Below are 144,179 nucleotides of genomic sequence, written 5' to 3'. Positions count from 1 at the left end.
CTTGAATAAAGTTTATTTTGATTTTTTGAATTTTGATTTTGATGATGACGATTATGTCCTACTAAATGTGTCTGACACTGACATATCATAGTGCACAAATCAATGCAAAAACAATTCACATAATTCGCTTTTGCGGAAAATCTAACGCGGTCGGAAACAGTTCAGGCGTTGAAACAAGGGCATCACATGCTTTCCGAGCTATGGGAGATTTAAATCCACCTATTACAGACTCCGGCTGCTAATGAGAATCTCTTGATATAAAAACCCAATATAGGCGTTTGAATCAGCGTAACTGTGGTCCTGCAGCGAATTTACGACAGAGTATTTACGGTTATAATACAGGCAAATAAAAACATAAGTTAGGAAAGAATTCGTTTAAATTAGCTTAAAATAAATTTATACTAATATTATAAATATTAAAGTAACTCTCTCTGTCTGTTCCTCTGTCTCGTCCTTTCACTATCAAACCGCTGAACCGAATTTGATGAAAATTGGTATGAAGCAAATTCCAACTCCAAGGAAGAACATAGGCTTTTTTGCCTAACACTTGACGACGAAGGCGAGTGAAGCCGCGGGCGACAACAAGTAGAAAATAATTATTTAAAGCAATTGATATTTAGTTTAAAGACCATTAACCCAAGTAATGATCTATCTTCGCATCAGGCGTAAAACTTTATTCTCATTATTTCGAAGTATACTAAAGAGACCTCCTAATTGCAATCGATTTATACGAAACCGTGAGCTCTCCAAAATTTTATTGAAATAATTTAAGTGTTAAATCACGTTTAGATTTATCGTAAGAAATCTTATTGTTTATTTTTTAAGTGTTACCGATTGGAGAAGTATTTTTGATTTTACATCGCTTTTCTTGAGTATTATTAATTATTAAATTGTATGATATTTCTCTTGAAGGTTACGCTCAGACGGATAATTATAATATTGAAATTTTTTTTGACGACAATTGTAATTTAAGTTTCAAAAGTCTCCTAAGTAACCATATTGACGACCTCGATGGTCGAGTGGTGTGTACACCGGTTTTCATGGGTACGCTACTCTGAGGTCCCGGGTTCGATTCCCGGCCGAGTCAATGTATATTACCATTAGTTTTCTATGTTGTCTTGGGTCTGGGTGTATGTGGTACCGTCGTTACTTCTGATTTTCCATAACACAAGTGCTTCAGCTACTTACATTGGGATCAGAGTAATGTATGTGATGTTGTCTCATATTTATATTTATTTATATTATTTATTTATATTATATAAATTATATCTAGCAACCTTATCGGTTCACATTTATTCTCATAATGACCTCTAAAACACATATAAAAAATATCACGCCAAAGTTAATATTCAGATTTAATTCAAAACTATACGTTCGATATTTAAATTTCAACTCCTTCCAATAAAACATAGTTATATCCGTTGATATATTTAATAATACGATTATAAAGCCTTAAGAACGGTCTAAGCTCTTAAGAGAGTAGTTAGAATTTCCACTAGCTTACGTACTAGTACCAAAATATAAATTGTATTACATCGTTATAGAACCTTTGGTAGAATTTGAAACTAACTTTATATATTTAATTAATATTCTAGCTCCTAATCGCCTATTAAGCCAATCGAACCCCCACAAAAGCAACTTACATCATCCTAAAACTTATTCGCGTATATTAACAACACAAGGCGTGTTCCTAACACGGAAGTTTTGGGATTAACTGAACACGTAATGAAGACAACATATGCTTTTATTCACTTAAGCCTATGTTTTCTATTTTAGGTTTTTTTTTTCTTAATTAACATTCATAACGTATTTTTTTTAATGTGTTTATATTTACACACACAAACACAGATAGATTTAATTATTTAAAATTCTTTTAGGACATTAGGTATTATGAATCTGGTTGTAAAATTTAATTATTAAAATCATTTTTAATGAACTCCAATTGTTATAAGAGTATTATTTTGCAATTAACGATATAATTGTTGTACAAAGTTTGGTAAAAATGCATCAGCGATAAACACCGTTAGTCACTGATATTGTAATGCGATTTTTTTTATGGAATAGCTTGGCGGACGAGCATATGGGCCACCTGATGGTAAGTGGTCACCACCACTCATAGACAATGACGCTGTAAGAAATATTAACTATTCCTTACATCGTCAATGCGTCACCAACCTTGGAAACTAAGACGCTATGTCCCTTGTGCCTGTAGTTACACTGGCTCACTCACCCTTCAAACCGGAACACAACAATACTGTACTGTTGATTAGTAGTAGAATATCTGATGAGTGGGTGGTACCTACCCAGGCGGGCTTGCACAAAGCCCTACAACCAAGTATAGTAACACTGTCTAACTTTTAATCTGTCTGCCTGTTATTCGTTCATGACCCAACTACTGATTCGAGCTCAATAAAATTGGGTATGAAATAAACTTGAAGAAAGGGAAAAGGGTAAAAGCTAAAACGCGAGTGTAGCTACGGGCGATAGCTTTATATTTACGCTATATGTCACAGTCAAGTAGATTAATTAGCCATTCTAACAGCTTAGTCATTTTTCGCCTGAAACGTGCCGGAAGTTTTTAAAATTGTATTTTGTTTTCAAGCGAGTCAATTATTTGGTAAATTAACCTATTCCATTATGGGAAGATATATTGGCTTAAGCTCCACGCTGGTTGAAAGCACCATTTAGTTAAATTACTAGGCTCTTAATTAAAACGTCAATTTAACTAGTTGCAGTATATAAAAGGAATAAAAGTTGGAATATTATTACTTTACTAGCTGTGCCCGCGACTTTATACGCATTTGAGTTTAAAAAAAGTGATTGTTGTAGCCTAAGTAACTTCTTGTTATATTAACTATCTGCCCGTGAGAGTCCCTTCAAAATCAGTTTAGCCATTCCAGAGAGTAGCTGGAACAAACAGACAGATAGACAAAAATTGAATTTCTGGGTATGGGTGTTTCTGGTACCGTCGTTACTTCTGATTTTCCATAACACAAGTGCTTTAGCTTACATTGGGATCAGAGTAACGTATGTGATGTGGTCTCATATATATTTATTATTATTTTAATATTGCAAACAGAAACTGCAATTTTATTATATGAATATACATATAAGATATGATGATATGAGACGGTATATCTATAATAATAATTTTGTGCAGGTCTACGATAGACTCGATCGAAACCTATCCCATAATAATTAAAGATCGTTAAAAATAATGATTTTCGGTCGCAAACTTGTATCCACAAAATTCGTATACTCGAGATATTTCGATATTAAATCTATGAAATTCAATAAAATGATAGTTCAACGGGCGGCCAGGTTTGACATAAACGGGCGCGTTCAGAAAACTGTGTAAAAATGATTAAATTATTGTTAGATTTGTCTTAGTTAGATTATACCGAGTTTTGACAATCATAGAGTTCTTAAAAAGTAAATGTTAAAGAGTATTAGGTTTAGTTTTATTTATTTCACCAAATCCGGACTTACGTGTAGTGATTATATACACTGAGATATTTTAATGAGATCTAATTTTCAACTATATTGTGGTTCTTGTTGTGATGACTTTAAAATTGCCACAACATCATATTGATACCATTGAAACAAAGTCGTTTTTTGAGTGTGTATGTATATGCGCGAATGGATAGAGTAAGGAATGAGTACATAAGAGGAAGTTCAAAAGTGTCACCGATACCCGAGAAGTTATGTGGTATGGAAGGAGAAGACATGCTGCGCCGACCCCAATTCAAATTGCGATAAGAACAGGAGGATAAAGGATGATATTACTTCTATGCACGATACATTCGAAATTTTAGTCCGGTTAACATAATTGTTAATTTAATTTACCTAAAAAAAATATCGATATTTACTTAGGATACTTTTCATTACTAGCATTAACATTTTATTTGATAACAGTAAAGAAATTCGATTATTTCTACCGTTGGCTTATTATACCTAAAATGCGAAACGATAACTCTACCTTTTTATAGTCCCTCTTTTAAATATATTATATACATATAAAATTCACTTTTATGTTTTGCTATTCAGACTAGAGCTTTGAATGTTCCTCCACGATCTATTTATATAACAGCGAAGTATCACTTACTAAATAATCACTAAATCTCAGATACTACCTGACAAATTTCAAGTTTGTAGGATAAAACCTAAAAATTTTACATTTGGCGGGTGCAGTTCTTCTAGGGTGTAGACATCCGCTAAGAACGGATTTTACGAAACTCTATCCCTAAGGGAGGATGGAAGTTTGTGTTTTACGATTATCGCGTACAATTTTATAAAATGATAAAGGTTATGGGGTACAAATATCGTTTATAGGCTGCGTACTATATATATTATTTTCTGCTTCATTATCAAAAAACGAATATAAAAACAACAATACAAAACTTTTAATTTCTAATCCAGTCATAGAGGTCGCTACGTCGCTACTATCGTCTCTACTAACTCTTCCTCATAGTGCTGATACACCAGTATCATCGATCGTTAAATGCACCATCGCTTATACTCGACAGGGACGAAACAATTGTGTGTCATAACCAGTAACAGTTTGAGTGAGAAATGTCAAGCGTGGCTTCACCCTTACCACAAGTTATTACATACAAACAAAGTTTTGATACAATGCGGGTAATCCGCATAGCGTTTTGGTATTTGGGTCATAAAATCATCGTACGTGTTGTTATTAATTGACATGAGATTCAGTATATAGTCATTATATACTACATAAGATATATATACACTTAATGGCTATTCGGGAATAATTGAAGTCCTGTTATTTTTATTAATAAATAAATATTGGACAACATCACATACATCTGATCCCAATGTAAGTAGCTAAAGCACATGTGTTATGGAAGATCAGAAGTAACGAAGGTAAAACAAACACCCAGACTCAAGCCAACATAGAAAACTAATGAACTTTTTTTACATCGACTCGACTCGACCACGGAGGTCGTCAATGTCGCGTCACGTTATTTGACAAAAGCATATTTCATTGAAACAATATTGCCCATTCATTGAAGCCACCGGTGCAACTACAGGCGCAACAGACGTTGTAAGGAAAGAATAAGGAAAGAAGTTTTCAAAGTAAATTTTCTTACATAGTTGGTGGTTTTGTTTAGCCTGAGTTGATGATGAACTTTCTCTCTCTCTCTCGATAAGAGATCAACTTCCTAATTAGTATTGAAAAATAAATGTAATTTATTCGAATAAAATACGTCACAAATATGGCTGTTACTTTGTTTCGAAGTTTGAAACATCGTAATTTATTTAGACAATGTGTCGTTCCAAAAGTTGTATAAAACATAATGTAATTCAATTAATCCAAGGTTTTAATAGTAATAAATTAACATTTGAAGGGAATTATTGAAGCGTGTAATTGAACGGACGGATTACGTCCGTCACGATGGACCCTGATTAAATCTTTAATTCGAAATAGTGATGTTACCGGGAACGAATATAGATGTTTTATAAATAGCTCTTTGGAAATGTTAATCGATTTGGTTGAAGGTGATTTTATCATTTGTGCAATTTATTAATAAAGAAAATTTTTATATAATACAATACAAAGTAACGAAGATTTTCACCCAAAAAACAAACAAACAAACTTACATCTTCATAATATCAGTGTAGATTTTAAACTTGACAAAATGAATTGTCATATAGACAGACAAGAAGGCATGAACAGGAACGGTATGCAAATGGCGTTGGAGCGCTAGGCGGCTGCTTTTCACGCTAGGATGAATCTATTTTTCAATGTAGCAGCATTTTAGTTCTATCGTCGGACTCAGTTTCATCTAAAGCAGACGTCTAAACGTCTCTTCCATGTGCATGAATGTGAGACGTGAATTTTCACTAGATATTTTTGATATGTACGAATATCTATGCAACGTATACTTACGATCTGATCCGTCAAGCTTATTATACAAACATACCATCTTTTGTTAATAAACAAAGATTATATAGCACAGTGAGTAATTGACCTATGGCCTCCGGTGAGGAGGCTTCGTCTATTAATGAGAAGGTCTGTAGCTAATTCTATTACGCTGCTCTAGTGCCAGCGACAGTTGGGTACATTCGTACATGTGTCAAAATTAATGCTTTAAGTCAACAAATATAATATGAATCCATAAGCAATGTAAATTGCCTGTGACAAAAAAACAAAAAAATATTCATTTAAATTTAAAAATAGAATAGAATAAATGTGGAAAGTATCATATCTACATTTCTGGTAGCTTTGCGCTGTCAAAGGAAAGCGCTACGAACGTGATCAAAATGACTGTTTTTTTAAGTTAGTCATAATGACTCAAACAAATGCAACTACGTGTCCTACTAACCAAAGTTTTATTAGTTATAAAATAATAGAGTTACATTCTTTTGTTTTTGACTACACGAAGCAGTGAGAAACGATTGGAGGTATTTTATTCAACATATTTCCACCACGGCTCCTGTGGGATCCATTAGATCATTAGATAGAAAGATCAGCCCTAGAGGCGAACAAGGGTAAATTATTCGACGCGTGAGATTTTTTTCGAAATTTGAAGTAGCTACATGGTACAAAAACAAGTAACTTTTATCGATCGGATTGATTCGAACTTTAAATATTGCTATAATGTATGTGGTTGTTAGGACTTTGCGCAAACCCACCTAGGTATTTTTTACTCATCAAATATTTTAATAAAAATTGGTAATGTTGAGAATTGAGATTCAGCTTAAAAACCGTCTCAATTGAAGTAGCTAAGGTTGGTAGCGTCTTCAAATGAGGATTATTTGATGTTCCCTATAATACCGACATATATGGATAGTGTTGACCATTTACCAACAGGTATCCTATTTGCCTATTTGCAAGTGCACCTGCTTATATGACATAAAAAGACAACAAATCATATACCTAAATATTCACTAGATCATTAACTAAAAGATCAATGTTTTTTTTTAATATAAAGGAAGTCTGATCAATCACGATATATTAAATCATAATGTATAAGTATGTGTGCCATTAATGTAAGTGCAATTTCTGCTATTATTAAGATAGGGAAGACTTCGGGTACTAATGAATTTTCCGAAGAATAGAACTGAAAAGTTCTGTAAAAATGTCCACCTTCCCCAATTCGGACACCTAGATAGATTTAAAAAAAAATCTCCGTAATATTACATTTCATGGGAAACTTACTTTCGACATAAATAATAACTGCGGTATCTTCAATTTATATTACAAAAAATATCATGACGCTGTCTCACGCAGCTCTTGGAAATATGTAATAATGCATGTAATAGAATACATTAAAGTGAATTATTACGACTCTCCCAGAGCGTTATCTCACGTAATGTTATGATATTACTATAATATAAAAGCTTGCGAATACTAATCTTAGAAGGAAGGTAATTTCTATTTCCTTACATTTTTATTTTATATTATAACATTTGACCCCTTAGAAATATACTAGTAATATACAAAAATATATAATTATGATGTCTTTGTAAAATTTCAAGAATAGGTGTTTCGATATTTGGAGTCATAAAAAATTGTAATGGCAGGAGGAATGACCTTCATCTTGAAATGACAGTATATTATTGGAAAATACTCTCTGGTAAATAAATATTAAACGATAACTATTTATAGTGCGTAGTATAGCATAGTATTAGCGTTGTATAGCAAATCGCTTTCCAATGTAAATTTATGATTTATTTATGGTTCCGTGTTGCCAACTAAAAATATAAAATAGCTATGCTAAAAGAGATGATTCAATTTTAAATCAATAACAAAGTTTACTCTGTTGATTATTTATCCGATTCCTATATACCTATTTGTGTTGTTAAAGTGTAAGAGATCAAGACACCAAAGCCATTAATACGCATTGAGTGGATCGAATATCGAGGCAAATTACGCTCAGATACATGAGATTTAATTATATTTTTAATGTCTAGGCTAGGTCAGGTCACGGTTTAGCTGTGTAAGGAGGTTAGTCCATATTCTGTAACAGACAAGTGAGTCACAAGTGTGTGATAGGTCAAGAAATAGTGGTTACACATATTTTCGTCTACTTTATTAAGAGTTTCTAATGCGGTAAACTGGCCATTTCCTCTCCATAGAGGCAGATCAATGCTCTCTGGTGAAGATACTATCTCAGTAATAACCGGTAAATTTTGTAAGATCGAACAAGTGCTCTTTATAAAATGATCGAACTTCCGGCTCTCAAGCAAAAAGTGCTTCCACTTTTAACGTTAAAAATGAAAAATCCCCGAAGAATATTGTAGTCGCTTTAAATAATGTATACTCTTTTTTTTTAAATAAGGTTGTTTTAATGAAATACCATTTCAGATATTAAGTACTTATTATTATTATATTGTCGTATTTCTTTCGCCTACTTTTCAATTGATTTATTAATTTTAACATTAACCCTTTTTATAATTGAGTTTTATTATATAAAGATAAATGTCATAAAACTGTCGAACGTATCCTAGAGACTTTTATATTATTATTTCACATGTATAGCAAGGTAAACCCAAAACGAAATAGGAAAAAAAATGAATGAAACATCGATATGTTTTTTATAAAATTATCCATTTTTCATAACAATAATCAAATTATGCTTATCACATATAAATATCCTATTTAATGAAACTATTTGGTAATGATAGTCAGAGCTGGAAGTGCTTATATTTTCTAAGAATATTTTTCCCTTGAATAAGATTATCTTTTCTAAAAATATGTTTACGGAAATAAATATTCACAAGCATATATACGTGGAAGTCTTCTAAGATACGCCAAAGCTCCTATTCCTCTTCATTTTACGTACATTCGGATTGTGATACCACGTTCTAGTTATCAGTTCCATATTTAAAAAAAATACCTACGAATTAACTAAACTATATTACAAAACAATTTTCCATTTAAAACGAGTAACACTGTAACAATAATAATAAATAGTGTCAGAGTGTATTCTAAATTAAATTAAATTAGACTGAATGTCGGTACGAATTATCTCCAACGCTCACGGCGAGTTCATTACTGACAATGCTTGTGTACCATTCCGCTGTTATCTTTGCAACACGCGTTAGAATCAGAAAATCGTTTCAAATGTAGTTTATTTCGTTAATGAAAAGAGAACCTTTTATAGTTGATCTTAAGGTTCGTTATTAATAATGCTTATCAAAATACACAGAAAGAGATAAAAGTCTACCTGTTGCGGAACCATGAAATTCATGAACAGTCACAAATGGTAATGTTTGCACTGGAGGTAAAATATTTGCAACAAAAACTGCATGCATATTGTGACCGCCGCGGGTTATTCTTAGGCAAGGCTTCGTCTATTTATTACAAAAATAAGTCTGTATTCTAGCTAGTTGCTACGGCTTTCATACATACAATAGAGAGTAGTGGAAACATTTTTAAAAACATCTTGAGACCCTTGTCATATTGTTATCGGGTAACATTGTTCGTCATAGTGCAAAATTACAAAGGCCGTACTCATGCATAATAAAATTAAAATATCGAAAGGGAACAGATGTACATATACATTTAGAATAATTAATAAATAAATTATTAGCTAATAAATTAATTATTATTAGTTAGTAAATGTTCGAGAAAAAATGGTAATAATTATTTTTCGTATTTAGTATTTAATAAAAAAGGAAGGAGAGGTATTTTTCCCGTCGCGTGGGAATGTTTTCTTATCCTAGTTACCAAAATGCCACCAAATAGCTTTGCTAAAGATTACATTAACTAACTTAGGGGCATAGATGATTGTTATAATTATCGCTCAGCCTAGATTAACGTCTGCTATTAGTAGATAAGTAGAATTGCAGACTGGACGCAACTAGACAATGAAATCTGATTATGCTTGCGTTCAGCTGTGTAATTAATATAATACGATGTAAAGGTAAGTAATTAATACAAATCGATAAGATCTTTCGATGCAAGAATTAATTGGTTCATATAATTACAAATTAGTGATATGTACACGATGATTAATGTTTAAAATATTACTTGTCAAGGCAGCCAATTGAATAGTTTTATGATGGATATGGTACTGTAAAAAAAGGTTTTTTTGACTATCTTTTGTTTATTTAGGCTATTTAAAAAAAATACCAATATATACAAAACAATTGGAAAAAAATGTCGATTAAAATTGATCGCGCCCTGCTGCCGACGAACTAATCAAAAATGTTGCCTTGTGAATAGTAAATCCTCAACCAATACATAGATTGAAATTCTAATAAACTCATGCCCGAGATTTCAATGTTTTGTCCAGATTTATAATTTTGAAATATAATTTTCTGGTTCTTTATATAAAATTAACTGGATGATTTCAACATTGTGATAACGTGGCCTTTACGCATAACTAATTATATATGTTTGACGTTTGATTTGTTTGTTTGATCTTTGTAGGATCAGACGACAATGGATGATGATGTTTCAGACCTATGCAGTTGATCAGAATTACCCAAAATACGCGTAAGGTTTGCCTTGCATGGGACAAGGAAAGATAGATCTTGGTTGGAAAAAGTTTGACAAGACATTTATTTATGGGCAATCAAGTCGATGATACTAGTTTAAGACGGCCTCTCTGCTCACCAAGCACGACAGTGTATGGGCATGTTATAATGATCGTGTAGCTCTCTTGGTATTGTAGGGATGATCATCGCAGGGATGTAAATATATATTTTTAAAAAGCAACGCACACATTTTTACTCATCACTTATCGAACTTACAAATAACATTGTATGATTGGGCTGAAATTGTATAAATTAACTTTGTATCACTGTGTCACAGTTTGTATTCCCACTGAGACATAACATTGTTGGCACCATGGTATTGGCAAACAGGCCGTGTAATTAATGGCCTATACTTGTATTTGTTACAGTGACAATACCTATTGATTTCAGTGACCACTAAGTTTACGATGTTTATTTGTTGTCTATACATAAATAAATTAAAAAAAAACACATGTTATGATTCCCTTTTATTTCTTTTCTTTTATTGTCCTGTACGAAAATAATACGATTTTTGGAGAGAAATAAAACGAAAAAATGAAATATAAATCATAAAAAAATATGGCTATAAAATATTTGAGTTGACATTTCTTTTAGTTTTTCTTGTATCGTAGGTGGCATAAATAATAGGTTCATCTGATGTAAGGTGACTGCCAACGTAACACTATGTATATCATTGGATGAGTTTCGATTAAATTGTATTTTTTATAAATAAAAATTTTAACAAAAAGAAAAACCGACTTCAAACAAAACACTATTTTAAAACAAATGAATATGCACTAAAAAGTAATAAAAATAATTGCGTATTCAACATATTTTTTAGAGTCCTCCTAGGTAAAATGAAATGAAAAATATTAGACTACTTAAAGTCGATTTACGATTATATAACGTAGTTATAGTTATTGTTATATTTGGAGCCGGTGTCAGCCAAGAAAGCCGGTGCCAGCCAAAAAGAAAAAAATACAGACGAATTGATAACCTCCTCCTTTTATTCATATATAAATGAATACATTCAATCAAAACAATTATAATAGCGTTTTATATTACCATCGATCAAAACTTAGTAAAACATTTGGTACAAGTTGCTGAACAACGATTTGCTGTCTATTGAAGAAGTCGTTGACATATGTATATTTGAACAAGTCAATGATTGAGTATTCTCATAATAGACGAGTTGAACTGCATGTGAGAGATCGATCCGATTAAGCTCCGTCATTTAATTGAAACATTCCAATTACTGATGTTTCTGGTTTTCATTTTCATGTTTAAATTACAGTAATATCGTGTTATTTGTTAAATAAATTGGCATTTTTTTTTATCTTTCTTTATTAAAATCTTTACTTTAATTACGATTATAAAGCGAGGTGAGTATTTGGTATAAATGCATTTTGACACTGTAAAGCTAGAAATACCTTTACACTGCTTGTACATTTCTGTTATACATAAATAAATACATATTAATAAAGTATTCACATTTGATTAGATATATAAAATGCTTTTCATATCCATTTCAACCATTATGTCTACAACAGCCATTTTTCACTGATATCATTACATTTTTATGAAGAAATACAAGTATATATAGGTATGTACTCTACTCTAACTGTATCCGGCCATCGTTAGGGACTATCCCTTACAGTTTACTCGTAGAAACAACGAAACGAAATGTTGTTCGAGGCACGGGAGTTTACACACTCAATAATTACAAACTCTGGATTAAATTTAATGATAGAATCTCATTCTTAATAGCCGAACTCGGAGGTAGAAACTTTTAAACATGGAACTATAACCTCAAAAGTGAGCGACGACATCAACGAATCCATAAACAACATAATGAAAATAATTATATGATATTGATATTCGTATCTTCTATGAAACGTATTGTCAGTACATAATCTGTTCAATAGGGATATAGACTGGAATGCTGCTGAATTATATTAAGACGATTGTTTCACGTACAATAATGTGGATACCGTGTATAGAGGTTTCATGAATTATTTGGACATATTGATTTTAGATCAGAATGAATGTTCCCTAAGTATTGAACAATATCATTGGCTAGTTGTCATCAATGTGAGACTCACAGGCAAGTGGACTATATAACCATAAATACATACATTATTTTAGCAATACGATGTTTTTTTTATAAAATATTTATTTATTTATATACTTTATTGTACGATGATATTTAAAATGTATTTATTTGTTAAATACTTTATTGCACAACACATGAGTTGATGCATATAAACTCAGAATGAAAAGAAGTAAGTGCAGATGTAGAAAGAGAGAGGAAATAATAACGATAATACTAAAATATTTATACAAAAGTATTGTAATATACTACACATAACTACATCCCACAAACAAAATAATTATTATGTGTGTATTACACACATAATAATTATTTTGTTAAAATTTAATAATTGATCACGTGTCCTTAGGATTGATAACATGAGAGATTGTTAAATTGTAGGTTTACCTTCTTTATCTGTTTAATGAATTCTTATATGACTGTACTTTGTGATTATGATATATGACTGTTAAGTTAGAGGATACTTTAAGTGCTGTCTTAGTATTGTTGTGATACGGTTTCAAAAATGAGTAGGCCTGTGTAACTATATGGACTTGGGATATAACATTTTAGCTCCCAAGGTTGGTGAGGCATTGGTGATGTGAGACAGACGGACGGACCTACGGACAGTGGGTATCACTTTCCATCGGGTTACTCATTTGCCCATCCAAGTATATGACGTAATTTTTTACATCAATTGCACTTTAACAACGAAGAATAAATTAATAGCTTTATTTTAAGTATGTGTTAAAAATATTTAAAATGATGAATGACCTTGATAAATTTTAGGCCGGCAACGCACCTGCAAGCCTCTCGGTGTTGCAGATTTCCATGAGCGATGGTAATTACTTTCCGTTAGGTAAGCCTACTGCCCGTTTGACCCTTACAGTATAAAAAACCGTTTTATTTTAATATGTAAGTAACACAATTCATCGTAATTTTGATTGAAATAAAAACGCGACAATTTTTTTTCAATTATTATTATTTATTAGCAACAGCGCATGGTTTTTATAAAAGGAATCCGACGTTAATTCGCAAAGGTTCCATTTCCGACGTACCCTCGGAATTCATGAAACAATTTACTATTAAATGCATAATAGGGTTAGTCTCGGAGACTCGAGCAGTTGAACGTCGCTGAGTTGCGGGGCGTTAATAATTACTCGTGTAACTTTGGTTTCATGTCACCATTGTTGTATACGCTTGACACAGTTTTATTTTTATATTCTCTAACAAAGACTTCGCTTCGTCCAAGAAAATATAATTCATAGAATAGCACTCCAATTAATAACGGATATATTTTTTTAACTAAAAACAAACGACTAATTTGAAGATTAAGATGCAATTGAACAATGCAATAAATTATTGATAATTTTAATAACAAACGCAAAACATATGAAATATGCTTTATAAAATAGACAATTGTCAGAAAAACAACAAGCAATAAAATTGACTGCATTTAAAAAGCTAAAACTTCCATACAAATTGTAATCATTTGAAATAAAAAAAGTAAAATGTAAAAGTAACAGCCTGTAAATTTCTCATTGCTGGGATAAGGCCTCCTCTTCCATTAAGGAGAGGGATTGGAACATATTCCACCACGCTCTTCCAATGCGGGTTGGTGGAATACACACGTGGCAGAATTTCTATGAAATTTGTCACATGCAGGTTTCCTCACGATGTTTTCCTTCACCGCTAAGCACGAGATGAATTATAAAGACAAATTAAGCACATGAATCAGCGGTGCTTGCCTGGGTTTGAACCCGCAATCATCGGTTAAGATGAACGCGTTCTTACCACTGGGCCATCTCGACTCTTTCATTTGAAATATGAAATCTCTCATCTAAATTTTATTATCATTTGAAATAAGTTTCCAAATATTTTTTATTCTAAAAAGAAATATTTCAATCAATGAAGGTCACTGCTATAAATGTTTTGGAATTGTCCAAAGCTTAGATCGCAAACGTTGAATATCTGGAAAGACGTTTGACATATATCCGGTTACTCTCTTTGGTTCGTTTGCGTTGATTAAAGAGCAGAGAGATTTCAGCACAATCAATATTGGAAAATACCAGAATCTCTCAAAAGTAATTTCATAGACGTATCGTTATGAATGTTTATTATTTTAAAATTACATAGTCAAACAAAGTTGCTTACCGCAGTCTGCTTACATATGCTTAGATCTTTAAAAAGACTTAACAAATTCTGATGCGGTTTTTTTTAAATAGATATAGTGATTCAAGAGGAAGGTTCCATGTTGTTTACACCTACATATATATATATGTTACCTTGAATGTTACTTATAATAAATATAAATTTTAAGTGTTTATAATAAACCAATGGTGTAACTTTTAATAAATTAATAAGAGTTTTTGTGTATAGTAGGTGGACAATATAGTAAATAAACACACATAATTTAGACAATCTCTACTAAATTTAGTATCAGCATTGCGACCGTGCAAAGCTGGGTCGGATCGCTAATTGTAAAATAATTATAGACGATAATGTTTGAATTAGTAATCATTTATACATTAATTATTACTGCAAATGTTGTACAACTAATAATATTATTAACATCAAATTGACTGTCAATGAAACTGCGGTCTCGAGAGAGACTTGGTAATTACGCAGAACACAGTTTATTACACGAATGCGAATATGTGTAAAATCAAATGTACTCGCTATATTTTTACTTCAGGTAATACTGGAATGACTTCCTAAACTATAAAGGATGTGATACGTTCCCGATTGTATTGCGATCATCGATTATTATTCGACACAAAAATAAAACTCAATTTTAAATATTTATATCATCTGTGATACGATTCTTTGACCGAACTGCAACTTGTATTAGTAGAATTCGAAAACGGCTATACTGAACGTTTAGAATCATTTGCGATGAAGTGATAATTTGTATGTAGAATTGACGCCCAAGATGTCTGTTTTCGTCTCGAGATATGTGTAAACGCTTTAAATTTATTTAACGATTTATATTAAAACCAAGATATCATGATTTGTCTACTAGTCTTTTCATACAATGACAGAACCGCGAATCGAAGTATATTTTTGCAATGTGACTTTTTAATGTGTCAGAGAGTGCCATGATCGAATTGAATATTTTTTACGTAGTTCAAATTTGAAAGCGATAAAATAGCAATCGTTTTCCAACGTAGAAACATAACAAACCACGAATCCATCATTGCGATAAAATGTTTCAATCGAGATACTCAACACAACTTATATCGACGCTTTTAAAAGAGCGTTAAGTGCGCTCTCTGAGAATAGCTGTAAGTTATTTTTTCATTCCGTCAGCAACAGGTCCAGAAACATCTTATAAAATATCCTCCGTTCTAGATTTCAATTTAACTTCAATGGGACAGTTTCGTTGTGTCTCGAGAACTGCAGATTGGATAATCGGAAAAAAATGTGTATAAATAATAAAAATTCTATTGTGAAACTTTTGAAATGGACTCTATTGTATTGTTTGGACTGAAACTGTAGGCTAGAGTTAAATGGAATGTTTAAATAGGACATTTTTACTTCCCGAAACTTTACCTGATAAATTTCTAAATAAATATATGGTTATACCATTTGTGGCCCGCGGTTTCGCTTGCGTTTTAAGTCGTTGCTTGTCATTTGTTAGGTAAAAAATGTCATTTTTCTTCTTTGGAATTAAAATTTGCTTCATACCAAAATTCATCAAATTCTGTTCATTGTTTTAGTAGTGAAAGAGCGACAGACAAACAGAGTTAGTCTTACATTTATTATAGAAGTATAGATTATTGACTAATTATCGTTATGGAATATACAAGTATAAAGCACCTGTATCTGATCGCTATATGTTCTTGTACAATATACAGTCCAGCTGGCGAATTACTATTGGGAATTGACGCTACGATCCAGGTCAGTCAGTACGATATCGTTATGTTTAAATGTTTATAATTGTTGGAAGAAAATTTCAAATTATTAACAGTTCTTTTGTTATCGGTTGGACTGTAATCAATTTATATTAGAACTAAGTTATGTTGTCTTAAATTTTCGCGATTACACATGGAAATAAAACTAGCTATAACGGATTTGTCAACAGTCTACCCGTGACCACGAACGCTGTAAAGTGCTCGAAACGTCGGGATGTTAAAAATAATTAATATACGCGATTCAAATCCGTTATAGCTAGTTTTAGAACTAAGTTGTTTGAAAATACGTAGTGACATCTTTATTGAAGTCAAATGTGAATCATTTTCGAGTTTCGGTTTTCAGTATCGAATTGCTTTTATATATATCAACGCTGAAAGTATTTTGGTTAGTTTCCAATCTAAGAGAATCTAGTTAACACACGTTTCATATTAGTAAAACGTGCTTAAAATTGTTTTAATATAATCTATATACTAGAAAAACATGTTTTTGTATAACAATTTGTTTCTATAAAGCTGAACTATCAAATAGTAATAATTTGTTTCTGAAAGTCATCGTATACAAACGAATTGTCTATTTTCTTAGATCGGATCTATAGCTGTCATGTAGGGGAAGTATAGATTTATATGAGTAGAAATACTAGCTCAGTCATAATTTTCTAAAAAACATATTATGTAATGGTCACATGATATAAATAACAGGAAAAATTATAAAAATCGTATGGTTTCGATTAATGTAGCACAAGGAAATGTTGATGTGCTTTATAAGTAACGTAGTAAGTAACTACTCTGGCTAAAATGTGAAGCAAAGCCTACGAGAAACCTTTTTATTTCAGATAAAAAAATCGAACATTTTTTTTATATTATCCGGTTAGGCTCATGACTCCACTCCACCTGATGATAAGTGTACGGACAGCAAGAATGAAAGTAAGCTGTACTAGTCACCCTCGCCATGCCGGCATGATGTCTCTTCACGCCTTCTTTGGAGGCACCCAGGTTATAAGAGGAGGGTATATATTTTATTTAACGCGTATTGGAGCAAAGCAGCAGCAGGAACTAAAAGGAATGAACGGGCTTTAATTTTACTGCTCTCAAGTCGACATTTCTTAGTTGCTAATCTATCAACAGTGTATTAACATAGACATGTACACAATTTGTGTTCTTTATTCAAAGAATCCGTTATTTTCTTTTCAGGGCGTCAATGATCTTTGTTAAGGTTATATTCATTAAAACTCTAATAAATAGTTACTTAACATTCATAATGCTTGTAACAACTACATAATTCGATGTGTGTGTGCATACAAGCAAGTAAGTGGTATGTCATCTAAATAAGTCATTACAAATTTATCTCATTTATATGTATGCACAAGTTTATACAAATGAGTTTCTCCATCTCTCACACGATGGACGCGGCTCTCTCACGGTATGCCTTGGGAGTTGAATTAATTTTATGAAGAGTAATACATGTTTATTATTATTACTTTTTTAATTCTTCATTATTATTTCATTTAACTAACAATAATCAATAGTTCTGATATTATACATTTAGCGGGTGTACCATTACGACGATATTTCTTTATTTGTATGTATTTTGATTGTGAGTTTTATTTTCAGTGTCTAATTTCGCTTAATTAAAACTTAAACAGTAAACATCAAAACATAAGTACTAATTCATTATTATTAAAATAAACTTAAGTACAATTTTTTATGTACTTATAAAGATATATAAGTACTCAAGTTACAAGAATAATAAATAAAAGAATGCAGAATAAAAAAAATGTTGTATTGGTATAATTTTATGCTTCATTGAATATATTATAAAATATTTGAAATTCCTATTATGTTTTCATGTAATTATAGGCCAGGAGGTAACGTGAGTTTCATGAAACTATTTTATATCGACTGAAATTTATAACAATAATTTTACATCCACATAGCGTCAGACACTCCTGTAGCGTTGGAAAAAAAAATACGCTTATAAATCGGTGTCGTCATTAGGACATTTCGTCATTCATCTCTCAGTTTGCATATTTTACTTTAAAAGTAAAGTAAAATAAAATTAATAGCTTGTATATTTCCCACTGCTGAGATAAGGCCTCCTCTTCCATTAAGGAGAGGGTTTGGAACATATTCCAGCACGCTGATCCAATGCGGTATGGTGGAATGCACATGTGGCAGAATTTCAATGAAATTAGACACATGCAGGTTTCCTCACGATGTTTTCCTTCACCGCCGAGTACGAGATGAATTATAAACAAAAATTAAGCATATATATATGCTTGTTGTGTTTTGTTATTCCCGACGTTTCGACTTACGGTCACTGGTAATTGGACATTGCCCAACTATTCAAAATCAACGTGCTATCCGTGGGGTTAATACAACAATTTTTTTTCAATAATTGTGTTGATAGAATTTTATCAACTGGTAGTAAAATAAAGAATAATTCCAATCCACCTTGATTGGAATTATTCTTTATTTATATTATATTATATTTTGTATGTATGTACCTACATAGACATATATTATGTGTGATTTATAATAATTTTCAAGGAAATATTCGGGTTTCTTAATTCGATATTTCGAATACTTTTTAATATATGTATATAATATGAATCCTTTGTTTGTCACTGAACTTTAAAACGGTTTCATTTTAATAATCTTAAATGGATCCTTGAATGATTTTGTTTGAATCTGGTAGGTGTTGATGTGGTTCAAGAATTTTTAAATATAGCAATATATTATCTTACGACATCGCGATGAACAGTTAGTCCGTAAAACATACAAACACCAAAAATACGTAGATGTATTTATAGAAAAAAGTTGTCTCTTTATTTTCTAGAGTTAGTACGACGAAGTAACGTAATACAAGTCTGGTTTCGTTACTTTTAATTATCAATGTGTTGTATAAAAAACATTTGTCTAAAGACTTGAGCGTGACCTAAAAAATCGTTCCTCCAGCAAAGTGACAAGTAGGTCACTTCTTTTGTTATCGTGATGCAAATGTAAAAGACGTTCACATTTAAAGCGATAAACATATTTTAAAACTATTTTCGTATCAAAAAATTTTTACACTCGCGTCTTGTTTGTTATCATTATTTTTTTATGGTATAAGTTGGCGGACGAATATATGGGTTACCTGATGGTATGTGGTCACCAACACCCATAGACAATGACGCTGTAAGAAATATTAACTAATCCTTACATCGTCAATGCGCCATCACCCTTGTGTCAATACTGAGCACTGTTATAAAAATGCTGAAAATGATTTACTGAGTTTCTTACCGGCTTTTCTCGTATAATTTACTCTCTGATTCGGCGGTGGCATGATGATAAAAAAGTTCTTTTGAGCCGACTTGAACAAATACTATTTTTGTTTTTTTTTTTTATTACACACATCGAATCACAATCAATGGCTTATGATCCGTCTAATATAGTCGTAGATTTGGCCCTAACTAATGTTTCTACTTCTAACAAGTAGTTCGACGAAAAAATGGCATACCCTTTTTAAACCGGACATTGATCATTTAAAGGAATAATCGTTTATAGACAAACCTAGTAAAGTGAAAGTAGTACGATAAATCTTTTGCTCGTAGACTATAGTTACACCCACTCCTGGCATAAAATAACCATTTAGCTGGAAGACAAGAGAAAAAAAGGAAATCGGTATAAAAATAAAACGTTTCTAGAATTATTTATATTATATGAATAGTATTTGAACTTCCCAAATAATTACTCGTTCTTGTTTTAATAAGAACATATATTTATTTACATATTTTTCCTATTAATAAATTGAAAGAATTTTTCATTTTTCAATCTTTTGCTGAACGTGTTTGCATTTAATTTCTGAACGTTGATTTAAAGTGAGTGAAAGTTTAAATTATATTCACGTGAGTCTAAAAGAGATATTTAATTGGAAAAAATGTTATATTTTGTTCTGCCAAATCTTTGTTATTTGTATTTTTTTAGAAATAGACGTTATTTATTTCTAGTAAGGCTTCGTGCAAGACCTTTGTCTAAGATATGGTTAAAATTTCATACGGTGTCAATGCCAATGGATAATGGTGGCACTACCAATAAGATGGCTCAATTGCCCTATCAACTACCAATGCTAAAAATATATTTAGTATATTAAATATACTAACAAAATAGTTTTAATTTAACGTTGTAATAAGTCTGTGAAGTTCGAGACTTCTTAGTAAAGGTAATTTTACATCTTACCTAGATGATAGACATTTATTTTTTCAATTTTATTTTATGAGACCAATAACTAATATTATAAAACAAAACAATGATAAAATCTATTTTGAATATACATCTTTTCTGTTTACATCTCTGAATTTATATTTCTAATGAGTAGCTCATTACAGCTCCAGACTGCCTTTGACCTATAGTAATTTGTCTTGGAAATTGAAAGTGTAATGTCAGGCGCAGACTTTCATCTACACCAATCAAATAAAATATAATTTTTTCCTATTTTCATATGAAACTAACAGTTTTAAACTAAAATATCAGTTATAGTTTTTGAAAGATATTTAATTTATATTCATTAGCAGCAATTTTGCTTATAATTTTATGAAATTTTTAGCATAACAAACACTTTAAAATAGTGGTAAATATTTTAATACTAAAATAATATTAATTTTGCCGAAGAAAGAAAATACCAAAATACAACAATTAAACGAGCTATTTTAGGAGATTCTTAGGCGGCTCTTCGTACATTTTCGATTTCATGGCTTTTGAAAAGGTGAACTATTAAACGTTGAAGTGAAGTAATGCGCCTTAAATATCCTGTACACTCTATCTATAGAACGAGCCATGTACTATTCTCTTATGAATATTGTAATGTTTATTTTTAGAAGACACCCACGTCACAGAAAACACTATTTGTCATCCTGTAATTTTCATGTCTGTTCGCATTCTAGAAAAACTCTCGTCATTTTCTTTGTCATAAGAAAAATTAAAATAGGCTGCTATAAAACTGGCCTGGATGTCGACCTTTTCGGTTTTTGTCGTTTTCAGAATGGTCCCGAGTCTCAGCGTCGTATATGATAGTGGTTAACTTTACCATTTTTATCGTGGAAATACCTATATTCAAAATTCTCAAGAACAATTTTCATATCTACGCAGCTACCAGGAAATCATTTCGGACTATTCAACATTCGTTTCATTTCTATAGGCAATTCCAATCGAAGAATGAATAAATATAAACAAACCATAGTTTTACGTATTCCATGACATTTGTTTATAGATCATCTATACGTTCGCTAGTTCGAAGTGTTACTTTTTGAACAAAATAGCTTTACTTACAATAATGCAAAACTCATCCTTAATTTAAATTGCAAAATTCCGATACCAGCTTTCCAACGTTCGAATCGCCATTTTTTCACAAATCCACAATTAATATTATAGATAACGATAATATCAAGCCCTCTAATTTTATCTCGTTAATTCGATGTTAATTATTTGGTTTTTGAATTTTTGTGATTGGAGAAGAGTACACACAATATTTTCGTATTCATAATAGGTCCTAAATTATGTAAATGATACGCTTTCTTTTGTATTATCGTAATCGTTTTCTCATATAACATATCTTCTTATTTTAATCACAGTGGGGCAGATTGCAACACAATACTATACCCGGTAGGACAATAAATACATTGATCTTTTGTTATTACCTCGTGAATATGTCCGGGCAACCGTAAATTTCCACTGTGATACACAATTTATATGTAAAGACGAAAACAATATTATATTCATTCATAAAACATATCTGTTGATACACCGAAATTCTATAATTTTTAAAATATATCTAGAAAATATAGTCCGAAAATATATTTTTGACAGCAAAAGGTTCAATACTTATAATACTTTTAAATTTAATTTTTTTTTTTAATTAATCTTTTAAGAAACGTTTTAATTACATTAATATATGTAAATAAAATGTTACTAAAGATTTTGATATTTTTTGCATAGTTGTCTCAAGTGTTACGTGTAATAACTTATTTTGAAACTTAATTGATGATTAGTATTAACAAGATTTACATCAACAGTTCAAAAGTCACTAAATTTTTACTTTCAATATTTACAAAAAATAAAGTAGAGTTTATTTCATTGCGAGGAAGTGACATCAAACTAAATGTGCCTCTGTCAGAAAATATTCGAATCTAGGAACTGTGTGTTGTTAATTTACTTGTTTGTGTCAGGTTAGATGGTGTCTACGTAAAATAAGAAGTGAGTTGAGATGTCAATCCTTTGTTATCGGAATTTCCTAGTCATAATTTACCAGAAGTAGATGTTATTTTTGCCTAAAATAACACTTTTTTTTTCAGGATCATTGATTTACAACTATGAACCTAATATTTTTACTAACAGTCTAGATATAGAAATTAGAGTAAAAAATAACAAAAAACATCCGAAGTTTGTCAATGTATTGAACTTATTACTTTATTACTTATATTTACACTACACTGCCAAACTTGCACACTGTCACCATGTTTTTTATTTCCATTCTCCACTAGTATTCGTCTGATCGTTTATTTATAGTTTATTTTATTTAACATGTAATTAAAAAAATATGAGATACGAAGAATGTTTTATTATTTTTTGTATAAATTGTGTGTTTAATTATAAACAAATACAATATATTATTTTATTTTTAAAATAACCTATGTTTTCGTACAAATATTATTCGGAATATTTAATAACTCACTCACTCACCTACCTATGTTATTTATCAGGAGTTATTTGGAATGTTCCGGGAAATGGATCGAACGCGACGAGATCGTCGACTGTCTGGAATACAGAACGTATATAATAACATTAAACGCTAACGCAATAATAATACGTATTATTAACTCAATATGGACATTTTTTATTTAACTGTTAATGTACCTATTATGAAATAAAATAGATAATTACTAAATGTTTTTCTGTTACAACATTTCAACACAAAAACAAACATCGTATCCCTTTACAAGAGACATTGATCTGATTATCCTACAGGGTAATGTATAATCATATGTTATTTCATACAATAGTTTTTAAAAGTACAATATGAATGACTGTGAATGTTATCAATCCTGACATGAATGCACAGCCCGCTAACACGTTAGTAAATAAAAAAAACCGGTTTAATACCATAAAAGCTAAACTTTTATCGTACCAGTACAGCTATACAGGTTTATCGGGGATCGGATGAAACTGAAACTTTGTCGTCCAGGCTATAGAGACAAAATAAGTTGTAGATTAATGAATATCTATAAATTATCAATAAAATATACATTTACTTTATTGATAATGCTTGCTTTTTTGCTACATAATTGAAACTTGAAGTAGCTACTTATTTTAATTTTCTTAGAACGTTGTCTGGAATCTATAAAAATAGTAGTTATAAAATTCGGTACTGACCACTGAACACGTTCGTGAAATTTCGGGTTTCATAGGATACACATATCAATATTACGTACCACTTATAATATAGTCGATAAATATAGTATAAGTATGGCATAAGTCGATAAGTATCCTACTTGAAACAGAGTGAATGCTTACAGAATGATAACACTAGACAACAAAAAAAAAAAAAATCCCCAGAGATCTGATTGGGTGATTCTGAACTACCATGTTATAGAAACGTTAGAACCGGAAATAAAAGATCTCAGTCACGTATAGTTTTAGAGAAATTGATTATTAATTTCAACAATTTTTTGTAGTTCTTTTAAAGTAAATGTGTTAATAAGACTTTAATAAAAAAAAACTTTTTTCGTCCTTTTGGCTTGTCTGTCGTAAGAAGAGGTCGGTGTCTCTCTAAACAAGAATCAAACAGTAGTCTGCAAGCATTGCAGTGGTCCATTTTCCCTGGTAACGCTTTTCTATTGATGCAATATCTTGGTGGAAGCGCTCATCGCGCTCATCCCTCAATGCATCTAGATTTTCTTCAAAGGAAAGTCTAGATATGAGTGCAAAAAGTGCATCTTTAATGACACATTGCAACCCAATTTTTTATAAGCATCTAACATTTGATTTATAAGGCTTTTTTGCAGAGGCGATCGTTTATTTTCAGTACAGTATTTCGTGTACTTGGCTTGCAATCCTAAAAGTAACGCAACCACTTTCAAGTCAGGACATATTGCCCATGTATGTTCACTATATTCTATCTATTTTATTTAATAACTGCTTTAAGACGTAAGTTTCTTTAAGATTTACACCACATGCAAAAGCAATAGGTGGAAATAGGTTTCCATTGTGCAGAAACACGGCTTTTAAGCGGTTTTAGATGAATCCATAAAAAACTTCTATTCATCTGCTGCATGCTGGTGAAAATTCCTGCTGCATGCTGGCCAAATTAAGCTAATTAACCAACGACATCATTGCAATAAATTAAATCTCCATCTTTGGAATAGAAATCCGCGTACGAATTATGTTACGGTATGCAGTAATGCAGACGTTGGGTTGCAGAAGATTCCTTTGCTTTAATCTTAGACCTATTACTTCAGATTTTTCCTTAGGCAAATCTAAGTTTCTAACAAAGTTGTCAAGCTCAGATTGGCTTATCAAATATGGTGATTTAGATGTACTTACCTCTTGGAAGTCGTCACCTTCATATAATACGCTATGAATTTTTCCCGGGAAATTTTGAGTGGTGCCTAGTGAAATTAATCTGTTCCGTAATTTACCTTAATTTTTGTTGTTTGTTTTAATTGTTACACCTGTAAACGCTACAATTATGCGATATTAGATACATCATTTAATTCCATTGCTTCAGTTTGATAAAGAAATTAACAAGTTTTAAACAATGTAATACAATTTTGAGTCCTTATTTTATGGCATTGCTCTTATTGCTGATAATATTTGTTCATCAACTTTTAACATCATTTAGGCATTACCTTAAATTGAAGATATCATATCTGATTGAATATTTCAATCCCGGCAGTGCCGTAAATGGCCTTTTCTCGCCATGTGCGAGCTTCTATAACCGCGCCCTATTTAAGCAGATCCTTTGCCTATTTTACTTTCGCACTCACTAAAACTTAAACGCAGTTTCACTATTGCAAATGCGTTGTCAATTAATACTATATAATAATATAGTGTTAATAGATAAACACTAAACACAAATACGCTCGTGCGCTGCCAAAAAAATGAGCGCGATATATGCTTTTAATGATACTAGCATGTAAGTACGTTTGTTTTGGAATCGAGTACCTACTAGGGGCTCAGCGGAATCTTAACAAAAGCAAAACGGCAAAATAATATTCCTGCCCAGTCTGTCTATTCTTACGCCCCCGAGAGTCTACGCCCTGTGCCTGGGCACCGGTGGCACCGCCCTATTTACTCCACTGAATCCCGGTCATTCTCTGTGTAGACTCTTAATCTGCATATTATATTATGTTTAAGTGCAAGATTGTAAGACCAAATACAAGTTAACTTCATACTCCTTCAATATCTTAAGGCTAATCCGATATGATAGTAAAAGCTTAAGTCCAGGATCACTGACTTAAATATTTTCAACTTCAAGCGGCCGTTAAAAATATATATATCTTTTTATATAAACGCGATCAGGCTGTGATTTCATGACTTAGGATTTGTGGTTATATAATTTAGTCTCTAGGCTAAGAAAGTAGTTTAATTTTTATGTTAAGGTAATGAGAAAAGTAGGAGAGCTGAGATGGCCCAGTGAACGCGTGCATCTTAAGCGATGGTTGCGGGTTCAAACCCAGGTAAGCACCTCTACATACATGTGCTTAATTTGTGTTTATAATTCATCTCGTTCTCGGCGGTGAAGGAAATCATGGAGAGGAAGCATGTGTCTAATTCCATCAAAATTTAGCCACATGTGCATTACACTAACCCGCATTGGAACACCGTGGTGGAATATGTTCCAAACCTTCTTCTTAATGGAAGAGGAGGCCTAATCCCAGCAGCGGTAATTTACCGGCTTACTTTACTTTTACTTTTAAGGTAATAATAAAAATTCAATGATAATGAATAATGTCAAATTTTCGGTCATCACAAAAGAGAGATTTGTTAAATATTTTATAGAATCATATGATATATTACACAAGCTATGTGGTTTGTGTTTATTGGCGCTATAATAAATATTCTTTTTTACTTTAACTAGTGTCGAGTATGAACGATATTATATTATTAAATACTCGGGATAAATAAAGCTATTTAATGAAAGTATTTTAATTTGTTTTGATTGAAATAAAATTATTATAATATTAAGATTAACATGGTAAAAATCTGAAAGGTATGCAGATTCAAAGTAAAAGTAGACTTCAACAGGAGTTTTGAAATAAATTGATTGTGTTTTGTTAGTTTATTAAAAGAAGGAAATGAAACTGCACTGACATAAGGTTTACGTAGAGGCAGTTCCCGGTATTAAAAACCCTGTTTTAAAGAAAGTAAAATTAATGAATCTATATTATTACTGAGAGCATTATTACTATTATTAATACGGTATAAATTATATGTATATCATATAATTTTCTATGTTTAATAATGATATCGTGTAAACCCCGGCAAGGTTGCTAGTACTATATAATCCTAGGGAAATATTATGCGCTAAGAATATTAATGTCACTTATATTTTATGATTCATATCAAGTTTATTATTATTATTTAATACATTGAAAATACGTTAAAATTATACGTTCATTGTGTGACACTAAATAACAACGATGTGTATGTTAATATGACACCGCTTTATATCGTCTCGGGAATTATAATATGCCGAGAAGTGTTAAGAGCCATCATGATCCAGTGGTTAGAACGCGTGCGTCTGATCCGATGATTGCGGGTTCAGACCCAGACAAGCACCCGTGGTGCTTGTCTGGGTCTGAATGTTAATGGTCTGAATGTCTAATATTCATGCTTAATTTGTGTTTATAATTCATCTCGTGCTCGGCGGTGAAGGAAATCATCGTGAGGAAACCTGCATGTGACTATTTTCATAGAAATTTTGCCACGTGTGTATCCCATCCAACAGCATTGGAACAGCGGGGTGGAATATGTTCCAATCTTCTCCTCAAAGGGAGAAGAGGCCTTAGGCCAGAAGTTTGAAATTTACCATTGATTTATAAAACTAATTACAGGCGATTTTTATGAGTAGCAGTAATAAATTTTATATTAAATTTAACATAGCTAGACATAGGCAATAGGTTAACTCAAAAAATCGAAGCAAGTATTTAATCTGCGATTATTAACTGGTAATTTTTATTGGGGAGTAAGATCTCCTCTCACATTTTAGATGAAGGTTTAATTAATAAAAGTAGAAGTAAAAATATGAATAAACGTTAAAATGGATGCACTTGTGCAAGTTAATTTTTATTTTTAATACAACTCGAATAATAATTATGCTTCATGAGGTCGTTATAAATGATAAAATGTCTTTTATTTAATAAAACCACTCTCCCTGTGTAAGCTACTTTAGTATTACACTTCTGGTCAGAAAGTATTAATTTAAAAGTTTTGTTTACGAACTATACGGTGCGCAAAAAGTTGAATGTCAAAAGCAGAACCAACTTCCATTCTAAGCTAGATTGTATGTCCCTTAGATTATAATATGATTTATTTTATATTTATATTTTCATTTATTTAAAATAGTTCTAACAATGCATTATTTACTTTATATAAAATGAATTTAATAAAAAAACTCCAACTATTACAATTAAGAAACTAAAATATCATGAAATCCTTGTTTAGGTACACATCTTACATATACCTGTTATAAAGTTTAGAAAACGATCTTATTTATAAAATTTGAAGAGTGTTGTAGTGTATGGTATGACTTATATTACAAACGAGTTATGTTTCTTCTAAAAACGAGCTAAAACAAATTAATGAAAAAGGAGAAATTAGTTATTAATATTATTAGGAAAACAAAAAAATGTATTCATTAAAAGGCAATAAATATTATTTTGTCAAGTATCCAACGTAGTCGTCGCTTGTTCTACGGCGTAGAGCTCGTAACGTTAGTTGATAACTGAGCGCTACGCTGTGCACACGTCATCAGTTACACTACGAAAGTGGCTGCGGAACTGCCTTCGAACTTTACGTATTTCAAATTTACGTTCTGTGTTTGATATTATAGAACAATAAAATATTAAATGTTAGATTTTATCTATTTAAAATAACTTAAAAAAATATATATAAAAAAAGGTGGCAACGGAACTAAAAATTATTTGGATTTTAATAGAGTGTCATTGAAAATGATTACTTTATTTATCGAACTTTTACTAAAAAGAAGATTAAAGTGAATGAGGTAAGTTTTAAATAAATAAAAAAAAAAAAACTTTTAACGTATTATTTTTATTAGAAAAATGATTATAGATGGAAAAATAAAATACATAGTAAAGACGAACTTTATCATTTATTAATGTATTAATACTTTTTCCATTATAACAGAATAATAGTTTCTAATAAAAATGATTATAGACGGAAAAATAAAATACATAGTAAAGACGAACTCACTCATTTACTAATGTATTAATACTTTTCCATTATAACAGAATAATCGTTTCTAATAAAAATGATTATACATGGAAAAATAAAATACATAGTAAAGACGAACTTTATCATTTATTAATATATTATACTTTTTCCATTATGACAGTATAATCGTTTTCATAACCAATTTTATAGAATAATTGAAATACTGACAAAATCTTGACTCTATTGTCGAGCCGAGATTGAATAGTGAAAATAGGTCAAGTCGATGCCAGATCAAGAAACGAAAAATTGCATCCGATTTCTTTTGAAAGGTTTTATCTCGTCAACATCATGGGATATTAAGATCAATTACGAATATTGTAGTCGATAATAGGCTAGATATTTTGTATTGCAACTTGGATTATTAAGCTTTAAGTTTAATTGGTAAAAATAATTGATAATACGACACAGTATTAGTCTTTCTCGACAATTCATGCAAGCCATATTATAATTATAATAGCTAGTAAATATTTAAGAAACGATAAAAGTAAACTTAGTAATAACTGAGTTTCTTACTAGTTCTTCCCTCAAAAATTTTTATCCATAACCGGTAGTATACGTAGCTACGTACGTAGCATTCGTAGCTTCTAAACATTAATCTTATTTTTGAATTTTACAGAATATGTAAGTAGAATGTGTAGGCTTATATCCATCCTGTTATTTATGTAAAAATATCTTATTTTTAATAAATTTCATATTTAATTTAAGATTTTGCTTTGAATTTGATATAACGCAATAAACATATATTTTATTATTATTTTTTACAAAAAAAAATACTTTCATTCCTAGTGCTTGGCATTTATTTTAGGATAGATGATATTTAAAAAACAATTGAATTCTTGTCTCATTGCACATTAAGTACCTCAATACGATGTTATTCATTCATTGTGTCATACTTGGATAAAACTACAAGGTATTATTTATTCATTCAAACCACATGCTCTGTTCCCATTCAATATGATTGATTGAATTTTAATCGATTCACAATATCCGTAAGCATTCGAGTATTATTTGCATATGAAATAAATGTTTTTCAACAAGTTCTGTCAATAGTGTGAAAAGCGAGTCTTTTTTTTTATGGAAAAAGATACAATGTTTGACAGCTTGTTAAATAACGTGCTTCTCGGGTTCTACGCATAAAAATACTTATTATGTTCCTACGTTCCAAATGTTTTTATTATATTGTATGTAAATATTCTCCAATTATTATTATATTTTGCTAGAAAAATCTTGTGAGAAATTAATTCTTTTGTACCTTTTATTAATAATAACTTCTTTGTCTATATTTCTTTAATGTGAAAACTAATGAACAAATACATTACGGACAGCTTACTTTCGAAGCATTTCTTTTTGATGTTAAATGTTTTATAAATATGCCATTATATAATTGTAGGCGCAGAAGAAAATATCAAATGAAGTCTTACGATAATAGTTATTAAATATCGTACTTTTACGGCACAGTAATACTTGAGTAAGGTCAAGAATAATTAAGTAAGTTTATTATTAACGACTCAAGGTATTGTCGTCAAATGTTATTGTGAATCGCGAACTTGAAGGTAGAGATACCGTTTTGTATTCTTATCGATAGTTAGAGTATTCTTTCTATTCCTGATAAACAAAATCACTTTCTCAGTTTTAAAATTTATGACATTTTCGCGACCGAAAATATGTCAAAAGATTTTTCGATCTGATTTTATTTAACTTACGTTCAAGATTTACACTTGTCTGTTTGTGAAATTTTGAGATACATTTTTAGTAAAATAAATCCTTTTGTGAAATATTTGACGAATAGAATTTCGGAGTTACGTAACATTTTACAATTTATCGTAGAAGAGTCTACGAAAAAATGCCTATGGTAGAAAGAAATAAGAACGAATTAAGAACGTGAACAATTAATAAATGTTACGTTATATTTTAAGCTTTGTATATCAAGTCGAATGTTCTTTATTAATAAATGAATACTTTATTTTGATAAAGATTTTTAAGATATTTTATCAATCTGTAAGGTTATATCAATATGTAAATAGTTTACTTAATATTATAATAATATGTTGACAGTATTATGTGCATAAATTGTCAAAGATCGACAGAGACAGATGGCACAAATAAAGGGGACCTTAATGGCCTAAATAATATGAAAGATGGATGGTTTGACCGTCAGCCATGTCCACTTAATGAAATTTATAATTGATGTTTTAATTAATAGTAATTGAATATAAATTTCCGTCCTCTCAATTTATTAATTCCCGTTATTAATATTAGAAATGCTGTAGTCGAATAAAAATATTATCACATATTAAGCATATCTTTCTGCTCAATAACGTTTTTCGTATTTAAACACCAATTGTGGTGATATTACTTGAAGTACATATAAGACGAGATGAACAGTGGTGATGTGTATCCATCAACCCGCATTAAAGTAGAGTTTCGGAATAAGCTTCAACTTCTGACTTCAAGGCTGAGCAGTCCTTAGCCCAGTAGTAAATTTGAAGGATATTTTTTTAACTTTGCTTTTATTTTATTTTAAGCATCAAGGTCAAATCTACGAAAATCATTTAGCTAAATGATCCTTAATCATTAAATACTGATATTGGTATAATCGGTAAAACGATTCTTTAAAAACGGAACTGTATTTTTGTTCATAAATTGATTTTAAAATAATAATGCAAAATAAATTATATCAGATATACTGTTGGTATGACTTTTATTCTGTGGCATTTTCCTATCTTCATTTCCATGATTAAGATTTAAAAAATTAATTGAAAAAAATTCAACTTAGAATTTAACATCATAGGATCGTTCTAACTTATTATGTAAGTAATTCTGTATATATCTTCAATACAAAGCTTAGAATTTGCCTTTGTAGAACTGACACCAGTAATTCTATAGAGAAACAGATTACTAGTTCTAATTGGGAAAGGGTGTTTATTCAAAATCTTATTCAAGTAGGATTTCAGGCTAACAAACATAATTTAGACTCGAGTCTATGCTCAACGCGAGTCTACCATCGATATGCATAGTGAATTGTACCCAGAGTCGGCTTAATAGGTAGGTAGGTAGCTATTTTAGTCAGAATTAGTGGTTATTGTTGATGTGTTATGTAAATTTATATAATAACTCTTTTATTGTTTTCATACTCATCGATCACTAATAATATAGAAGCGTAAGTTTCAGTAAATAGATGTCATTTTGTTACTCTTTCACATAAAAATCATTGAACGGGTTTGCATGAATTTTCGATCAAAGATATCAAGAACGGATGTAAGGAATGAGTTACACTACTTACAGTAGAAATATAACTGAATATTTATTACATTCACGTTAGCCAGTTACTTATTTCCGAAATAATGTGAAGAAAAAGAAGCCACATATAAAAAAAATGTTGCATCGATAGGTGGACTCTCAGATGGTAATGGTCACAACTGATCTCTATGTGTAGAGATTTGCACCGTGTGACAATAGATTTATATTTTACTGCTTGCCGGCCGCAGCTTCGCTTTGTCCGTTCACTCCAAGGTTTGCTTCATACCATATTTGGTCGTGAAAGAGCGACAGACAGACAGACAGCATTACTTTCACGTTTATAATATTAATATAGATTACATAATAATAATAATCAAAGCGCTAACATTATTTGAAACTGTTACGTCCCTGTAGTTAAAATATCTTTCTCATGCATCTATCAAGAACACAACTATACCAAGTACCGTTGCTTATGGGTACCATATGTGATGATGGAATCCTACCTAATGCACACACTTGCACAAAGTCCTACCACCTACAACTTGCAATATTGAATTTAAAAATAACTATTGAATTATATAACATACAACTCGTCTTGTTAAAGCAATTTGTAGTTGAATCTGTTCAATATTGTGATGAACAGTAGAATGAATCTCATTAAAAAATTCAGATGAAGCATACATTTTATATTTCTGTGAAAATATTTTATTGAGTCGATTCTGAAGTTTTAATGGAACATAAAATACGTGAATCTAAATTATAATGTGACGACACTATTGTATTTCGTAGACCAGTTTTATTGCTATAGCAGTATTCAAATTGATGCCTAAATCACCTAAAAGTCTGCGTTGTAGAAAAAAACATGCTAATGTAAAAAAAGGTTTCTCAAATATTCGTTTTCAAAAATGGAATAATTTTTAACAGATTGATATTTTAGGACATTACTTTTAGACATACCTTGTATGATAACAGCACCAGAAGCAACACTGTGCTGCTGCAATCAAACAGATTTATTTTCGATAATAATAAGAATAATATAATAAATAAATAAATAAATTAATTAAGAGGAATATCAAAATTTAAAAAAAACCATGTTAAATATACAGTAGGGTTTATGTTTAACAAGTGCAATCTTTTCAATAATTATTGCCAACGTATACTTTATATCGTATTATATACGATATAAAGTATACGTTATCGTAATCTTTATATTCATGAGTTTGTACTACGGATTTCTAGTACTACATAGTATGTATAAAATGTTAAATTCCACTATAATGTAAATATTTATTTATTTTATCTTTATGTTTATTGACTATGAATCCATTTATGTGATAATTATAAATTATATTATTAATTATAAACGTAAAATTCGCACGACGACATACTTTGATGTAGTTCGTCACAAGCTGAATGCTACGCTAGCGACTTAGATAGTTATCTAAAATTAGATATACAGTATAAATCATTGATGTTTGGAAGTAGAATAACTCATTAGGTGCTATCTACTAAACTTACAAAGTCTATTCGTGTGTAACCAATATTAGTCGTGCGTAGCTGTTCGTAGGCATGCGTAGCTGTGGATTAAGAAGTTCTAAGCTTAGGATTCAATTGTAAACTATCTAGCATTAATAATATAGATAAAACAAAATAACGCAATTTCATTAGACTAAACCTGTTAATAACATCTGATTGTTTTTTTTTGTTCTGGTTGTACGGTTAGATTTAAATCTATAAGCCAGACTTCTACCGTCTGAACCACACAATAGATCCGTCTTTACAGACTAGATTGCTAGATTGCTAGATTGCTTTTATTGACTATCTAAGGTTTAAATCCCACAAAATTGTATTAAGTAAAAATATCAGAAGATTTAAAATAATTGAAACGTAAGGCAAATAATAATAAATCTGTTTTGTTTTCAATGGGATTTATTTCGAAGTTTGTATTTACTTTTAACTTTATTCAAAGTGAGTTTATATGCTAATATTTTATATATAAATATGTATCGATACGAATCGACTGTTGTTGGATTTGCACGTATTTTCTTTATAACTTTTTATTTATTCTCTATTGCACATACAAAAATAAAAAATATGATACGTGTCCATGAAAAGATTTTTAAAAATTTTAACATTAAACAAAAATAATTTTTTTGAACATAGTAAACCAATACTTGTAACTATTTGAGTTTTAGTTTTTGCCCACGGCTTCGCTAGCGTTTTAAGGGTTGTCTAAATATCTCCTAAAATTATAGCCTATGTGTTATTCTGATGCATAAACAATATTATTGTAAAGTTTCATTAAAATCCATTCAGTATTTTCTTTGGAAGAGTAACACAAGTCACCGTAATTGATGATAATATAAAAATATCAGTACGGCGAAAGATCATTGAGAAGCTATTTCGAAAATTGATCGTTTGAGGAAGAATGTCGATATTGCTATCAATGTAAAGTTGCAAGTCATCAAATCACAGAAGGAATTGCGAAAATATGTGAGAATAATAATGGACTTAGAATTCTGACTTGACAGTCTCATCACATCTAACGGATTGAAGGGATTTTTCTGAAATGTGTAAATGAAGGCTGTACCAGAATCACATATACCATATTTATTGAAATCAGTAGATAGGCATCATGCCTAACATGATTGTATTCGAAATGGATTAGTTTGTATTAGAATTGGGATTAGACGTAAATTCACTACTAAGTATAAAACATAGTCGCTTTCTCTGCCCGTTGCTTAAATCTTTAAAACTACGCAACGGATTTTGATGCGGTTTATTAACAGATACTGATTAAAGAGGAAGGTTTCAATGCGTATGACATGCACAACATACTAAAAAACAATGATAATTTTAGAAGTTTAAAGTGACGTCATAAATTTTTTTTCGCTTAACTTGCAAATTTTATCCGTGTGAAGCCGGGATGGGTTACTAGTTAAATATGTCATGTCCAAGCCGGTCGTTCGAACAGGCAAAACTACTGGATGAAAATGTTATCTGCGCGTATTCTATGAATGTAAACTTTACGTAAACAAAAAGAACCGGAATAACATTGTCCGAGTAGACACAACAACGGTTTTCGGATTTCGGAACTCGAAAACAGAATTCATTCGTATTCTTTTCTAATAAACTGTGATTTTCATAAAATAGATTAATATCTTTCTGTAGTAATACACTTTTTCTTTTTCGTGCCTTAAATCATCATAGACGGAGATTATGTACATTATTGCGACATTCCTTATATACCCTTACGACGGCTTACTATATTAAATTTTAATATCATCGGCATATTTCGCTGAGTTTACGCCTGTTGGCACTTTCTACTGAAGGGGATATTTGCAGCTTCCTTCGATTTAAGATCTACTTAAGTTATATGATGTGTAAAGGCTGTACGTAATTTCGTACGTGAGTTATATTGTGCCAAAAATAGGCTTATGTAATTATGTAAGTCATGTCTTATCTACTATCTTTGTCTTATATATGTAAATAATCGTCTTACGAATAATCTCGGATTATAAATGAATAAATTAAAACGTTTTCCTCTAGTACAAAACTATTATCTCATAGTGAGATGAATTAACAAAAATCTTGTAAATATTTCGCATGAATAAACCAACGCATTAATTAAACAATTAGCTGGATAATATTTTAGTATTTAAATAACATGTTGTTGTAGGTCATACTGACTTATTATAAATCTGTTTTTTTTTTTTTTTCTAAATGACAGCAATTATTTAAATGAAATAGCGAGTGTTTTGTGTCGTACCGCTCTGTGTGACTGATTACATCATATGTCTGAAGGCTTGTTAATATTTAAGTAATTAGTTAAAAAACGGTCACACGGTACATAGGTGCGTCAATTTAAATCCGTGTTATTTCGGCAGAAGTTACAACCAATTTTATAATTGACAATTCATTGATTCAATTTATTGATAGAACATTTTTTGCTGTATCTTATCTATATTTTAAGATTCCTATAATATGGTGTCTCTAATTAAACTAAGCCAATAATTCTGCGTCATGCGTAGTTTGCTGATCTCTCTTGAGATTGCCTGCCGTCGTCGAATTGGTTTCATAACCGATGTCATCATCATAAAAGAAAAATAGAAAATGTCAATCAGAATATTATTTTATATGAAATTGAGTTATAAGAGAGCAGCATTCCACGGATACACAGTTATTTAATATGTATTTTCTTTAAAATATGTATGCGAGTCGATTCGATATAACGGTTGGGTTGTGTTAGTTTAAGTAGAACTTTTAAATTGAAAAATTTCCCACTGTCTTCTATCTTCTTCGACGTTTCTTATCGAATACTTTTCTGACGACTTTGGAACTTGTTAAGAAACGTCGTTCGGGAAGCGTATCGTTGTTAAAGTTGGATTATACATTAGCGCAATACAATTTCTTGACTCACGTGAAGTTTTAGATTGGAATTGAGATACTTAATCCTGACGAACGAGCCAATTGTCAGAATGAGCTCCCATACACAAGTTAGAGACAATCCTATTTGTTCAATATACGAACATGACAGAAGTAATGCCTACAAAACGAAATTATAAAACATCGACTTTTTTTTCTTTAACGTTGTTTATGGTAAGCTTTGTTTTTATCTGCTGTTTACATGGTTACACTCTTATTTAAAAAGCTAATGAGTGCTGGTTGGTTTTGAAATAAAATAATAGTAATGTCTGTGTTATATAATTATGTATGTGATAAAATCCTACACTTTATTTGTATGTATTCCACTTAATCAGCTTTGTATAATTTATATGTAATATATTTACATTACGTATTATTTCTTTAAAATTTTAGTAATTTAACGTATATCACTAAAAAGAAACATATATATCCTAGCAAGAGAAATCGAAGTTTTTCACAACTCACAAAATTTCGATAATTATTTTATTGTAATAATAATGATTGAAAAATGCGCAATTTAAAATAAAAACCACAAAAATATATACCTATTTGTATTACAAGTATACTCAATTATCGTAACAATAATGAACAATATGCAATATTATTAAATATTTATGTTTAGTATTGTGGTTTGTGATTAATATTTAAATTTCGGTGCTTAATTTGGTTTAAAATGTATGTCCTCGAAAATTAAATAAATACATATTAAACTTGTAATATTTGTTTTAATATGTTTCCGTTCGGTAAATATGTAAAGGCTTATGAGTGTTTGCTCCCCAGTCCCTTACTCATTGCGCAAATGTGATCGGACAAGAACGGTACGAGATTAGGCTATGGTCTAATTGTTTGTTGGGGTGGGAGGTTGTGTTACTTGTTTACGAACTCTTGACTCCAGTCTGTTAATAATAATTTTCTTAACGAGGAAATACGTTAACGTTTATTGGACTGTAGCCTCTTTATCTTTCCCCGAAAAAATCAATTATAAAATGCATTTTTAAATCAATGGATGATGCATTTTATTAAAATATAGGTACATATTTTTAAAATTAAAAATATTCATAGTATTTCAATAGTATGTTTGTAATATTTAGTATGTTTTTTCATCATATATATTTTAAACTTAAAATACTTAATAATATATACAAACAAAAAGAACAAGCAGACTAAAATTCCAGTTCAAAATGAACTAGCGCGCACTGGTGATTTTTGTCACGGTGACACGGCTGTTTCGTCACTCTTGTCGAGTCCATGAATATGTATGGAGTTGCGCACACGTTACGACGTGACAATTGGGTGACATTTGTGTCCGCTGACCGGTGAACAAGTCCGTGACGAAACTGTCAGCGTCTTTACGTTCTTTCATAGCAATGCGCGCACTAGTGACAAATTTGTCACTCTCGTCGTCAGTCTTTTGCTATCTGCACTTTGACTGCCGACTTTGGCGCGCGAAATGGCGTCACCGTCTATTCAAAACGTAAACATTCGTGAAGACAATACCGATAATGATGTTCTAATAGAAGAAGTGGAAAAGAGACCAGCTCTTTATGATAAAAAATTGAAAGTATTCAGATATACACGTGAAAATTAAAGCGTGGGAAGCGTGGGTTTTGTCACTGTATCTATTAATGAGCGCACTCCACTTTGGAAACGTGACGTGACAATGACAAACACTTTAAAGTCACCGTGACAAAAATCACCAGTGCGCGCAAGTTCTTAGTGTCAAAAGGTATTAAAGATGTTATGTCTCATGAAATTAATATCACTGTCCCTTTCACTCATCAAACGGGAAGGAATTTGGGTGGTAAAATAATTGACGAGACGATAGTTTCCCCCCTAAAGCTGATTCGTATAAAATTTTACCACAAGTTACGAAACTGCAGCTCGTTAGATCTTCATTAAACGAAAGCTAATCCGTCTTCCTTAGCGTAAGCATTGTTGAAGCAATTCGCCGCTGTATTTAATCAAATATGTATTAATTATTTAGACAATTATTAAATAACATTGCATCATGTAATTATATATAATATTATTAATTGAGTTATTCATGACAGTATAACGAACGCTTAACGGGTTATATATAAAACATGAATTGAAGTATAACATGGTATAGTTGATGAAGGAACTAGCAGATTTTTAAAATAGGACTGTTCTAATTTAAATACATCATGGGAATCAGTTGAGCTGAGTTGTACGAGTAGTTACTACACTTGTACGCATTTAGAATTCATTCCTTACTATGTCTATGGTGGAAAATATCGTTAGGAAACACGGATATGACTAACTTTAATGTAATTCTGTCATAGGTGTATCCACTAACCTGCATGCAGTATGGTTGAATTAGCTTCAAATCTTCTCATAAAAGAGAGTGAAAACCTTAGCCCAACAGTGGGACCAATAAATTATAAATGTTCAATATAATTATATCCTAATATATTTCCATATTATTATGAAGGAAAGCTATGTATATATCCGCTTTGTTCATTGTGATACACCATACTTTTGAGTCATCAATTATTTTACTGTCAAATATAATAACGCTGATTTCCCGCTCGGTGGGTGGATGATCCAGCGTTATTACGTGCATGAGACCGAGCATATTTAATCCCATGGTTGAAGGCACAATGATGGTGTTATGAGTAATTTATGCTTCTTGTATAAATCAAACTTGACATCATCCGTGAAGTGACTTGTCGAAATCTGTCAACGCCAAAAGCCAAAGGTGCCTAACATTTTATTTAGATATACATTCCATAGCGTAGACCTATCAAGTCGATTGTAAGCCGTTTAGTTCTTGGATACGTGAGACTGGGTTACTGGGCCATCTCAGGCAGCTGAGAAACCTGCATGTGTCTAATTTCATCGAAATTCTGCCACAAGTGCATGACACCAACCCGCATTGGAACAGCGTGTTATACAGGAATATGTTCCAAACTCTCTCCTAAATGAAAGAGGAGGCCTTATCCCAGCAGTGGGAAATTAAAAGGCTGTTACTTTACTACTTTATACATGAAATTAAAAACCATACAATGGGTACAAAATTGTGGCCTCGTACAGTGTGTTAGTCGCTTTATATTTCTTGCATCACTTTCTCTCTCTTACTATTTCATAGGTCCTAATTTAAATGTATGCCTGTCATATCAAAATAAATTCGTTTAATAATTGATAAATGTAAACTAACTTATAATTGATAGCAATAATAATTACTATGTTTTCTAAATACATTTATTTATATAAAGCGTTGGTCGCCGGTAGCTGTAATAAAACATATTTACGTAGTATATTTCCAAATATATTAATTAACAATGATGCTTCAACATTTATTAATTAACTATCAATTGTTATTAATAACCGATTAATGTTCAATGTTCAATAAGTCCACTACATATTTATAAGTCATATAATTTATTATGTATTAAAAGTAGTAAAACTATTAATAAGCTTCTACTACCGCTACAAACCGCGTTGGCATATGACTCTACCCCACCCGATTGAGTTGACGTCACATTTCGGCAGAGATAGCCAGTACGCATAGACTTATAAAGAACCGTTCCTAGTTTTGGAAGCTGGTTTTCCTCAAAAGAGGAAGAGCTCAGTTCAACTACTTATATAAAACTAGCTGTTACCCGCGGCTTTGCTAGCGTAGAAAATATGAATATACGTACAAATATTTACAATTAAACGTAAAATATTACATTGTTATACAACCTCTTTGATTATAACACTTCTTTCCAATTAAAAAGTAGCCTATGTCCTTCTCAGGCTCTAAACTATTTGTGTACCAAATTTCATTTAAATCAGTCAAGTAGTTTTGGTGTGAAAGCGAGACAGACAGACAGACAGACAGAATTACTTTCGCATTTATAATTTTAGTATGGATTTAAAATATCAAACTATTAATAAAATTTAACACATAAAATGTACGTGATATATGATACTCTTTCCATTAAAGTATTATGATTTATCTTACATAAGTAGAGTAAATTTGTAACATCAAATCGATACGTTATTTTTAGCTAAACTTAAAAAAACTTCAGGGTATAACCTTTTTAGATGGTCCATGTGTATCGTATAAATGTTTTTTTTTTTTGTATCTCAGTTTGTTTTCAACGCCCGCAGGGACCGACGATTACACAAGAATGGTTTTAAAAAGCATATTTGTATGTTTATGTCGTCTTTTACAACGTGCAGACATGGGAAACCATTTTGGTTTTTGTTCCATTAAATACAGAGATCAAAATACACTGTTTTATCTTTTTTTGAAATCTCATTCATAACCAAATATGTGGGGTTGCGTAATAGGGTATAATGTGCTGTTAAAATATAGTCCCTTAAATGTTTTTGCTCGTAAACAAATATTCTTGTACTCAACAGTACATTATATTTTTAATGGAGTTTATTTTGGGAAGACTTTTCCTCAACAGGTTCACGTGTTGATCTTAATGTGATACAATTACATTTAAAAAGATTACAATCATACATTCTATTATCATATCACGAGCTCTATAACACAATAAATGGGCTGTAATCTCTATAAAAATATAAATAAAAAGATTGGTTCGGTGTCTCTTTATGATGAAAAAGGATCATGAACTTAATGAGATATGGATTCAAGGTAAACTACCTTTTATTAATTAAAATAGAGACGGCGTTACAAGTAGAAGCCAGTCTATATCAATTGTGATATTCATAAAAGTACGATATAGATCACAGACAAATAATGATGATAGATTAATTGCTTTGCTTCAAATACGTGTCTTATATAATATTTTTTGAGTAAGTTATACTTTATCTCTGGAATAAATCTTCCTCACGTTTTATCGCTTACTTTCTTTATTTATGTTGAATAAATTTTGTAAACCGGCTGTAGTTTTAAATTACAATGTATTTTTACTGAAAGTAATTCTAAAAATGAACTCATCACTGTAAAATAGTTAACTTAATGTTCTTTGCAAAACATACTAAGCGTTTTAGAACATTTTAGTTTAAGCGAGTCTAACAATTTCACACTAAGTGTTTTTATATTCTCGTTTTCTTGAAGGATTTAAGCTAACAAATGTATCTGAAAGACCTTCGAGAGTTTTGCTTTCGTGCTAAGATTGTACAAGCTGAAAAAACTTTTTATTGTATTTATCTAAAGCTAAAGTAAAAGGTAAATTCTTATCTACAAAGAAGACTTGAATAAAATTCATTTGGGAGATGATCTCGACATATTTATAATTTTCTTTGTGTTGTTTTTTGAATAGGTTTTGTTACGATATTTGATGATATTTTTCATGTTCATATGACTTCGAAACAATCAACAAGATTTTATTTCAGAAATACTTTTGAACTGTACCAGTAAGTGGTTTCTTTAAAAGTGTAACAAAATGTTAATAAATAAAAGATTTTGATGTTTTTTTAATAATTTTCACATCTTTATTATGTTATTTAACTCGATGTCACATTTATAAAATGATAGGAATTTGTTATGTTTGATTGCAAGCCTGTTTTAGAAGGCATTGCAAATTCACCAGTAGTTCGACGTAAGTTATCAATATTTTCTATTACTGAATTCCGGTTTGAAGTATAACACCCGTTCCCTATATTTGACGAATCGTTATTGTATTTGAGTAACTGATCGTTTTTGAGTTATGATTAATGAGGCGCTAAAGTTGTTCCCATTTGTCATAGTCATGGGACTTCTAAACTAACCAAATGCGTTTTATGGGATCACTTGTCGAATACTTCACGAAATCAGTTTCATTTTTGATTTTTGAAAAATTGACAGTTACATTACAGACTCATACATTTCACTTATGTCATTGACCGTTTACCTGTAGTTTGTAAGCCTATGGTCAAAATGATGTGAAGTGAAAAACATTTAAACATAAAATCTTATTTTTTTATGTTTATATTTATGATAAATTTATTCGTATTTTGATGACACTTATGTTTTCCTTATTTATTTTAAAGCATAAAAGAATCCAATTAGAACGGAACACAAAAATAATCACATGAAAAAATAGCATTTATGAATATTCTCACGTTTTGGCAATTTATTTGCTTATTTAAACAAAAAGGGCGTTGAATAACTTGTCCAATTAAGGCCGTCAGTCCAGTTATAAGAAAGGGACCATTATTGTACTTTGTATAGCAAAAAAAACATTCACTTGAACGGAATTGAATGAACGGGGCTTATGGAAGCGACGCTAAATGTTGCCTTATTGCTTCGTCAATGTGATGAGTTTAAATGGTACTACGGGATGTAAACATTGTTGAGAAGCGTAAATATAAAGGTCCATAATGACTCAGTAAGTAGAATAACCAAAGGTAGCGGAATGAATTTCGACAAACATATATTTTTGTTATGACATGTGTAATTTGTTCACTTTTCACGCTATTTCAGTATGGTGATATAAACTCACAACTTTATACTTAAAAGAAGATAAGATCGCTTACCATTAGTATGACATTAACGCGCTGTCATTAAATAAAACTGTCTCCTTTTGAGTTTGTCAAACAACATAAGTATGATTTATAAAGTTCATATAACGCTTTACTTCAGTATTAAGTGAAACCATAGAAGTGACTTTTTTATGGTGTAGGTTGGCGGACGAGCATATGGGCCACCTGATGGTAAGTGGACACCATCACCCATAGACAATGAAGCTAAGAAATATTAACTATTCCTTACATCGTCAATGTGCCACCAACCTTGGGAACTAAGATGTTATGTCACTTGTGCCTGTAGTTCCACTGTCTCACTCACCCTTCAAACCGGAACACAACAATAATGAGTACTGTTATTTGGCGGTAGAATAACTGATGAGTGGGTGGTACCTACCCAGATGAGCTTGCATAAAGCTCTATCACCAAGTACTACATCGAATGTTTACAGTTTTATTTATTTTACTCAAATTCATAGTTGAAATTCTCGAAAATTCTACTGAATGAAACCATTTTTCAAAACATGCTTCTACTTAAATAATCCATAAAAGAGAAATTCAGCTTTGAACCTATAATATTTACATTAAACAATTTTGTATTGTATAAAGCTTGTCGCGAGAGTATATCTTCAAAAGGAGTCTAAACATTGAATAACTATACATTAAAATCTTTCTTAGAAATCTTTAAGGGTACTCTTCAGTAACATTACCTTAAATAATTTCACTCTAGTTATATAAGCATTTTTTTAAAGCTTCAAAAGGGTTGGTCTAAAAGTTTTAGTGCCTCATACTTCACGAAAGTGTTAAATGAAGTCTAGTTAGGCTTTCAAAGAGGTATTTTATGTTTAAATTAATAATCTTCAACGTCGCGGCTTTCAATTTTAAATTAATGGGCACTATACGACTTGGTATTAAATTAAAAATATGAGTGTGTATTTATTCAGGGCGACGTGTTCATCTAATAAACTCCTACAGTATTCGCCTAGTGATCAAATTTTATAAGTCTAAAGGAAATTATGTCTGCATGCTTTTAATATATTTTTTCATCTCAAAAGTAGTGAAAGAGAAGATTGTGGTGTCCTTGCAATCAAAATTTGGTAAAATTATTTTTATAAAACAGAGGTGACTATTCTAATTCACTTTCAAGTGTTTAAAATATTTTATCATTATTATATCTAATATAATAAATAAGAAAAATCTAAACTATAAAAGAAGGAGAAATTTTATATGTCGTCCTGATAAATTTCTGTCTCAGTTCAGTTACTTTATTATAGTGCAACAAATGTGTCATTGTCTCACTCCCATAACCCGATGGGAGGGCACATCCAACACCACCGAAAGGAATTCAAGCGCAGAACCAACGACTTTACATACTTTTACTGGCACTGTAGTGGAGAAACCCGATAAACTTGTATCAGACCGACCCTTTGGACGTAGGACACCGAATTTGCAACCATATAGCCAATAGGCAAACGAGGTATTCAAGTGCAACCATATTAAAACTAAAAGAGGAAAGTACGGCTACTTGATACAGTATTTTAATTAAATGTATTGATTAATTTTTCTAAGGAAAAGCTTAATGAAAAACATAAAAGATCGGGGTGTTTAGAAGTCTTAAGGAAAATACTCTTAGTATATATAGTTTGCAAATTAGAATAATTATATATTTTTATTTAGCAATTAATTAAAATATTGTCGCTTATTTCTTAATTGTTATAAAACGTAAGCAACTTACTTTTAGACATATTTATAACTTAAGTCTAGGGACTTAATACTAAAATTGAACGTTCATTAATTCACGAGCTTTTCGTCTTACAAACGAAGAGCTCGTTAAACTTACTCGCGTAACGAATGGGATGGGTTTGTCAGGCTCCGATAATTTCTCATTATGAGAAAACTATTTCGAGTATGGCATGTTTCAAATAAATAGTATCTACTTTTAAACGTCTTTTCAAATCATGTGAACTAATTTACAGAACTCATCATTGAGAGAGAACGAGATATTTTATTTTAAGCTAGTAGTCCCCCGCAGCATCGCTTACGTTCAGGGTCTTATTTGTCATGTGTTAGACAAAAAAAATAGCCTATGTCCATTCTTGGAGATCAAGTTTGCTTCATATCAAATTTCATCAAATTCGGTTAAGCTGTTTGGTCGTTAGAGCGACAGATAGCCAGGCAGAGTTATTTCCACATGACTTAAAAATCGTCATAAGTAAGTAAACACGTAATTGAAAGTAATAGCAAACATTTACTTATGTTAATGCTACATTCACACGCTTCCATTCAAGTTTATATTTTAGGGACACGATCATGAGCACGAGCGTGTTAATGAGTGCTTGGTCGTTTGTCCACGCGCTCGCTTCTAGACAGGGGATTGTCGGTATTGACAATGTTCAAATAAATGATATCCTTGCGTTCGTTTGCCTTTCAGACTCAATCAAATTTTATAGTTCTCGAGTTTGGAATTATCTGGAGACCAAATTCTAAATTTCCGCTCAAGATTGATGTTCGTATTATCCTCCATGTCTGCATTGACTGGCGTGTCACTTGGTGGTAGAATTTTATACAAGCCCTTCTGGGAAGTAGCACCAATTCCTGATATACTCTACCGGCTAGTTGTAATATTCAGTATTGGCGCATTCGTGATGTAAAGAATGGTAAATATTTGTTACAGCGCTAATGTCTATTGGCAGCGGGTAGTACCAAAAAATGTGAATAGTTTGATGTGCCAGACGCAAGAATGTCTTAACTTACTATTTTCGGGCTGGTTCCTCGGTTGCGGAGCGCGCGTCTCAATACACTACAAACATACTTTTGATTAAAAATTATGAATACTAATAAACATATTATAAACAAATAAAGTATTTTATTAGTTGAATAACTAAAAACATTATAATTATTCTCTTAATCAGGAGTATAATAAGAAGAATAAGAGTAGTCATTCTAGAATAGCCAATATCACAGCTCAGTAATAAGACGGGAACATGTTTAAAGATATTAATTAATATTACTACGTCCTACGATGGTTAGTACAATAAAATTTTATTGCATTATTATCGTACGTAATAATATATCATACAAGGATAAGGACCCTTGGTGGTAGGATTTTTTACAAACCTGCTCACGTACCACCCGCACACCATTTATTCTACTACTTACTACCATTAACTCTATTAATTATTTGGTTTGTTATTTGTTTATTGTTATTGATTGTATTTTTTATTTGGTTTGTTTAAATTTGCGTCGATTAAGCTATCACGGCTTCTTAGTTCTGAAGATTAGTGGTTAGATGTAAGAAAATGTCTATAGATGATTGTGACAACTTACCATGAGGCTCATTTACCACTCGACTTACCTTTTATAACAAACCAGGTAACTTGATGCTAGGACTACGCAGTGAATCACGCCTGTAATTATTTATATCGTTGAGAGATTAAGGCTTAAATATTCGTAGCTCTTTAGTACGATTAGTCACGCTTTCATAGTCTCTCATTACACGCTCCTGATTATAATACCACGCAGCGTAAAGACAATTACAACGCAGTCATTAAAACCGAAAATGAGTCTGTTATCGTTACAGATGAGTTTTAGGGAAGTTTGTTATTTTAATGGCCTAAAATGATAAACACAGGGAGTACTGTTTAGGACTTAATTAAGAAATAATAAGATATAAAGTTTTTTTGTCTTATATTATTTGCATAGTCTGCATACCGTTGTAAATATAATTTAATGAGGATCTGGTCTGAAAAAAATATAATTTAATATGATAGAAACTTAAAGACGTCAAAATAGTGCAAAAAATCCATTCGTAAACCAAACGTGAAACCTGAAAAAATTGAAAAATATATAAAAAAAGATATTTTTAATGTCAACAACAACAGCCTGTAAATTTCCCACTGCAGGGTTAAGGGATCCTCCTCTTTGAAGACAAGGTTCGACCACAGTGTTCCAATGCGGGTTGGTTGAATTCACATGTAGGCAGCATTTCTAAGAAATGAAAAGACACATGCAGGTTTCCCCACGAAGTTTTCCTTCACCGCCGAGCTCGAGATGAACTAGAAACACATATTAAGAACATGAATATTCAGCGGTGTTTGCCTGGGTTTGAACCTACAATCATCGGTTAAGATGCAAGCGTTCTAACTACTGGGCCATCTCGGCTCTTTTTTAATAGTAGCAGGCAGGTATTGCGAATAATTTATCTATCTGTCTAATGTTATTTCATAACAAGTCTCGTTCAATTATAATTACTAAACAATAAAATGATTTACATACATACGTACGTATATGTACATATATAGTCAAGGACTTCGCTACAAATAGTATTGAAATTTTTTTAGTATTGAAAAAAAATCGTCGTGTATTGAAATCTTCATTTTTTAAAATACAGCTTAAAAATGTTAGATTTTTAATTATGTGCATACGAGATTTGTATTATGGGCTACGTTGTCGAGTGCCCCTTCCGCCTTGTTTGAGAAAGTCTGTTAGCAGACAAAAGCGCTGGAGCGAGGTCATTAAAACGGTAGTTCACACAAATCTAAGCTCTGCGTCTACTAATCCTTATATTACAAAAGTTGAAGGAAGACTTTACAGACATACTTTAGACAGGCTTTGTTTTAGCATGTCGGTATCGTATTATGATATGATTATAATGAAATATCAGTTTGATACTATATTAACTGATGATAACAGATTTAATTTCATCAGTTACATTAATGTTTCTAATTTATCTAGCACTCGTTTGTGAAAGCAAAATTCTTGAAAACCTTTGACATTAACAATCAATATTAATGATGTCAAAATATATATTTAATATCAATATAAGATATCAATGTAAGTCGTGCAAAGAAATTTTGATTTTGCAGTTATTTAATTTATTAAATTGATTTTAATACAAAGATTCGGGATGTGATTCATCGAATATTTAATCTTAAATGGAAAATCGCTGTTTATATATGAGTAGTTCACGTGTTCAATATCTGTTTATAATTAATTCATGTGGAGCGATAAAGGAACTCGAAAGGAAATATGTATGTGCCAGATCAAAATCTGATTGGTTCACACGCGTTTTAAGCCGAAATACAGGTTTAATGCTTATTTAATTAACAAATACTATTATTGTTGTTTGCTATAGAATAATTGATAAATATGTAATTAGAGCTTGGCCGGTATTGAACAAGAATATATAATTGGGTACTATGCCTCTTGTAATAATAAATTATAATAATATAAGATATATATAAGATCAAAATATCAATCATCAAATAACTGTCTTAAGAAATTTTTATTATTATAAAATACATTACATACATTACATTACATACATACACATTTTTACATAAGAACTTTTTGTTTTATGGCCGTAAGTATTATGTTTGTGTTTGTGGCATGAACACTTATAGTATGTTTAATCTGTATAACATGCTGTTACGTTGGCTTAATAAGCATCGGAATCAACAGAACTTTGCAGTGAATCTTATATACAATTGACACAAAACTTGACCTATAAGAAATACTTTCCAATCGACTCTAAAGTAAATAAACTGCACTAGACACCCAAGATTCCATCATACGGCTCTCGAGGAGGCCGCGGGCTAAATTCAATTATATTTTGATTGTTTGTTTGGTTATTGGACGAAGCAGCAATTATTTCGATACGACTCCGGAGAGCTGTGAAATGGTACGGAATATTTCTTTGCTAACTTGTCGTTTATTATTTGGTTTTCATCGCGAAGAATAGTTCAGTTTTTGCTATCAACTCAATTTCGTATCAATCCCAAATGTTAAAAGGATCACGATAAATTGATATTACATTTCTAGAAACGTTTTCCAATCTTGTTTACTATATCTGAAGTAAATAAAACGGTATTTGTAAATCAAATTACATTTCTGTTACTGTTTCAATTATTTACAACACTGTAAAAGTTATTGTATCGAGGAATTTTAGAATCGAGCACAAGTTATTATTTCTTTTTATTTTGTTCATCTATCGTACTTTTAATTTATATTTGTTATGAAGTTGATGTTTTTTAAAATATGTTCTTGTATAAATTTATTCGGAATATATGAAGTAATTTATCTTTACAAAATATAGTGTTAAATGAGCGGTTAAGAGTGACATGTTGCAAATACCCTTGCTATTATAATTTTATATACCCGGCGTTAATTCTCACGCCGAAACAAGATTCATTATATCTTCAACTTTACCGCATATTATCGTATATTATATATAACTCTCATTCAATAGTCCGTCATATGTTGTATTACATAAAGTTGAATATCGTTCACGCGTGGTATCAATTAAGGATGCTCGAAAAGAAAATTAGGATGTTAGCAAAATACCATTCATTTTGCAATCTGCGAAATAATTAAGCTTGAAATATGTTAATTATAAATCCCTTTCAGAATTTAGATGATGCTAACGACGTTTACGGAAAAAAGTTCCTGTTTTACATTTTTTGTTGTCTTTTATGACGTTTTCATTTGTTCGAAATTATTAATATCCCGATGTCTGACTACTTAAAGTCTTCCTTTAGCTTATTGTTTTACTTTAATATAAATATTCTGATGCAATATTTATTACTTCCTCTCTCATGATCTTACCTGTGAGCGATAAGACCGCCTTTGCGCATTATGTCTTATTATTACAAAGCATTTAAATCAGTCATCATTTTTTATTTGACAGTCTTACTATATGGAAGAAGTCTTCCTTTAATCACTTTATGAATAGGATCTTCTTATTTCCATCTAGTATGTTGTGACCACAATGTAAAGGTTGGGTGACCACACTTAGTGGATCCAACTTCTAAACATTCCAAATTGAATATGACCAGCAACGCTTAACGCAAAGTTGATATCTAACGAGAATAACGAATCTCATGGCAAACTCTTTTGCCCACTTCATAAGTAATTAAGATAGTTTGCGTGTAATATAACTTCAACGACCAGATTGTGCTTTTAGAGCATTTCAGTTGTAAAGTTAGCGTCCTTAAGGATTTAAAAGTTTCTGCGGACATCATACGTTAGTTAGGCTTTTAATTGCAGGAAAATTTTGTGGTAACTTTTGAATTATCTATTAAATTTATTTGGAAAATATATTGCATATGCAATCAACAGTTATTTACAAATAAAAATGAAAAGTGAATAAAAAAGAAAAACTACTTTAATATAACAAAAAGCAAAGACGTATTTACTTATATACTTTTAATGATTATTTTATGTAAATATTGAAATATAATACGTTATTATATGTTTAACAGATTCCTGTTTTACCTCGAATTTGTCTTTGTGCAAGCTAGCTGTGGATGAATTCTCAAATGATCACAAATAATACGCTACAACAGTATCAAATGTACTGTAGTCTGATTCCTTTCAAAATTGTCAGAATATAGAAGCTGCAGAATAATAGAAAAAAAAGAAAAATTAAGAATATCTAGTATTAAGATAAACATTAAATATTTGTAATTTTAAGTACTTTTAATTATTACCAAAATTTACTAATGTTTAGCTAACTAAATCCAGAAACGACCAGAAACTTTATTAATATTTTTTATTGAAGATTTCATATTATTTATTGTGCCACAAATGGGAATGTTTGGCTAGTTTTTCTTTTTGTTTTTTTTTTAAACGCTTACTTAATAATTAATGCAAATAAACCATGTGTTCCCATTTCCACACCTTTTGAGCAAAACAAAACACTACGCTGTGCTATTAAAATGATACCTCATTATGAATTTCACCGGTAAATATAATAATTAAGGATGTCGTGACGCAGACGCCTCAAATTGACTCATCCTCCTTTTACCGGGTTAAACATATAACGTTTGACAAAAACATTATAATTCGAAATACGGACTCGAATTTTATTAGAGCAGTGAATTGGGGTAAAACACCCTGTATGCCGTGTTAAGGGTACATTCGTTTATTAGGGGTGATCACAAAATTCACATGTTGTTTTAAATTAAGCCTTAATGTAGAACGAGGCTTCACTTCAATAAATGTTCTATTTAACTAATTACGTGATAATAAAATGTTTAAAGGACTTCTTAATTTTATGTTTTATCATAATTTTGCCAGGGTTAAATACGTTCTAAGTTAAATGTTTAAATTCTTATTATATAGAAAAAACATACTGAATTGTTTATAAGTTAGATTTAATTTGATAAATTAGCGACTCACTCCGCGCTTATATGGGATATGTTTTTATACATATATTAGTATATTATTAAGAGGTAGTGCTGTGCTGATGAATTTTTTTACAAAAAGACATCTTAAATAAATACAATTTTGCAGCATGTCATATCACAAGATCAGTATAGTTTATACTTAAATCGCAACTATACTTAGATACTTTAATTACTCAACATATCTTAATATACGCTTATATGTAGATCTATAGATATATGTAAATATTAGGTAAAAGGAAGTTCGAAAACAAAGGGTCTGTTTGAAATGTTGTATGTGCAGGAAGCAATTAGTAACACAAGAAATAATTGGAAAAGTAGAACGTACTGCACTACTTCACGGTGCGAGCGAGTGATGGATTAGTTTTCCAGGTACCTGTGACGTCATAACATTGTTTTATAGATAGCTGGGAATGGTCAAAGTTAAATACGACATATTATCTAATGTTATAAATGCTAAAATACATCTGTCTGTTACAATTTCACGGATAAAACGCTGAACTGAATTTGATGGAATTTACTATGAAGCATACTTGTATATAAAATAGCATGCTCTGAATGGCTGATTCATCATCCCCGAGCACAAACTAAAGAAGGAATTTTGAAAATCCTACCCCCAAGAGGCTGAAATATGTCATTTTAAGTAAAAAAAAAAACATAAAATGAAATTCACCCCAATGTGGTCTACATTAGGGTGAGGTAACGTAATAACCACGTGAGCAAAACCTCGGGTAACTAACTAATAGTACTACATAAAATCAATCACTGCCCCTAATACGCGAACGAACTGTATGAGAAGGTTAGTAATATTATAAAGCAATACTGACACTTTTTTTATGAAACTTATTTAAATTGTGATCGAAAGAAATGATTATTTCTTAAGGCGAGTAAACAAAGAAAATAAATAAATCTTCTTAAGAATTTAATAATTATAATGGAGGTGAATGTGCTCATTATTTTTCCTCCACTAAGAGGTTAGTACAACAACAATGTGGATCCATAATAGAGCCAGCTCGTTCACGTCGTATAATGAATGCGAGTGACATTTGATTTCCGAGCGAATTCGTTCCAGCCGACAGCTATGGAGCTGAGTTAACCAATCATTTTCAAAGTGTAGTTAAGAACTAGCGCGCACTGGTAACTTTTGTCACGGTGACTGTTTCGTCACTCTTGTCGAGTCCATGAATATGTATGGAGGTCCGCGCACGTTACGACGTGACAATTGGGTGACATTTGTGTCCGCTAGCGACAAATTTGTCACTCTCGTCGTCAGTCTTGCGCTATCTGCACTTTGACTGCCGACTTTGGCGCGCGCAAATGGCGTCACCATTTATTCAAAACGTAAACATTCGTGAAGACGATACTGATAATGATGTTCTAATAGAAGAAGCGGAAAAGAGACCAGCTCTTTATGATAAAAAATTGAAAGAGTATTCAGATATTCACGTGAAAATTAAAGTCTTTCTCCGCCGCGTCTCACGAGTTCACAGAGAACCACCATCTCTTCGAAATCCATAGTGGCAAATGACACTTCCATTTCGAAAATGTTGTCACTGTCTCTATTAATGAGCGCACTCCGCTTTGGAAATGTGACGTGACAGTGACAAACACTTTAAAGTCACCGTGACAAAAGTTACCAGTGCGCGCTAGTTCTTACTTTTATATTACTATAAATTGATCGTATCTTTGTAATTCAAGGTTAGAAGTAAGTTATATAGAACAATATTAAAATGTCAAGAAGATCACAATAAACGCTTTGATCTTTAATATTACATTTGTGTTTCTACATGTGACATGTTTTCCGTGCCCTTGGTGGTAATTTATCTTTGTTATTTTAGCATGCATATGCATATTTTTCATCTCTCCGATTCTAAAAGACTGTAAGCGTTTTTAGGACTTTAATTCAAGTGTATATATCAGTTTTGTGAGTATTTAAATAAATGACATTAAACATTACAATAATATCAAATTACAATATTTACATAAGTAATATTGACCGTACCTATATTTTTATATACACATACTTATAAACTCTTGCTCTCACACACCAATGTAATGGAAATCGTTTCTTTTCAACCGACTTCAAAAAGGAGGAGGTTATCAATTCGTCTGTATTTTTTTCAACCGACTTCCAAAAGGAGGAGTCATAACTTTTCACTGGGTGGACCGATTTTGATAATTTTTTTTTGTTTGAAAGGTAGTGCTTCCCATGGGGTCCCATTTTTTTAATTTTTTTTTCCGACGATGGTATCCATGTGAAAACGACATAAGTCTTAAATTTGCATTATGTATATGCGCGACAAATAGGTGAATAACTGAAAATCACGTTAACCATTTTTGATAATTCTTTTTTTATTATAAAATATATACTTCAAGGGTAATTTGGTGAAAGTTTGGTAAGGTTCTGAGCACAGGATCCATGACAAAGTAACGGAACGGAAGGGAACGGAACAATTCTGAGGAGCACGTTAGCGATACTCGGTCGAATCTTTTATTTATAGGTTATTTGGATATTTGAGTCACCTTCCGTAATGTGGTTATGTTTATGTAATTATTATAGTCGAATATTATAATCACCTAGCTACCCACCCCGGCTTCGCACGGGTGCAATACTGATACTAAATATACTACAGAATTTGTTTATATACGACATCACATCGCAAACTTCTAAAATTATCAGTGTTTCTTTACTATATTGTTCATGTATTATATACACAAACCGTCCCCTTGAATCACACTATCTTTTAAAAAAAACCGCATCAAAATCCGTTGCGTAGATGTAAAGATATAGGGACAGAGAAAGCGACTTTGTTTTATACTATGTAGTGATGGAACTCCTATACGGCTCGCAGTTAGGGTGCGATATGAGGCAGAATTTCTTACTATCTTTAATCAAATTTTGTGTATGTGATGTGATGTCATATGATGTACGAAATATAGTTGGTCTTTTTCAAAGTTTTTTGCTGAGTTCGATTACAGCTCTTTCGAGGGATCCTTGTAGATTACGCCGCGTGACGTATATTTTTGCTTTATTCGCAAGTTTCCTTTGAAATTGTCCTCGAAGTAGTTTCTGACTCATATAAACGGAACGCTTAATCTATCCATATTAAAAAAAATTAGTTAGTCAACATCAGCTTCACTCAAAATCAAAAAATAAATAAAATTTTAACAAGAAGAAAAACCGACTTCAAACAAACTACTGTTTTAAAACAAATTAATATGCACGAAAAAGTAATAAAAATAATTGCGTATTCAACATATTTTCTAGAGTCTTCCTAAGTTAAATGAAATGAAAAATATTAGACTACTTAAAAGTCGATTAACGATTATATCATGTAGTTATAATTATTGTTATATTTGGAGTCGGTGTCAGCCAATAAAACCCTACAGTATATCTATCAAAAAACAATACGAGAATACTTTAACAAATATGTTTTTTACAAATTACCTTTTACACAATAATATACTGGATCAATCAAGGGGCTCGTATCGCTTCTTTCTTTTGATTGTTGGGGCAAGGGCACCGTGGCTGACACCGGCTCCAAATATACCAATAACTATAACATGATATAATCGTTAATCGACTTTTAAGTAGTCTAATATTTTTCATTTCATTTAACTTAGGAAGACTCTAGAAAATATGTTGAATACGCAATTATTTTTATTACTTTTTCGTGCATATTCATTTGTTTTAAAACAGTAGTTTGTTTGGAGTCGGTTTTTCTTTTTGTTAATTTTTTTTTTTTTTTTATGTTTGTTACCTCATAACTTTTTACTGGGTGGACCGATTTTGATATTTTTTTTTTGTTTGAAAGGTAGTGCTTACCGTGGGGTCCCATTTTTTTAATTTTTTTTCCGACGATGGTATCCATGTGAAAACGACATAAGTCTTAAATTTGCATTATGTATATGCGCGACAAATAGGTGAATAACTGAAAGTCACGTTAACCAATTTTGATAATTCTTTTTTTATTATAAAATATATACTTCAAGGGTAATTTGGTGAAAGTTTGGTAAGGTTCTGAGCACAGGATCCATGACAAAGTAACGGAACGGAAGGGAACGGAACAATTCTGAGGAGCACGTTAGCAATACTCGGTCGAATCTTTTATTTATGGGTTACTTGGATATTTGAATCACCTTCCGAAACGTGGTTATGTTCATGTAATTGTCATAATCGAATATTATAATCAACTAGCGACCCGCCCCGACTTCTCACGGCCGCAATACTGATACTAAATATACTAAAGAATTTGTTTATTTACGACATCACATTGCAAACTTCTAAAATTGTCAGTGTTTTTTTACTATATTGTTCATGTATTATATACAAAAACCTTCCCCTTGAATTACACTATCTATTTAAAAAAAACCGCATCAAAATCCGTTGCGTAGTTTTAAAGATATAGGGACAGAGAAAGCGACTTTGTTTTATACTATGTATTGACGAAACTCCTAAACGGCTTACAGTCAGGATGCGATTTGGGGCAGAATTTCTTACTGTTTTTAATCAAATTTTGTGCATATGATGTGATGTCATATGATGTACGACATAGCATACGAATAGCTCTTTTGCAAAGTATGTATTTTTACTGAGGTCGATTACAGCTCTTTCGAGGGTGGTACCTTGTAGTTTATGCCGCATGACGTATTAAAGCCGCATTTTCGAAAGTCTATTTTTGCTTTATTCGAAAATTTCTTTTGAAATTGTCCCCGAAGTAGTTTCTGATTTATATAAACGGCACGCTTAATCTATCCATATTAAGAAAAAAATGTTAGTCTACATCAGCTTCACTCAAAATTAAAAAAATAAATAAAATTTTAACAAAAAGAAAATCCGACTTCAAACAAAACACTATTATAAAACAAATAAAAATGTACTAAAAAGTAAAAAAAAAAATAATTGCATATTTAACATATTTTTGAGAGTCCTCCTAGGTAAAATGAAATGAAAAATATTAGTCTACTTAAAAGTCGATTTACGATTATATAATGTAGTTATAATTATTGCTATATTTGGAGTCGGTGTCAGCCAACCCTATACTATATCTATCAAAAAACAATACGAGAATACTTTAAGAAATATGTTTCTTACAAATTACCTTTTATACGATATTACACTGGGTCAATCAAGAGGCTCGTATCGCTTCTTTCTTTTGATTGTTGAAGCGTGTGCCCGTGGCTGACAGCGGCTCCAAATATAGCAATAATTATAACTACATTATATAATCGTAAATCGACTTGTAAGTAGTCCAATATTTTTTATTTCATTTTACCTAGGAGGACTCTCAAAAATATGTTAAATATGCAATTATTATTTTTTTTACTTTTTAGTACATTTTTATTTGTTTTATAATAGTGTTTTGTTTGAAGTCGGTTTTTCTTTTTGTTAAAATTTTATTTATAGATATTACGTTTGCCAAAATACTTTTACTTGTAAATTATTCCTGAGAACGTGATTTTTACATAATTGATAAAACAAAATAAATGTTTTTTTTTTTAATTAACAAGTTATAGTAATCATCCCCATTATGTTATCTTTATCTCAACCAGAATAATTTGATTACGTTTGTTTTGAAAATGTTCAATTTAAAACCAGATTCGAGGCCCAAGAAATAGTAATACATTTACAATGTTATCTGTTTTATTCATTTACTGATTTGAACTTTGTTGGGATGTTAAGAAAGTTTCAGTTCTGAGTTTATTGGTAACAAAGGTTAATCTAACATTTGAAATCTAGAGAGATGTCTGGTTTAATAGAACTATGCGAATTGTGGCTAAACGATGTGCAACTAATTGTGGTTAATGCTATCAGTATCTATGAATGCAGTCAAGGTATGTAGTACTAGCTTTTGCCCGCGACTTCGTTCGCGTGGACTTCAGGTTCGTCCCGTCTAGTCTAGTAATCGCTTAAAATCGCTTCGTAAATAAGCCATTATTTCTCGTACAAAGTAAAGGATAAAAAATGGTTATTGTGGGTTATTCCTAAGAGATAAACATATACCATCACGGTCTTTTTTGTAGACCTTTTTAAGTTGTACAATACTGTAGTACATTGTTTTGATCTATCTTGTAGGATTCAGTCAGCGTTTGCAATGTAAGCGCAAAAAATGTGTTTTTTTACGACCTCACGTTAGAAACCTCAAAAATTGTAGCCTATGTGTTATTCTGATGTATAAGCTATATTGTGGTAAAGTTTCATTCAAATCCATTCAGTAGTTTTTACGTGAAAGAGTAACAAACATTCATACATCTATACATACAAACTTTCGCCTTTATAATAGTAGTAGGATGCAACAAAACTATTCTTAAAACTTACTACTAAAATCAAGGCTTTATTAGAAATACTAATAAATATATATTTACTTACTCATATATTTACTCAGTGGTAGGGCTTTGTGCAAGCCCGTTTGGTAGGTACCACCCACTCATCAGTTATTATACCGCCAGACAACAGTACTCAGTATTGTTGTGTTCTGGTTTGAAGGGTGAGTGAGCCAGTGCGAGACGATTAAAGGAATAGTTAATATTTCTTACAGCGTCATTGTCTATGGGTGTTGGTGAACAATTACCATCAGGTGGCCCATAGCATATGGGCCACCTGTCCGCCAACCTGTACCATAAAAAATGTCAAGATGATGAAATGACAAAGATGTCAAACAATCATAAATGCCTATATAACACATCTTCAGTGGGTGTTACCTATCCACGCAATCTTGCAAAGAGTGGTAGGGGCCACTTTAGAAATTATCTATTTGAAAACCTAGTTTACGTAATATTCACATAATAATAAAGTCATATTGTGTATACTAAAAATTGATTCATTAATTTTAAATAAGGAATTGCGACACATTTTTCTGTCGAATTAATAACGTAGCTCCTTTATAGAACACCCATAACCTTTAATAAAACGTTATTGTATCGAAATAAAAAACAAAATACACTCTGTTCAAGTAGGCTTTTCCGAGCACTTACGTTGTTTACAAAATTGTGTATAAATGTAAAGCTAACATTGCTTTGGAACAAAACAATGTATATGATTATGTAGTTTCTCTTTTTTGACAATTGAAATATGAAGTTATTTCCGTTAAACACTATTTAATACCTACTAGTATTGATATGATATATCCTGCCTGAGAGTAAAAAAGTAATAACTCCATGTTATATAATATAATGTATTAAATAATATGCCTTATTTATTAATGTTTTTTTAACGATTTAGCTTTTTTGTATCGGCAAAGTTTAAAAATAGAAAAGATACCTTTCCCTAAGAAGGACTTATTGACTTTAGGCAGTCGAAAACTTGGCTTTATAAGCTTATCCTTACACCCAATACATAGTTTTCATTACTACTTTATAGTTACTTGCTCTTCTCGTAGTTCTGTACAATGATGAAATGAAAGTACATTTTGATTTAGATTCATTTTTGAATGAATTAATTAATTATTTAAATTATTTTTTGTAATGTTTACACTTTTTCAACAGCGACATAAGGAACGTTCAAACGTTTTCCAGTATAAAATGTTGTTAAAGAGCATTTTTTTTTAATACAAATACAATAATGTATTTGTATTCAAATCATAGAAATGGAATAGTCATCTCGAGGTCTTTTTGAATAAATAATATAATCGTAAACAAAAACTGTAAGAAAAACTACCTGAGATTATTTTGTCGGCTTTTGTAAGGGCTGCGGTATTTCTTTACGAACCCGTAGTAAATATCTGTCAGTCAATGAGCAAGGGTAATACTTCTCTATTGAATAAAGATTTTGGCTTCGCGTTTTGTATTTAAGAGTTTTTTCATATATTCTTTGCTACAGTTAGATATGATGTATTTCATATATTTTATTAAACAGTACGTTGCAACCTTGTCGCATTGTGAATTTAAATCTAACATTATATAGACGTTAAATTAAAATTAGTATGCGAAAAACACCCAATTCGTAGATCGATTTAACACTTTTCTCGTCAATTGTGATTATTTGAAATCAGTTCTAATAGTTTTTACATGTTATTTTACTTATACGATCTTTATAAAACTTTATTTATAGATCACAAGTCGTCACCCACAATTACAGTTGAATCAAAAGAATCGCCAACCTAACTTAAATCTCCAAACCAAATTTCATTTAATCTCAATCAATTTATCAATTTAAGCGTGGAGAGATATATACAGGGTAATATATATAACAAACAGAGTTACTTGAGCATTTCTAACATCAGTATATATCACATTTCTATTTCATATGAATTTCAGTTGAATAAAAGAGAATCAAAAAGAACCACATCCTTCATCTTGTTTTAGTTTTCTTTCTCCGTGAGAAAACTAATGTACGTCAGCTCCGGACGCTTTTGCTCTTATTTTAACATTTTTAAATATACCTGCATTTTGTTTTGAAAATGAAATGTTTCTCATTGGTTAATTAATTAATGACCTACAGGCTGTATTCCATTACACCTGCCCTTACTCTTATAGTCCGGCAGAAGGCATTGATCAAGCGAGGCAGTCTAAGTTTTACTGGCTTTTCGAGCAACGGGGGTGTAAATGTGGTCAGCTTTCTTACTTCGAGATTCTTCTGAGAATTTATTAACTGTTGAAACTTATAATCTTCTATGGACCCAATTCGGCGTTGTAGTAGAATAACTTTATCTGTAGACATATAATCTAACCACGCTCGGCTATTAGAAATTATTTGTTAAAATAAGAATCTCTAATATAAAATGTTTTAAACTTTACGTATATCTTGCCATTAATAGTAAACTGTATTGTGTTTTTATATGGCTTAAGTATAAAAAATACATGTTCCTGGGTTGCGTCTTTTTTTTCATTTCCAAATCAGCATGGGACAGTGATATATTAGGAAAGTCGTTACTTTTTTGTAAACTTACTTAGATAAAAAAAAACACTTAAATAACCACAAACATAAATTCGTTCTACATATGTTTGTTTTAAAAAGCAACTAAATAGAAATTAAAATTGTTCGTAAGGTATAGCAAATATAAAAGCAACATGTTAATATACAAATATATGAATCGCTCATTTAAGAAAAATACGTAGCCAGAAATTATTATTTTAATGATTGAAAACTGCTTTATTATTAAACTAATAAAATTTAGTGAATTCTGAGATGTTAAATTAGTCTTAAGTGAATAGTTTCCTCATCCAATTTTGTTATAAAAGGCCAGGCAAGAACAGGCTTGATCAAGCCGTCGTAGCGATCGAACCTCCACTGTTTGGAATAAATCAGAGCAAAATATTTCCTGAGTGTAAACTCATACCTCCGAGGACGGGTATAGATCCAAACCCTGACATTCGTAACGTCAGCAATGCTGACATCATGTTGTTTAAATAAAACAGTTTGGAACGACCTACTCCGTCATATTATATTTTATTACATACATGAAATTGCGTATATCGTATAAATGTTTAATATTATTTTTATTTAAATTTTATAAATACTCAAATCGTAACTAAAGTTTCTAAAACACGCAATTATTGCAAATCACAACGCGTGTACACATGTACGTATAATGAACATACATGTGTAATTTCACACACGCATTCTGCGTGCGAATGCAGCGTGCAGCGGGTTCAGATCGATAGTGATGTTGTCTAATCAATCTGTGACGGTTCAGTTGAGTTAGCAATTAAATCAAGGCCCTGCATGAATTTACAATACACAATTAGATATGACAGAGCTTTGATTATACCTTGAAACTTCAAATAAAAGTACGATGGAGCAGATAACTGAAAAGAAAAATGTGATATTATATAATACTAGTACATATTACTTTTTTGGAATTTTTTTTACTAGTGATTAGAATCACGTAATCCTACGATATTAACAGTACAGTACAGTAGTACAATAGCTCAATATTTAAACAAAATAATACTAATTTTATTTGGTGTGACGACTTTTTAATGTCTAACTAGTCTGTCTAGTTACCACCCACTCATCACATATTCTTACGTCAAACAGAAATACATATCATATTGTACTAGGTTTGCATGTTAATAGTAAATAAAGTAAGCCACTGTAACTACAGGAACAAGACATGCATACCTTGATTCCAACGGTTGGTGTTGCATTAGTTATTTTAAGTAATGGTTAATACCATCACCACCAACGCCAACAACACTAACAGCCTGTCAATTTTCCACTGCTGGGCTAAGGCCTCCTCCCTTTGAGGAGAAGGTTTGGAACATATTCCACCATGCTGTTTCAATGCGGGTTGGTGGAATGCACATGTGGCAGAATTTCGATGAAATTAGACACATGCAGGTTTCCTCGCGATGTTTTCCTTCACCGCCGAGCTAGAGATGAATTATAAACACAAATTAAGCACATGCTACATCTTGCCTGCACGTGCTTGCCTGGGTTTGAACCCGCAATCATCTCAGCTCAATATCATCAAGTGGTTCGTTTTACCGTCCGCTAATTTATAGTAAAATGTAGCAAACTTAATAAAAGGACTGACTGTATTTATTTAATTATAAAGTTACCATTTCTTTCCACGAGAAATATACTCGCATTGAATGCATACAAGTTCTTTGTAATCATCTCACATATTAATTAGATCCCTTCTGATGTAATTAAGTAAGCTCCTATACATTTTGATTACCACAGAGAGTTTCCTTAAATATAAAAACTGTTGGTTCGGAACGAAGATTATAGTTATTTGACATCCAACAAATTAATGCGTTCGTTATGGGGATAAAATAATTCGAAGGCTTTTATATTGTTTAATAATATTTTTCGATTGATTTAAAGATATTATAAGTAAATGTGTATAAGAATTAGATTTAAAAGGAAAATTTGAAATTAATGTGACAGATAAACAATAAATACAATTAAGAGAATACATACTATTATGTTAAATGCGAAAGTAACAAAACCGAATGTAATGTAATTTGGTATTGAACAAGTTTGAATTCCACTGATACTTTTGTATGTCAAGCATCTTTTCTTTGACGCCCTCTGTGGTCGAGTGGTGTGTACACCGGTTTTCATGGGTACACCACTCCGAGGTCCCGGGTTCTATTCCCGGCCGAGTCAATGTAGACTATCGTTAGTTTTCTATGTTGCCTTGGGTCTGGGTGTTTGTGGTAACGTCGTTATTTTTGATTTTCCATAACACAAGTGCTTTAGCTACTTACATTGGGATCAGAGTAATGTATGTGATGTTGTCTCATATTTATTAATTTATTTATATTTATCTGACGAAGAGCCCTTAAAACTCGGGCAAATCCGTAGGCGACGTCTAGCAATGAATAAGTTAGTGATTCAAAACTCTTAAAATGTAATTTAAGAAACTTTGAAATATATGTCCCTCGTTGATGGATTAATCCAATTTCTGTCGGTACAATAATTAAGGAGCTTAAGTTAAAAATAATTTAAGCAAATTTTGTTCCAATAAGATTTTTTTTTACATTCAATTAATAAATATTAATTAAGAGAATTTTATAATTCATAACGGGCGTTAATGAAAAATATTTTCTTGAAATGTTCTTCAAATGTTTTCTTTCCAAACAAAAATTATGTAAGATTACTTTATATGTATGTAAGATATGTATCAAAAGATCTCATTTACAAAAATATTATATTGCCTGAGCAAAGAGCATTTTGATCGTTGATAATAACTAATTAATAACTAACCTAATTGTAATGATGAATCACTACAATTAGGTTAGTTCCTCATTAGTTTCCTTGTAAAAAAGCAGAAATTTGCGTATCAAATTGATGTATGGAAAACAATATCATTTCACTGCACGATACAGAACGGTCTACTAACACTTTATTCACTGAGTTAGTAATAGTGCATTGGATAGTTTATGTTACTAAATTTAATTCAAAAGTGTGCACCAAAAAATGCATTGCCTTACTCTTTTATCCTTGAAATGATTGGAACATTAGTTTTGTACTCGACCAAAACATTGACATGACTAGAGGTAAATATATTTTCCAATGGCAACTAAACAAAAACACTAAAAAAGCGCACGTCATAAACATATAAAACAATCAAAGTATCTAATTTTACATATCAAAATGAAATACAAGCCGTATATCGTTTATATATACATGGATAAACGTGTTCCCCTCTTCTTTTCACCTGGGTTCGTTCAAACGAGGCGTGAAAAGGCATCTTGCAGGCCGTCATAGCGAAGGCAACTAGTGTTTATTCTCCCTGTCTGTACTTATTTGCGTTTGTTCTCCTATACCACGTACCATACTTATATGTTATCTATACTTATAATAAATCTGTAGGGAAGTCAATTCTGTACATGAAACATTTTTACAAACTCGTACTAGGGGTACATTAGAAATTACAATTCATGCTTTTAAATGACGTCTTTTGGAGTAACAAATATTGTACATTACAATAATTACGCGTCTACGTTTAAAGTGTATCATATGATTGGTTCACTTCTTCCAGTATCTAAATAAAATTCCCAATTTCTGGACATTTATTTCACGGACAACGTAGAAAAAGATTGATCTTCGATGCATGTTCAGTACCACAACTAATCGAGAAATCATCGCTAAATTTAGGATTATGTCTAAAACTGCTCTAGATAGTGAAACAACAAATGATTCAAACTAATTATCAATGCAGGTAGAACGCAGAGCATAAAAGGCGTATTGAAGCTTCTATAGCTCCTGAAGTCACAGCTATAATTTTCGGTACAGAAATTACAAAACGAGGTATTGTTATCACTAAGCGAACCCAAAAACAATCAAGGTATCGCTGAAAAATATCAATCGTATGACAATTATTACGATTATCCAATTATGATTATGCGCGCATAAGATGGATATCATCTCGGACTGTATCAAAATAATGTCACGACTGACTCTGTGACATCTAAGAGTTTGATTTTATGCGTATCGTATAATTAGAGATAATCAATCTAACCATATTCTGAAGTATCGTCAACTGTTTTAACAATTCATTGTTGACATGTACGCTATGGTCGAGAACGAAGAATTAAACTACATTCGATGCAACCAATCAAAACTTCGAGCCAAAGGGTACATTTATTTACGAGATACTTACAGATGACAAGGTTGTAAATGTTATAACATCGATATTTGATAGAACCGGATAATGGAGGACGTTTTTGGTGTGATACAAACTTTTCTAGACTATAGAAATTTAATTAAAATTTTCATCGTGCCAACTTTACATCGAGATTTCACCAACAAAAACATTCTCATAAATCATATCTGTTTCCGGATTCAAAAAAAAGAAGATATGATCTTGATAAATAAGTTTATGGGTGTTATGACCAATCGGCAGCCTATCGAGAACATCATTGACGAATATTAAAATAAATAATTTTAAGTATTTGATTAGATCTCGCATATTTCTTGATTATTTGTACATTGTATCAGTAATTAATTACAAAATGAAAAATTAAAAAAATATTTTTCTACGACTAATGCCCAGCGAAGCGGGCGGGTATAGCTAGTATTTAATATAATAATAATATTGTTTTTTTATTATCCGATGTATTAATAACATTAAGTGCTTAAATACATATATACAAATATGAATTAAAAATGTATAATTTTAATGCTACATATAATTTAACGAAATTAGCAGAGTTAAATAAAATGATTACAATTACTAACATTAACAACCAAGCACATTAGATACAGCTCTTATAGCAAACAAGAGCCTACGCCGTAATCGTACAAACATTAGGCATAAATCGTGGAAATGATACGTTCCGGTCCTAGTACACGTAAGTCAAAAATATCAAACAGACGTTGCAATAAATCTTCTGCATGTGCTTCAAAAACTTATTCCTAGATAATGATTTCAAGGTTGATTTATTACCGTTATTGCAACAACATATGATGTAACTTTAAATACGAGATGTGTTTCATACATATATATGTATCTACAAGCGACCCGCCCTTGGCTTCGCACAGGAATGGGCACGATAATTATATACTATAATTAGATATATAATTTACTACATAATTTGTTTATTTATGACATTGTATTAGAAACTTCTAAAATTATCAGTATTTCTTTGCTATATTCTCCATATATTATATAGAAAAACTTTCTTTATTAAAAAACTGCATCAAAATCAGACAGACAGCGGTAAGTGACTTTGTTTTATAATATGTAATGACGATGATATAGTATTTAATATACCAGGAATTACTAATACTTCTAGGTTTGAAGGAATACGCATACACATATTCTTTTATAAGAATGATTACAATTACTACGACGAATACGGATATTCTTTTATAAGCAATTCAAAACTTACCGCTGAAAACGAGCTTTAGATGCTATGATGTGAAATGCAATATTGACTATGCTAAGAATATTTATAGGTATCAAAATGGCGTACACTTGTGAAGTTAGTTGTGACAAATGATCTGAAGATATCAACTTTCATCTTATTCGAGTATAGATTTAGTATTTATTAATGTACAAAAACATCTCATTTATTCATTTATATTACTACTAGTATAAATATATACTAGTGTCCCGAGAGTCGCTGCGGTTATTCAAAATAATTGGAGTTTGTCAATATCATATAATATTATCTTTAAATGTTTGTTTACATTTTTTTCTTAAACAACCCTAGTACCGCTCTCTAACAGCCAGTAACTTTTTCCTCTCCCTGATATCACATTTATATTAAATGACAAATAGGTTCGTCTAAATAAGATCATAATCAGTAGATGTGCAGTATCGTCCACTAACCATTGGGACAAAAATCAGCTTAAGCTATAAATATATAATTAAGAAGAATATTATTAAATATAATAACTTATTAATCACATAGTAAAGATGTTTATTTCCTAACGGGTAAATTTATTTTCGTTTCACTAATAAATCAAGGAATCACAATAAATCCTAGTATGACCTAGCACATTGTTCATGGCGGTCTTAATTAGGCACAATTAATGTTACACGTGTTCACGAATCGTTTATATAAATGATTATATATTAAGTAGATATATTAATTGCTTTCGCTTTATTTTAAATGAAAATAAATAATATGTTAATTGGTAATATATTTAATTATCTGTATGCCATCCGCTTCATTGAACGGAAATTAAACTGACTACATCTTAATTTACAGGCAGCGATTAATAATATTTTTTATGAAAAGTATAATTAAAAAAAGTATTGCATCCGATTTTATAAAATTAATAACCTATAATTTTTATTAAATTTGAAAAATTTACCGCCTTATGGCTATAATTACAAAATGACAACAAATAAACAGCTGATTCTGTCAGTAGATCTTCCGAGATCGGGTATTATTTTCTCAAGCCAATGTTCGATTTGTAAATTGACTATCAATTAATCTGTCCGATACTAAAATTGAATATAAGGTATTTTGATTTGATTTGTTTTGATTCAAATAATATTTATTAATGAAGATTTTGGTGCATAATGAAATATCTTAACGAAAATGACACTAATACTTTTTAGATAGGAAATAAAATAATAAAAAATGACAGATTAAATATAATTTATGAAATTGTCTAAAGTATGTATATTATGATTCGAAGCAGTTCTTAATTTAAATTTTTATTCAGCATATCCAATTTCATCGCCAAAATTTTCGCCTGGATATGAAAAATAACGATGTTGAAAATCGGGAACGAAATTTCAGATAAGTTTTCAAACGAGATTTCATTTAATTATTTGCGTCAACAACAGATAACTATGAAAGTTGAACTAGAATTGTTTCCAAAACATTGTTTCGTCAATGCCTATTTTAAGGATTAATTAATATTCCTATTTACCCCAATTAAGCTTTTTTTTTAATTGTGCCAGGAGTGAGGTGATAATAGCCCAATAATCAAAATCGAAGTTGAAACATTTTACATCGCAAAGCGACCTGTAAACCATTGCGCTATTGGCGCTTATTGTTTCAAATATAATTTAATTTACGCAATTTACACAAGAAATATTACACAAATATATAGCTATCAGTCCTAATAAACGTTGTCATCATTATGACGATTGTATAAGATTCCTAGAACCTGACTTTGATGTCACGTTGAACGTTCCATTGTCACTGCTTTTCAATTTTGCTACGTTCGTTATTAACAACATTCAAAGATATGTAAAAGAAGTCAAATTTCTTATGCCTTTGTACATCAGATATAAAACATTTCATAAGACAAAAATATTGGAGCAAAGTAGCCTTCAGTGTCTTCATTTTCCGAAGTAATAAAAACGCTCAGATTTTCCCCACGAGAAAGAATGTTATTGATATTCCTTTGCGTAAAAATCATACGTCAAATTTTGTTCTAAATATACATAAGTAACAAATATTCACTCCATTATACGTACATGATAATCTTAATTTAAAATACTTAATTTCTTAATTAATAAAAAAAATATTTCCGGATGTGTACCTTGTATTCATACTTATGCATTAAATAAAAAATGGTTATTTTAATAATAAATATAGTCTGTATTGTATTTAATAATAAATTATTCAATACAATACAGATAACCTTTTTTATATATTATCTAATAATTATTTTACTTGGTAGTAGGACTTGGTGCAAGCCCGTTTAGATGGATAACAACCCATTTATTAGATATCAATAATAAGCACAACATAAACAGATATATTGTTTTGTTATTGGAAGATCCAATCTTGAGTGAGGGAACTGGCTCAATTACAATCACGAGAGTCATAAAATATTAGCTTCAAATATTTGCCGATTTATGGAATGTTGTACATTGCGAACAGCGCCAATATCTATAGATGACAGTATTCAGGCGTTTCTTCTTCTGAATTAGATTTTCCCAGTTTCTCATAAGATTGTTTCAAAGCTGCATAGACTGATGCGGTTACCGTGCCATAGGGAAAATATAAATAGATTACATAAAAGTATATAATATTTAAATCTTAGATTTTAATGCAAGAAAGAATAAATTAATATATTTATTGACGTTCCCCTTTTCAGCTTACAAAGGTTATTAGGTTAGGTGTTGGTCTAAGCAGGTTTTATGTCCGAGCATTTATCTGGATTAAGAGTATGGACTATAAGACCGGACCCTAGTTTTTGCCTTGTCTAGAACATCTACATTTCATACTATCACAAATTCGTTGAATAATTCAGGAGTGAAAATGTACCAATCTATTATTCTCTTAATTTACCCAAAAAGGTATAAGAAGATTAGATGGAAATCACTTTACATACCAAATATGTCTGAAATTCTGGAGCAAAGGTCCAGGACCTTTTCTGGGAAAATACTGAGGATCTGAAGAATTTTATTCCAAACGACAAAACCGTATGAACGGAACATGGGCAATTAAAATTAAACGATTGTATAAAAAGGAACAATAAAAACGATTTATTTCAGAGCGAGTTACATGATTGATAAAAATACTTTTAGAACGAATTACATGATAGATAAAACGACTGATTTTTTGGCTTCAAGATTTTAAATTTTATTTATCAATCAACTTTTGTATATTGTTTCCATTTACTTTTACTTGTTTTTTCTATATAATATACGTGTAAAATGGTATACATATATTCACATTTCTACCTTTACCTATCCCTTCGATTTCGGTTCCTTTCATTATATTTATTCAAAGTCTCGTAAATGGTTTGTATATTGTATCCTTATTTTATATTTGTACTGAGATTGTATTTACTTGAAGAGAGCACTTTACGCCACTCACACGCTGGTAATGTAGTATATTTTTATCATTCGAGGTTTAGTATAAGTGATAAGAATATTAGATGCTATATTTTTTATCAAAAACAGTCTATTTTAATGAAACAATATTATGGTTAACCCACATGTCTTAACTAAATATTACGGGTTAAATCCTCGGAAAACAGCTTTTCTACATGCCAAAGCGTTTTGCCTTGCTTTTCAACCAATTTACATGACATTAGTCTAAAAATTGCGTGGATGAGTACATTTCTGATCAAACGAGTGTGTTGTATTATATTAAATATTCATTTTGTAAAAATCTGCACGTTTATTCAGATTTTTTCTTTTATTATTTGCTATTAAGATGATGTATTTTAATCACCGCCCCTAAAATGTATCATGATATTTAAAAAAAATCGTTAAAAATAAAGGACATGTTTTAATCGTAGCGGTTGTATGTGCAAGAGATTCCGGAGGTTTTGGATTGTAGTTTTGGTTTGTCTTCTGAGTCGAGAGTCGAGATGGCCCAGTGGTTAGAATGCGTGCATCTTCACCGATGATTGCGGGTTTAAACTAAGGCAAGCGCCGCTGATTCATGTGCTTAATTTGTCTTTGTAATTCATCTCGTGCTTGGCGGTGAAGAAAAACATCGTGTGGAAACCTGCATGTGACAGATTTCATATAAATTCTGCCACATGTGTATTTCACCAACCCACATTGGAACAGCGTGGTGGAATATGTTCCAAACCTTCTCCTAAAGGGAGAGGATGCCTTTAGCCCAGCAGTGGGAGTTTATGACAGTTTTATATCTTGCTTTGGTGTCGTTCTATATTTCGAATTTACTGTTCGCTTCGTCAACGTCGTAATACGTTCAAGTATACTGAAAATATTTTATCAAAACAGTATTTACTTATTTAAAACGCTATTTACTTTTCACTTAGTTCAGAGTTATAAGAATGGCTTGCTAACCTCGAGTGACCGCAATATTCGTGTTTTCTTTTTCCCAGCAATACTTTTACGCAATATTCAACTAAAAGCTCTACAAGAATTATTGAAAGAGAAAACTACACAAGGTGAAATGATGTATTACGTATTAGATGTTTTGTAAAAGCCGAATTCTTTCGCTATTCAGCCGTAAATGTGTGGTTCTCTTAAAAAACGTTTTTATTTTATAAAAATTGTATAATAGATTTATTTACGTATTAAGCAATGCAAATGGCTAGAAATAAGGCATCTTAACCGATGATTGAATCAATCAAATCTAGGAAAGTACCACTGAGTTTTTATATATTTATTGTGTGTAATTCGTCTCGTGCTTGGCGGTGAAGGAAAACATCACCAAGCAATGAAATATGCCCCTAACCTTCTCCTCGAAGGGAGAGAGGGCCTTAGCCCAGCAGTAGGAAATTCACAGGCTGTTGATGAACTGCTGTTGATAAGCAGTGTCTTTCTTAAATTAAACATGTATGTAAGTTATAGGTTGTAATTTGACTCGAGATTATTTTGAGAATGTTATAGGTAGATACAATAAAATAATAAAATAAATTTCAATTATTTTATGTAATTACTTCAGTTTCAATAATATAATATCTTTTATTATTATTACCAAATTGTAGGTTATTCTCGTGAGATTTTTATCCCTGAACTTTATCTATTTAAAAAGATGTCAGATAAAATATTTTTTTCTAAAAAATAACACCGACTTCAAAGTGATCACCAAGAAGTAATAAAATAATTTGATTTAAACACATATTATTGAAATCGGCCGATTGTATGTTTTTTGAAAAAATATTTTATTTAACTCTTTTTAGTGTTATTTTCTCAAAATAGAAATTAAAAGTTCTTATGTAGTAAATGGTTATTTGTTAATAATTTCAAAAAGCGCTGAACGTATTTCGATAAATCTTATATGGGATCACTTCTGGAGCATGATATACCAAACAATAACATAACAAAAGAAATGTTTAATGACCCTGTACTTCTCTTCATAAACGCTACAAAGAGGAGTATAAATCCATATATTAATGTTAAAAGAACTATTTCCTAACTCCTAGTAATTGAGGACTTACACCTTCCATGAACAGCTCAGTAGTACAACATTATCATTGTCAGAAGCAAAAGCCAATATAACTTCAGAAAATATGTAAAACGCGGTACATGCGCCTATAAAATTTAAGGGTTCCCCTCGTTTTCTCCAGGATCCCATCATCAGACTCTGATATCCTCATCATGGTACCATTCCAGGCGTATCTTCTTTCTAACTAAAAAAAAATCATCAAAATCGGTTCATAAATGGCGAAGTAATTGACGAACAATTAATAAGAACAAACATAAAAAAATATAAATATACCAGTCGTATTGAGAACACTCCTTTTTTTGAAATCGCTTAATAATTCGAAATGCGTTTTTAACGATCATATACACACAAATATATCATTTCACAAATAGAACTATGTAATAGTCATTGCATTTAAGACAAAACTGGCTAATTACATTAAAGCACAATCATTTTGAATAACAATAATAGTATAATTTGATATTGTATTATTATTTTTATTTAAAATGATTATTTGAACAATAACAAACTAATGCGTTGAATGGCTAGTTATTTTAAGACGAGCACAAATGTTATCTTACTTTTTCTGTGTGTTCTCATGTAAGCGACTTTTGTCTTTTCGAGAATAAATGTCTATAAACCTAATAGTCAAAGCATGATAACCAAAGCCAGAAAAAAAATAGGTTACATATAAGAAAAAATAATATGTCATTTTTTCTTCATTACACAGGCGTTAAAATGTTTCTCAAGAGAATACTTAAGTCTTTGTTTGAGGAAAACTGTTTGAAAATAATTGGCCACGAATGTGCGGTTTCCGTGGTTAGACATAAAATCTTGTGACGTCATTCTCATGCTACGAATACTTGTGTTATTGCAGTACAAACAGACGAGTTAATGATCGTTTGTTTTTCTCTACAATATTTTGTGCTTATTCAAATATTATTGTTAAAACTACTGATGAATCAAATCAATTTTATTCAAGTAAATTTCACAATGAAGCGTTTTGAATCGTCAATAATGGAATACTACCACCGTTTCGGAAAGCAGCTTCAAGCGAGAAGAAACATCAAGAAACTTGCATAGTCGCTCTTTTCATATAAACTTACAGTGCTCTTTTTTACAATAACTAGTGTCCTATCATGGAACCCTAGCCTAACTCCAGGGGTTTCTTTCCAAAAAGTATCAATATAATAAAGAGTTGATCATATTATTTAATGCATAAAAAGACAACAGCTGTCTCTTTATATCCCACTGCTGGGCAAAGGCTTCCATTCCTCATTTGTACGCGTTGTGAGCTTATCTATGACGTCGCTACGTGTAGTAAATTAATTAGGCGCATGATAATTCCATGGTGCTTGCTGGGGGCTTAAACCGCAGTCTTCTCTTAAGATTCACATGTTTTAGTCACTGAGCCACATCGACTCTCAAATTATGTCTACAGACTGTTTTGTTACATAACTTATGTAAAATTTAACGGAGTAAATGAATATACTTTAGCTTTATCAAATTACATTCATTTGTATAAAACATGTTGAACGTATTTGCAAAGTAAAGGCAACACGATATAAATTAAACAAACGAATGTTCTTCTTTACGTATAAGATTACACGAGAATCGGTAATTTTGTATATGTATTTGTGTAGGGGACAAACTCCATTACAACATATAATGATACATCCATATTCACTATGATTTAAAAATTATGCTACAATATTTCGGCACATTCATTTAATCGTTATTTTTTATTATCGATTTAATTAAGATGTTAATTGAATATGAATGTTTCTTATGGAAAATCAAAAGCAGCAATATATTTTTGAATTTAAGGTTATTAAAATAAATAATACCCAATTGTGATTAATTACCATCCAGAATGTATGTACAAACACACTTTTAGATAACTTAATAATAAACTCAATGGACAGGCATCTAACATTGCTGACTACGAAACTCCAGATCACTGTTTTTGAAGTCCATCACATAAATCTAACAAATTTTAGTGGTCCGACATGAGATTCGGAAAAGGATCGCAACCATACATCAAAGATGTTATGGATGTGTAATTTCGAATCGGGATATGGATAGAGATATAAATTTTACCAGTTACAGGTACGGTTACGGAGACGAAATTATTACAGATTAACTTCGTCGATTCGATTAAAAATGAAACTTTCCGAAAACGATCGGTTTCGGAAAGTTTCATTTACGGACATTAGATTACTTGTAAATTGAAAAAGATTTTTTTTCAGTTGTATGATGTGGCAGAACTAGTGTAGTGCCGCTACGCATAAAAACAAGTCAAGGCATGCCACGCGGCAGTCGCGTTCGTATGTCGGATTCAATCTTATAAAAATGAATACTGCAAAATTATGTCATTTATCGTCGCAGCACATTCCGTCACCGCCAGTCAGAGACGGTATAACAACTTCCCTGTCCGTAAAGCAGACACGACTGTAAAACAATAAACATGAGTCATAGATGCCATGTACCTTATGGTATATGAGAGATACCTACCATGTACCTTATATGTACTTCATAAGATTAAAGATATAACATGAAAATGAAATGTCTGAACATTTGACAGTAATAACCACATTCAATAAAATGCTTATTTGCAATAATGAACACCATATACATAACTTACATATTTATAATCAAGATAACAATTATTTTCATACCATACACAAGATCTTCAAAACGCCTATCATAAAATAAGAGATAAAATTATTATTGCGACGATGTGCTGGTTGATCTTGGACCTAATGATTATCATAAAAAAAACAATAATCCTTTCAAGTGCGATGGAAAATCTGCCTGGTTTAGAGATAGAGCAATTCAAGGAGACGTGTACGCCGACATGATTAGAGGTACCGATTTGGAAGAAGATAAAAAAAAATACAGACAAATTGATAACCTCCCCCTTTTTGAAGTCAGTTGAAAATGCCGTTAACTGACATTTAATAGATTGTCATTGAATTCTTAATAAGACTCAAAGGATTGCAGATTATACAAGTCAATTGACGAAAAAAAGCACTTATTCTGTGAATTATGTATAAATAATCTAATATATATATATATATATATATATATATATATATATATATAATTAATATATATATAGTTATATATATATATATATAATTAAATCTATACATATCTTTTCAAAATATGGAATACCACTATTATGTAAAGAAGATACTTTCTATATAAGAGGTAGTCTTGAAATTTATTGACCCGATTGATATAAAGTGTTCACATTACGATAGCTTATAGTTTATGGGCGAACTTAAGCTACGTATGATGTTTCTGTGAAGTAACGTTTTAAAGATATTATTATGTCAATGCGGGCAGAGGAATAGTTGGACTGAGCGATTTTCAAGTGAACATTAGCTAGAATGTTATGGATAATACGAAACATCGTATACGTACTTATAAATATTATATATTATAGAAGACACTTTCTATATATGAAGGAGTCTCGAAGTTGATTGACACGATTGATATAGTGTTCATAAAAATATATTTATATATATATTATATATTTTATAAGCAGTGTTTTAAGATGTCTTAGTGAATACTTTTTCAGAAATTATCGAAAAAATACTACCTTTATCTTAATTTATTTTTCAAAGAAACCAGAAGTTATTTCATTTTGAAACAAAAATAGATGACTTTTATTGTTACAATTTTTCGTAACAAAAAAGTATTAACAGTAAAAACTTTTTGAATCCGAAATATGGATCAGTATTTTTTCGGAATATGTGAGAAAAAATCCGTAGGGGAACGCGATTCGATGTTTATTAAATAAGTAATGGCGGATAGATCGCTGGGAGCGATAGTGATTGTATTATGATATCTAGAGGAAAAACCTCTATTTTACCCATATGAAATCAGGGTACTAAGGTAGAAACATACTTAATCACACATATATTTTCGTGCTACGGAAATACACCAACATATGAGTTTTTTCTCAAGCCTCAACGTGCTATTTGCAAGCATGCTATTTAAATATTTGTTTTGGGTGAAAAACAATGTACACAACTTACTTCAAACGAATGAATTAGCGTCGACGATATAATTAAAAGTAAACTTTACTTTAACAAATTAAAATGTTTCGTCGAGTCGGAACAAAAGCTCTCTTTGCTATTGTCCTTAAAACTAAAAAAAGGAATGTTATACCTGTAGCTTTAAATTCGCTAAATATTTAGCATAAATTCAATTTATTTATATTCCCCAAGGAAGTGAACATTTTGAATGTTGAATGTAGAGCAGTAAGAATTCATTGGTTTTAAGTTAGTTTTAAACAAGGAAATGATTTTCTTAGCTGGGATCGTTTTTCCTTAAGTCTCATTTGAATTCATCTCTTGTCCAAATCAGACTAATAACCTCCATTTCAGCTAAAAGGCGCTGCAAAAGAAAGTGACGAAAGCGAACCGTTTAGCTTTGTTTTTTTCTACCAGTCTGTCACAGCCTATTTGTACTTTTTAATCAGATGTAAGAAAGCAGTTCAAATGTAGAAGTATAATTTGAGTTGACGAATCGATTTTATAGATGTACTTGAAAGGAAATTTTGGTTACGAAATATTGGGATCATGATATGTCAAAGAAATCAATAAAAATTGACATAAAAGAATCATGATGAAAAATTCGAACATGATTTAAAAAAAATAAGTACATCTCCTATCAAAATTTAAACAGTCATTACACAAAAACATTTTACTTTACAAGGTTAATTTTAAACAAAAACATCCAACAAAATACATCTTTATAATATGAAGTAGTCAAGTAAAAATGTATAACTTAAATTCAACAACAAACAACTAGATGAATTGGTCGTGTCCATAACACTGCAGTTAACTTTACTTTACGAAAATTTTGCTACTTAAAACAGTTCTGATGCATACGATACATTCCAGCTTATTAATATTAAATATGTTTTATTTTATCTTTATAAGTAGTTCCTTCGAACCGATGATTATACGTTTTCTTTATTTTTCAAGTGTAAAGTTGTTTTTATATATTTTTTTGCACTTTTTATTTCTATTTTCTATCTTTTTCTTTTATTTTATATCGTGATGATACTAAGCTTGCTCCAAGCGAGTCGAAGTCTGAGTCCGCATGTTGACGTTTAATGTTTTCTTTCACAATACCTTTTCTCTGAGTTCTTTGCAAAAAAACTTCATACCAAGTATATTATTTTATAATCAATTGTTCTTTTCATCAAATTTGGTAGATTCATTTTGTTGTAAAATAATATACATTTCAAATTAAAGTGAAGAGTAAGTAAAGTGACTTATCTCGTGCTACCTCTCAGGTGGTTAATATTATAGCAATTTAAACCAAAACTAATATTTCCTAAAAATTAGTTTAATGTCAATTGATGATATTAGCTGTTAGCTAGTAAGTATTAGTAAGTTAGAAGATGACTTATATCATTTAGGTATCTTGATATCCTTTTGATCTATATTAGATCATTCTTGACGCAGGAAATATATGTAAACCCTAGGTCTGAATGTAAAGGCCAGCCTCAATACCTTTCAAATCTGATAGTATAGAAATTCGGACGGCACTGACCGATTACGTTTCAGATAGATCAGACTTTTGAGAGATCAATGATCATGTTAATCCTCCTGACTAAATTTGGAATATATTATCGTGCAAAAGTGTGCGTGTGCAAACACTCTGTACCAGTTTCACGACACGATCGGAAAAATCTCAGCCAGCCTGTCTCACGACTTTTCAACCTTTTTACATAAATTTTGGGATACGGGAGATTACACATTTCCGTAGTCTGAGCTGCCACTGAGAATTTTTCGATGAAAAACACAATAAAGTTTAATTGGCCCGTCTCCGTCCAAACCCCGAACGAGTCAGTTAACTTCATATTACGAAAAAAAAATAGGTCAAGCGCGAGTCATACTCGCGCATAAATGGTTCTATCTTATTATCTATAAAAACAGAACAGAATCACCTCAAGCCATCTATTCTGTATTTTAGCATTTGTTGTAATAATGGCAACGGATGGTAATGGCAATAATGGCAATAGACTATCTGTGAAAATTTAATATGTCTAATTATCACGGTGATACACTTGGTGGTAGGGCTTTGTGCAAGCCCGTCTGGGTAGGTACCACCTCATCAGTTATTCTACCGCCAAATAACAGTACTCAGTATTGTTGTGTTCCGGTTTGAAGGGTGAGTGAGCCAGTGTAACTACAGGCACAAGGGACGTAACATCTTAGTTCCCCAAGTTTGGTGGCACATTGACGATGTAAGGAATAGTTAATATTTCTTACAGCGTCATTGTCTATGGGTGATGGTGACCAAGTGGTCATGGTAAGTTCCATCAGGTGGCCCATATGCTCGTCCGCCAATATATACCATAAAAAAAATACAGCCTGGTGACAGAAGGACAAACAGACGGACGGATAATTTAGTCTTACTCCCTTTTACCTTTTTGGTACGGAATCCTAAAAATAAAGGTAGGTGATATATGTATATACGTCTCCTACTTCGAAAGATGTCAGCAACCGCTTTAATATAAATTGAAATAATAATGAGGTATTCATCGACCCTACACTAATAACTAAGCAATGAATTTTGCCTCGGCCTCTAATACTCTTGACTTTCTACTTGACTTAGTTAGGATTTACTTTAGGCTTATCTAACTGAAAGTGAGATAATTGACTTCTAAATGAGTAATTTGTGGACGATAAGCTTTGGTGCCGAACTCGCTTAAGATTTTATGATGTTACGTAGCGTAGGTTCATCTTAGGAATCCAATTAGAAGTTGATCGTACCTTACCTAACATCGAGGTTTTATTAAACAAAACACAAGTTACTATGCCGCTTCGATGAGACTAAGAACACAGTCTAAAAGAACAAATAAAATAATATTTGATTTTGTTTAACTAATTTAAGAAAAAGTATTGAAATAAGAAAAAGTGAGTCTCAAGCTATACACGACGAATTAAATACTATCTACTATCCTCAAGATACGACACTCGCAGTGGGCATGATCTCAAATTATTATGACAAAAGTCGAGAGCAACTTACATACATAGACGTATAAACTCGACATTATTAAGGCTCAATCGACGTTCAGACGTTGTTATGGCTCAATCGTTTGTCGTTATACACGAATTGAATTAAAAAACCAATCTTTTTGGCTTATTATGAGTGCTTGAACGAATTGAGTGTTCGACTCAAAAGGCTATCTGGTGTTCTTAATCATCATTATCATCATCACATATCTTCTTCTTCGATCTTTAAAATTATACAACAGATTTTGATGCGTTTTTTAACAGATATTCAAGAGAGATTTTTGTACATAGCACATGGACAGTATAAAAAGAAATGCTGATAACGACTGAAAAACTGTAGACGTTGTAAAACATTTTGTAGTATACTTAGTATAAGCATTGCAGCCGTGCGAAACCGGTATGGATCGTTAGTTAAATATAATCCAATAATAGCAAGAAATTAGGCACATTGATGGGTTGAATATTCAATATGTAAATTCTTGACATTCTACTGATCATCTGAATTAAACTACAGTGTAGAGTGCCTTCCGTAAACTAAATTTACATCATAATTCCAAGGGGAGGGATTAGTGATAGAAAATAATTTGCATTTTAATTCATTTTGACAACCTCTTTTCATTTATAATACTATATTTGTTCAAACGGATACGACCTATTTATTTCCGTTATTCAAGTTGCTTTTCATAAATTCCATTGTTATACTGTGGTCATTGAATATTTATCAGCACCCTCTTAGGTCTGAGTTTTGAATATTTTATTAATATAAATATTTATATCCATGTAGAAAATATCTTTTCTTATTATCCATAATCGTGAATCTATTTCGAAAACGCTGACAACAACATTTACAACATTTGATGGCTTTGAACCCTGAGAGATCTGAAATGACTTGGTTGGTTTTAAAATCGAAGATCGCGAGTCAAACCGAGGCAACATTGATATTTCATGCACTTGTTACTTCATATCGTTATCGGTGGCGAAAGAAATCCCGAAAAAACCTAATTATGTCGGACTTTAGATATTTACGAGCTGTTACTGTACTGTAATTGTTGTCGTGACAGCTAAACTCTAATTATTTTTTGTTAAATTTGAGAATAAGTATGTATTAGATCTGTAAAAATTTTAACAATTGTACTGATATTTCTACGTTTGCCATATTGGTTTTCGCATTATATTTTATATCCTTAATAAATACTGACGCACATGTTACGCATTCTTAATGAGCTCACAATTTTTGCTACTATAGCCTATATATACAACATAGATAGTCATATTTAAAATATTGTTTAGTGAGCTGTTATATCGAATTGTGAAAATGTCTGCTATGATATGAATACAGTTTTGAATTATAAAATAAATAAAACAAAATACTATTCTAATCAGCGTTTAATGAAAAAATAATAATTCTAAACATTCTACAGCTTCTTAAGACGAGCGAACGCGCCCACCACTGTCCAATAATGAATATAGACTGTCAGAACAAACATTGTATAGAGAGTAACAAATATATTTATCTCTCTATCATCTCTAATTTTACATTTGAAAGAACAACAACAGAAAACAAAAATTTATTATACAACACAATATTTTATACAACTTTATTAACCATTGATACGATACGTCCATAATACAGGATTATGTTATTTATTAGTCGTAACAAAAAGGTCGGCATATAATAGTTTACGTTGTCCAGACTGTTCATAAATAACAGTTTATACTAAAATATACCCAAGAAAGTATAAGGCTTGTATCGAATTTATATTGTTATTCATTCTACAGTTGGCTACGTTCACTAATTATTCTCCAATGTGATTAATTGTAGCAGACATTACTTTGCAGAATACGTTAAAATAACAATGTTTGTAAGTCCATTCTTCTCATCTTTCTTACTTTTTTATGCCAAGGATTAATTTAATCGTCGTTTATTTTGGAATGAATATAGATCAAATTTCATTAAATATCATCTGATGTTCGTCGAATTTATTGTGATATTGTTCGGTACATATTCGATAGTGCTTGTAAATTTGATACGGACGGATTATGTTACCTTCATTTAATACACCCTTATATTAGGGAAGTTTGGGAAACAAGTATAAATTAGTATGTTAGCCATTAAAAAAAAGTTACATAACTATTATAAGGGATAATATTACCGGTTGATTTATAGTAGGACCCCATACAGTGTTGCCAAACTTTACCGAGATAGAAAAATAATTAATAGTATATATAACATAAAAAATAATTCAGTCTAGCCAACGAACTCCATGCTAAGCTCACGCTGCGTCCAATAATTTATAATCTTGTTTGCAATACTTTTTGTGGCACGTTATGAAAAATGGTGAAAGTGATTTTTTATGATCCACGCGTACGGGTAAAAAACTATGAATAAAATATGAAAACAATACAATGAATTTGACAATTTGACAATGGCGCTTGTGCGCGCTTGAATTTGACAAAAAAAGTATTGTAGCCTAATTTACTCCTTATTATATCAGTTATTTGCCAGTGAAAGTCCCGTCAAAATCGGTCCAGTCGTTCCAGATATTAGCCGAAACAAACAGACAGACAGACAGATAAAAATTTTAAAAAATGTTATTTTGGTATATGTACCATGTATAAATAGACACAATATTACAAACAGACACTCCAATTTTATTATATGTAAAGATTTGATAAGTGAATGTAAAACTTTGTGATCGAGTGTTATAGTTATGGTGATCTTCACCTTAAACGTGTTTAATGTAATTCATCCCATTTTACCAAAACTATTATTATTTTATTGTCAATAAATATTTACTTCAGTTATCTTTATAAAAATAAGTATCTCGGGATTCAAAATATCCAAGTGTAATCTTGGCCAAACTATTATATTTAAATTAAACGATCTTCTACATAGTTAAATAAAATGAAAGTTTATACGCGTATCACAAATTTCGAATTTAGCGGTGAAACTACCAAGATAATTAGACTTATTTTTAACTACGTTGAAAAAGTAGAACTATTCACACGCATACATAATTCAGTTCATACCCATTTTTTAAAAATATTTAATTTAAAAATGCTTTAGTATTATAAATAAACCTTTGTTTTTTAATACATTTTAAGAATGTTCGTGAATAACTGAATTTCACTTCCGGCTTGCATTTCATATAAATTCGTTTAATTTTTGTATATAAAAAAAAGTTTTATTTGCGTTATTCTCAATACACAATACAATGTAATACACAATACAATACAATATTAAAGATAAATATTACTTTTATGATAAAATTTGGGTTCAACGATTACATCATTGTAAAAAATACTTTTGTAACAATGATAACCTCGAAATGTTGGCAAACTACGGGGACTCAAGAGAACTATTATTAATACAAGGTCATTTATGATAGTGAAGATAAATTACTGAAAGTTTCAGAGGATAGGAAAAAGGTTATTGCCGTAATACCTTGTAATCAATTAACGAAACACTTTCAATTTCAGATGCGACAAATAATTCAGACTTTATTAAAAACGACACGTTTCGAAAACTTTACTTGGTGGTAGGGCTTTGTGCTAGCCCGTCTGGGTAGGTACCGCCCACTCATCAGTTATTCTTCCGCCAAATAACAGTACTCAGTATTGTTGTCTTCTAGTTTGAAGGGTGAGTGAGCCAGTGTAACTACAGGCACAAGGGACATAACATCTTAGTTACCAAGGTTGGTGGCACATTGAATATGAAGTGGCCCATATACTCGTCCGCCAACATATACCATACAATAAAAGATATTTTTGACATTTACGTAATTAATTTACTGTCACTAATGGTTCCGCTGCTACGAGCAGATAAATGCATAGCGTAGAATTGCATAGGTTCAGAACCTTTAGTTCTCGTAAGTAATTAAATTTACTATTCCACGGAGGCTCACTTAAGAGAACGAATTCTCGTAACTGAAGAATATTTTAATGTAAAAGTATCGGTAGTGACTTATTCTATAATAAAAATAATTTGAACAAGACGTTCAGAAATTTCAGATGAGTGAGTTTCACTTTTTTTGGATACATATCATTTATAGCAACAACTATTGGTTGTTGCGACAACACTACATTTTATGTATATGAATACTTCAAGTAAAAACTTTATATCAAGGAAGGCAAGTTTAAAACAGTGTTTCCCAAAGTGGTCAATGTGGGCCCCCAGGGGTCCACGGGCGACATGATGGGGGTTTACGTAGACGTGATTAAAAAAATGGGGGTCCATATGATGCTAGTAGGGGTCCACGAAAACGTTTTTTTCTTGTAATTCTATTCTTTTAATAAGTGAAGAGTTAGAAAATGTACCATTTTTCGTTTTTAGGTTACCTACCGGAAAATAGGGACAGAACTCAGAAGCGATACAATTTTTATTTTTTGGCAACCTTAAAAATGTGGTAGAAATGCAGCAGCAGGGGATCCACCGAAACCAATAAAATTTTGAAAGTGATCCACCAGAAAATTGAGTTTGGGAACTACTACTTTAAAACGTTAACACATCACCTGTATTCATAAATATCTTAAAAAATATATTCGTTAAAATATCTCTATTAGAAAAGGTATCGTATTTTACGTTAAACAAAAATATACAGGAACAAATACTTATCTTTTGCTCGAGAAAGTATCAAGATGTGGTAGACATACCTGTTGTATTCACCATCATTCTCCTGCCAGTATCCCAATTTTGTTTGGGGTCGGAGCAGTACGTCTTCTCCTTTCATACTTCTCTGTCGCACCTCATCTCTCAATTAATATTATATCTAACCATACAGTCTTCCTCTACATCTATATACATCCACATTCATCCTCAATCCCTCCCTCACAGCATGGGGCCATATTGTGAGGAAGGTAATCATTGCTCCGCATAATATGTCCATACCATGGCATAACGAGTCGAGATGGCCCAGCGGTTTAAACTCGTGCATTTTAATCGATGATTGCGGGTTCAAACCCAGGCAAGCACCGCTGATTCATGTGCTTAATTTGTCTTTATAATTCATCTCGTGCTCAGCGGCGAAGGAAAACATCGTGAGGACACCTGTATGTGACAAATTTCATAGAAATTCTGCCACATGTGCATTCCACCAACCCGCATTGGAACAGCGTGATGGAATATGTTCCAAACCTTCTCCTCAAAGGGAGAGGAGGCCTTTAGCCCAGCAGTGGGAATTTACAGGCTGCTGTTGATGGCATAGCTGTTGTGTTCGTTAGATTAAATTGTTTAGCAATAACGCAATCATATGCAAGTAAATTTTGCATTACTTTAAAAAAATTTCAAGCGAAGTTCCGAACTAAACTTGATTGTACGACCGTTGAACGCCATAAAACTAACAAATTTCCCATTTAAAATTGTAATTTTGTTGCACTAATAAATTCTAGAAACTTGAAGAAACTGCAGCTATCATTAATTAGTTGGCTCAACCTTCTTTAGGACGTACATTATTTGAACTAGTTTAGCGTTGTTCGTTATTTCTAGAAAATTACATCCCTGTTAAAGAATAATTCTTCGGAATTCTTTTCATATGTTATTTTATTGTGCTATTTTGTTTAAGTAACATAAAATTTTAAATTAAATTACTATTTTTACCTCCAAAGCTTCACCTAAAATAATTCTCACTAATGATTTTGTACTATGAATTTTATTGACTATTACTATCGGAATATATGCAGATATAATGGACCGTTGCTCACGGCCTAATAAATGAAATATTTAAGTATTTGTTTAAGTTAAGTATGAAGCCGAGATGGACCTGTGGTTAGAACGCGTGTATAACGGGTCCAAGCCCGGGCAAGCACTACTGAATACGCATGTGCTTAATTTATGTTTATAATTCATCTCGTGCTCGGCGTTGAAGGATAAATAAAATTTTAACAAAAAGAAAAACCGACTTCAAACAAAACACTATTTTAAAACAAATGAATATGCACGAAAAAGTAATAAAAATAATTGGGTATTCAACATATTTTTTAGAGTCTTCCTAAGTTAAATGAAATGAAAAATATTAGACTACTTAAAAGTCGATTAACGATTATATCATGTAGTTATAGTTATTGGTATATTTGGAGCCGGTGTCAGCCACGGTGGCCTTGCCCCAACAATCAAAAGAAAGAAGCGATACGAGCCCCTTGATTGATCCAGTATATTATTGTGTAAAAGGTAATTTGTAAAAAACATATTTGTTAAAGTATTCTCGTATTGTTTTTTGATAGATATACTGCAGGGTTTTATTGGCTGACACCGACTCCAAATATAACAATAATTATAACTACATGATATAATCGTTAATCGACTTTTAAGTAGTCTAATATTTTTCATTTCATTTAACTTAGGAAGACTCTAAAAAATATGTTGAATACCCAATTATTTTTATTACTTTTTCGTGCATATTCATTTGTTTTAAAATAGTGTTTTGTTTGAAGTCGGTTTTTCTTTTTGTTAAAATTTTATTTATTTTTTGATTTTAAGTGAAGCTGATGTTGACTAATTTTTTTTTAATATGGATAGATTAAGCGTTCCGTTTATATGAGTCAGAAACTACTTCGAGGACAATTTCAAAGGAAACTTGCGAATAAAGCAAAAATAGACTTTCGAAAATGCGGATTTAATACGTCACGCGGCGTGAACTACAAGGATCCCTCGAAAGAGCTGTAATCGAACTCAGCAAAAAAACTTTGAAAAAGACCAAATATATTTCGTACATCATATGACATCACATCACATACACAAAATTTGATTAAAGATAGTAAGAAATTCTGCCCCATATCGCACCCTAACTGCGAGCCGTATAGGAGTTCCATCACTACATAGTACAAAACAAAGTCGCTTTCTCTGTCCCTATATCTTTAAATCTACGCAACGGATTTTGATGCGGTTTTTTTTAAAAGATAGTGTGATTCAAGGGGAAGGTTTGTGTATATAATACATGAACAATATAGTAAAGAAACACTGATAATTTTAGAAGTTTGCGATGTGATGTCGTATATAAACAAATTCTGTAGTATATTTAGTATCAGTATTGCACCCGTGCGAAGCCGGGGTGGGTACCTAGTTGATTATAATATTCGAATATGATAATTACATAAACATAACCACATTACGGAAGGTGACTCAAATATCCAAATAACCTATAAATAAAAGATTCGACCGAGTATCGCTAACGTGCTCCTCAGAATTGTTCCGTTCCCTTCCGTTCCGTTACTTTGTCATGGATCCTGTGCTCAAAACCTTACCAAACTTTCACCAAATTACCCTTGAAGTATATATTTTATAATAAAAAAAGAATTATCAAAATTGGTTAACGTGATTTTCAGTTATTCACCTATTTGTCGCGCATATACATAATGCAAATTTAAGACTTATGTCGTTTTCACATGGATACCATCATCGGAAAAAAAAATAAAAAAATGGGACCCCACGGGAAGCACTACCTTTCAAACAAAAAAAAATTATCAAAATCGGTCCACCCAGTGAAAAGTTATGAGGTAACAAACATAAAAAAAAAAAAAAAAAAAAAAAAAAAAAATACAGACGAATTGATAACCTCCTCCTTTTGGAAGTCGGTTGAAAATATCGTGAGTAAACCTGCATGTGTCTAATTTCATAGAAATTCTGCCATATTCCACCGACCCGCATTGCAACAGTCGGGTGGAATATGTTCCAAACCTTCTCCTGAAATTGAGAGGAGGCCTTAGCCCAGCAGTGGGAAAATTACAGGCTGTTATTGTTGTTGTTGAAGCAAGTTTGAACTTCAAGAAAAGACATACATTTTTATACTTAAAATTTGACAAGCGAACTTGCGGGCAACAATTAGGATGACATATTTTACAAACATCCTTGTGATACATTAGTGTCCGTATTATTTAATGTATTTCATAAAACAGTATGCCCACAGTTTTTGAAGTGACTTTCATTGAAGGTCGTGATCAATAGTCATTAGATGACCAGTTTGCTAGATGGACTCTCAAAAAGTAATAATGTACAACACGTTTAGTTTTGATAAGTAATGACAACTTGGTATAAATTTAATGTTGTATCTAAATAATAATTTACAAATATTTGAATAAGGTTATCATTAGTCTAATGGCTAAGGATACGAATGCAAATCCCAGGGGTCTGGACACTCATCCAAAATTATATTCCTGCATCTGCATTATTTCTGGTCTGGATTATGAAAATGAAAGAAAATCCTGTAAAATTTTATTTGCACAAACACCTGTGAATCCAATATATTCAGCGAAATGGGCTAGTCTCACTTGAAAATTATTGTAAACTTGGAAGGACTGACGAAGTAAAAATTCAATCTCCTTGCGTATATTACGAACTCCGCAAATTCTAAGTTATAAACCTAATATCCGTTTTCTCATTCGGTCTGACCTGTAATGACTCGTTGAACAAAAATACGATTATCGAAATGCGTCGTCAAGTATATTTTGGTCATTTTCATGGTATAATGTCTTATGGAATATTACTTGGGTAACGCTACAGATGTTGAATCTATTTTGATTTTAAAAGAGAGGAATATACTTTGTGATTATTTTAATCAATTAGGAATAGTATATATAATAAGCTAAAAATGTCAAGTTTTCGACTCCAAAAAGTTCGTAAATCCTTTCTGGGGTAAGGTATTAGTTAATAAAATAATAATTCCACAAATATTTATAACGTAGCTGATTGATAAATTCAAATTATTTGTTAAAAAACTTTTAATAAATACGGAATATTAATCATTAGAAAATTATATAGATATATAGCCAGTGTAACTATAGGCACAAGGTACATATCATCTTAGTTCCCAAGTTTGGTGGCACATTGACGATGTAAATATATTTCTTACAGCGTCATTGTCTATGGGTGATGGTAACCACTAACCATCAGGTGGCCCATATGCTCGCCCGCCAACCTAAAACATAAAAAAAATAATAAGAAGAAAGTATGGATATAATATTTAATGAATTTAATGAATTATATAACTGTACAGTTTACTTGCGTGTTTACATGCATAATTTTGAGTCTCAAATGTTAGATAAGAGTTATTATTGAGTTTTTTGCCAGTTCTTCTAGGTATAATTTTGATTTCGGATCATGAAAAAAGTATATATTGATTTTGATTGAAAGGTCCTTTTATGAATAAAGCTCCACACGATTAATGAAAATAATTTACATTTGTTTGTATTACGTCCGTTTTAAACTCTGTACGTGTGCGGAATAATGGTGACGCTCGATCTGAGATATGTTCTACATTTTGAACCTTATGTAATAATTAATCTTGTCACAGTAAATTATTATTCACTAATTTGTTTAAAAAATATGGACTTAGTGGTAGGTCTTTGTGCAAGCCCGTCTGGGTAGATACCACTCACTCATCAGACATTCAGCTGCCAAGTACGCGTAAGTACTTGGTATTGCTGTATTCAGGTTTGTAGAGTTAGTGAGTCAGTGTAACTACAGGCACAAGGGACGTAACATCATTAATATTCCTAAAAGTGTTAATGTCTATGGTGGGTATGGTACATGAAAAAGCATAACGAATCTTCATAAAATAATCTATATAATCTGGGCATAGCGATTACAGATATGCCACAGCTTGAATATCAAAGTAAGACTAAGCAAAACGAAATCATTACAAAGTATAAATACCTAAATATATAAATGTATGTTAATGTTACGTTTAAAAATAATACCTGTTGATATTTCAATATTTCTTTATAATTTAGGAGTACAGATTAAAATGCAATAGCACACGATTGGGTATAACTTGCGAATAATTGAACTTGCGAATTTTGTACTTTGTTATATGGTTAAGATAATAATAATTTATTACATAACATAATTTTAAGCTATAAATTACATTACATTTTTAAACAACATGGTGTAATATATGAATGAAAATAGAAAATAAATAATTCCAAAAATACATTTTGCAATACGTACATTGAATTTCTCGTATAACATTTTTTACCTTTAGTATAAACACGACTTTTATTCTTATTTAAAAAAATAATTCTTTTGTTACAGATTGAGTCTTCGCATACAATGAACCGGTTATGTAAATGGCAAGTCCAAAAAAGAGCTTCGAGCAGCGGGTAATTTTCATTTTGAACAAAAAGCACTTAAGCAAAAAACTTCATTTCTTTGCTTTGAATATAAAACGTTTATTTATTTTGTTACAGAAAAATGCCGTATAACACAGTACATCTTAAAGAAATTAAATTTCCGAACCAAACGAAGACATATTTCAGCCGTATGCTCTCAGAAAGTATTCGGAACATCTTGCCGAGCAAAGTGAACGATGCTACGTGAAATGAAGCCAAGAAAACAGCAAAATGGGCCAAACTTACACGCATGCCTACGCTAACTTAAGTTCGATAAATTACTCGCAATCTTACGACGTAATAGACGTTGATAAAGACGTGTGTGCCGTCGCAGATGACCCTAAATATCCAAGTAGCTTAGGAATAACTCTGGCCGTGCCAGAATGGGAGGCCATTTGTACAGCCATAGTACTGACCCTTATTATTATCTCGACTATTGTTGGTAATATCTTAGTAATATTAAGTGTGTTCACGTATAAACCTCTTAGAATAGTCCAAAACTTCTTTATAGTATCACTCGCTGTAGCTGATTTAACAGTGGCAATTTTAGTCCTTCCACTCAATGTGGCTTACTCGATTCTCGGGCAATGGGTGTTTGGAATATACATGTGCAAAATGTGGCTAACATGCGACATAATGTGTTGCACATCGTCTATATTAAATCTTTGCGCGATCGCTCTTGACAGATATTGGGCAATAACTGATCCAATAAACTACGCACAAAAGAGAACACTGGAGCGGGTACTTGTTATGATTGGAGTAGTTTGGATATTTTCACTAATCATTAGTTCTCCACCTCTTCTTGGATGGAATGATTGGCCAGAGGTATTTGAGCCTGATACGCCATGCCGCTTAACTTCACAACCTGGATTTGTAATTTTCTCTTCATCTGGATCTTTTTATATACCATTAGTTATAATGACCGTAGTTTACTTTGAAATATATTTAGCAACTAAGAAAAGGTTGAGAGATCGGGCTAAAGCTACAAAGATTAGTACGATATCAAGTGGGCAAAATAGATTCGCTTCGAAAGAATCCGACCATAATGACCAAGATTCGGTAAGCTCGGAAGCGAACCATAACGAACACCAAGGAGTCACTCGTCTGGTATCAGATAATGAGAGAAAGAAAAAACCGAAAAAGGCAACCCCAAAAAAGAAGCAAAGGAAACGATATTGGAGCAAAGATGATAAATCACAAAATAAGTTAATTATACCCATTCTATCGAATGACAATTCTGTCACAGATATGGCAGATAATATTGAAAATAGAAATACGTCATCTGAAAGTAACTCTAAAGAAACACACGAAGATGAAGTTGAGGTTATCGAGACTACTACAGCAAAGGTTCCGAAAAGATCAAGACCTAACCAACAGAATACTGTTTACCAATTTATAGAAGAAAAACAGCGTATTTCACTTACACGAGAACGTCGAGCAGCTCGTACATTAGGTATTATAATGGGAGTATTTGTCGTATGTTGGTTACCTTTCTTCGTCTTGTACCTTGTTATACCATTTTGTGCAAGCTGCTGTTTATCCAATAAATTCATCAACTTTGTGACATGGCTTGGTTATATAAATTCGGCATTAAACCCACTCATATATACAATATTCAATATGGACTTTAGAAGAGCCTTCAAAAAACTCCTTTGTTTTAAGCCCTGAGGATTCAAAATGATAATGAGCAATTGTGCCAAACTGTTTCTGTTAGAAGTAGGTATAAGCTTGTACTCATTAAAGCCGCTGACTTGCTCAAACTAAAGTTTTGAAAATTTGTAATTGTTCTACAAATGTAGTGAGTTGTGAATAATATTTATAAAAATTAACAATTCTGTAAATCTAGTATATGATGTGAACCGTCTATAGCATAGTTGAATTAGTAGAAGTTCTTGTATAGTATAAATGTTTTTCAATACTAACTTCAATCGTAGTATTTACCATAACATATTATTATACTTACTTCAATATATTGTATGATATCGTATACTGTAAGTGTACATACTAATAAGTGCAGGTCGTGCATAGCACAGTAAAAAGTTGAAGGTTTATGAAATTATTCAAATAAAATAAAAATAGTTTAAGGTTATAATGCCAACGAAAACTTTTTTAATGTAAATAGCAATAATATATAATCTGTAAATACATATCTTGTTTCTTGTATATAGTTGTCAATGATAATAGTAAAATTTAATTCTAATAATCTTATGGGACTTAATTAATGGCTTCTCTTATAATAATATCACCTTCTGTATCATTTGAGTTGTTAAAAAAAATATTGGTGTATATTATATCCCTTTAAAATAATTTGAGCCCTTATTTAAAAGGGATATTAAAATATATTGTTTTTGTTCACTATGCTAATTTTGTAATAAAAAATAAATTAGATATTGTCTTTTAATTATTCTATATTCCTTTTAATTCGAATAGCACTTTTTCAAACATTTAAGGCATACACTAAATATCAACTTAATAACTTACTTTACTTAGTAACTTTTTAATTAACTAATAAAGCCGTCGAATCCTTTGCACAAAAAGCATTATATGCTGTGGTATCTATACTTCCGATTCCACCCATTTAGAACACTGTTAGAAACTTAGACCAAATCACACCGAAATACCATAGATTCCATAATATCTCGGCACTGGAAGATGCCTTTAGCCCTTTTCTGACAAATTTATGATATCTGATTATTATATGTATGTATCTCCTAATTTTAAAAACATCTCAACAATCAAGGTGTCTTTTTAACCGTCTTTTGTAATACGAGGTTATCCGTTCGACCGGTATGTATGTAAGATTGTTAGAATTTAATTATATTTGAGTATAATGATCCATTTAGGCTTCCAAAGTAAATTTTTGTATGTTTGTCCACCAATTTTTGAAAACTAAAAGTTTAATTGAGATGATCATTTTTGATTTAAGTTAGGCTCTTATGCTTAGGGAACAGTGTAAGTTTCATTAAAATCTTTTAAGTATACCTGTTTCTTATTTTGAAGTGGGGTTAATTTTATTATAAATTATCAGGTGCGTCGTTTAAAAAAATATGAAGGTTTTCATTCATTTTTACAATCTGGACCACTGTTTTGGAGATGAATTTTAGATTTTACATAATTTTTGATGTAAATAATACTACTATATTTCTAGGGTAGGGTAGTTGCTTAACGAAAATTCTGCAGAATTATGTAGTAATATCAGAAAATGTTACAATCCACAATCAAAAACATTTTTGTGGCAAAATTAATAATTTCCTGTATCCTGTAACCCGAATCTCTAATTTAAAATCTAAATTATAGTACGTGTCGTCCTAAAGTATAGAACAAAGGATATAAAGTAGATCGACGTGTTATTGAAAATTCAATTAAAATAAGAGAATGGTTTGATAAAATTTACGCTAAATTCATTAAAATGTACTTTTGTCACTCACAGACAATTCATCTACAAAAGATTTTCATTTCTATATTGATGAGTTTTTTTGGTCCAGACTTACTTTAAGAGCATATCAAAATATAACTACATGAAAGATATAAAAGATTTTGCTAGACCGAATTCTATTAGAAAGTTATCAATGAACTATCGGGTAACTTATAGTTACTTAGGTTATCATAATATACTGAATGGAGTTTTATAATTTTGTCCTAAAAATCGAATTTAATCGTATTGAAAACACTGTTTAAATTAAAGTGTAAACCAGTAATCATAAATAGCAGTTGAAAAAGCTATGCTAATCGGTACAATAATTTTTCCCAGCTTTTCTGCTGGCCTTACATGGCACGCTTAGGATCAGGGACAATTTTAAAAGGTTCATAAGCAGCAGTACTCGTTGTTAAAATATAGGATATTTATGAAAGAAAATAAATTTGTAGAGCTTCCTGCAAGCAAATATGGGTAGATACCACGTTCTCATGAGGTATTGTGCCTTATCAGCAATACTTAGTATTATGTGTTCCGGTTGATAAAGCCAGTGTTACTATAGTTACAAGGAACAATATCTAAGTTTTGGTTGGTAGCGCATTGCTGATGCAACGAATGCATAGTGTTTCTTTAACAGCGCAATTGTCTATGGGTGGTGGTGATCACGGGACACCAGGTTGCTTATTCGCCAGTCCGATAACACATTAAATAAAAAATAAAATTGTATATTGACACCGTTAAGTTGATTTACTAGAACATCGTAATAAATTACCGTTTGTACTGCTTCTATTTCTAAGAAACAATCTCTTGTTATAGTCATGTCTCAAAAGTTTATATCCGTTCTGTGTCAGGGTAAAGCCATATATACCGATGAATGTCTTGCTAGAAACAGTTTACGATAAAGCCTACATGAGAGCGACGAAGAACGTCTAGTGAACTGGTTCAAGTAAAAATGGGATATTATTTACCTTTTCGTACTATTTTCTTACGCAAATAATAAAAAGAATTTGTAAACCTGAACCTTTTTTTTAGTTATCAAAAACAAAAGCAGTCAAAATAATAACAGTTTTGAAACATCTTAAATTTACTTATACTTAATATTATCTACTTACTTATACTTAATATATCATACAGTTTTGCTACTCAGGTAAGTACCACTGACCTAGAGTTGCTCAGTAAGAACAAATTCGAAAATCTGAATTTAATTATGAATACTTAATAGGATGGACTTCAAAGCGGTAAGAAAACCGTAATTCGATTTTAATCGAGAAAATAATGTCTCATATAATATAATTCTTCATATTTATCTGTTGGTAAGTTAGTCATTAAAACATGAAACCCAAATATAAAGTTGCTGTAATTTAGCCAGCGTATTTTGGTCAGTTTAATACTGATTTGTCTTTTACAAAGTTATTGAATGATTTGTATGATATGGGTCAAACTAGATTTGTCTTTAATTCCAATACATCTTGCTTTATGTTATCAATGTTTCTTTATGATTTTAAAAATAAAAACAGTCCTTTTACTCGCTTGCGCTTAACATCTGCACCATTTTTAAAACTTCCTTATTCATATCACAATTTTTCCCTCATTATAACCCCGCGAGCATCTCTTTGGTCTTGTGAAGTTGTGACCTGAAATTTTTGTATTACCAAAACTTATTTACGAAGGTATTTTCTCAAGTATCTTTGATTGTTTTAATATTAAAAAGGTCTTTTATTAAATCTAGCAAACATCGTCGTATTTTACCTGACTAAAAGTTTTTTTAATAAGTCGCATTTGTTATCTCATAACCTCTTCTGTTTTTTTCTCTTATGCCTCGATATATTAACTTTTAACATACGATTGATTGTATATATTCTTTTTATTTACATAAAAGTTAATAGCATTCGTCCATAAATATATATATATATATACAATGAATAAAAATGATTCTGTATAAATATTGACCGCGTGGAGTGGTGGCAAGAATGCTAACAGCATTACCCCGTTGAATCGCAATTCCGATCCTCTGTCCAAAAAACGCACCAGCTCTCCAATCCATCAGCCCATTTCCGTCCAATGCTGGACATAGGCCTCTCCAATTGCTCGTCACTGAGATCGTTCTTGGGGTACTCGCATCCAGCTCCTGCGTAAGTCGTCACTCCACCGTGCCCGAGGATGTCCTACACTACGTTTGCCGAGACGCGGTCTTCAATAGAACACGTTACCCTCAACGGTCATCGGTTCTGCAACAAATATGGCCAGCCCACTGCCACTTCTGCTTACTAATCCGGTGGGTTATGTAGATGACTTTGGTTCTCTGGCGGATCGCCTCATTTCTGATGTGATCCTGCAGAGAAACGCTGAGCATAGCCCTTTCTATAGCACGCTGAGTGACTTTAAACTGGTGGACCAGCCTTGCCGTTAGTGTCCACGTTTCGGCTCCGTATATCATGACGGGTAGGACGTACTGATTGAAGACTTTCGTCTTACGGGACTGTGGGATCGACGATGCAAAGATTCGACGTAATTTTCCAAACGCTGCCCAACCTAGCTGAATTCTTCTGTTCACCTCGTCTTCAAGGTTGTTTCTACCTAATCGCAAAGTCTGCCCACGGTAGACATATTTTTGAGCGTTTCTACCACGATGACGATGTCATCTGCGAATCTCAAGTGAGAGATGTATTCGCCATTGATGTTGATGCCACGTACTTTCCAGTTCAGCGTCTTGAACATATCCTCTATTTCATTAGTGAACAATTTGGGGGAAATATCGTGCTTGTCTCACTCCTCGATGCAATGGTATGGGTTTTGTTTGCTGATTTTGTACTCGGACGTACATTGTGGCAGATATATCGCCAATCATCTTGGCAACGCTGCAGGGACTCCAGAAAAGCCCAGATTTCAACCGAGTCAAAGGCCTTCTCATAGTCCACGAATGCAAGACACAGGGGCCGATTATACTCTTGGGACTTCTGTATAATCTGCCGCACTGTGTAGATGTGGTCTATGGTGGCGTATCCGGTCCGAAACCCGGCCTGTTCTGGGGGTTGAAATTCGTCGAATCTTCGCGCAAGACGGTTCGTGATCACTCTTGAAAACAGCTTATAGTCGTGCCTATAAGATATATATATATATAGTAAGAGATATGGGACGATAGTTCTTCAACGGGGTTTTGTCTCCCTTTTTGAAGAAACAGGACGACTACACTCCTATAAAGACCTGAGATAGCCCAGTGGTTAGAACGCGTGCATCTTAACCGATGTTTTCGGGTTCAAACTTAGGCAAGCACCATTATATATATATATATATATATATATATATAATGGTGCTTGCCTGAGTTATATATATATATATATAGAAGGATTAAACAAAACTTCAAAGACATAATTTGCATGACTGTCATTTATTTGATTAAAATAGGGTTCCTGTCATCAAACCACGATTATAAAACAAAGAACTTTATTCTCAACCCTCATTAGTGCCTTCGGAACATTATTCGACTTTGTAAGAACTTTACTCTCAAAGATATTCTATTTGAGAAAAATATTTATGTAAATATGATTCTACTATTCGCTACTTTCTTTTGAAACAAATTTAAATATTCTTTATTAAAGAAGCGTTTTTTTTTTATAAGTAGTTATGATTCGTTACTTTGCAATAATGTCATGTCGGTTTTATTTCGAAATATTAATGGGATAAATGTAAATGCTTTTTTATATCTTTCACAAATAATACAAAGCCTTTCTCTTGATTTACGCTGCATAGTGTATCTTAAAGTTATATTTAATTATTTTCGACTGAGGCACATTGTAATTATTGAAATAGAGGAACAGATACTAATATTAGCCTTACATTAAAGCATAAGCAAACAAAACATACGTTACTAATCCTATGTAGTTGGGATCAGTAAATTTGTAGAATAACTAAAAACTGTCATTATATTATTAAAAAAAAAAACAATACATAATATTTTTGCCAGTATCCCATTATGAGTCCATTTCGTTTCAACAAACTACAATCAATTAAAACTATTCAATAAAATGCTAACATATTTGGTATAAACTTAGATAAAAAAGCTATAAAGATAAGATATAACTATTAGGTAAAATATTGTAGTCAACAAATGAGGATAGAAGTACACGTGCACTCCCTATTTCCTCATAATCCGATGGGACGGCAATTTGACACGACCGGAAGCAGGATCCACGGCTTAGCATGCATTCTGAACTTCACAACTTCCGAACTCCAATATTTTGGATACATAGCGAAATATACTAAAATGTATACAGTAACATGATAATCGTAGCTCATCTTTTAGGAACAAAAGAATTGATAACGTTAAATGCTTAAATATATACAAATATGAACTAAAACTAGTTACTGTATAAATCTTGACCCCCGTGGAATGGTGGCAAGAATGCTAGCAGCATTTCCCCTTTAAATCGCAATTTCGATCCTCTGGGCAAAAAACGAACCAGCCCTCCTGTCACCAGTGGAGATAATCGAGGTGTTATTCTATTATGAGGTGAGGTGTTATTCTATTATGAGGTGAGGTGTTATTCTATTATGATGTGAATTCTTTTGAAAGCTTTTAGAACTACTGTTAAGCACTTCAGCGTGGCGATAAATAATAAAGGTATTAATGGATTGGAAAGTAATGGTTGCAACGGGTTTAATTGTTCCGATCGATTTGAACCATAGCACAATTGTAATCCTGCGTGACTGTAGAACATTGATAACCTACAGTTGTTACTCAAACCTTGTATAAAGTAAAAAATGTTATCTATACTTTATAAGTAGGAAAAGTATTGTAGATTAATTTAAACGTTACAAAAATTATAACAACTAGCGTCGAACGGGGTTATTAAATTTGCGACATATTATCATTATAATTTTGGTTTGAAAGTTATTTTTAACATTTGTTTTCAATTTATTCTTAATCATTTAAATTGATTATTAAATTCTTCTTATACCTCATATTATCATTATATTATGGACTAGCTATACCCGCCCGCTTCGCTGGACATTAGTTGCAGAAAAATTAATTTTGAATTTTTCATTTTGTAATTAATTACTGATCATCAACAATGAACAAATAATAAAGAAACAAAGCAATATACAATTAGAATATTAAATGAAATACTTAATTTTTATTTCATTTAATAGTCGTCATCTATATCATCTTTTTCAATTATGTTCTCGATAGGCTGCAGATTGGTCATAACACCCATAAACTTATTTGTCAAAATCATTTAAGATAATGTTTTTGATGGTATAATCTCGATGTAAAATTTTAATTAAATTTCTTTAGTCTGTAAAAGTTTGCATCACACCAACACGTTGTCTTTAATCCGGTTCTATTAAATATCAATGTTATTACATTTACAACCTTTTCAATACTTTCGAACGTACGTCAAAGCATCCTAAGCATATTCGTGCATATGTTTTGGACTTCCACTGTACAAAGATTTGTACGAAGAGCCTCACATCATCAGCCCGTTTTTGTCCACTGCTGGACATAGGCCTCTCCAAGCGCACGCCACTGTGGTCTTTCTCCGGCTACTCACATCCAGCTCCTGCCAGCCGTCTTGCGCATATCGTCACTCCACCGTGCCTGAGGACGTCCTATACTACGTTTGCCGAGACGCGGTCTCCACTCTAAAACACGTTTTCCCCAATGGTTGTCGGTTCGACGACAAATATGACCAGCCCACTGCCACTTCAGCTTACTGATCCGGTGGGCTATGTCGATGACTTTGGTTCTTTCACGGATCACCTTATTTCTGATACGATCCCTCAGAGAAACGCCGAGCATAGCCCTTTCCCTAGCTCGCTGAGCGACTTTAAACTGGTGGACCAGCCTTGTCGTGAGTGTCCACGTTTCGGCTCCGTATGTCTTGACGGGAAGGACGCACTGGTTAGAGACTTTCGTCTTAAGGCACTGTGGGATCGACGATGTAAGGATTCGACGTAACTTCCCAAACGCTTCCCAACCAAGCTGAATTCTTCTATTCACCTCGTCCTCGTTCAAGGTTGTTTCTACCTAATCGCAAAGTCTGCCCGAGGTAGACATATTTTTGAACAACTTCGAGGACGGTGCCGTGTATCGCAGTCGGTTCCGGTAGAACATGTTCATTGAACAGATTATTTTGATACAGTCCGAGATGATATCCATCTTCTGCTCGCAGAAACAGAATTGTATAATCGTAATAATTGTCATACGATTGATGTGTTTCAGCGACACCTTGATTGTTTTTGTGTCGCTTAGTGATAACATTACCTCGTTTTGTAATTTCTGTACCGACAATTACAGCTGTTAGTTCAGGAGCTATGGGAGCATTAAAACGCCTTTCATGCTCTGCATTCAATGGCGTTCTATTTGCATTGATAATGACTTTGAATAATTTGTTGTTTCACCTTCTAGAACAGTTTTAAAATCTTTAACTAAACAATTATTTTCTTAAAGCATAATCCTAAATTTAGCGATAATTTCTCGATTAGTTGTAGTACTCAACATGCATCGAAGATCAATCTTTTTCTACGTTGTCCATTAAATAAATGTCCAGAAACTGGGGATTTTATTTAGATACTGGAAGAAGTGAACCTATAATATTATACAATTTAAACGTAGACGCGAAATTATTGTATTGTACAATATTTGTTGCTCCAAATGATGTCATTTGAAAGCATAGAAATAATAAATAGCATAGCAAAGAATTGTTATTTATTATGTGCTGAAAGAAATATTGAGACTCCTTTGTAGTTCTAATACCGTAGGTAAGAAGAGATTCTGGTGGTTCAACCAGTTGTGGTAAATTAATTTTGCCAATGGAGTAGCACATACCAGCTGTTTATTTTAAACCTAATAGAGTGACAAAGTTCATACTATATTCATTGAACCATTTATCATATATAAAACGGCTAATCACTTCTTCTCGTATACGTAATTTATAATTATTTTAAAATGACAATTATTATTGTTGTGATTATTTTATGTTTATTCCCAAATGACGGAAATTAAGTCAGTTGTTATGCTTTTTGAATAGATTTTCATTTTTTATTTCATATTTCATAATTATAATAGTGCATCGTGATACACGTAAGAGCAATCTGTTGGTTATTTTTAATGTTACGGATGAAATAATCACTTTCTCCATAAAAAATACTTGTACGTTTATTATTTTCATGACAATCGGTTGAACGGTGTAGAAATCTTTATATCGCAGCGCCACCTGGTGGTAACTTCCATCAATGTGGATAGCATAATCACTTTCTCCATAAAACAATAGATATACATACCAATTTTCATAATGATCGATCAAATAGTTTCTGAGTTTATCGATGACACACATACAAACAAATCCACTTTTGTATATATAGATAGCCTATGATTTGCGCAAGCATAAGTTTTTCCTGTATACCAATTTTTATAAAGATCGGTGAAGCTGTTCTCGAGGTTTAGCAGAACATACAGACAGACAGAAAAAATTACAAAAATGGTAAAAATTATGTCAGTCAATCATAAAAAAAAACATTTATGACGAATTACGACAAAAATAAGTGTACAGACAGCGATTTATATAGTAGTATAGATTTAGTATTCACGTGCGATAGCTTTATTATTAGCGTATTTCATGTATAACTTTGGTGTTTCTATACCGATTTCTATGATTTTTTAATATGGAATAGTAAATACTGTTAACTTTTTTAATTTGGGATGATTCAGAGTGTTATAAACGTAGGAATAGACAAATATAATCAGAAAGCTTCGAAATACTAAGCTACTGGGAGTGTCACGTGTTATTGTGAGTCAACCATAAAAGATAGATATAGGCTGTCTTGGGAAATTTTTTGTATAATTTTAAGGAGAACATTTCCGTAATACATGATTTCTGTGTGCATTTAACCATTAAGGCTGTACACGCGACGGAAGCTTAAAATAGGGAGTAATTTCTACCGTTTTCCCAACATTTCCCTTCACTGCTCTGCTCCTATTGATTTTAGCGTGATGAAAAGTATACTATAACCAGCCCAGGAGTATGAAAAATAATTGTAGCAAGTTTCGTTAAAATCCGTCGAGTAGTTTTTGTTTCTATAACGGTTATACAGACAGACAGACAGACAGACAAAAATTTTACTGATTGCATTTTTGCCATCAGTATCGACCCCTGATCACCCCCTGATAGTTATTTTGGAAAAATATTTCATGTACAGAATTGGCCTCCCTACAGATTTATTATAAGTATAGATTTGATAAGTTGTTATCAATATTTGTTTTATATTTTTACTTAATCAATTATATAAAAACTTCTAGCATTTTCAGCGTGTAAAAATAGTAGAGTAAGTAGTATCTATTTCAAAATTGATATATGTACCCTGTTTACATCAATATCGTTATTCAAATATTACAAACAGACACTCTATATAAAGATAATTAAAACAGTAAGGAAATAAAGTATTCAAGAAGATAAGATTTTAAAGCAAGGATTAAATTTAGTCAGATGTAGAGACAGGTAATGTATAAAGTAGCTGAAAGTGAACTTAGGAACTTTATCGAATTAGTTTTGTTCTCTTATAATTTAGTTATTAATAAATAAAATTAATTATTTACAGAAGTTTAATACTAATAGCTTAAAAGTTTAATTCTACTTCAAATATAATTAATTAATTAACAATTTAAACGAATATTATTATATCTTCTTTAATATTTATTATTATTGAGTCTGAGTTTACTAAGAAACCTGTGGGTACGCGATTATTTGTTTAAGTATATTTTTTGTAAGTAATTTGTAAGTAAAAACAGAATATCCTAACACTCGTTTGAATTTATTTAATCTATACTAGCGTCTCGTCTTACTCGACTCTTTGGATCGTCGACCTCGTGTGCATTACTGATACTAAATATATTACAGAATTTTTCTTGTTTCTTTATTACATTGTTGACGTATTGTATTCTATCTATTAACAAAAACCGCATCAAAATCCGTTGCTTAATTTTAAGCAAAAAGATATAAGCATACATGGAGACAGATATAGACTATACTATGTAATGATGATTTAGATATACACACTCGACCCCCTACTAACCTTCGTGATGTAAACATTTGCATGTCATACTCATAAATACACGTAAACACATGTTTGCTTCTTACGGGAATTATTAATTTCTACAAAGTTCACAAACTGCTAAGCCATTTACTCTGTCTATAAAATGTATATATATACAATAATAAATTTTTATAAATAAAAAAAAACCGCCTTCGAAAATGAACTAAAAAGAAAAAAATAATCAGTTACATCCATATCCAATTTACGATTTTTTAATCACCTCTCAAAGTCGGTGCCAACAAAGTAAATAAATTCCTATATTGAAATCATTTAGTTCAGTAACTGATTATTTTTTTCTTTTTAGTTCATTTTTGAAGGCGGTTTTTTTTATTTATAAAAATTTATTTACTGCTTTTCAGTGTTGTTTTGTTATTTATAATTACAATTGGTAGTGTTTGTCATTTACTTTATTATACTCAGTACATTTCGGCTTTCGACTCTAAACATATTTCAACGCCGTTTCAATACGATGTGGACTGCAACTCAAATTAAGCGTTACCTAAGTTACAATAGCCTAATGCTAACTGCTCATCGCCAATTAGACAATACCATTTTTCCCGATGCAATACCGTTAATCATTGAGGAGTTCTCCTGGTAGTCCACCATCAGCTAGACTTCATCATAGGCATGTTTACTAACATCAATTGCTTGACGACTATCTTAAAGAAATAGAACTAAACCCGTAAAATAGTTACTTACTAATAGGTTCTGATTACCAGTTGTGGTCTTCATCATCAGTTCTACTTCATCAAATGTCACTTTTCGTGAGCATATGACCAAGGCACTTTGAATAAAACCGAAATCACTATAGGTGTGCCTATAAAATTTGAGGAGTTCCCTTGATTTCTCCAGGATCCCATCATCAGATCCTGATCTCCTGACAATGGGACCACCTGTAAAATATGCCCTTTCAAACAAAAAAGAATTGTCAAAATCGGCCCAGCCATCTTCGAGTAATTCGGTAACATACATATAAAATAAAAAAAAAAAGGCCCCGACGAATTGAGAACCTCCTCCTTTTTTTGAAGTCGGTTAAAAATAGGTTAAAATATGCAAATTTAAAGTTGAGAAACTGTGTATTCTGTGTTTATTGATATTTATCACTATAAATAGCAGTAAAAAACACGGTCCCGGTGTTTTTTTAGTATATAAAGAGTTGCTCACTACGTATCTATATGATAAAAATCACATATTTTTTTTGCACATATTACACTAAAACATTAGTATTGTTTTCTCTTTCTATAAATAGCACACAGTCATTATATAGCTATATATATATCAATTTTTTTCAATAATATGGCTATTAATGATATGCAAACAAACTTTCAAATTTATAATATTAGTAAAGATTTCGGACAAGCAAAGAATAAGTTATCTGATTAATTGAATTGAACCACCCATGGATATTCCAAGATGTATCGACCCATTATTTTGTACCCCTGGGAGTTTTATATCACCTGCTATAAATCTTGTTTCTTTAAAAAAATAATTTCGATCGACGATAAAGTTTAATGGAAGTTCTGCTTCCAATAACAGAACAGACAAAGGTGATATTTTATATGGTATAAAGTTATGAATTATTTTCCTTTTGGGATTATTAATTATTAGGAAAAGTTTTGTTCTTGAATTTATTGTGAATACTTAAAAATATAAATAAGTACTCCTGACATTTCATAATCGAGTTTTCGAGAGTGGAAGTATTCTGTGAGACGAAATTCAAAACTTGTAGCAGAATACGTGTCTGAAGTAGTATGACAACAGACAACATTAACTTTAATAATTATTAAAAGTGTAGGATACACGTACTAACATGGGCTATTTCTGAAAGCTGATAGGGAATACATTACAAGAGAGATAGGAAATAAAATAAACACATAATTTAAAATAATTTAGTTTTTTTATGTTCAATGTATATTCGAGGAATTATAGCAACCTAATGTAGCAATATTAAAACCATTTATTTATGAGTAATATAATATAGTTATGTTAAATTTCTTTATGGACAATGGACATCACTATTAATACAAATTAATCAATTTTATAATTGAAATGAATATCTAATAATTGAAACTTTTGTTGAACTTAATGACATATTATATCAATATTAGCGATTACTTTGGAAAACTAAAAAACAAAGAAATTCTCATAATCTCCAACAGAGTGCCTTTTAATTTTTATTAGCAATATTAATGTTATAAGATTTTCTCAATTTATATATGTCAGGGATGTTTTGATGATGATGCCAGCCATATATAGAATGGTTACAGATTTATGAAGAAAATTTTACAGGTTTCTGATTAGATATGGACCGATGGAGTTTGGACCTCCGTGAACATAATCGAAAGTATTAGATATCCAGATTAAACATCTATTCGTAACCAAAAAAGAATCAATACATACTTTATTCGAGTAGGCTTTTACGAGCACTTTTGAATCGTTATCTAACAACTATATTAAGTGAAACTACCACCGTTTCAGAAACCGAGAAGAACCAGCGAGAAACTTTGTAGTTACTCTCTATAGTCATGTTAGTTAATTAAAAATATATGTGCATGTAATATAACTGAAAATATTATTATTTATTTTATTATACTTAAACAGAGTAGTTTATATTTAAAAGTTATTTGCTTTATCTGTGATTATACCTAATAATAAATAATGGTCTGCAAATAAAGTCTAATTGTCTAATGTCTAATCTTGTAAATTTTTTCATTCACAATTTCTTAATAATCTAATATCTTACATTCTTTTCTAATTCTTTCTTAATAAAAATTGCGAATATTATTAATTAATAATAATAATAAGTTCTTATGAGAGACATTTTTTCTACACTTCAATAAAAATAAATCTCATAAAAAGCCATTTTCTTAACGAGAACGGTTTCAAAAAACAAAGTAATATCATAAAGTTGTAAAGAGATACAAAGGAACCCAAAACTTTATCTTTGCATAAAAGGATTAGTTTTGTTGAGAAGAATCTTTCGGTAAGTATAAACAACCTTTTATGGCTCAAACTATGATTAAAATATACCGAAGATTGAACCGTCAATAGAATAAAGAAGATGTTATCGAGTGAGTTCTTTTTAGTTTTACATTCCACAATGATACGGCTATCTATTACTATTCATTAATCGACTTCAAAAAAGGAAAGAGCTACCAATTTTGTTATATTCCTTTTATGTTTGTTACCTCAGAAATTAGTAATTTCATAGTTGTTTTAAAGTAACTTTTTATTTTTGTTTAATATGTTCCCGTGCTGTCCCTGTTGTTTCCTGTTTTGAAACTGTATGAAATTCCGTTCAGTAGTTTTGAGTTTATCACGTTTCAACAAATAGACGGCAATTCGAGGGCACCTTGTTTTTACATATTTTATATATAAAAACAAAGTGTCATATTCTACCATATCTTTTCGAAATATAAAATTTGAAGTGTCCATAGTGTATATGCTGTAATGCCCACTTTGAGATGTAATGATTAAAAGTTTTCATAAAAAGTCGTAGGATTGATTCTGACCCCTTGGAATAGTGTTTATAATATGTTGTGATATACTTAAAATTGTGACTTCTTCCTCTCTATCACAAAATAAAATTAAAGCTGTATCCCCTTAATATGTAGGATATTAATAATTAAGAATGTAATCTTTCTCATACGTGATTTTATTCCATTCATAGGTTTTCATATAATAAGCTTATTCTATATCTTGATCTGGATTTGGTGGGAAAACAAACCTGTACTCATTATTCTAACTTACTTATTTTTCTTTTTAGTAAGCCTGTCTTTACTTTCACTGTAGTAGATAAGCTTACTCTTACTAAGTCTTAGTATATTATATAACAACAACAACAACAGCTTGTAATTTCCCACTGCTGGGCTAAAGGCCTCCTCTCCCTTTGAGGAGAAGGTTTGGAACATATTCCACCACGCTGTTCCAATGCGGGTTGGTATGTGGCAGAATTTTGATGAAATTAGACACATGCAGGTTTCCTCGCGATGTTTTCCTTCACCGTTGAGCACGAGATGAATTATAAAGACAAATTAAGCACATAAATCAGCGGTGCTTGCCTGGGTTTGAACCCGCAATCATCGGTTAAGATGCACGCGTTCTAACCACTGGGCCATCTCAACCCACTATCGACTCGACTATTATATAATTAAGCGTTTAAAAAGTACGAGAAATAGAAACATCTGTTTTTATTCGAAATAATGGGCCATTGCTATAATAATTATTAATTGATTAATTCGTTACTAGAGTTCATTTTTAATTATTATATTGAAATACTTTATGTTCTGAAAACCAAACACGCTTTTATATTAACATATTATACAATCGGCTTTTCCATTTCGCTTGGGACTTATTATAATTACTTTCACAGCACGTGTCAAAGATACAAGATCTCAGCCGTTCATCGTGTCGATCTCTCTGCAATCGTATCGGTTTGCTGTTCAGATTGTGAGCACGAGGGGTTGGCGCGATATATGTTTACGCCTATAATCCCTTGGGCAATAACTTACAGTTGAGAACGGCCAATATGACCCAAACACGCTAAATATCGGATATATTATGCAGTTGTTTAAATTGATAATAACCAATTAACCTATCTATATTAATATATACCTATATGTGTAGAGTCTGTCTGTACACTCAATTTTGATGCGATGTTTTTTGAAATTTTTGTTTGTCTTTCTATTTATCTGTACGGGACACAAATATAACTATAACTTGAGTCAAATCGATCTTTATAAAAATTGCTAATGTCCAGTCAAGCGGACTGGTATATGTAGCTAGTCCAGTAATAAACTGTGATAATGTTTATTTTAATATGAATTTTGGTCAGGATGATGGATTGGTGATTATATTGATTTGGAATTTGTTTGTCAGTAACAATTAATCCATTACGATACATTATGACTCATCATTTTGTTTTTAATTTATTTCTGCGTAAAAGTAGATTAATTTGTCTTTAAAGACATCATGTGATAATTTAATAGCAATAATAATTAGTAACTAGCACTAATTTAAAATTGGAATGTACTTTGTGCCATTTTAAGTTTTATAATGACCTTAATCATAGTTAATAATAAGAGTCATAAAAAAGTATATTAATTTTAAATAAATGTTTAAATTTTTAAATCTATCGAAGACCAAGGAACTTTAGAAGAAATAAGAATGTAGCTCGTCAATCATATAGCTGCGAAGGCGTTTCGATGGCGTTGAGCTCCAATCAAATCCGTACACTGTTCACTTGGTCCGATTTTCCATCTAAAACATTTAAACTATGGGTAAAATTCATATGGAATATATGGAATATTTAGAGAATCGTTTATTTCATTTATCCTTTCTTATTATATAAATATATGTTCAATAATAGTATTTTTCAGTTTTGTATGAATGAAAAAATATTTATAATTATTTTTTGTACTTATAGTTCCTGATTTTGCTTGTTTCTCCACTTACTTATTTTAACCACTAGACGATTTTGATGTACCAGATAAACAGTATACTATTACTTCTTTTTTTTTTATACTATATTATTCATAGTTATGACATATTTATAATTGGATTACGAAGATATTATATATTTCTTTACCTATTCAAACCATATTTCCTATTTTTTTATCTGTCTAAGTCCCTGCGTTGTCTAAAAGCATAGACAGGTTAAATATTTAAAAAGGTCCCTGGTGAATGGATATGGATATCGCCTCGGAAAGTAAATCAATCGTTCGAGTGATATAAATCAAATATTTGTAAAGAAAAGATAATATTTAAATGAAATAAAAAAGGCTTTAAAAAACTAACTATTTATTTTGCGATTACTATATGAAGACAGATGTTGTAACATAAACGTCTGTGGTTGATCCGGATTAATTTATGGAAGAAACCTTTATTCAAAGCAAATTTCACGCAGATTGTTCTAAACAAAGATCTCGTGACAAAAGTAAAGACACGTAGAGGGATATGAAGGGGTTGCTTGATTGAGGAGCTCTAAAAGATCTTTTGATGCCGAGCGCAAAACATCCGCATACGATTCATACGTTATACTTCCAATCGTTTTCAATTTCCGCATGTCTGACAGATTCATTATAATTTCAGTATGTATTTTTATTTTCGATTTCACTGGAATACAAAAGTTATACGTGTTTCAACAGACAATTTTAAGCACCGCTTGACATAATAGCTCGGATTGCAGCGTTCTGGACAACACTCTTATCAAGGAGAAAATAAGCACTATTACTTAATTACGAAATATACACATTGTACAAACTACATTAAATTAAAGTTTCCTATGTATTATTACCAACAATGACAACAACGGCAGCCTGTAATTTTTATCAGTGTTGAGTTAAGGCCTCCTCTCGCTTCGAGGAGGAGGCTTGGAATATATCCCACCACGCTATTCAACAATGCGAGTTGGTGGAATACACGTGTGGCAGAATGTCTTTGAAATTAGACACATGCAGGTTTTCTTCACGATGTTTTATAGACACATTGAGATGAATTATAGACACAAATTAAGCACATGAATATTCAGTGTTACTTGCCTGGGTTTGAATCCGCAATCATCGGTTAAGATGCACGCGTTCATGTATCATTAATGGGTAGTACGAAGAACAAACTAACAATAATTTTATTATTTCGATTCGAATATAATAAGAAGTAAAAGTTGAAGTGAATCATTATTGAAGAACATTATTACTCTGCTCGCAAGTAATATATTCATTTCATTATATATTAATTGATTGCTCGTAAGTTATCTGATATCAATAGTGAATAAGCGTCTGATAGATATAATCCGAACGCTGATATTATTTCTTTTAAGAACGTAATTTGTTTCATATTAAACGAAAAAATAATCCCACGCTGGAAAAGCAACAATAAGCAGGTCATAATAATAAAGTTGTTATTTATTTTATATTAGGATATGATCTCGACTTCGAGTATAATTAAAAGTTTTATCCAGAGATCTATGTAGTTTTAGAATAACCTACTGCACAATCCGACTCTGCTTGCATAAAATTAACCTTTAGTCTTGGTTTGTATAATACAATCGCATTTGTAGAAAACTTACCCAACCGATTCATGTGTTGTACCAGATGCGTTCTATTTAAACGTTCTTACAAAGATGGTTTAAATAAATTAAAAATTGCTTATTCCAAGCACAAAAAGTTTTTTTTAAAATCCTTTTTTTATTTCAATGCGGGAAAATGCCGAGCTATAAATAAATAAAAAGTTTTGCTTTAATTTATTTTTATTTAAATTATAGTTTTTTAAGTTGAATCGAAAATAGCTACTTAACCACTTAGTTAAATGTGTTAGTTAAGTATATTTAATTTAATTGTATCCCATTTTTTCAGCTAGCAATAACAAATAATTAATAATCTTACAAAATAAAGTTACAAAATACATATTTTATTACTGGCAACATTCCACTATAATAATTTTGTATCTGTAAATGTTTCTACAGTTTAACAAGTTTTTCTTAAGTCTCTCTTGAAACAACAGTATCTCTCGGAAAGTTCAGACAGTTTTGCTAAGGAACCGTAACTACAGACTGATTCTTGTTTGTTTAAGACCCTAAGAAGATCACAGATTGTTTTGACTTGCATTTATTACTTGTTTGACTCCAATTGTTTTTTAGCACTGCAGTATCATATCATAACTAATATCAACTATTTCACAAAAATAGATTGTACTAAAATATAATAAAAGTTAAAATTTGTGAATTAGGTATTATTGAAATTATTTGTTACATTCCAATTTGGGGTTTCTATAATTAAGTAGATAGATAAAAGATCAAAAAATATAACTCTCAATCAAAAAACATATATGGCTATATCCATATATTATGCATAGATTTTAATGATCTGTACTATACATATATGTTCAGGGTAAAAAATATAAAAGTACAGTAAATATGAGATAGGTGGGCTAAGAAATTCTCTTTTAAGGAGACAGTTAAAAATTTAAGATTCTCATAACTTCGCAACCAAGCACAAGATGAATTGTTAAGATAAATTCAACACGTATGAATTTAGTGGTTGGTCAAATTCTACTCGAGTTTAATAAAATACATGTTAAATTCAGATCAATTGACCAATTCTATGTTTTTATTATTTAGAACTATTTCTGCACCATTTATTTGCGAATTTGAATGAATACTTTTATATTTTACTTTCTTTCTCTAATAAGTAATGTGGTATAAAAATCTAAGATGGTTCGATTAAATTTCAATTTAAATACTGTTGAAAGTAATGTTCGTGTGCATTATAAAAAAGACAACATTTATATAAGGTAGGCATTTCAGGGAAAGACTCCAATTGAAGTAGGTTTTCAATATTATTGTGTTCAACTGATGGATTTCAGCTAAGGCAGATATATCCAAGGCAAGATAAACTAGTATATACTTCAGTCCATGTATGAAACAGCTCAAGTACTTTTTGTCGTGTTATCATAATCTTATGGGACGGCTGTCAGTCACGACTGGAAATAAATCAAAATTATTACCGATGCTTTCATTTTCTGGTAAAGTTAAGTAAAAGTAAAGTAACAGCCTGTAAATCCACCACGCTGTTCCAATGCGGGTTGGTGGAATGCACATGTGGCAGAATTTCGATGAAATTAGACACATACAGGTTTCCTCACGATGTTTTCCTTCACCGCCGAGCAAGAGATGAATTATAAACACAAATTAAGCACATACATATAGCGGTGCTTGCCTGGGTTTGAACCCGCAATCATCGGATAAGATGCACGCGTTCTAACCACTGGGCCATCTCAGCTCATAGTATTCCTCTTCAAGTATTCCTTACATCGTCAATATGCCACCAACCTTGGGAACTAAGATGTTATGTCCCTTGTGCCTGTAGTTACACTGGCTCACTCACCCTTCAAACCGGAACATAACAATACTGAGTACTGTTATTTGGGGGTAGAATAACTGATGAGTGGGTGGTACCTACCCAGAAGGCCTTTAAAACATACAGAATAAACATAAAATTATTTAAGCCAATGAATTGCAACAACTTGATATTTGGCCTTGCTCAACTTGCTTTCATATACGAGTACTAATAGCAATATGCATATTTAATCACCCAAACTGTTGGATAATAACTACATTAATTATATTTGGTTCGTTGTGGCACAGGCTTTTGCTTATTAACAGAAACCAGGGAACTCATTTTTATCTGTAAATAATTTTTAATGTATAAAGCATATAATAAATATAAAACAATATATGTTCACAAATTTTCTCTCATGAATTAATTATTGATTACATATTAGACTGAATAATTACTAAATCAATGCTAAATACCATACCATAGCATACAAACCGTCAGCCTCAAATTTTACTCAAACACCCTAAAGTCCTCATCGAATTTCATATAAATCGGTTTAGCAAATTATCGTGAAGAGTTAACATACTTTAGCATTTATAATTTTGATATTAGGATATATGTATAGACTGCATCACCGCCACTATCCACTTTGACAACTCACTATAATTATACCGAATTTCTTTACTAATATTTAAATAACTACTCGTATTTATAGGTCTCATTTAATGATTATAGAAAAATGAATCGATCTTAGTTCTAATGTAGACTACATTAGAAGTCTTGCTGGTAACTGAACATACTCTAACATACCGCCGCAATGATCTAGGAGTAGGAATCTATAAAAATACAGTGAAGGTTACATACAGTCTATTAGGGTAAGCTACCTCGTATAAACGTATCACGAAATCGTGACGCGAAAATCAACGTTATGAAATTCACATAACCGTTTTCATACTGAGACAAAACTATTTCATGTCATAAATTACACATGATGAAGGGTCCTAGTTATCAATTCAGTCCAGAGAGAAAGTTAACACTGCAGGCGCGTTCCGCTGCAAATGCTTGTAAAATTATAACACATATTACAAAACTTTGCGCCACTCACGACGAGTTTCCGACTTGTAACTTTTTACAGTGTGAGAAAATTTAATAAAAGTGAAAATTATACGTATCTTTTACAACATCATGTATTAGGGATTTGATAAAAATATATTTATATCGATAACATTTGCAATTATTATGAACGTTTGAGAGAAAACAATTTACGGTGTGTAAAAAGGGTAATTCGCTGAGCGGAAATTAATATATTTATATTATGAGATTTGAAAATTATTTTCATTTAAATTTCTGGTAGAAAATTTATTGCTCGTTTCGAATAAATAAGTTAATTTATTATGAATGTAATATCGAATGATTACTTTGATGCTAACTGTATTAATATGTAATGTGTTTTTATTACACACGGCCAAATATTTGCAGAGAGAAATACTTACGAATAAAAAGATTTAATAAAGTAATTATTATTGTTGTGTAAACATGCTATTTATAAATCAGTACAATCTCTCGTTACAATTTAGTTAAAATCTTTTAAAATTTTAACTAGCAATTTATAATCTTTCGATAAAAATGTTTCCACGAATACAAATACAATTGTGTAATTTGCACATCCGAGAATATCGATCACGTAGGTGTCAGGCTATCATTATTTTAATTATAAAAAAAATACAATCATTTTCTTTGAATAATATTTTTTATTGTTTATTTTTCACTTGTAAGTAACTTAGCACAAATTAAGTATTTCTAAACTCGTGAAAATATTGTTATTATATGACATATTCTAACATTAATAGATAGACTAGTACACAAGGGGAGTCGTTTTTATGGATCGTAAAATACTGCCTTGAATAAAACAAAAAGCGATTCGTTTTGTACCAACCAACTATCTTTCTTCTTCTCTTAGATTACTCTCCGTCGTCAACGTAATAAAAAATCGCTGTTTACAGACTTTATTTATAGCCAATAAAACTGTTTAAAACAACAAATGATCAGTGGTTTACACAGCGATTTATTTCGTATATATTTTAATAGCTTGTATTAAAGCAAATTGAGTAAGCGATTTACGCTTTATTCTTAAAAAAATTACAAGTGAAAAATATCGTGTAATAGACTTTTTATAATTTTATTAAATTTGGTAAAGTATTCAATATTTGGTGTTCGTTTAATAAGTATATGACAATATTTTGCATTAATTATTACGTAATAAAAAATAGTTTTGTTATATCATTTACCTTACAACATTACCTAAATATAATCAGTCACTTATATTAATTATATTTAATAGAACTGGCAAATAGATAAAAATTTAAAACTAAATCAGACAGTAAAAGAGGGTATTCTAGATGATGTTAATAAAACAAAACTAAGTAAAATAAATTAAAAAAAATATTTAAATAAATAAATTACAATATTTACATACTTCACAATTTCAATAAAGTTCGTTTGTATTTATTCTGTTTTCTTTTGTAATTGTATCTACACTTATTTACTTCCTAAGACTAATTTAATTAGTCCTAATTGCTTCCAACGCGACTTCACTTTCACTGGAAATGATCACGAATCCACTCAAACTAATGTAAACACTTAATCATTGGGGAAGCACACATCCCCTTCCTTGTGATATCCTTCAGGGCAGTTGTCGTCAGGCCGATTAAATCTCACATCCAAATCAAATTCTTTATCCGCACTTTCATTTGACACATCACTGATTGTATTCCTTTCATCATAATTTGTCGGACCATCAAATACTATAGCGTTCGGCCAAGGATGATTAGGATAGTATGCATGCCTTGTGTGTATTGGCATTGCTAAATATAAGATCGCGACTGAGAGAAATATGTTCTCCATTATAAGTGTATTGCTAAGTGTCGGACCGATCGTGAAATGTTACTCATGTTGTTTAGGAGTTTGCTTAAATATGACTAGACTCGGAGGTATGACGTGTATATACGTCACTTCGTCATTCGAACCGTTCTACAATGACTTACCTTGGTGTTTCTTAACCTATTCATAGTCTAGGTTTCAATTTTGAATGAATTATAATGAAAATATGTAATTGATTCATAATAATTATTAAATTATAATATTATAGAGACGAGTGTTTGATTTATAAGCAATTAACATGGTAGAATATTTAACTTTTAGAGTGAACTTCGCCTCAATAGTCTTGGTGGTCTTAGCCCAGCGGTGGGCACATTCTATTTTAAATCTGGAAAATATTTTATTTAGATGAAAAATAAAAGTTATTTTCTATGTATTTTTATATTCTATAGTATAGTATTGTTTGTATATAAAGTATTGACTTATATTAATATATAGTAAATATATTCATTTGCATAGAATGACTGAAAGGTGCTGGGTAAGTCCCTCTAACCGGTTAATGCCACACAACTTGATATGCATTTACAAGTACATTATGTTACCAGGTCTGATGCAATCCGAAGTTATTTATAGCACTTAATTAAAATACTTTCTTATAATGTCAACTTATAATCAAAATCAAACTTTAATCAAGGATTTTACAAGCTCTTTTATATAGTCGTTTTATAAAACTATATTAACCACCAATTTATAATGTAGATTCTACTTAGAAGAACCGGCAGGAATTTTACTAGTTACTCTTTTTAAACATTTAAAATACAAAGTTACGTCAGCCAAATATGTTTATAAATATGTCGGAAGTCGACAAGTATTGGCTCCACGCTTTTTATTATCTATATAATCCTGTATTGAATAAAAGGATTTTTTATTAATGTTTGTTTTACTAATTAATAAAATTTATGAATCGATAAAGCTAAAAATATCTGCGGAATTTTATTAAATAACCCAAATGTATATATTTATTCAAACTTTATAAAAAAATTTTTGAGCAACTTTACTAAAACTGGTAATTAAATGTTTTACAAGTTTAGCTATCAAAAGCCCAGTTTTTAACCTTGTTTAACGGATGCTTTGTCGCTCTATATCTTTCTCACACTATTAATTTGACATTAAATAAAAAAGACATAATATTCTTTAATTAAAACCTGATACAAAGAATGCTCTTTTATTTCAAAGATTTGTTTACTCTATTTAATGTGGATCATATTAGGTTAGTTAAAAATTAAGTGTCTATATATCGCTTTCTCATATTTTTGTCTGATCCACGTGTTTTAAATAATGCGCAATCTGCCAATACCAGAAATGAATTTAGATCCTATTTAGGTGTATACATTCTTAGTGTCGGTTTATTTACCTTGGTAAAAAATTCTGTATGAATAATAATATTACGAAAGAGGTTGTTTAGTCATTATATATTAGCTTAAAAAATATTGTCGTTTATAGTTGTCAAAGAGGACACAGATGTGTGCTTGTGTGCGTGAACGTGTAAACATCACACATTTTTATATATACGGTAAATTATTATTGATGTGTTAATTTGTCTTATTTGAACTAATGCCAAACAATCCTTTGTTGATATGTCAAATATCGGTTTTAATAGTTCTGCAAATCTATATATATATAAATGAATTGCTGTGCGTTAGTCTCGCTAAAACTCGAGAACGGCTGGACCGATTTGGCTAATTTTGGTCTTGAATTATTTGTGATTTGTGAGTAAGTATGATAAAAATGCTAAGAATATAATAAAAACAACAAAATTGTTTTTCCTTAGAAATAGATTTATTAGAGGATTATCATTGATTTTTTATGATTATCGATGTTAGACAATAAAACATTGATGTTTTAAAATTTATTTTGCATTATTTACATCATCGTTACATCAATTTTTCGAATTTATATATATAAAAATAAGTGGCATTTTCGATGTCACTTTATAACTCAAGAACGGGCTGACGTGTCCAAACCAAATTTTCAGGGGTTGTTCGGACTATTTAGTAGATGGTTTATGTGAAGTTTGCACAAAATCGGTCGAGTGGTTCTTCATTTATCACGTTTTTTGTAACAAATGAATTCAATAAATAGCGGGTCATTTTGTTAATGGAGATTTTTAGACGGGGAATTGTACTGTCAAAATAAAAGTAAGTATTAACTAAAAATGAGTACACTGATCCACCAGTTTCAATAGGTAATACGAATAATTTCAATTTATTATTATCAAAAAAAAAATACATTCAAACGTACGTTTATTTTCATGTCTAAATATGCAGAAAAAGGTTAGTGCCATGAATTTTTATTCGTATCGATTGATGGTTCGTCCGCTAGCACAAAATTATATCTCGAGATATGGTAAACTATATCATCAGTACATCGTTGACATGCATGCCAAAATAGAAACTGGCCGTCTTAATTTTAATTGTTAACAAAGCAAAATTAAGATCCGAAGAATATATTAATTTGCAAGATGCGATAGCGAATGATGCTAATGTAAATGACATCGGGCGATTGACTATATTGCCATCTTCGTTCATTAGTTGCCCACGGCATATGAACGAATATGCACAAGACGCAATTTCTTATGTGATCGACATAATCGACCGGATCTGTTCATTACATTTACATGTAATCCGCAGTGGGATGATATTAAAAACAATTTATTTGAAGAACAGTCGAAATAACAGAACGTGTTTTTCGGCAAAAATTTAAAGCAATTATAGATTTAATTGTAAAATTATGTATATTTGGAGAGGTGGCATATGTACTCCACTGAATAGCAAAAGAGGGGATTCCCTAATGCAAATGTATTAATTTGCCAGTTCTTTAAAATAACTCCGGATCAAATTGATAACATTATACCAGCTGAAACTCCAGATCAAACTCTTGATCCAGAGTTATTTCACGTTGTCGTTAAAAATATGGTATATGGTCCATGCGGTGAGCTACATATGAGTTCGTTACATCTATTTCTCGAATTTACTAATTTCTTCCAGTCGCAACAAAAAAGGCATATGTTAAACCATTACACGCAGTGAAACTGTGGTCCCGTGTGGTCCCATTTTAATTTAATCCAATTCTGATGATGGTATCCATATGAAAACCACATAAGTCTTAAATTTGCATTATGCATGTGCGATAATAAATAGGTAAATAAGTCAAAATCACGCAATCAATTTTGATGATTCTTTTTTTAGTAGAAAAGATATATGTACTTCAAGGGTACTGTTATCTGTTAAGGGGATACTCGGCGGAATCTTATATGGGTTATTTGGACATTTGAGCTACCTTTCGCAACGTGTTCAAGTAATACAAATCAACAACAAGTCATAGTCGAATATAATAATCAATGCAACTCCTAAACAGCTTACAGCGAGGGTGCGATACGTGGGTTATTGTCCTTAGTAAAATTTTAATGTGCTATACTCATCACATTTGGACTATTTAAGTATTTCGATTGTGGCAGTACGAAGTTTGCCGAGACAGCTAGTGTCAAATAAAATACAAAGTGAAAAATAATTATACCAACGTTATAGCTTAAATATACTAAAAATTGTATACCTTAATAGCTTCTCATTTAATTATTTTGTTAACAATATTATTCCTAATAAGCTAATTATGTAATTAATATTTTATACGTTATGTAGCGAACTGATTAACATTACTTTAAATTGTTTTATCAACAATTTACAAATTCAATGACTTTCGGCTTCGGTAATGAGGAATGTAATAAAACTACAAACACAACATTAATTTATGTCACTATATTAATTTATCAATCGATACATATATTATTTATCCGCTTATTGTATATAATTATATCCTTTGACCGCCCGCCCATCCACCCATCTAGCTTTCTTCTGGCCTGCTAGTTCAAAATCCACCGCCTTTTGTTTTTCTCGTACCAGGCAGTATCAGCTCGCAGCGCCACGCCACGAGAGGAAGTGACGGGAGTCCCACAATACGGTGTCGATAACCGAATCAATAATTATACTTATAAATGTTATTTCAATTAAAAACGTATTTAAAAATCAAAGCCGTATTAAATATTATTGTTTCAATTAAATTTATATAAGTATATATTAAACCTTCTTAATTTATTAACAAACAAACAAACATTAAAAAAATCATGACAGGAGCACCTTCACGACTTCGGTTCCTTAAAAAAGTCTCTCAAGCCGCTGGTTGAACGCTGTATTTTGTTGAACAGTTTCAGAACGAACATATGCTTTTTAGTGCATGTATATCATAGTTTGCATATTTTTTCAAGATAAAGAGTCAACAATGACTGATATATATTTTTACAAACGAATGCTAAAATTATATACAGTAGGTAAGTCGATAAACTGACAGCCAATGGATGGTGACAATTTCGCCAAGATCGATCGAGCACCGATCTGTTCCAAGCCTGACGATGATGACCGAATTATACAATTGGGTTGAAACCCCAGCTTACCTATGCAAAGTTGGGACAAGTATCTTAGTATATATTTCTATCAAGTGGGAGATATGATTCACATTTTTATCGGAATTATTTCTTATGACCATATTTAATATACTTTAGCTTACCTTCGAATTGTTCGCCGTAATATAATACTAAAATAAACGGAAAATATTCTACTCTCAATAGACAACCAAATTTGTTATAGAGAATCAATAAAAACTAAAATTTTTTTAGAAACTGCGTTTCTTTATTTTCTAGTATCGCATCTTTTCAATAATGAATAAGCAAAATGAGTGTACGCTCTTGATTAACGAATAAAAATATATCTTAATTAAACCACTTGCTAAGACGGGTCTTCCCGCGGAGAGAGTTCGAAAATGGAAGGACAAAAAAATATTTTCTAACCTTTTTGTCTTATTTTATTTCAGGTTTTATATATGAATCAGTTATGTCACATGTAGGTAATATTTGATGATGTGTCATATAGTATGCGTGTGGTGTCAGTTAATAATTTTCAATTTATAGATATTTTTCTGAAATAAACTATAATGAAGAATCTCTAAAATCGCACCAGATTTAAGTGAGAAATAAAATTTTGCTTCAGTAGTGTTCAGTTTATTATCACACAGTACAAAAACCTGTTTCCTCTTAGTACTACCTAAATAATTTCCGAATATACCGATGGTGATTTGAAAAGCTATTTATAAATATTCCTTGGACTCATTAGATAAAAGACATTTCGCAATTCAATGTAAACATGGATTCGAAGGCTTTCGCAGCTGTTTTATAATGAGCATTTTGATCGAATGAACTCATTAATTGAGTCCTTTGAATGTTCCACAAGCGATGAATTCAAAAAGTTATTGACACTTTCAATAAATGTACGAATAACATCACGCTCATTGAATCTTCAATTAATTTTGTTATGGAAGGAGAAAGAAAGAAATTTTAAAACAAAATATATTTATAAGCAACAAAAATAATCAATTGTAACAGAATGAAAATTTCCCACTTCTGGGTTAACGTCTGTTCTGCTTTTGAGGAGAAGGTTACGGGCGTATTTCACCACGCTGCTCCAATGAGGGTTGGTGGTTTCACATTTCTTTGAAATTATACATAAGCAGGTTTCAACACGATGTTTTCCTACACTGCGAGTACGAGATGAACTATAAACACAAATTACGCACATGAAAATCCAGTGGCCTAGGTTTGAACGCGTGATCATCGTTTAAGATTTAACCGCTTTAACCACTGGGCCATCTCACAAAATAATACCACTGAGTTTATTTTGACTGGTTCTTCTCAAGTCTGATGTGTTACTTTGCGAACCGATGGTACATTTTTGTCATCAATAAACAAATGTAACAAACACACACCTAAGGTGAATTAAAAACTCGAATTGGATGCTTCATTCATTAGATATTTTACCAAAGACTTTAAGGATATAACACGAATTAACATTAAGCATCACACATAAACATACATGACAGTTTTATACAAGTAGAGAAAGTATTTAACGATGAGGGAAATTGATTTTTAAATTAAAAACATTTAATAGAAGTTCTTGGTTCTATCCTTACTTGCTGTGCTAATGTATTTATATTCTACAGGAAATTCTCTCAAGGGTCTTTGTAACTAAAGTTAAATATACAACTAAAATTAAACAATTTGAACGGAATTTTCTAAACATTATTAATTGTAAGCGGCTTTAGCTCTCCTCTATCAGCACCACGCACCAATGGAGGCAATAAAACTTAGGACTAAGTTTTCGGGGCGACATACGCAATAAATACTTTGAAAATAAGTGTTTATTATTTATAAATGTAAAGCAATTAAGTTTGTGCCATATTTTAGAAAAAAATTGACGACTGAGATATACATAAGTATAGAAAATAAAATACTTGTAGTAATTAAGGTTAAAAGATTCAATTGTCGAGAATTCTTTGAAAAGATTAATTAAACACTCTAAATTAATTAAATAATATGACCATTGACCATATGACCTTCATCATCCAAACATGACCAGTTTTTTTTGATACAATGCGTATATGTACGCGAGTCGCCATCTATCGTTAATGATTGTCAAATAACGATATTTATATTTAAGTCATAATTTATATTATTAAATTTTATGAGATAAATGTCTAAGAAGCGTAAATATGTATTTTAATAGGCTTTTCTAAACATGATGATGTTATTTATCAGGTTCTAATAATTAATAGAGATTTGATTATTTTATTCTTTAGAAAATGTGAGCTCATGTCGCCATTTATCTGCAATGGTTTTAAAATATTAATTATATTAATTCATAATTATATATTATTAATTATAATTTTAATGATTCTATTTTATTACGTAAATTTCTAAAACACTACAATGTAATAAGTAAAACTAAAGTGTGGATTCGTCATGCAGCGCTACCTGTAATGTGTCATAACGGACAATGTAATATAAATGGTACTTATTTTAAGTAATTCACTTGTAATTGATTAAGAGCTGTATTTAATGTTGTCTTCAATTTTCGCGATTATTACGCATTGAAATAAAACTGGTTATAACGGATTTGAATCGCGTATATTAATTATTTTTGGCATCCCGACGTTTCGAGCACTTTACAGCGTTCGTGGTCACGGGTAAAAATAATTATTATACGCGATTCAAATCCGTTTTAACTAGTTTTATTTCAAGCTGTATTTAAGAATAACATATTAACATCATGAAATAAAGATTATTTAAATGGTTGCGTTTAATTGGAATGGAAGCTGACAACCCAACTATATCTCCGACACATTCGTCCTACATATTATGTACATAAAATTATGAAATTTTATAATATTAGATATTGTATGCTGGCGGCTTTGTGTTTTTATTGTGTAAAGTATTCTCGACAAGGATCTTTATAAGCGCCGTTTAATATGTCGTAGCTAATATTTCACCTCTTTAAATCCTATTGTCTCCCCCCCGGCGACAATTGCAAATAATATTTTGTTTCTTATAACATATCGATACATATTACATCTTGAGAAGCTAATTTGAAACTCCAGTTTTGTATATTTATTTTATTTTGCTCTGCTGATTAAATATAATATAACAAAAGTAAAGATGATATAGATATATGATAAATGTCACAAATTACTTAAAGAATAACGCATCATGCACAAAAGAAAACAAATTAACGTCTTAACATAATGTAAGTTCTTGATTTTAAAAATAAATGTTTATCAAAACTATTTTTTTTTCACACATAATTTATACTAATATTATAAGTTACTCATTAAACCAAATATAATGAAAATGAAGCAAGCCTGAATCCCAAATGAAGAACATATAGTACGACACAAATTAGATGTAGCATCGGAAAATGCAATGGAATGAAAATAAAACCGATTACTGCCGATTTACACAACCAATATAAATAGCTCCCTATCGCGCCATTCAACACTATTCGTCGCTATAGATTCACGCGTCCGAGAAAGCAAGTGACGAATATATTAGGTCATATGATATTATAAGTTATTACGTTTGTGCAAAGATCATGTTCGCATGAGAAATAAATGTTGATAATTTGGGATAGCGTACTCAATTCGGATGTGATCGGTTTTATGAATTTTGCCGATGCGACATCTAAGTTGTGTCGTACTATACGTTGCTTCGGGCGCCAAATAGTACCTATATAGTAAATATGTCATCGTAATATTACAAAATTCGTTAGATTACAATCTATCCCGTCAGATTGTAAACTGTCGAAATATTGTAAACCGTGAAATATGATTGCAATTTAACGCATTATTTTTCGCTATATTTACGGTGACCTATATATATTTATAAAAAAATCAGGCGAAAGTAAACAGAAACATCCAAGTAGTCAATTTATTTGACGTGAAGAAATTACAATACTTAATAACAGAAACGAAAACATTGTTTCGATTCGAACCGAGAAATAATAAGCTTATTAAATAAATTGCCTTCATTACATTAATAATAAAAATGTGGTTCTAGTAATCTAGGTATTACGTCCTTCATTTCTCTAAGGGCAAACGTAAATCACGTCTGAGTAGAAAATTGGGCCTGAATTACGAAGAATCTCTACCATGCGCTGATATGACACAGTGGTAAGAAAATGTGCATCTTACAGATAATTGTAGGTTCTATTGCAACAGCATTATTATGTGTTATAGTTCATCTCCTGCTCGGCGGCGAAGGAAAACATCGTGAAGGAACCTGCATGTTTCTAATTGCATTGGAACACCGGTAGAGTGACCTTCAAACTCTCCCCAAGTAGACCTTTCATTGACAGGCTGCTTAGGATTTCATAATAATGTGACTAGATGTTGTTTATTGCTCATAAGTAGAGTTTAAATAACGTAAAATCAAATTGATTAAGACTTTTGTTCTCAAAAAAATATATAAATATATGTACTTATTATTGCCACTGTGTTTAAATTATCGTTTTATAATAGTTATACAAACAAAACATTAATTTTCGGGCTCAAGTTCATAATGTCTGTAAATATATGTAATTTTTTTAATCTTATTTTATTTTAGGACTTTTGTCCTACACACGTACGTCACGTTGTAAATATTAAAATATATAGTCAGCCACGTTGTCACTTCATTTCTCACCCGTGAAATTTTTACCATCGACTGACAGTGATGGGCTATTTTGATACTTGTATCAATTCATAATTTTATAATTGTTATAGTCACACATGTGTTCTGCGGTGAGATTCTAGTATCTTGTTAAAATTTCTTATTGATTTGATATAAAAGTAAATAAGGTAAACAATGTATGGAAATGTAGCAAGTTGAAGATAGATAATTTTTATCGCAACTTGTCAGTTACTAGTTATTCAAATTGTCATAAAAAATACATTAAAAAACGTCAGTGCCACGTCTAATAAATAAAAGATAAGCGAATAATGAATTACTTTTCTTTTACACTTGTCGAAGAATTTAATTTAATTCTTTAGTGTCTACAAATAAATTTAGTGGCTGATAAAATCTTAATAAATTTTATATTATAAAAGAGCCATGAGGTCATTCCAGTTCAATTTTTTTTAATTATCTCTTATGTATGGAATAGTTAAATCAATATCAAAAATTGGCATATTTTTGTAAACAAAAAACGACTTCGTATTTTCCTTTTTTAAATGAAAATAGTAGAAAAGCCTAAAGAAATAATTAATTATTCAAGTCGGTTCAAAATTAAGGTCAAAAAAACATCTTAATATACTTTGTTCAAATGAGCTTTTTATGTTAATAATATACCATATTTGTTATTTTCTTTTAAGAATTTTTTTAGCTAAAGGCTTAATATCTAATGAGGAATTTTATTATATTATCGAATAACCTGCTTCAAGAACGATGAACCAGTAACGTAAAAACTCAGCATTAAGGTAATTAAAATAAAAATAACCTCTTCATTGTTTGAAGTCGGTTAATGCAATGACTAAAAATACAATGCTATATACATTTTAATATAATATATACCTTTAAGGCATTGCTCTACTAAACATTTTAAATATTTTTTTTTGATTCAAGAAGACATCTATTGACCGTGCTATCTTTATGTTATATTACTTTGTAGTAGAGCTTTGTGCAAGCCCGCCTGGGTAGGTACCACCCACTCAACAACAGTACGCAGTATCGTTGTGTTCCGGTGAGTGAGCCAGTGTATCTACATCTTAGTTCCCAATGTTGGTGGCGCATAGACGATGCAAGGAATAGTTAATATTTGTTACAGCGTCATTGTGTATGGGTGATGGTGACCACTTACCATCAGGTGGCCCATATGCTCGTCCGCCAACCTATTCCAAAAAAAAAATATTTCTAGGCTACTCGTATAACTAATAAAATTAGTCGTATAGCTAATAAAAATTGAAATCGAATATATTTATTTTTATTTCATCAACAATTTACTCTTTCGTACTATGAATAAAGAATTCGTCAGAAGCTACGCATAAGTATTTACTAATCGACATTGAAATCGTGGTGCCATATTGCGCAATACTTTTTTTTTAATGTTACCAGTTGAGCCTTTATTGTATTTTACATTACTGTCGAGTTCGTACTAATGTAGTAAAAAAGAAATGACAAATGTTCTATAATGTGACCTTTTATGTGTTTCTAGGTCGACTTACCTTTCTTTTTACCGGATTTATGAGTAAACCCAGCGAGGTCCTTAACCCTGGTTAGTCACGGAAATTCTTTATTTATAGAATGCGGATAGGATCAAACAATGATCCGAAGTGTTTGTATATCCTTCAAATAGTCATTAGCGAATACGACGAAGTAGACTATATATCAATGATATAATTATATGCGTTTAGCAATATTAAATTAATTCTCGTTTAAAATACAATTTGAAAAGTATTTGAGGACCTTTTTATGCAAATGACTAAGCGTATTTGCTAACCTTTAGCTAAAAAAGGGTTACCTTTAAAATGTCAATGTTATTTATATTGATAACTAGCGACTGACCCCGACTTCGCATGGTCCCAAGAAAATATATCATAAAAGAAACGTATAAAATTAGAAATAAGTTCGATTTGCTGCCAATATTATTTTTTATACTTGATTTCTTATTTATATAAAAAAAATATATATATTAGTCTCGATTATTATAAAGTAAAAATGAATAATTTAAACAATGTAGAAGACAGTGCATGTAACGTAATTACGATAGTAAGAGAACGTGCATTAAAACAAGTAGGTATTACAATTATTATTCCGTTATAACGATCGTGCGTCACGAAATAAATAAATACCGAGCTGCCAAGTTAGGCCAATTCTACTAACAAATTGTAGCTTTATCGCAATTGAATCAAATCGCAATCTTTGGAATTTTGCCGTTTTCCTATTCGGTGAGTACATCGATCCAAATCCGGTTCGGTCGAATTTGGCTGGAGTAAATCAGTAGAATTACCCTTCATATCCTTCAATTTTCATATTATTGTTCTACTATTTCATTACAACCTTAATGTGCTGTCGATCATGGATGGATATTAGATTTTTTGAGTGAGAAATCACATTGGCTCACATTCAAACCGGACCCGGCAACACAGAGTACTAATGGCAAAGTAATTTATGACTGGGTGGAACCAGCGCGAACCGGATGGGATTCCCTTATTAAGCACTAACGGATGTAAGTACATGCGTATTGTCCTATCCGATAATCTTATTCCACTAATCTGGGAATTTATATATCAATATTATATTAATATTATAAATGAGAAAGTAACTCTGTCTATCGGTCTGTCTGAACCCTTTCACTACAAAACCGCTGATCCGAATTTGATGAAATTTGGTATGAAGACATAGGCTACTTTTTTGCCTAACACATGACAATTAATACCCTAAAATGCGAGGGAAACTGCGGGCAACAACAAATCTAATATGTATTATTTTTTTTTGGAGAAAAACAACACTATCCTCCTCAACATCATCTTAAGTGGTTACAAGTATTGTGGATGTCATCGGGATTGAAGTTTCACAATGTTCACAATCATTAACCATCAAACAGTTACCATTAACAGGTTCTTGACATCAAACCAATTTCACTCAACGTCATATTGTTATATAAACTTTTCCAATGATCCACCATGAACAAGTCATCTTGTATCTCCAAATTCCCGTCACAGACTAAATAAAAACTACGTATTTCCCGCCGAAACGTTAAGATGGCGTCTCGACCCACTCAAGGACTATCCTCACCTCCGATAAGTCGTGACTTATGATGCAATATTATAATATAAACTTGAACAATCATATTATTTTCCATAAAAGTATAACCAACTTTAAAAAAGGAGGAGGTTCTCAATTCAAATATATTTACAAAAGCGTATTGCTTTGCACAAAATGTGTTTATAAATTTAATGCTAATTTTAAATGTACAGTTCGAATTGAAACCCCAGATACATCGTGTATATTCGTGATGAAAACCACAATTTTAAAATATAATGGATGATTAAATTATATTTTCAAACATTATATAATTAATTATCTAACTTTAATGAATTATTGGAAATTAGTATGGTACAGCACAAAGCTATTCCTACAGTATATTTCTTTGAAGATTCATTTTATGAATAAATCTATTGAAGTGCTTTTTAATTAGTGATTTTTTTAAAGTTATTGTATTTTAAAATCCACCAAACATGACTTGCTTTTTTAATGTTTCTTATACTCATAGATACTTCTAATAAGAAATCCAGTTGACTTTTGTAACAAAACTGCACGTAGTCTAAATATATTTCCTTATCGTTCATTGAAGCGAAAATCGTAATCGTTGTAATCATACAAACGGATGTGACGCAGGAATTTAGCGTCTTATGATGTAATTGAATAATGCAGTATGTATTCGACTGCAAATCATTAAATTATGATACCTGGAAACATAGATAGATATTAAGGACATATTCACGGTTATTTTATTTTCATTGTATATTTGTATACTTTTGTAAGAAATATAAAGCTTTTTATTTTATTTATTTACTTAGAAACATAAAATCTTTACGTCTGTATCTTTAATAACATATATTTAGACTAACTGGCAATAGATAGATAGTAGGGTGTCACTGTCCATAGACAATTGTACTGTAATGAATATTAATACCTAATCTGGCTCACAAATCGGAACACACTAATACTTTAGCTTTATAATATTTTACTGTTACTGATTGTTGATTGCCTGAAATCTATATCAAACTTGCATGCTCAAAGTCTCAACACTAGTTGTGTAAGTAGTGTAGTAGGTGAATCCGATCTTCTGGCAAAACTCTTTGCTGGCAACTCTATGATCGATGTTTGTAGGGCGCTACTTCTAACAATACCTCTGTGTTCCCACAAAACGCCTGTCATTAAAATCAGGCAAAGGAAAGCATAGAACTCATGGATCCCCCAAGTTTTCTCGGCTTTTCTCCACACTCTTTTTGTTGCATATCAATGATATGCTTACCATTGGTAATATACCTTGCTATACAGATGACAATAGTCTGCATGGGTACATATAGTATAGTGCTGTGGACGTACAGCTAGGCGAGTGGAAATTTAGGAGAAGCGAAGGGGATCTTGTTATTGCACACAATAGGGCGTTAGAACTCACTACCGAATGGGGCTTTAATAATCTTGTTAAGTTGAATGCCAAAAAACGCGCCATGTACGCGCTTTCACAGCGAAAAATTCAACATTTTCCGTTTTCCTTTCCTTGTTTCATCAATCTCTGGAACTACGCTGGTGATATAAAGCAAAATTGCCATGCTATGTATTGAGGCATGGTAGCATTCGCTGCGACCTTAATCCAAGGGATTATATCGAGCCTGTACTTAATGGAGGCCTTGGGTCGGTTGCAACGACATCCGGTCCGCAATATTGGCGATTTAAGGTTACAATCATCTTTGAACCTTTACAATTGCGTCACAACTTCACCTTGTCTTCACAAGTGTTCTACTGGCTCTCGGTGTCATTGCTTAACCAGCATACGTGTTATCTTGTAACTTGGATTATTTGAAAAGAGGTACAGTGAAGGAGGCTAGTGCTTTTCTCTCTTCCTGAAACTGTATTAAACTTTTTCTATCGACAGGTGGACTGGAGTCATATGCCCCGGAAAAAATAAGAAACCAAAATGAATGAACAACTACAAAGCCGTTGTTGACTCATGTTAATGTCAAAATCGAAAGACCGGATTACAACAGTTTGGTAGTTCTTTTATCAAGGTACGCTTAGAATCTTCAAAAAAATTGCTATCTCAAAGAACATGACAGACCAAATTATAGAAAACTAGTAGTCGCCCGCATCCTCGCTCGCGTTTGAAGGTGTTGGTTGTCATGTGTTGGGCAAAAAAGTAGCCTATATCCTTTCTTGGAGTTGAAGTTTGCTTCATACCAAATTTGGTCGTGAAAGATCGACAGACAGACAGAGTTACTTTAACATTTATTATATTAATACAGATATACGTACGAGGTCGTACGTATATGTGTGTCACAAAAACTTTCACGTGAAAGATACAAAGCGATCCTTAAAGAACAGCACTGTAAATCAGTAGTCATAAATATCGTCGAATACACTTTGTTTCCTCTTCTAATATATATCGAGCGCGGATTAAACCGCAGAACAAAATAAATTATTTACAAAGAACATTCAGGTACGCTCAAACTATTTTAAATTTAAGGTTGACGTGACTTGAATTGGTTGCGACCGCTTTTATAACCTAAAAATAATAGTTCATCTGATAAATTACCTTTATTTTAAGGTTTTAATTACCACAATTTTATTTTAGTTTTACCATAAACCTTTTTGTATTTTTAAAGGCCGTAAAACATATGTATTGCGATACTAAAAACGATAAGTCAATATAAATACAGTCATCAAAAACACAAACGGTTATGACACGAATAAAACAGCATGTTTTTGCTGTACATCAATAAATATCGTGAGGATTTTTTTATTTGTCCGCAGCGTGTTTCTGAACTGATCTTGCTCTTTGTTAAGATGAGGCAGAAAAGGTCATTTAATCTCAACTATCATAACTATATACTTGGGCGAAAATTTGGTTCCAGTGGTTTTGCGAAGCGCGAAAATGACTTTAAATCACGCTGTAGTACATTTTTAAAAATTTTAGGCGATATTAGGTCTCTGCTGGTTTCGTGTATGACTTGACTTTTATGTATGACTTTTCTTGTTATTGTTTGATCAAGGACTATCTCTAGAAATATATGTACGGTATGAAGCATCTTCCATGCAAGACAGCAAATAAAGTAAAAAATAAATAAATAAATAAATAAATATGAGACAACATCACATACATTACTCTGATCCCAATGTAAGTAGCTGAAGCACTTGTGTTATGGAAATCAGAAGTAACGACGGTACCACAAACACCCAGACCCAAGACAACATACATAAATAAAAATTTTAACAAAAAGAAAAACCGACTTCAAACAAAACACTATTTTAAAACAAATGAATATGCACGAAAAAGTAATAAAAATAATTGCGTATTCAACATATTTTTTAGAGTCTTCCTAAGTTAAATGAAATGAAAAATATTAGACTACTTAAAAGTCGATTTACGATTATATCATGTAGTTATAATTATTGTTATATTTGGAGCCGGTGTCAGCCACGGTGCCCTTGCCCCAACAATCAAAAGAAAGAAGCGATACGAGCCCCTTGATTGATCCAGTATATTATTGTGTAAAAGGTAATTTGTAAAAAACATATTTGTTAAAGTATTCTCGTATTGTTTTTTGATAGATATACTATAGGGTTTTATTGGCTGACACCGACTCCAAATATAACAATAATTATAACTACATGATATAATCGTAAATCGACTTTTAAGTAGTCTAATATTTTTCATTTCATTTAACTTAGGAAGACTCTAAAAAATATGTTGAATACGCAATTATTTTTATTACTTTTTCGTGCATATTCATTTGTTTTAAAATAGTGTTTTGTTTGAAGTAGGTTTTTCTTTTTGTTAAAATTTTTATTTATTTTTTGATTTTAAGTGAAGCTGATGTTGACTAACTATTTTTTTTTAATATGGATAGATTAAGCGTTCCGTTTATATGAGTCAGAAACTACTTCGAGGACAATTTCAAAGGAAACTTGCGAATAAAGCAAAAATAGACTTTCGAAAATGCGGATTTAATACGTCACGCGGCGTAAACTACAAGGATCCCTCGAAAGAGCTGTAATCGAACTCAGCAAAAAAACTTTGAAAAAGACCAACTATATTTCGTACATCATATGACATCACATCACATACACAAAATTTGATTAAAGATAGTAAGAAATTCTGCCCCATATCGCACCCTAACTGCGAGCCGTATAGGAGTTCCATCACTACATAGTATAAAACAAAGTCGCTTTCTCTGTCCCTATATCTTTAAATCTACGCAACGGATTTTGATGCGGTTTTTTTAAAAGATAGTGTGATTCAAGGGGAAGGTTTGTGTATATAATACATGAACAATATAGTAAAGAAACACTGATAATTTTAGAAGTTTGCGATGTGATGTCGTATATAAACAAATTCTGTAGTATATTTAGTATCAGTATTGCACCCGTGCGAAGCCGAGGTGGGTAGCTAGTTGATTATAATATTCGACTATGATAATTACATAAACATAACCACATTAGGGAAGGTGGCTCAAATATCCAAATAACCTATAAATAAAAGATTCGACCGAGTATCGCTAACGTGCTCCTCAGAATTGTTCCGTTCCCTTCCGTTCCGTTACTTTGTCATGGATCCTGTGCTCAGAACCTTACCAAACTTTCATCAAAGTACCCTTGAAGTATATATTTTATAATAAAAAAAGAATTATCAAAATTGGTTTACGTGATTTTCAGTTATTCACCTATTTGTCGCGCATATACATAATGCAAATTTAAGACTTATGTCGTTTTCATATGGATACCAACATCGGAAAAAAATAAAAAAAAAAATGGGACCCCACGGGAAGCACTACCTTTCAAACAAAAAAAAAATATCAAAATCGGTCCACCCAGTGAAAAGTTATGAGGTAACAAACATAAAAAAAAAAAAAAAATACAGACGAATTGATAACCCCCTCCTTTTGGAAGTCGGTTGAAAACTAATGGTAATCTACATCGACTCGACCGGGAATCGAACCCGGGAGCTCAGAGTGGCGTACCCATGAAAACCGGTGTACACACGACCATGGAGGCCGTCAAAAAAAAGTATATATACATTTTTAACTGAATAAAAAAATAACTTAATGTACAATACAATTTTATCTAATAGTAATAGTTTTCATAACTATAATTCATAAGATAATAAAAATTTGATATATATTAATTAACATTTGATTATATTTTTCTCAATACAATAATAATAATTATTCTAATGCTCAGTTGTATTTGGTACTTTATTTTTAGTATCTGCAAATGTCTTAATAGCAGTCATTTAGACGGTCGCCGTTCTCGATATTATTAGGCTGCACAGATATCATAAAACACAAAATCTGCCTCTCTCCACCAATATTCCCAATCCCCCAATACAGGATTATATAGTAATCTAATCAAATAAGGATATACGAATAAAGGCGTGGAGATAATACTAGTTGACTCCCAGGCGGCATATATTATATTTATATTCATATTATAAATGTGAAAGTAACTCTTGTCTGTCTATCTGTCGCTCTTTCACTACCAAACCGCTGAACCGAATTTGATGATATGAAGAAAATTTCAACTCCTAGGAAGAACAAGGGCTACTATTTTTGCCTAACAGATACAACTAAACCTCTTAAACGCAAGCGTAGCCACAGGCAACAAGTAGTATATACAGATAATTATATACTAGTAGTTTAGTATTTGCCTAATAATTTATTAAAAAAGAATATGTATTTTGTATGTTGAAAAAGAGCAACTACAGGACTACTAGATTCACTTAACATAGTTTGTAAATGACAGTTCAAAAGTGCTTTAAAAGCCTACTTGAATAATATAGAATATTTCGATTTCAAGTATAACAATAGAATATTTTCAGTCCGGAATATTTATGCATGCAAATAGAGATATTCGTTTCGTAGAGGTTTTGTTTCAGTTCTGTTGTAGTAATTAGATTAGCGAGTGATATCGCTTGATTCATTATCCACTGCGACTTTGATTCAGAGCAAAAAGCGTGGTGTTTTTTGTTAACACGCAATTTATGTTAACGTAATATAAACTGTCAAAGGTACTTAAATACAAGAAACATTTTTTTTTGTTATGGTATAGGTTGGTGGACGAGCATATGGGCCACCTGATGGTAAGTGGTCACTATAACCCATAGACAATGACGCTGTAAAAAATATTGACTATTCCTTACATCGTCAATGTGCCACCAACCTTGGGAACTAAGATTTTATGTATACATATATCTCACTCACCGTTCAAACCGGAACACAACAATACTGAGTACTGTTATTTGGCGGTAGAATAACTGATGAGAGAGTGGTATCTACCCAGACGGGCTTGCACAAAGCCCTACCACCAAGTAAATACCACATACATTGGTATATAGCGCTATCTCTTTCGTTAAACACTGACAGACTGATTGACTGATGTCTAAATAGAAACAAAATGTTAATAATCAACATAATGACTTCAATCTAGTCATATTGTTTTATTAATAATAACATCATCTACTAATGTATTTATTATTATAATAATATATGACTTGATTAATATCTTGATAAACAATAACGTAATAAAAAATGGATTGACGTGACGGATCTTATGAATTGGTTCCGTACCATCGATGTGTGAGATAGACTTTGATAAAGGTAGCTTAATTGGAATAGAAATAAACAACGAATGACGTCATGTGTTCCAACAGTTATTTGCTCGTAACATCGTTGTAGGTACTAAACATTGGAACGCTTGTATTCGTACATAAGAAGCACTTGCAATATATGTCTTTATTACATCGTGACCTATAAATATAACCTTTTTATATAAAAATAACAATGGTATGAATTACTTATAAGTCTAATCAACAAATGCACCTACAATTTCTATCAAAATATGTAGTGTTTTGAGGAAGACTTTAGTATACTTAAAATAATAATATTGTCATCTGGACCAATTTTGGGCACAGCTGCTCATTTCAAAAGGCTGCCAATCTCAAGTTTAGGCGCAGGATCGACTACTTTACTTGCTGCCCTAGGCACAGGGTGTATATAAGTACAATTTCCGAACTGCGAGTAGTTATTGAGTTTCGATAGAAAATTCAAGTGCTTTTTTTGCTGCAGGTTTTGACGAAAGGAGGCCGTATATTGCCATCAGACAAACAAGGCAGTCTACTTATTATAGTATTATATATGTAACAGCGCTTCGCAGTTTAATCTTAATTAAATTTTGACTATAGACGTGATAAACGCGAAGTTCTTGTATTACTAATAATTATATAAAATTGAAATACCAATCACTGATTAATCCGGAAATCTCAGAAACGATAACGGCTACAAATTTGGCTGTAGATATCTGCGGAACGGATTTTACGAAACTCCCCCCCTAAGAGTAAGCAAAACGGGGGCTGGAAGTTTGTTCTTAATAAATTTTGCGTGGGTAAAGCCGCAGGTTTAGCTAGTTAAATTATTAAGTGTATTAGGAGGAAAACGCTTTGAACTAAACATCAACTGTTGTATTATGATAAATAGTTTACAAATTATGCAGCGATGAACGTATCAACACACTGAAACTCATTATTCGGCTACAAATTCCGGTTTGACCATCCGCCTAATTACATGGAAAGTTTAATTAGTATCAATAATACTTCACATCCCTGCAATTAATCTACTATTGTTTAGTTTAAATGTCACGTGGCACTCACAGTTAATGTGGATGGAATTCCAATCGGTAATTCCGATTTGTGATGTAAATCGGAGTGTGTTTCAACCGGGCTTAATTTATTATATTTATTAGTTCAATAAACCCTACAAATAATTAATATACATGTATGTTGTGAATGTAAAATATGGCATAAATCTTGACCTATGTTTTTTAAATAACTCCTTGTTCAATCCGATCTGCGTTGATACAGCCCACTAAATATATAGTCTTTCAATTGAAAACAATATGTAGAAATGTTGTACATTAGTTTGAAGGGTGAGTAAGCCAGTGTAACTACAAGCACATGGGACAAAACATCTTAGTTCTAAAGGCTAGTGGCATATTAGTAATATGTGGTGTATATAATAATTCTCGAAGTATCAATGTTTATGGACACTGGTGTCTAGCTTCATGTGAAATAAAAAGTCTATAAATTAACACAAATATATAATCGATATAATATATTAATCACATAACCAATATATTATTGGGTCACAGTATAACTATTCCGTTTTAATAAGGTATAAAAACTGGTATATCCATATTAATATAATGTAAATAAATACATATATATTTATGTATAATATAAGTTTTACACCATAACCACGGAATTTAAATGACGCTTTACCGAAATGCATGTTATACTCAAGGGTTTTGATGTAGTATATAATACAGTCACGCGAGTGGTATCGTAAAATGTTGTAAAAAAAATTTAATGTAGAAATTATGATTTCGAAAATATAACTCCAGTGGATATTAAAAACTATTAAATCAAATAAAAATACACTTGATTCAAATAGGCTTTCACACTTTTAAATCGTTATTTTACAGAATTATATTAAAATTAAGTCACCGTCGTTTAAGAATATAGATTCTACGGGAAGAACCGCCAAAAAAGTTAGCAAATACAAGTTTTCCCAATATTTGAGATACATTATATGACTTAAATACAATTATTAATAATATATCCTATCTGAAAGTTAATAATTATTAGCTCCACATTTTCTATCATGTATTTAATTTTGTGTTGAATAATAATGATTTCTTTATTAATGTTTATTTTACAAGTTATTTGAATTTATGAAGCAGTAAATTTAAAAAAAACTGCTAAATTTTTAAAACAATTAAAAATAAAACAATAACTAATTTCATCAAACTAACATTACTAGGAGCTCAGTAAAGAAGTTAGTTTTTAATTCAAACCTATGATAGGTACCTTATAATTATCTTAAGGAAAAAACTACTGATTTGGTTGAATTCATTAAATTTTAATATTATGGTATTCTATATTTGAAAGAAGGACGAAGACTCTGAATAGCATACGGTGTATAGTTTTTGTCATATTTGAAATTTAACTTATTGTGTCAACATCGAAAAGTAATAAACTGTACGGCTGCTACGAAATCCACGCTAACAAAAATATATTAGGTGAAACATACAAATTTTGTTCGTGTACAGAAAAGTTAGCAACATCGCATAAAGTTACAGTTATGAATAAAACAAAATAAAAAATAAACGATAAATTTAACAAATATTGACGTTCCGTAATCTCATCATAATGAATAAAATATGAATTGTTTGTAATTGTTTATCATCACACTGTATAAATGTATAATTAAAAAACAATTTTATGAAACAAAACCATAATTCAACTTTTAATAATTAATGGTTGGAATAATTAATCTGACCAAATAATTAATTCAATCAAATTTATTCTGCAGTGTATTCCGGCAGGCCATTATACCGAGTAAAATACCCTCCACTTTGCCAAAACCTTGCAATCGTGGTAAGTTATGACCTTTGAATGTGAAATAATACTCTGTATTCTTTGATAGCATAATTAGCTTCTTTCTGAGAATTAAAATATTTGTATGTATGCATCATATTGAATTAAAAATCATCATTATAACATAGTATAAAACAATGTCGCTTACTGCTGTCTATCCCTATGTATGATCTTGGATCCTTAAAATTACGCAACGGATTTTGATGCGATTTTTTTTACTAGATATAGAGATTCGAGAGGAAGGTTTTGTATATAATACATGGAAAATATAGTGATGACACACTGGTAATTTTTGAAGTTTCTAAGGTGAATGTCGTAAACACAATTTTTGTAGTATATTTCGTATCAGTATTGCACCCGTGCGAAGCCAGGGCAGGTTTATAATTCAAATAGGACGCTGGAAGTTAATTGATTATTAAATAAGGATTTTTATTCAATAAATTTATATCTAGAACATAAAAAAAACGTCGAGTCTGTATTTGTTTATATTTATATAGCAAACACATAAATGTTGTGTTATTTTAACGTTGTATTCGTGTTTTTAAAACATACAATATATTCGATTCGAGTAATTAAAACTAGTAATTCAGTACGCTATCGTTTGTTATCAGTAGAATCTACATTGAAAGCGAATAGTAGTTTTATATTTAATATTGTAAAATTGATTGTAGAAGCCTATTAAAATAATGAAAGTATAAAAATATAATGAGATCTATAGACCTTTTAATTCCTAATCATTTAATACTATATTTCTAATACACAATATAATATCACTTTAGGGTGGCATACGAGACTAACGGTTGGAAGGATTACCTGATGGAAGGTGATTATCGTCTATAAACATCTGCAACCGTGGATGGCCATGTCTCGAACGCTTACTAGATGACTTTTCAAAAAATTACGATGCTGGTTTTACAGACAGGTTGTGTTGATGCAAAAAACACCTGCAAAATCGAACTGTTGTGGATTCCTAAGGTGGTACAGAAGGAATTATGAATTCTGAAACGAACGTGAAATTTGCTTTTTAGACGTACTCCATCCTTAAAGGATAGCAATGCATCTGCAACGTACACCGGGGTACTGTAGATGTCCATAGGCGATGCTCGAAATATCGAAGCCAAATATTTGGAGATACATTTAATGGTGTCTTTTTAGCGATCACATCACAAACTTGTCTCTTTTTGGAGTTGAATTATAATATCAACCATGAAAATTTGTTCTGGTTAGCATCGATGACTTCCGAATTCATATTAGTATTATTATTATTTTATTGGTTTATGAAGTGCTGTTATCTGCATAATTGAATTGAATTGAATGTTGCTAATTTGCAACATATTTTGTTTTGTACGAAAAGAGATCAAATTAAGGCGGTAAATTTTAGAACACCAGAATAGATGAATACAAAGTCAGAGCACGCAACGTCAACAACGACCTTGATAATCCGATCTGCCAAAAACCTAGAGAATTTGCATAATTGAATGTGCCTTGTGCAATACTGTACAAACTGGCTTCTTATGCCTCTTCCTTACTCAAATGTTCCCCAATATCACGGCTGGGTGACGCCAACGAAACCCGTATTGACGATCACTAATTACCGGTATTATTATTCTTCGTATCATAGGAGCTGTCAGTTAATAATGGTCTATTATCTTAGAGAACAAGGAGGTAATGGTTATATAATACCCCTTTTATTAGACGTGATGAGTAGTTATAGTCCCTTTTATAAGGATCGGGTATACCAAACCAATCTTCCTGGAGTTTGGGGCGACAAATATAATGATAAAGACATATATTTAAACATATGCTTATAATAATTTTAAGACAAAAATAGATACAACTTATGTAGATTTATAATAATAGAGTCACCTACCGTTTTCCGCATATCTCACACATCCATATCATTGTAAAACAATGTAATTGTATTTGTCACGTGAATAAGGATGTCCGTTATATTAAATGAGACCATTATTTGACATAACAAGGTCGCTTCATCCATGCGTCACGATATATTAAATTGTCATAACTTTGTTTATTACGTTTATTTAATCTTCATTATAGTTGTTACTGAGTCAAGATGGCCCAGTAGTTAGAACGCGTGCATCTTAACCGATGATTGCGGGTTCAAACCCAGGCAAGAACCGCTTATTCATGTGCTAAATTTGTCTTTATAATTCATCTCGTGCTCAGCGGTGAAGGAAAACATCGTGAGGAAACCTGCATGTGACAAATTTCATAGAAATTCTGTCACATGTGTATTCCACCAACCCGCATTAGAACAGCGTGGTGGAATATTTTTCAAACCTTCTCCTCAAAGGGAGAGGAGGCCTTTAGCCCAGCAGTGGGAATTTACAGGCTGTTGATGATGTTGATAGTTGTTACTTCTAAGTTGAATTAAATACATCATTATTGTTAGTATACATGTTAAGATAACTTGTGTTACTTATCATAGGGACTATCAATATCGTTTGAATTATTCAAGATGGTCCAGTGGTTAAAACGCATGCACGTTAACCAATGATTGTGGATACAAACTTAGGTACGAACCACTGAAATTCCATGTGCTTAATTTGTGTTTATAATTCATCTCGCGCTCGGCGGTGAAGGAAAATATCGTAAGGAAACCTGCATATGTCTAATTTCATTGAAATTTTGGTATATACACATGTGTATTCCACTAACCCGAAAATTAAAATATCATTTTCCAAAAATTCTTTTCAAAGGGAAAGGAGGCCTCAGCCAAGCAGTGGGAAATTTATAGGCTGTTGTTGTTGTTTTTGTTGAACTAGTCACAAAATGTGAGAAAACGAATTTTTAATTTCCCATTTGGTTCTGTTTTCTAGATTTTTGAAAGAATAGGACCAGTTCTATTCAACTCTCTAGGTTCTGTAGCCAATTTACAGCGCTCCGTTTTTTGCAGCAGACTAAATAACATAAAACCGAACACGAGTGCCACCGACTAACCAAGCGAGCTGGCCTACGTTAGCGAGCTGAAGCAAAGAGAGCAAAAGTGTAATACGTTAATCCATACGGGAGATAGCTGCTGTTACTATGATTTTTTTATGAACGCAAAACGTAAATAAATGGTATGAGTAAACACATGATATATACATATTAACATATGGAGTAGGTATAATAAGTGATAGTGTATGAATATTTGTATGTAACTCTATGACTGCACCGCCTACCTCCAATGAATTTAAAAATCTCTCCCAATTGGTTTGTCTGGAAGATATGGCTAATTAACTAACCATAAGTCCGCCCATTGTACAACACTCCAATTTTTTTTTGTTTTTACATATTTCTAATTTTGTTTCTTTTTTGTGCTTGATCCTAAACTTTCTTTATTTTTGTTTATATTGTATGATAAAACATATTTTGTTCATATATTTCGATTATTCAAATCAAATCAAATCAAATCAATTTTATTCAAGTAAACTTCACAATGAAGTGTTTTTGAATTGTCAATAATTAAATACTACCACCGTTTCGAAAAGCAGCTTCTAGCAAGAAAAAACGGTAAGAAACTCGCATAGTTGCTCTTTTCAAATAAACAGATTTACAATGCTGTTATTTACAGTAATTAGTGACCTATGATGGAACCAGAGCCTAACTCCAGCCGTTTTTTCTAAAAAGTACTCTTTTAATGAATAATATGATTTATTTAATAATTTAGTCTTAATAATCTTTTTAAATTTTGAAAATGGTAAATAGATTACATTTTCGGGTATCTTATTATATATGCAAACGGTAACTGGGGGTTACGAGTTTATTCTTATTTCGTGTATTAATAGCATCTATATCAGCATACAATTGATGGAATAATTTTTTTATATTCTTTTTTATAAACATTATATTATCATAAATATGTATATTGTGAAGCAGCCGGTAATACACCTATTTCTTTAAATTTCTCGCGTAATGATGTCCTAGAGCTAACATTGTAAATAGATCGGATATCTCTTTTCTGTAGGCATACGGCAAACCGCAAGTCTGTTCTATTTTCATTTAGTTTAGTTTTAGTCATTATGAATTATCAAATAATTGAAAGGTACTCATTATCTCAGATTCTGTGATTGTAATATAAATCCCGTTTTGATTTTTAATTAATCCCGATATATGTAATCTAATGTAATGTAACGCCATACAGTTCTTTTTATATCTACGCAACTTGATTACTTTACATAGGATTTATTTTTAAATATTATAAAGTACAAACTATTAAATGCGTTATTTGATCTCGTTTCTTGATCCGAATGTCTCACTGGTTAGAAAACGTTATTCTTAATCGATGATAGTGACGCAGTTATTGAATTTCCATGTGCAAGTTTTATAATTCATCTTGTACTCGGCGACGAAAGAAAAAAAAAGAATATAAATAGATGATGGCATCCTCGATCTACTCGATTTTGATCACGAACGATGAATCTAAAGGAGAATACCTAATTGTTCAGCAGATATAACAGAAAGATACGCGCAAACACAGGTGTACTATTCTCACACTCGCATTATCCAACGGAACAGCGATTCAACACGGTCGGAGATGTGTATTTCAGCTGTAGCTAAATGAAAACCGCATATTTGAGATGTCGAAGGAGTTTTATCAAGTAAATAAACAATAAAGCATTACAAACAACTAAATAACTTAAAGTTTTGTGCGTCTTTAATCTGTATTATAATTGGAATCATATTTTGAGTAACATACAATTATAATATATGTAACTTCTTATCATTAGAAGCCTAATATAGCCTAACTTATATAGGCGTAAACGTTGATCTCTTATAACGTTCGATACACAAACTATAGGGAATCTTGGTCTATTTCACCCTTATAAAAAGCGGATTATTACATTTTTATTCCTTTTGATGTATAAACAGATAAAATATTTCTTGTTTTCGTTTCAGTGATTTATATAAAGCGTTATTTAGTAAAGGGAACTGCCATTTTTACATAACAGAAAGACACTTAAATCAATTTTTGTATTTATTAAGATAAGACCTTTTCAAAGTTAAAGCGACTTACAATAACGTACAAATATCTTTCATAAACATTATTTGTACAAACGAAACACTCAAAACTTTCTTATGTCCTACATGTTCAACATCTGAGTTGGGTGAAATATCAAGGGGCTCAAGTAAAGCTACCCGCGGTTTATTGACCGGAATAAGACAATTCGATCCCAGACACATGTCAGGAATAACATTAAGATCTTTGTGGCTCCGTTTAAAGATTATTCAATAAGTAGGTACTTGTACTTTTTGTATATATAACTTTTTTGAATAACTATATCGATTTATTCTTCACGTTACATAGTATAAAACAAAGTCGCTTACCACTGTCTGGCCCTTTGTATACTTAGATCTTTAAAATTACACAACGGATTTTGATAAGGTTTTTGTATATAATATATGGAGATATAATACAGTTAGGAAACACTGATGAACTTTAGCAGTTTCTAATGTGTTGTAAAAAAACAATTTCTGTAGTTGGTGGCGCATTTGCGATGAAAGGAATTGTTAATATTTCTTACAGTCCCACTTACCATCAGGTGGTCCATATCTTCCAACCAATAGAATGAAGAAAAAAAGAATTAATAAAAGTATGGAGTATATAAATACTCAGTATGTACATGCACGGACTTGAACCTGATTGAATAAAGATTCAATCTTGACTGTGTTTATAAAAAATGAAAATCAATCATTGGAAGTGAATATGGCAACAAAAAATATATACATTCCTTTTTATTTAAATATATTTTAACGCAATACGTATACCTATAACGGGATTATACTAAAAAAAAATCTTTCTATATTAAAATCGTGTTATATTTTTAGGTTTATAGGTTTAATTCCGTGCGTGTATTCATTACGTATTCGTTCATGATTAAAACCGACCTATATTGTAATAACATTGTACAAGCGTTGATTACATTTAATAATATTAAAACCGAAAATTTAACGAGTTAGATGATTATCGCAAGAGCCAATCTCCGAAAAGTTTAGTTAATAGCTCAAATATTTTAGGCAACATGAAACAAATTAATTTAATAAATTTAATTTCATATAATAATTCTTTTATTAGACATGAACGTTGTATAGCGGTTATATTTATAAAATGTTTTGTATTATTCTCTCGAACGGCGAATTAATGACGTTTGAAAGAGACAAAACAGTGTGTAACTATTATAACTCTTATAAAATTTATAAGTAAGGTCGTACCTAATATTTAAATACACACTGCAGTATATAGGTATTAACATGCTGAATTGTGGCTGCGGAGTTCGCAATTATTTCTGGTTTATCAGAAATATAATTACATGGTTTCAAATCGCACGAACAAGATGATCAGTCGTAATAAAATCATTGGAAGATATTTTTTTGAACAATTCGTTACACAAATTCAACCAGTAAGCTGGCTTCCTTGCTGGTGTGTTTTTACGCCATTGGATAATTAAGAATACGTCACTCACAAACCTACCAATCAACGATTTATTTTTATTAATCTAAACACAACGTTCAAAAATTTTTATTAATATTTTATTCGAATGCCTCCATCAAACAATTAAGAGTTAAAAAGGTTTGCTTGTAAAAAATATATGTATTATAATTATTCGTACAAAGGCAACGAAATATAAATTCTAAATACAGCACTCAACTGTCATTTGTTTAATAACTAGGCTTATGTTCGTATCGTATAGTATCGCGGCCAAATAATCGGGAAACTTCGATACGAACAACAATATTACTTATTTCAATTTAACTTAGTGTTTTGTTACGTTTGTTTCGTTGAGTTGTTTATTTATTGTTGTGTTATTGATTTTTCTGTATATTTATAAAAATCTTGATGTTACATAATTGTTGTATGTTAATAATGAATTTCGCTAAGCCTTGATCAGTTTACTTTTCTTAGTAGTAGTGAATACATCTCTGGAAATTGAATTGCAAGCAAATTTCAGCAAATATTTTAAGCGTCTGTAATTTACTTAGGGATTTGGCATATTGGATTAGTGTATGTCTATACAGTGATAGTGAACCACTTCTTATTTTCCTAAGAAACAATTATATTACAAACATTGTTATTAAATCCAATGTGAAATACAAAAATTAACATTTGTATCAAATTATTACATTTTACTTGGTGGTAGGGCTTTGTGCAAGCCCGTCTGGGTAGGTACCACCCACTCATCAGTTATTCTACCGCCAAATAACAGTATTCAGTATTGTTGTGTTCCGGTCTGAAGGGTGAGTGAGCCAGTGTAACTACAGGCACAAGGGACATAACATCTTAGTTTCCAAGGTTGGTGGCACATTGACGATTTAAGGAATAGTTAATATTTCTTACAGCGTCATTGTCTATGGGCGATGGTGACCACTTACCATCAGGTGGCCCATATGCTCGTCCGCCAAACTATACCATAAAAATAAAAAAAATAAAAAAATATATATAAACAAATCTGTTTACTGTTGAATGTTCTGAATCCATTATCTATACTAAAAATTTAAATGTGAAAGCAATTCTATCTCTCGTTCTTTCACAACCAAACCAATGAAACGAATTTGATAAAATTTGATTTGAAACAAACTTGATCTCTAAGGAAGGACATGGGCTACGTTTTTTGTCTCTAAAACTTTAAGACTCTCTCACATCTAGGTAAGCCATAAAATCAAGACCTATAAGGGTTTAATTGCTCTACACAATTTTTACACTTATGATTTTTTATACATTACTTTTTATTACATATGTACATTATGGTGCTATCAAAATCTTCCTCCTCACATAAACTGTTCTCGCAACTTCAAAGCGAACTATTGTCATGCTCCACATACCAAAATGTCTTATCTTTTTGAATAGAGCTACGTTAGAACCCATTTTATGACGCACTTCCTCTGAGACACTTACAAAGTAAATTTGCCGTCTCGTGTCGAAGCTGGTACAATAATGTGGTAATTAAAAGCTGCCTCGAACATAATTTAGTGATATTAAAAGCGACTAAATAGTTCCCAACGAAATATATATCGTTTGATAAAATTTCCTCGTTTTGATCTTAATAATGATTGTGTTATATCATTGAATATAAATCACTGAGCAGGAAATTTAATTGAAGATGATTTTAAGATAGTATGAGAAACGTATATTTGCCTCAGTGGTATCTTATGAGCACCCTGAGGTTCAGGGTTCAAATTCCCGGTCAATGAAAAGTTATCGGGTTTCTCAGGATTATTCGGAGTGACTCAATCCTATGTCTGAATCGAGGGCTAAGAAGTCTGTGGCTTGCTAGTAAGTAACAGGAGGAGAAATCAAATGTCATTAATCAAATCAACTATAACAAACAACAACAACAACAGCCTGCAAATTTCCCACTGCTGGGTTAAGGCCGCTTTTCCCTTTTAGGGAGAAGGTTCAGAACATATTCCACCAACAACAACAACAACAGCCTGTAAATTCCCACTGCTGGGCTAAAGGCCTCCTCTCCCTTAGCGGAGAAGGTTTTGGAACATATTCCACCACGCTGTTCTAATGCGGGTAAGTGGAATACACATGAGGCAGAATTTCTTTGAAATTAGACATATGCAGGTTTGCTTACGATTTTCCTTCACCGCCGAGCACGAGATGAATTATAAACACAAGATTAAGCGCATGAATATTCAGTGGTGCCTGCCTAGGTTTGAACCCGCCATCGTCGGTTAAGATGCACGCATTCTGACCACTAGGCCATCTCAGCTCGAATAAACTTAAAATAAAACAAATATTTAGTCTGTGAAGATATCTTATTCTATTAAAAATACATATAACTGAATAAGTCTCCGACTTTATGTACAAACTTGGTAAATTAACATTCCAAAGTTTTTTTATTACTGTTAAACTGCGAATTATGTGAGAAAACTTTGGAAACTATCTGCGTTAATTTAATGGTTAAATAGTGGAACTTCCTTGAAACATTTATCGTTTGAAAAACTTTGAAGGCACTTAGATCCTTGTCGATGGTTTTATAATAAATTTTATGACGCAAAATTAGAATAATGAAGTGGACATAGACAAAGGCAAAGAGCTATAATATCTGCATAGTTTTAAAGCGTATTTGGTATTCCAAACACAATACAGTTTTAATCACTTTTTCTGAGAAAATCCATTTACCTCAATATTAAATTTATGAGTGTTATTGTTACTCACTCATATATATTATATGAGTGAGTATATCAAATATTCAAAGTAAATATATATATTAAAAGAAAACTCTATGAATAGCGAAAAGATAGAGCCGAGATAACCTAGTGGAATTAATCTTAATCGATGGTTGCTGGTTAAATTCCGGCTAAATACTATTGAATTCACATGTGCCGATTTAATAAATTAATATAGTAAATATCGGACAACATCACATACATTACTCTGAAATGTAAGTAGCTAAAGCACTTTAATTAACTTTTTTTACATCGACTCGGCCGAGAATCGAACTCGGGCCCTCAGATTGGCCCACCCATAAAAACCGCTGTTCACACTATTCGACTACGTAGGTTATCAAATACGTCATATATAATTTGTGTTTATCTCGTAAGATAACCTGCATGTGTCGGATATGAAGCCACAACATGTATAACCATCGATCCGCATCGAACTACGTGGAAGAATAAGCTTTGAACGTTCTCCTCAAAGGGAGAAGAGACTCAGTAGTGAAACGATGACCGAGGTCAAACTATGAACGATTTGCAAAAAGGTCAACTTAAACAATCAATATGTATCTTGATCAACACACCATTTTATCGTGCGTAAATATAATTTACTTAGCTATAACGAATAATAACAATAAACTTTTATTATTTCGTATCGAAAATGTAACGTCACAATATTCATTACTGGAAAGTAAGAACAATAACTGAGAGCACGAACTTTGTTTTGTAAACGAAGGCTGGCTATCGGAGATTGTCGAATCTTCATTCACTTATAATTCTTTTGATGAGAAAAGTTTCGTAAAGCGATGAATGTTTTTATACTTCGGTGTTTATTATTTCAATTTAAAATGTATTTAAAAATCACTTTTTTCGTTGTAAATTAAAATCGATCCATAGATTTTTGAGATTGAGGATGAAGGGTTTGGTTTCGGCCACACGCTAATGTATGCTATTCATGTCAAATATATAATGAAGGCTTGTCGAAAGGTTGAATTTATATGCTATGTTGGTAAAGAATTTAAATGTTATTAATCAATCAATTTTCGATGA

General features: G+C 31.4%; 1 protein-coding gene across 1 annotated transcript; it reads left to right on the top strand.

The window, feature by feature from the left end:
* The first annotated feature begins 28,502 nt into the window (after positions 1-28,502).
* Positions 28,503-90,316, top strand: LOC124543653 (octopamine receptor). The gene is made up of 3 exons (XM_047121913.1): positions 28,503-28,747; positions 88,040-88,107; positions 88,195-90,316. Exon 3 carries the CDS (start codon positions 88,348-88,350, stop codon positions 89,782-89,784), a length of 1,437 nt encoding a protein of 478 aa, XP_046977869.1. The 5' UTR covers positions 28,503-28,747; positions 88,040-88,107; positions 88,195-88,347; the 3' UTR covers positions 89,785-90,316.
* Positions 90,317-144,179: the final 53,863 nt, after the last annotated feature.

The sequence above is a fragment of the Vanessa cardui genome, chromosome 3 (genome assembly GCF_905220365.1).
Source record: "Vanessa cardui chromosome 3, ilVanCard2.1, whole genome shotgun sequence".
NCBI classification, from domain to species: Eukaryota; Metazoa; Arthropoda; class Insecta; order Lepidoptera; family Nymphalidae; genus Vanessa; species Vanessa cardui.
Note: the sequence above shows the minus strand (reverse complement) of the source record. Positions and strands in the feature narration are given on the sequence as shown.

Excerpts from the sequence above, each read along its gene's own strand:
- LOC124543653 (XM_047121913.1), top strand. The coding sequence starts at position 88,348 with ATGGGCCAAACTTACACGCATGCCTACGCTAACTTAAGTTCGATAAAT.